Source organism: Aulonocara sp. 'chitande type north' Nkhata Bay, linkage group LG17 (genome assembly GCF_057382095.1).
Source record: "Aulonocara sp. 'chitande type north' Nkhata Bay isolate Kocher_YH1m ecotype deep benthic linkage group LG17, A_spYH_male_GT1.1, whole genome shotgun sequence".
Classification (NCBI taxonomy): Eukaryota; Metazoa; Chordata; class Actinopteri; order Cichliformes; family Cichlidae; genus Aulonocara; species Aulonocara sp. 'chitande type north' Nkhata Bay.
Genome location: NC_141360.1, coordinates 26055541 through 26199719, shown reverse-complemented (window position 1 = coordinate 26199719; position 144179 = coordinate 26055541). Strand labels below are relative to the sequence as shown.

The 144179-nt window shown below is 40.9% G+C and overlaps 2 protein-coding genes across 17 annotated transcripts in view; both read left to right on the top strand.

Moving 5' to 3' along the window:
* ppp1r12a (protein phosphatase 1, regulatory subunit 12A) overlaps positions 1-50869 on the top strand; it is a 62193-nt gene extending 11324 nt beyond the window's left edge. Inside the window, exons 2-28 of one of the 14 annotated variants that reach the window (XM_086268207.1) lie at positions 16981-17111; positions 19754-19872; positions 25406-25565; positions 26161-26305; positions 26376-26450; positions 26594-26685; positions 27023-27180; positions 27383-27498; positions 28642-28749; positions 29899-30123; positions 30292-30383; positions 30658-30771; positions 31560-31712; positions 32443-32607; positions 33177-33311; positions 34912-35002; positions 35981-36160; positions 36281-36449; positions 37300-37424; positions 37570-37635; positions 39425-39441; positions 39528-39645; positions 41377-41481; positions 41565-41612; positions 42587-42637; positions 43857-44140; positions 48870-50869. In XM_086268207.1, coding sequence (XP_086124333.1) covers positions 16981-17111; positions 19754-19872; positions 25406-25565; positions 26161-26305; positions 26376-26450; positions 26594-26685; positions 27023-27180; positions 27383-27498; positions 28642-28749; positions 29899-30123; positions 30292-30383; positions 30658-30771; positions 31560-31712; positions 32443-32607; positions 33177-33311; positions 34912-35002; positions 35981-36160; positions 36281-36449; positions 37300-37424; positions 37570-37635; positions 39425-39441; positions 39528-39645; positions 41377-41481; positions 41565-41612; positions 42587-42637; positions 43857-43994 — 3096 coding nt within the window. In that variant the 3' untranslated portion in view covers positions 43995-44140; positions 48870-50869. Of the gene's footprint in view, positions 1-16980; positions 17112-19753; positions 19873-25405; positions 25566-26160; positions 26306-26375; positions 26451-26593; positions 26686-27022; positions 27181-27379; positions 27499-28641; positions 28750-29898; positions 30124-30291; positions 30384-30657; positions 30772-31559; positions 31713-32442; positions 32608-33176; positions 33312-34911; positions 35003-35980; positions 36161-36280; positions 36450-37299; positions 37425-37569; positions 37636-39424; positions 39442-39527; positions 39646-41376; positions 41482-41564; positions 41613-42586; positions 42638-43856; positions 44141-48869 lie in introns of all 14 variants that reach the window. The other 13 variants (XM_086268206.1, XM_086268209.1, XM_086268205.1 and 10 more) reach the window with 13 other exon arrangements.
* A 13537-nt stretch (positions 50870-64406) lies between these two features.
* Positions 64407-143883, top strand: pawr (PRKC, apoptosis, WT1, regulator). 3 transcript variants are annotated; one of them, XM_086269968.1, is made up of 7 exons: positions 64407-64563; positions 64922-65500; positions 119701-119826; positions 126510-126544; positions 132291-132417; positions 136779-136883; positions 140426-143883. In XM_086269968.1, exons 2-7 carry the CDS (start codon positions 64934-64936, stop codon positions 140510-140512), a joined length of 1047 nt encoding a protein of 348 aa, XP_086126094.1. In that variant the 5' UTR covers positions 64407-64563; positions 64922-64933; the 3' UTR covers positions 140513-143883. The 3 variants fall into 3 exon arrangements, with proteins under 3 accessions (XP_086126094.1, XP_086126092.1, XP_086126093.1); XM_086269966.1 differs by having other exon boundaries at positions 64419-64563; positions 64796-65500; XM_086269967.1 differs by having other exon boundaries at positions 64423-64563; positions 64799-65500.
* The last annotated feature ends 296 nt before the right edge of the window (positions 143884-144179 follow it).

Genomic DNA, 144179 nt, shown 5'->3' with positions numbered 1-144179 from the left:
AAAGCGGCCATTGGCCCATTAGACATCACCTGACTTTGACATGTCACCCTTGTTCTTTTATTTGGCACAATTATTACTCATTGTTGTTTTCAGGTATTACATAAAAACCTATTTCATGCCCACTAAATAGTCAAAGTTGCTGCCTTCACTTGTCTGCACCAGAAATGCTACTAGTTGTAATTGATTCATATTTTATTGATGTATGACAGCAGCTGTTTAGCATCGAGAAAGCAGCAACCTCCCTGTTTTCTGATTGGAAGGTGTAAACAAACATGTTGGGAAGTAAGACAGGTTATAGTCGAACTAATAGGCGTGCTTTTGCCTTAGTTGTAAAGAGTTGCGTGTCTGCTGTGTCAGCTGGCATATAACCACTCCATTGGAGAAATGACTACATCCTGCACCCACGCTCATCATGTAACTTCAGTGCTATATGTGCGTTAGTTCACCTGCATTAAATATACAATATGATTATTGATGAATGTGTTTTAATGGATTCAAAAATTGACAACACACACAAAGTTGAACTGACAGTCTTAAATGTAACTCCATTAAGACTCCAACTCCATTGGGCTAAATTTTGGATGCTTTTTAATAAGACGGCTATTCTCAGACTTAAGAATCTGCGGACGGGCTCAAGAGCTCCTTTAATCATAACACTGATCACAAAACTTTTTTTTTTCTCTTTTGCGTTTTCACTCATCTTAAACTCTGGAACTCACTGGACCTTAGAAATAGGTTATCAGAAATTAAACTTGGAGAATATATCGATTAAGTGTAACTGTACTCCTTTATACTTGGGTGGCATTGATTTTTCTTGTTAATGCTGATCCATGTGGCCATGAGATTGACTGAACCTGCTGTTTGCTGTGTTCTTGTGAATCAGCCCATGCAGGCCATATTTTCCCTGCAGCTAAATGTCAGTGACAGTAAATGGGCCTGGACCTTGAGAGTCTAAGTGCTTTGGCTAGTAATTTAAGTGATTCAAGATACGAGTATAGCCCCTGTGTATGCTCAGAGCTCATGCTTTGTTTTGGCATATTTCTTTCGTGTTCTTGTTTTGTCCCCCTGAAAACAAGAATTAATAGTGTGCCTGGTAAAGAAAAATGAATTGACTTTTACTGATGCAAAATACTAAATGTTGGTAAACGTGTAGCAGGATGAAATGTAATCTCTCCCTTTTGTTTTAAACTCCTTTTATTAAAGTATTTGTTTAAAATCAATTTCAGTTGATGGTGATGCAAGTGAGGGTGATACGTTGAAGTCACAAAAGTCATGCTAGCTTAACAAAAAGCCTGATTATAAAATAAGATTAGGTAAAACTTAATTAGTGCCTTCGAACTCAATTTTATTTCCTTGTTTTATGAAGCATAAATGTGAGGTCACTAAGTCCAATCAAGCTGCGATGTTAATAGACTGTAAAATTAATAATTAATGACCCAAAACCACTCAAGCTGCTGTATAGGGAACCAACAATTTATTACATTTTGGCACTACGAGCCAATAATTTCATGATCCTCTGTATAAAGATCCTGGGTCTTTTTAAGAGATCATATTCATTTGAAAAAATGTATTGCCTTTTATTTTGATGGTAAAGACCTAAGCAGTTATTTTAAATGCTCACATGTTGCGTGATGAATGTTTTCTGTTTTTAGTGAACGTGTGTAGTGTTGTCACACGTTTATCAGCTGCATGGGATGCATGTTTTTAAGAAAACTTCTCACTAACTATTAATCATTAATATGGCGACATTTAAATTAAAATTAGCATTCCTGTCCTGTTGATCTTTTTGTGTTTGAAAGAGAGTAAAAATGGATGCATCCGTTCTCTTAGAGGTGGTGATGGTCAGAGGGATCTGGGTCTTGGAGATTTCAGGCCAGAGAGGAACAGGAAGTGGCTGTTTATTTTTCTCATTTCCTCTTTGAGGCTCCGCTAGTGAGCTTGCTCCTTCCACTCCCTGTGCTTTTATCACTGACACCAGCCCATAACAGACATATGTGCGAACATGTACACTGCTACATGCACCATCGTGGTTCACAATTTACCTTACAACAGGTTCTCAAATGGATTCCTAGATGACTGAGGGCTTTGTTGGATCTGTGTATCAGTTTGTAATTTGGGACTCACTTGAGCAGAGATTATATAAGGAGAATGCACTGAAAGAATCTTCAGTAGAAATCAATGTCTTAGTAGAGCCAACAGGGAAACACATTAGCCCCTGTTGCACTGTGCATGTGCATAGTAGAGCTGGGCGATATGAGATTTTTTTCATATCACGATATGTTTTTTTCATTTCAGGCGATAACGATATCTATCACGATATAAGCCAAATAAGTATATTTGTAAGATTTAAATGTGCCGTTGCTCACAAGTAAAATGTGAAATAATCAGCAGCTTGTTTTTATTTAAATATTTATTTCCCATAATAAGTTCAACAGGGTAGATGTACTTAAGGAACATGAGACTTTTTCAGATAAATAAAGGCAAATATTGCAAACTACACAAGGCAGCCGCTAAAGCGTTTAAGTTTCAAAATAGAACAAACGAAACAGACTAAATTGTCAATTCCACTTAGAAACAAAATATTAATTCTAAAAATAAATCTTAGTTTGTTTTACAGAAGAACAGACAAAACTGACTAACTTTTGTCAATATCAAATAAACTGAGAACTAAAAGGAAATTCTCAATCTCTCCTTGTTGTATAGCTTAGCTTTTCAAACAGTTTTAACAGTTACTTTAGTCTGACAAAAGCCGAATGACGAATTAGCGCTTCCAGTCAGAGACTGAGGCTACGTCCACACGTACACGGGTATTTTTGAAAACGGAGATTTTCCGTTTTCGTTTTAAAAAATAATCCCGTCCACACATAAAGGCAGAAATGAAGGAAAACGCTGCTATGAACATGCCAAAGCAGCAGGTGGAGCTAGATTCCTAACCGTGCAGAAATGTTGGCCAATCAGAAGTCTAGAAGCCTCGGTGGGAAAAAGTAAACAAAGCTGGGGCATAGAAGCAGAACCGAGTCGTATGTGTGGAGGGACAGTAACTGTGTGTATATGTAAGCATTTAAACACTGCAGAGAGTAGAATTAACAGTAACAGTATTGTAGAAATTCATTTCACCGAAACAATAACGTGGCGCACAGTGTGACGCATGCACCAGTTTATTGTATTTCCAGACTTGCTTTCGGCACAATTTACAGTGCACGCTACTCTGTTTTTTGTCAGACTTGAAATAGCCGAAATACCTTCACACTACGGAACTTCTATGGCTCTTCCGTTCGACAATCTCTCCGGCATTGGAACCATCATCTGTTTTCTCTTCGGTCACGCTCGGTTGATTTTTCTAGTCGGCACACTCATTTCCTCCATTACGCGCTGGCTCCATTACCCGCTGGCTGCTTCCCAAACAAACACACGTGTGGCTTGGCACTTGTGCTGTACGTAACAAGTCACGCGACGTGACGCTGCGGCTGTGATTGGTTCGGCTCTGCGCTACTTAATTTGGCTGACCTTTTTTTTTTTTTTTTTTTTTTTTTGAGGACAAGAGCGGCGAAGTCTATCGCGATAGCTTAATTTCTCTATCGAGTAAAAGTTATATCGCGATACATATCGTTATCGTTCTATCGCCCAGCTCTAGTGCATAGTAGAGGTTTCCTGGAGTTTCAGCTTTGCAGTGGTGGATGTTTCTCTCTATTCATTGTCATAAAAAGATATTTGGATTTTTTTTTAAATTTTATTTCCTGGCTTGTATCCATAATGTGACTAGCATGACTTTTGCTCAGTGCTCCTGTGGGACAAGCAGAAATGCTGTTTGTGATCCCTGTAAGACCTTTTTTGTAAGGGTGCTTGCCAAAACCTTTCAAGCAGTTTTTAAATCAGATTTCATTGGAGAGACTATACGTGTACTTATTATGCGAGTTATCATTGAATTACTGATTCATTTTAAAATGGCCTTCAAAATAACTGCCTGGATCTCTTTTCAAGGTGGTTACTGGGGTGCAAGAGTTGCTTCTAGAAGGGCTTTGCCCCTTTATGAAATTTTTCTTGTGTACCTCAGTTCACCTTTTTTGTATCTTCAATAATCAAAAATGAAACTACCCACATAATATTTAGCTCATTTTGAGCCACTCCACTATAAATTTAGCCTTGCTATGTGGGATTGTGTAGTAGCTATTTTCTTTTTATTGCTACTCTGGTGATCCATATTTATACAAGTAGATTAGATGCATACCAGGCAGATGTACCCTTTCCATTTAACCTCTTAGGTTTGGAGCTTGGTGGTGTGAAGGATGACAAAGGACTGTTACATGGAAGGATGGTAATGTGGTTCAGTGCCTCTTCAGTCAACTGAGCAGTCTGTAGAGAAGCATCTACATAAAGGCTCTATTATATGGAAATATCAACAGAGGTCGCATCTCTCCATGGCTATCTGACCTCTACCTCTCCTCTCCCGTTGCCCGCTCTCGCCTTTAGACCCCTGACATGGAAACAAACTTGGCTCTCAAGTGAGGCTATTGTTGAAGCTTCTGAGCAAAAGCCCAGGCGATGCATACAGTTAGAATCTTGCGGGCATTTTTCCCCCTCTTCCACAATCCTGGTCTCTTTCCATGGGAATCCTGGGGCCATATATGGTTGTCCTCAGTAGCAGCAGCAGTTAGAGCACTGAAGGCGTGTGTGTGTGTGTGTGTGTGTGTGTGTGCGCGCGCGCGCGCATGTGTAGTTACAGCTCCCGACAGAGCTCATGTAGTGTAGGGACCCAGCTGGTCGCCCTGCGGTGCTTCATCCCTCCCCTTTGAACTCTCTGGCCTCCTGAACCCTGCCAATAGCACAGGAGCTGAAAGCTCTTTGTCTCAGACGTAAATACACACTGACATAAACACACACTTTCACATGTATACCGCTGTATTAAATAAAATGTCCTACTCCAATTTTCCCTAAAAATGCATATAATCTTTCTTTGCTCTCCGGTGTATTTAATTTTTAATATTCATCCCAACTCTTTGTCTGGGTTGATGCATGTTACTCTCTCACTCTCTCTTTCTCTCACACATGCAAATGCAGACACATGGGGCTCTCATACTTGCATGCAGGCGGTAAGAAGGAATTCCTTTTGTGGAAGTGGATGTGTGCCTCTGAGCCGGTGACGTAGCCCATGAGGAGTGGCCAGAGTGCTGATGCCTGAACCCTCAAGGCTAGGAGTATTACTTATCTGGGAATTTCTCCACTGGTATGTTAGTCCAGGGCCTTGCTGCGTACTGGCTAGGTGGTAGCAGAGAGAAGTTGTGCTGTTCAAGGGGGAGGGAGACGAGTAAAGGAAGGAAGGCCAGCTTTGAGCTCCAGCTGAAGCCACTTTACTGTACATAGTGTTGCTTTATATAGGAGAAAGCTGATCTTTCCCTAATCAAGAAAGGAATTATATATTATTAAGCTTTTATTTTTTCCATGACTAACACAAATTTTTGAAAGCTATCAGGGCTCTTTCTCACCTGATTCATTTTATTTTGTATTTTTGTTTTTTAAAGCGTGTAGTGAGTGACTGAAGCCTTTTGTGGACTAAACCTTTTACACAGTTACCCAACCATCAGCGTAATAATCTTCTGTTTTACTGCTGTTGCAGTTCTTATTAACAGGGAAAAAGCAAATAGGGAAAAGTCCCTATGAAAACTGGCTGCAAGGTGTGTGACTTATCCTGAGCAATCTGGACATTGTTCCTAAACAGATATGCCACTGTTGCGTTGTGAAACACAATGCCATCGGCAAATAAAGGAATAGTTCTCCCTTATATGCATTGGCTAGATCAGTGTTTGATTATAGTAAAATGATCCCTTCATGGGTCATATGTATTCATATTAAATTACAAATTATGCTCATGGCAACATTATTTCATATGTTAACTGAGTGTGGATATCAGGTAATAGAGGCCTTACATTATGTCCTTAAGTGCTAATTACATGATAATACTCCTATAACAAGCAACCAAACAGCTAAGCAGTAATGTACAGTCATGCCAAGTGAATGTTATTGTTTGCATATTAACATCTACTGCCAATGTGTTTAATTATCACCCTGTAACTCATCTATAAAGATGTGGCAGGACTATATAGTCAGTAGTACAAGTGAATCAGATGTGCTGCAAGAAAACTTGCAGTATTTGGGACTTGCATTCTGTGCATTGCATGCAGCAGTCCATAAGCACTGTGAGATTAGGTGATACCAACATATGTTAAATGGCTGATGACATTTTTGTATTACTTCTACACATTTCAAATGCTGGCTAATGTTGCATCAACTGTGGAGCAGTTTTAGTGTTTTATACAGGGATGCTTTTCTTTTAATGGGTTAATTTTGTATTTGTCATACTGTGTTGTTATTTTAAGCATGACAGATATTCAAAAAGTGTTTAACTATGATTTTCAATCATTTGTTTGCAAAAAGGAATTTTGGTATCTGTTCCACCAGATATTTATGCTGTACTTGGCTGTGGGGTTGTGTGTGGGTTTATTTTTATTTTTATTTTTATTTTTTTGGTGGTTTGTTTGTTTTTTTAACCTGCCTTTAAAAGCTACCAACTGAACACACAAATCAGTACCTGGGAGAGAGTATTTGGGTAAGTGGTTGTTCACATTTGAAAACCCGTGTATTTCCAGATATCTCTAAGTCTTTGAGGTCTGTTAGTGTGGAAGTGGACAATTACAATAAAATCAAAGCATGTAATGTTGAAGCATATGTGTTTATGTCACATTATTCATTGCACTTGCCGCACTAATAGACCACTTTCTGTGAAAAACTATCAAAAGTTAAAGGAGAAATTGATAAAAATGTTTCCTAACCATTTATAACTTATGATTTAAAAATGCACAGTGGGGTGTTTGTTTGTTTGTAAGTATATATGCCAGTTTGCTCAAGTTGAAATGATACTCTATAGGTATTATGGTTATTTGAATTCTTCAAGTTCTCCTGTTGTAGACGTCATCTGTCTTACCACTTGATGGCTTTTCTTAACACACAGACACATCACTGTCAGTCAGAGGTCCTACCGTGGGTGTGCACCATTGACACTGTCATTCAGTATAGAATAACTGCCAACATAATAGCCTGGTAGTCTGTGCCAGTGACTTCCCTGGCACTCCAAGCAGTAAATTGTGCAGAAGGCACAACAGCAGCTTTCTGCAGGGTGCTCGAGTCGCTCATCTGAGGGTGCTACTAAAGGAAGTCAAGAAGGGGAGGGGTCTTGAAGTGTCCCCTTGATGTGGAGTGCTGCTAAATTGAGCTTGGAGCTCTCTGTAAGATGTCCCACTGGATAATGGACCTACCCTTTTTATAGACGAGCAGTGGCTATACCCTGTACCCTTTCACTGTATCAGGCCGTATACTGTTCCTTATAAAGTGTCACTATGACACTTGTCAGATGGTGAGTTTAATTAAAAATGTAAATGTGTGATCTATGAAAGGAAATGAGTTTAGGTTTGCAATTAATAAAAAATGACAGTGGACACATTTGAAATAAACCATAAGAGTACAAAAGGTTTAATCTGCACAGGTTCCTCCACTGTATTGCAAAGCAGGCAGGCCAGAGGACCTCTGACTCCACGTTGGCCAGGAATTGTAATTTAGATACTTACACAACAAAAACCAAGGTGTGTGTGTTTTTCTTTTTTCTTTTCTTTTTTTAAATAAATCTTAGTAGCCTTTCTCTTCATGCTGATAATAAGAAATTAAGTCCTGCCGCTTTCTTGCTTTTCCTGTGCGCAGATGTGCATAGCCCTGCATTTCTGTCTGAGTCACTGTATTGTTAGCAATTAGCGTTACAGCAGAACATCAGATTGTACTGAAGTACTCCTGCCAAGCCAGGTCTAACAACGCTTATAGTGAAAACTAGTCAGTTTCACAGAAACTCCTGAAAAAGAGAAACCAAGGACCAACTTTAATATCCATGCACAACACAATAGGGTTCTGGGTGAATGACTTCATATCACCACACCAAGTCTTTCGAGCACGATTATTGGCAGTAGGACCTGCACATATGCGTTGTTCATCCCAGAGTGTTGGGAGTCCTTTGTTACATAGTTAAAAATCAAGTTAAGCACAACAAATGCGTAATGAATAGCTTAAGCAAGAACATGTATCTCAAAATTGAATACAGTATGTCTTTAAATAGTTGAGGTAAAAAAAAAAATAAAAAAAAATTAATAAATTAAAATAACTATAAGTAAAAATATAAATTGTTGTAATATACAACAAATTTGAACGTGTTAAAAGAAGTACTAAATGTCGTAAAAACAAAGGCATAATTGCACAACAAGCTTTTCTTGACCATAAAAGGTCCTGAGAGTTGCTTCAATAACAGTTAAGTCCTGCCTGCAAGAGGTTAAAAAAGAAGAAGGATGGCACCACAGATGCTCCTTTCAGCGTTAGTTTTTTGAGGTCTCTCTCAGCGGTTTGCTGCAAGTGCTGCCTTGAAGGGTTATCCAACTAACCCCCGCGTGCTTTAAAATGAAGTCTTTTCTCTATTTATTTATGTTTCTTACAAAAGCCCGGCAAGGCCTGAACCCACGTTCTCTCTTTGGCTTTTTTGTCATGGCAACACACCGGCCTCCTTTCTTCAATACACGTCATGGGTGCATTTTTTGGCTTTTCCCATCTTGTATGCAGCACTTGTACAGAGTATGGTTTGATTCCTCCATATTATCTCAGGATTAGGCTGACACACGCAGTATTGTTGTCTCTGTCCTGATCTGCTCCATATTTATCTCTGCTGGCTCGGAATGGTTTGGTAATTTAATCTCACAACTGTACTTTTAAAAAGCCCTCCATGGTGTGGTAATTTATAAATATGGAAAGGAGAGACATGCACATTGGCAGCTACTCTTTTTTTTTGAAAGTTTGTCTTAAAAAAAGCAAGTCAACAATGAAAGCAATGCTTGTATTGAGCATTTTTGATGACTCTGTTTAAGATGATAAAACCTGATGACATGTTCATGAGCTGTATCAATATCTTACTGTGGTTGAGTAAGGAGATGGGTTTAATTTTGCTGTTGCACAAACTGCCACTTGAAGTGGCAAATGCAGGCATATAACACAGGCATCTTGTGATTTAGAGCAAATTAGATGTCAAGCCGTCTGTTATGACTGATGGGTTAAAATAGGTTTGCACTGGCCTTAAAAACCATTATAGCACTGTGCATTTCAACAATATGTACATGTGCCGGTGTATAAATTACTATGAATAGCTTTATTTACTGTAGTATAATTGGAATGTTTCTGTCAAATGGTGAGAAATCACAGAAAAATTGATAGGGTTTTTAAAAAAAAAAATTGTATAGCACACTCTTTGCCTTTGCAGTATGTGGAAAAGATGCATACTGCAAAGGCAGGTCTATTCTCAGCCAGGAAAAACCCCTGGTCACCACCACAGAAATATGAGAGGAGCATAGATGATTGTCAAACTCGTTCGTTGTTTCTGATTATTTTAAAATTGCAGCAGGGTTTTCTTGGAGAACTGCACTCTCTTCGACATTTCACTGAGAGTTCTTGCTGAGCCACATCCCACAAAACCTAATGGATTAACAGAGCTGTTTTCAGAAGCTAGCCACATAATGTACATTAACGACCAGTCAAATGGAGCATCCTGCATCCATTGATTAGTTCTTGATGTATGTGTATGTGTGTACATATATTTGTTTTTCCTTCCCAGAAGTGTCATGTTCTCTTACGGAGAACCTTTTTAGTCTTAAAGAGAAGAAAGAACTCAGCCCTGACGGGATGAATCATATGTTTAATGACGTATGGCAGCTCAGCCTTCAGTGAGTTATGACTTTGTCTCAAAGGTCAATCTAGGATTTCATTTACTTCAAGGATTAATTGGAGAACATAATTCCCATTGTTTTAGCTAAAATGTTTTTGGTTTTTTACCACCTTTATTTTTATGCTTCAGCACACCTTTATTTTACCTGCCTATCCAATAACTTCAGACTTCACAAGGCCTTCTTTTCTCCTCTCCTCACACTGGCCAAACAGGTTTAATTGGCTACGTGTCTGCTTCAGAGTGAGTCACTCCATGTCTGAAAGCACACTACAGCACCTATATGTTGCTCGGGGGCTGATTGAATTGTATAAACAGGATTAAGCTCAGCCGGAGTATGCCATCTCCCTTACATCAGCATTATAACCAAAGGTGCATGAATAGGCCTTTAGATTCTATGATGTGCTAGACAAGGATGTCATGGTACTTGTCTCATTCCTCCTTTTCTTTCCCTTGGGTGTGGGTTCTTTTAGCGTCATTAAGATTGGAGATGATAAAATGATTTCAGTAATTAAGTTTGTTTGAAATTGCACTCTGTAGCCCTGCATTTCTGCATGATACAAAACAGAAACCAATGAATTTAACCTGTTCCACTTTGTATATCTGAATGACTGTCGTAAAGCAGAACAGAGCTGTCGGATCAAAGGGGAAATGGTACCATTGCTTTCCTCTTTGCATAGTTCCTGAATGGTGACGTAGATTAAAATGAGAGAGCACATGGGTATCTTCTTATTTGAATATGCTGTAATAAATCTGAGGCCTTTCATATGAAAATGTCCAGTTTTAGATTACCAACTTTGGGAATGTGTACTTCCAACTAATAATTAAAAAAAAAAAAAAATAACAGAACATACCTGAACTTAACTGTAAGCCTGTTAAGAAATAACCAGCAATTATTCATTATACTTGGCTATAATTACTCTAAATCCATTTGAAGACTAACTTAAGGTTCATGTACTATATACTGTATATAGAACAGTGCAACTTGTACTTTGCACTTTGTTGTAGATTTAATGCACTATAAACCAACTCTAGAATAGTGCTATACCCCTCACTATACCTTGCCATGGACCGCGAATGTAACTACAGTTCAATTGTGATGGTCTCTGCGGTACTACTATACAGTGTAAATGGTCTGTTGATTGGCACATGGCTGATATCTCTACCCTATTTCCTGTGATTCAATGACGGTAACTGTTAGTTGAGCTTTATCAGCTCTTAAGTCCAGCATGAGTTCATTTTCAGTTTTGATGCCAGACAATGCAGACAACTAAAATGCAAAGTGGCTGCACTTTGGTAGTACATGCATAGCAGCATTATCTAGTATAATTTAATAGGCCTGGGTCAAAGATGAGCCTAGCACTGGTGCAACATCCTATTTTCTTACAAATAGAAAATTAAAAAAATGACTTACGAGTTTATTAAACTCTTATATCCACTAATTTAAGCCCATTCTTGGGGCTCCTATTCTAGCATACTTTTGATTCAGGCTGTTAGTATGGCACCTGTCAACCACAGAAAATTACAGCTATTAAGGGATTACCTTTGTTGGGCTCCTGGTGGGAGCCTGTGAAGGAAGGCTGGTGACGCACTGAAGAGGGAGGTCGCAGCCACCAGTGCATTCACCTTAAGGGGCTTGTTTCCATTCTTGGACAAAGACTTTGAAGAGATAATAAGTGTGGGGGATGACTGAGGGGAGAGGATTTAGATGAAAGTATGGGGGACAGTTTTCAGATGAGCAGCAGAAAGCTGTAAAGATGGCCGCCAAGTACATGCACATTTTGCAGCTGTGAGCGAGGAAATGAAAAGCACTAATCTATATTGGGTGGTTTATTTTTGCAATACAGATTAAAATGTCAGATTAATAAAAGGAGACTAGCAGTTGTCTGTGCTTTACATGTCTGTTATCACTCGTGGTGTTTTGCATGTGGAAGGAAAACTTGATTGGCTACTTCAATTTGAAGTACAGTCTATTGGACAGCTGACTTTACTTCCTGGCTTCCTCTAGTTGAGGAATGCAGGAACACTCAGTCAGCTGTCTGTAAGGACCACTTATCTTTATTTCCAATCCTGCAAAGCAATAGACTCCTTTATGAATCTCTGGAGGATACGCAGAGCAAAATGGCCACAGCAAGGACGGTGATTGGAAGTGACAAATTACAGCTGGTCCTCCTTATAGGGGAAAAATATGGGAGCAGTGTCTATTTGCTTTCTGTCTGTGCTGATTAGTATTATTGCGTGCATATACAAAACTGTGACACTGAGGTTTTCTGCCTTCCCCAAAAGTAAGATCACAAGATTTTGATAGAAATGCTTATCCTTTTTCTAATCTTATTTTTCTTTTCATTTTTTTAAAGCAGGGTTTAATTTACTTTTACTTAATATCTTTTAATCGGGTCAATAAAACAGTAAAATGCGTAAATTTCAATAACTTTAGGTAATACAGACCAATCAGTAGTTGCGAGCAGTTGTTTTTTTTTGTTTTGTGTTTTGTGGTTTTTTTTAAACATTTTTTGATAGTGAAGTAGTTTGCGCAGCCAGAGGTTAGCTTAGCTCACGTTTTATGGATGAGTAAAGAAGGGCTGACTGCTGTTAAAGGTATTCACTTTTTGGGTGCTGCAGCTACTTCTCTCGGGAGAGAACAAACCCAAACAAAAGTTAAGACTGAGTCACTTACAGAGGTGCAGCTAAGATGTTGTTACTTCGAGTAAAGCTTGTTGAGGAATTAATTCCTAATTGTCTTCTCTCCTCCCCCACTGGTCTGTTTTCTAAATGTCAACACTAGCTCCTGTGTGTGCTTTGGTGCCTTGGGTCATGACTCGACAGTGTTTCTCCAGTTTGAGGCTCTGTAGCTGTGTAAAAGCATGTGTCATCAATGCTTTATATCAGACATCATTCAGTCTAGTTAAGGAAAATGGTCTATTTAATGTTTACCTTAATAAGGAATTGTTACGGTTAAGTTAATTTTGACTGGTAGCATTATTTGTACAATTTTTATTATAGATGTTGCACTACTGATGTGAATTCTTTGAGTCCTTTTTTAGTGGTGGCTATGGCAAAGGAAGTCAGTGGTTCAATCAGTGGATCAAGTGTACCTATCCATTTACCATTTGCCTCAGTATGTGTAGTGGACACCTTGTTTCATATCAGCCTTAATGCATGCATTAGCTACCTTATTGATTATAGCTTAGTTCGTTAAAAATAAAGAAAAACTGCACATGCTTTGGTCTATTAGGGAGTAAATTGTTTCCTGGAATAACAAAACAATTTGTGGTATTACCCATTCTGTATAACCTAAACTAAATGAAGGATATTTATGTTGAGATGTATTTACCTATACAAGCAGTATGTCGTTGAAATGAACAGGATATGGTATATGTGGTTTTGATTTTTTTAAATTATTTTTTTATGTTTATGTTTTTTGATCAGTTTTGCCAGTGCAGCTCCTGCGTAGGGACCACACAGTGCTTTGTGTTGACACAGAGGGGCACATAATTCTCCCATGATGATGGCATCAAACTAATAAACCTGTTGTACTAATGATGGGAGTTACAGCCTTGGTTGTTGTTGATCTCTTTAAATCAAAGTCCATTTGCAGCTTCAGGGACTCGGTGGGGCATTAAACCCTACGACATCATCATACACAAACGCTCATTCACACGGTCAGTAAGCTCAGGGAGGCCTCTGCAGGCACTCTGTAGCTCTGGTGCTGTAAACGGCCCAAATTTGGACAAGGATTCCAGCCAGATAGCAGTTTGCCCTGAACGTGAGGACGCCGTGTGTTCATGTGTCTGTTTCCCCTGTCCACACATTTGTTGCCATAGCAACTACAGGAGATGGCCTGGCTGTGTTCAAATATGAGTTTGAGGTTGTTTTTTTTTTTTTTGTTGTTTTTTTAATATATAAATTTCTTTAATATATTGCGCAAGTGGTAATTGTGGATTTCAAGTGTTTATCTCAAGTATTTACTACAATCATTTAACAGTTGAGCATTTTGTTAGGAAATCTACAGCTACATTTTTTATTTTTACTTTTTTGCACTCCAACTTCATGACTTTATTTATGACCCCTGCTTTACATGTCACCTCATGTTTGATGTGAGACATTATTTAACCTCAGGCCCTTTGTGTGCACTGAATGAAAAGTGCACTTTATACTCTTTTCTTCTGCTTTTATTAACTTCCTGATTTGGATTTCGACAGCTTCTTTTTCCTCTCTCAGCCTTTTGATAAATGAATTGTACACAATTTATAATATTTAGGTTATGGCCTAAAAAATCTATTATTTTGGTACTTAAACATGCCGAGAGAGCAAAAAAAGCAAAACAACTCCTTGTAGAGCTTGGACCATACTTAAATGAGTTTGAAAAGGGGGAAACTTGAATGAATATACACAGCGACAGTAATAATTCAGTTAATATGTGTGTGTAACTGATGTTACTGTAAATGGGCAATAAGGAGGCAATAGTTTGAAATTTTCAGTTCCAGCTCTTAAGGATCTCAGATGTAAGGAAGAGATGCAAAATGAAGGAAGCAAGGAAGATGCATTAGCATAATGAAAATTACATGTGGTTGTGGATTTAAACACTCATGCTTCTAGCATGCACCCCTGGAAGGGCAGTGAACAAATGCGAGTTCTGAAATTCACAAGAAAACAAACAAAATGAGCAGTATTTTACTGCTTAGAAAACTCGTGAAAGCTATCATGGATGCAGAATAAAATTGGCAGGCCTTAAACAGTAGTTTCCCTTCTAATGAAAAGGAAATTCGGCTTTCAGAAATGTAAATTTCCTTTTCTACATAAAATGAGTACTTGACTAACAAATAGAAAATGCAAATTTGTTCCTATCATGGTGCAAGTTTGCCTTCATAATCTAAGCAAAGTCACTACACCTCCCACTTCATGAGTCAGAGGATCTTAAATTAATCTCCTCTGTGTTACTTTCATTTTAATTGTGTCATTTGGGTAGTTTAGTTTGGTGGGGCCTTCCAGAGAGAGGTTCAATATTATCACTGCTGTAGAAGCATCATACTGGTCTATGATGAACACTAACTGCAAAGCCGCTCATATAAATTCTAAAGCAGTCTTTGTGCTCCTGATCTTGTTTAGGGACACTCTGTAATATGTTCTTTGTCCTCCTATTTTAGTGGGTGGTCTCCTTGTGTGCTGCACAGTAATATGCTTCATTTGGAGTGTTTGTGGTCTTTTGATGTTCAGAGTCAAACTATATTTAGGATGGGTTTGTGCACAGTCTCCCTCTGGTATCTTCACCCAGCCTAGAAAGTCTGTTCTAAGCTCGGCCTCTGAGCGGAACAGAGTTCTTTTAATGTGAAATCCTTCTGGTTTTACTTGTTGGGTTCTCCAATTTCCCCTCACCCCAACTTGCATACCTGTTAAGGACATCCTACCTTCTGTCTGTAAACAAGAAACAGGCATCCTGTCTGTCACCAGCACTAAAGAATGGCAAAACCCTAATGATTGGATTGAGTGCTGGCAATTAGAGGCATTAAATTTTCTTTCCACACAGATGTTGATTTGAAGAATTCTTCATCTTCTTAGTATTACAAACCCCTCATCATCAGTGGCATGCCAGTGGAGAGAGTGGACAGTTTCCGATACCTGGGTGTCCACATCACTCAGGACCTGTCATGGTCCTGTCACATCAACACCCTGGTTAAGAAAGCCCGTCAGCGTCTCTTCTTCCTCAGAAGACTTAGACTTCCATCTGCCACTGAAGGTGCTCAAGAACTTCTACTCCTGCACCATCGAGAGCGTCCTGACGTCAAACATCTGCACCTGGTTTGGGAACAGCACCAAGCAGGACAGACGAGATCTGCAAAGGGTGGTGCGCTCGGCAGAACGCATCATTCAATCAGAGCTCCCTGACCTGCTGTCCATCTACACCAAGCGGTGCAAGTCCAAAGCTAGGAAGATTATGATGGACCTCTCCCATCCCAACAATGGACTCTTCTCACTGTTGAGGTTTGGGAAGCGCTTCCGCTCCCTTAAGGCCAAAACAGAGAGAATGAGGAGGAGCTTCTTCCCCCAGGCTATTCGGGCCCTGAACCAGGTGTAGGACTGGACTCTCCCAAACACGTCACTATAAGACTGGACTCTCACACACGTCACCACACGCACCACCACACATTTCCTATAATCCTATAATTCCTATAATTTATAATCCTTATCTTTATAATCTCTTCTGCTATTTGCACATTCTTTACTGTAAATTCCTAAGTTAATTTGTAAATTTTTGTAGTAAATTGTAAATATTGTAAAACTTTTCTTCTGTCATTTAATGGTCGGGCATTGTACAGCTACAAGCATTTCACCCCCATGTCATACTGTGTGTGTGTGTGTGTGTGTGTGTGTGTGTGTGTGTGTGTGTGTGTGTGTGTGTGACAAATAAAATTTGAATTTGAGTATGAAGAGAATGTACTTTGTGTTTGTGCATGTGTAGTTTTTGTGGTTTCAATTACTGAGACTTACTGATTTGTCACAATACTAAACTTTCTAACTTTAGGCGCTGCAAAAACAGGGCTTTCAAAAAATTAAATGAATGCCTTTTTATTTTTTTTCTCAAGGCCCTGTTTATTTGTCATAAAAACAAGACTGACATGAAGGTGGTGATAGCACTGTAAGTGGGAGGAGGTGGGAATATGTGGGCACTGCAGTTTGTCAAGTTGAGGTTTAGAGCAACAAAGCACAGCTGGTGTCTCTGTATTATTACTGCAAATAATGATAATTAAATAGTTTATGCATTCAAAATCCAATTTTTTTTTTTTATTTATTTATTTTTTGACAGTTCTGTACTTGAAGATGTATAGCACAGCTAACCTTTTTTTCAGGTTTTGCGTTTCTACACTATATAACTCTCAGGATAAAGTAGCAGCAAATGTATGCACAGCACCCCAGTGCCTCTGTCAGCAGTACTATGCTATGTGGTATTTCTAGCACCCCTGCTATGTGCGAATGTTTTGAGAATGCTTCAGCTGCCAAAATCTCCCAGCAATGCACATGGCAACCAATCGGGGGTGTAATGCCCTTTCCATGAGAGATGCAACTAGAGCACAGGCCACCCCACTGACATAAGCACTCAAGCATGTGTGCATGTACCCAAGTGCACTTAGTTCAACACAGTCAAGAAGTTGTGGCCTTACTCGTTTTCTCCCCTGTCTCAGGCATGCATAGATGACAATGTCGACATGGTGACTTTCCTGGTGGAACATGGAGCCTGCATCAACCAGCCTGATAACGAGGGCTGGATCCCACTCCACGCTGCAGCTTCCTGTGGATACCTAGACATAGCAGAGTGAGTATCAAGAGGCCCTTTTGGCGCTAGTATCTATTTCATCAGGTTTGATTTCTGCCGACTCATCCTCACTTCCTGTTTTGTTTTGTGCTGCAGATATTTTGTAACTGCTAAACTCCTCCCTGAACCTTTTGTGCAAAGTTTTCGTTAACATTTCTGGACTGTGAGGCACAAAGTGACTTTAGGGCTGGCCTAGCAGTTTTCTTATCATGCATCGTCTCTGTACAGCTGGATACAGCATGAGATAATCTAAGTGATATCTGATTACGTTAACACCAAGAGCAAAAAAAATTCCCTGACAGTGTTTAGAGCAGTCTGAAACCAGAGCTTTTAGTTTGCATGATATACTTGTGCACATCCTCATCTCGTTACTGGAAACTGTGACAAGGTTTAATATGAGCATCAAATATTGTCCCAGAGTGTATATGTGACAGACGTTAAGGAAACTCAAAATGGGTTCATTTAACATTGCATGTGTGCCTTTCTGTTGTTATATCTGACACTGTGTTGACTAATATTTGGCAGTCCTTTAAGCTGATGGAGAGTTTTCTTTATCTGAGCTGCACCTGCAGACAAAGGGTATCATTTGCTGTACAGATTCAGGGGTTTTCCTCACTCAGGGGTTGAATACACCCATAAGCACATTGCATGTCAGTTGTTTGACTGAAACCTCTAAAGTGAACCAAAAATAAAATCATCTTTATTACAATGATTGTCATTTATTTATATTTTTTTTTAGTATTATTATTATTATTATTATTATTTTTGGCTCTGGTTAAAATCTCCTTGGGGGGTTGTTGACCCATGATGCCATTTCATAAGGTGTGCCAGAATCAAAATGCCAAGAACCAATCATAGCCTGTACAACAATTCTCATCACATTTGGACAGCAGCGGCAGCCCATCTGATAACTTGCACATTGTTATGAGTGTACATCTGTGATGTAATCGAATATGGAGAGATCAGGGTCACCTGTTGTATCTGGAATCAAGCTCTGAAGTTTCACTCAAGCATTTTCTTGCTCATAGTGTTTTTTTTTCAACTGAGAAGACTGCTCATAGGGCAGAGATGTTATCATAGGATATTTAAACTAGCTAAAGGGGGCTGATGGAGCTCAGTCGTGCTCATTGTTCAGCTTATTGAGAGAGTGCTATGACCTGCTTTATTTGTGTTGCATTACAGGAACCTGGCTAAGAATGTATTCCTCACTGCTGGTGTTTTCCCAAAGTTTACAAACAGCCATCAGAGGAAAAACATCTTACATTAGCCATTTAACTGAACTGCCCAAATGGTCTTCTCAGAGCAGCAAAATCTGCATTCAGCTGGCCTGAACTTGACATCAGCACAGAAAACAAGAAGCTTTCTGTTGTCGCATTTTGAAGCAAAAGGTCAAGTGCCGATCCTCATACTGGTGACTAATGGAGACATCATGTCACGGAGAGAAACTCGACAACCTGATGTGGGCGGTGAGCTCTCAGTAGACCCATTTTAATCCCAGGATCTTCATTGACAACAGCGGGAACTGCAAAGCAGGGCTGGATCTGTCCCTAGAAGTGATCACAGCCTTCTAATTGTAGGCTTGGTTCAAAAGCTCCAGACCGCAAAGCCAGGAAAACTAGTAAAGCCAAGCTAAAATAGGCAGAATAGAAAGTGCAATCAAAAAGAGATAAAAACCTTGAAATGTAACTGTGTAGTAAGTCAGTAGTTGCTATTTCAGGGGGGTGGGAATTGGATTGTGCGTGTTTAAAGTCTAATGAGAAGGCCTTGAATTGTGCCGCAGTTTTAATTTGAGGCAGCTGAACTCAAGATGTAGGCTGGTTAACATATTTTGAGTGACTATTGAGAGTAGTATTTAAAATGTAACAAAGTAGACATGAATGCAGTGTTAAATTGTGTTCTTTATAGAAGGTTTCATGGCTCAAACCTTGATCTTCCTGGAGAAACATCTGCTTGAAGCGTGTCCTTTGAGATGATACTAGAGCTCAGAGATGCTGCTTATGTTGGGAGAAAGAAGAGGGAGGCGTACGGCCCAAAGAACACAGTCCCATCAGTGAAAAATGATGGTGGCAGTATTATACTGTGGGGATGCTTCAGTGCATCTCCAACTGGGAATCTTGTCGAGGTGTCTTCCAGCAGATCCGTTGCTCCTGGTGAAGAACTGCCTTCTCAGAATGGAAATGCTTCGTCATCATTGACCAGTTATTTTGCAGATTTAATTGTTACTACACATGGACTGGGGTTTTGCCACTCCTCGCCATCACTACTTTCTTAGCTTCTTAGGTGTGGTATGTTCAGTGTTTACATAGCCGGAAGAGGACCCAATACAGTTTAAACACACCATGATGTGAAGGTCATGACTGTCTAAACTGGAGACACAGGTTGTGGTGTAGCTATTGGCTAATGTTGGCACAGAACCAAGAAAAACATTGCACGTCTCATTTTGAACAGTTTACTCATTTGTTCAAGGAGGGCACTTTTGCCTTTAGCCTATTTTCAAACCCTTGAGAGCTAAAGTTGACCGCAACCTTTAATACAGCTGATACTTGCAGTTTAAAGATTGCTCTGAAAAATATTCTGTTGCCACTAGTTTAACTCTTTTTGTGGTGTTTTTTTGTTTGTTTTTGTGATGTTTTGTTTTGTAGGTATCTCATCAGCCAGGGTGCCAGTGTAGGAGTTGTAAACAGTGAGGGCGAGACGCCTCTGGACATTGCCGAAGAGGAGGCAATGGAGGAGCTCCTGCAGAATGAGATCAACCGGCAAGGTACAGTATTACAGTAATGTTGAACTTTGCTCTCCTAGTTTGTAGTAATATTATTTATGCAGAAGTGAACCCTTTTATATAGGTTTACAATAAGTCCTTTTGTTTTCGGTCTACAGTAGCTCTAATCTTACTATCCCACACCCCACGTAAATAAAACAAAAGCAAACAACCAAAACTGGATAATCTGCTTTTAGTGTCTCTTGGCAAATATTAATTATCTGGCACAGAGCTATAGAGATTAATTTAGCCCTTAGCAGGCCACTTGATAAGGCCTGAACAACTCTGTAGTCAATCTTTTGGGTTAGAGGACAAGGCTTTGCACCTCCTTTCACCACTGTTTTTAAGCAAAGTCAACATATGGTTTGTTAATAATAATGTCCATCAAAATTTGTGGCAGACTTTACACAGATGAGTTTTGTCTCCAGGTAAAAACTCCACCAGAATACCTGCACCTCCAGTCTCCAGCCATGACAAATAAATCAGCCAACAGTTTGTAGTGTTTCCGTGATTGTAGTGATTGATGGTGCAGCGCAGGACCCAAATGTGAAAGAAAGAAAGAAATGGAGACAGATGGGTGTTGAGCTTTTGGTTGCTGTAGTTTAGTGTCTGCACACTGTAAGTGCCTCATATTTGAGCACTGTTGTTTGTTCCAACTTAATCATGTGACATGCTGAAGGTAACATAGCAGCCAGGGGCCCCATTTGTATTCATGCATGTATGAGTATGTTTTCAAATAGGATCTGAATTCTCACTGGGTGTCAGTCGCCCGCTGTTTTCCACTTGCCTGTTTGACTGAAAAACTTACATAATATAGAATTGTGATCCACTTGTGTTATGAGCACTCGTGATGATTCAAAAGCAAAACGTCAGGTGTTACTATTTTTGGTCGGGGCGCTCTTGATGAAAGGCCCTTCCCTGTGGTGAGGGGCCATGCACAGACGTGCTAACTGGCCTGAAGCCAGAGGGGGGTGCTCCTCGGCTTCACTAATAAAGCCTGGCTAGCTTGCTGTTCTCTTAGGTACACATTGTGGTTAAGGTGCATGAATATTATGTATTTTTATATTTTACTAAAGGTGGTGCTTGATCCAACTTAGAAAGGACTAACCTTTAAAGTTATTAAAGGAAGGTTTAGCATACATGTTAATAATACTGGTGGGTGTATTCTCAAGAAAATGTCTAAAATAAATCTGCCTATATACACCCTTCTTGATCCAGGGACTGAACTCATGCATGCTGTGGAGTAAATTTTTAGTCTTGGAGGACGTATGTAGTCTTGGACCACTTTAGTTAATAGTTTGCACTGAGGTTCAAAGTTGAAACCTTACACAGGTAGTCAGATTCTGCAAGTGCATAGAATTGCACAAATTTCAGGTGTTAAGTTGCCCCTATAACAGTCTGTTGATAAAAGGCTTTCTGAGCTGTCAATCTCTGTTCTCTTTAATTCAGGATTCAAATATTTGAGAGCTTGTTGCATCCAGTGATAATTGAACCTAGAGCACTGTTTGCGCCATATTATGTAATGTCAGGGGAGTTTGCGCCCACACAGTCCTCAGGTGTCTTGGCCAGTGGCTGCTGTCAGTTTTGATTTGCCCGATGGATGATGGATGCATTGCCTGGTTCATCCTCACACTGCTTCCCCCACAATCATTGCACATTTCAGTCTTTTTTTCTTCCTTTTTTTTTTTTTTTAAACCAGATTACTGAAAATGTATTCAGTATGTGGATATTATGAATTTAATTATAAACACTGTCTTGCATAAAGTGCTTGCAAGATTAAAACTCAGCTGCAAAGTGAATTTGCAAAGCTGAAGGCAGCTGCAGACAATCCACAGCTCAGCCCTTTATGCTAGAGGTAGGGCGGGCAGCATTATGCAACCAGCTGTTGTGTAACGCTTCTGTATGTTTGTAATGTGATTTTTCTCCTCGCAAAGAGATGCCAGTCATGAGGTTAAACTTGTTAGCGATTGACCGTAGTTTCGCCTTTACAGGGACAACCCTTCCATGCTCTCCTTGACCCTGATTGGGCCAATGATTTACGTGCGCTGCCATCTTCCTTGTGTTCTCCATCAGCCACAGCAAGCAAGCTGCTGCCTGTCCTTGTAATGGACTGAAAGTGGACAGCCTCACAATTGATTGAAGGTCCTGTTAGCATAAGAAGGGAGGAATGTGGATTTAGCTGGCAGCAGCTTTTCTTCAGATGAAAATGTAGCCTGATTTCTTTTGACTTGTCTTTACTTGTTTACTTGTTGGGTTTTTGGTTGCTTCGGTGTGGGCTTCTGTAAAGTTTTTCTTTTTGGGTTCACCACACAAACTCTTGGTCAAGTGGTAACGGGGCAAAGTGGGACACGATGCCTTTTTTGGTGTAGTGGACTTTCTCTTTATCTTCTTTTTGCTCAGGTAGAAGATGTGCTGTTCCCTTGTAAAAACTCAAAGTTGAACTGCTGCCAACTCTTCCACTCGCCTCTTGTTCTGTAGTCCTACTTGGCCATTTTACTCCCTGCTTTTTATAGACACAGTGCCGGCTCCTTCCCTGGAGATTATGGGTGGTTGCTTCGCCTGACCTGTCCCAATTCCCAAGATTAACACAGTGGTTTTTGGACCTTTTTTTCTTTTCAGAAGGAATAATTTTTTTTTTCAATCACTAATTAATAACTCCTGTTTTCTTTGTTTTCCATAAATAAGTCATACTTAATCAACTTGATTGAACTTCCCTGGTAGGCCATAGGACCACCATCAGTTCCCAAGCCTCAGTTGGTTCACCTCTTCATTGACCAAACCAACCTACTGAGGTTTAGATTTGTTCCAAACACTGGAAAAAGCAAAGTCTGATTAATGTTACCTTCTTGGTTCAGGACACTTCCAGGTAGATATTAAACGCACTCATAAAATTGCCTGGAAAGTTATGCACTGTTGTAGTGCGTTTTTCTTTTGACAATCAATGTTAAAGGGCTGATATTTATTTAAAGAGTAAAAACCGTGACAGCATTTTATTAGAACTGTCAGGTCAGAGAAGGACACAACGACAGTGAGTCAACAGGCCCAGTCTTTGTCCCAAAGCTGCTCTCTTTGACATAAAACTTTGAAATCCACTTTCTTCCTGTTTAGTTTCACTTTCTTAGAATTTAGCTTACTAATCCTCTCAATGTGCAACATAATTATCTGTGCCATGGTGGTTTTCTGTGGTACATTTAAGATTACTGAAAAAGATACGGACAGATTTGCATGCACATTTTAGCTGCGTCTACAAGGTAAGCAATCCACAATGACTTTGTGGCCAAAGATCATAGAAAGTTACTGACATGAAGTTAGGCCAGAAAGAAAAGCACTGACAATGTAGAGTGAGCAGATCCCGTGATAAACTTTGCGGTGAGAGATTGAAGGGACTATCAATGAGAGTGCACGATACTGGTGATTGACACATCACAGATTAGAAAACACATTAGAGTGTAACCTAGACAACCGGGGCCTTAAATGTCCACCAGCGACCAGCCATCGTTTTCAAAGCGATGCAGGGTGAGCAACTTGCTCAATCTGTCATTAACCACTTGGATTTTTGGAATAATTCTTTCCCAGGTGCAAGATTTATTGGGCATTTTGTCTCATACCTTTACAAAATCTTAGGAAATTAAAATGCAAAAAAATGTTGCTCTTAATAATCCAGATGTGGGAGGGTTGTTAGAACTTCTGCAGAATGTGATTTACATTAAGTCTTTGTCAGTATGGTAAAATTTGTCAACACATTTGGCACGAGGAGATGTTTGTGCATATATGTAGTCTGAGCCTCTGATGTCGACATAAATGAGTCAGTTGCCTTTCCAAAGTGTGTGTTTGCAACAAATATTATAATCCAAAGACCCCATATGTTGTAATTATGGAAAATATGAAATTTATACTAAAAATAGTTTTTATTGTTCTCAATGTTCCTGTTTAAGTTTCATTTTTATTAGCGTGAAACGAGCAGTTGTACTCAGGGAAACGACATTAAACCACTAACAATGAGCTTTAAATATCTCGGAGATTCACATGTCCAGTATTGTGTGAAGTAAATATTCAGCCTTAGGCTTGGAAACACGCAGTCTTGGACCGCTCTTGTTTCAGCTTGTGTTGAGTGTGGGTTAATTTCTTTTCTTTCTTTCTTTTTCTATGATATTTAATACTCATTGACCCATTATCAGAAACCTGAAAGAGTGGAAACCAATTCACTGTGTCTGTGTCTGGCGAACTTTGTTTAGGAAACAAATGTCCTTCTCATGCTCCTCTCCAGCTAGCTGAAGCTAAACCTCTGGGTAAACGTAGACTTTTCCTCTGACTGCCCTTTCCTCATGGCAGATTTGCAGACACAGATGTCCTTTCATTGCTTTAAAAAGCTTGAGGTCTTAAATCATTCTACGCTGTCAGGAAATGAGTGGTGATGTTTCCCTGAGTGCAGAACAAAATCCTAGAAGACCAGCTGAAGTTTTGGCTTCTGCCCCAGACCCTTTTTTGGATCATTGTTTATACAGTTCATTGTACTTATCTCTCTCAGATCGTGCAGCAGAGCATTTCAGACAGTCTTGCACTCCAACCAGGTGTCATCAAGACAGTACAGGCGTGTCAATACAGGCTGCTCTGCATGCAGCATATAGCTTCAACATATTGAGCCACTTACCGGCTGGAGTGTTCGCAGCCGCCGTTGTATTGTTACATTGACAGATTATTGGCACAATGCTGTTCCCTAGAGCAGATGAAATGGCTGACACCAGAGCATGGCAGAACCATGTTGTGTCTAGTTCCCTCCATAGAAAGTTTCTAACAATGAAATGCAACAGTGCCTGGCTTGATAAAAGTGCAGTTTGAAAATACCTAAAAATTCATCTCATTCATCAGAGCTGAAATATTTTGTTTTGTCTTGGCTGTAATCTAGAGCAGTGCTGGCAAACTTGGTGAAAAGTTCATTCAGGCCAAGCCATTCAGATATTACATTAGGTCCTCAAAAGGACAAACCAATACAAGAGATTTAAGTGTCTGCATAGGTACATTTGTTTCTATATTGTTCTAAAATGTTTTCAATATAAAAGCAACCGGGCGGACTTCATACCTTAACTTTTTCAGCTGATATTTGTCGCTTATGTTCATCAGTTAGAGTAGGCTAATCTGAGAAATGTGAAAGCTGCACCTTTGCTACACAGCTGTGGTCCCTTTGACGCACAGTATTTGCTATTGTGAATTACACTGGCTACATTATCCCTATTAAGGGGCGCGGAATTGAACAAATATTCAACATTTGCATTCTGCGCAGCTTGCGAGAGAGACAGCTGCTATTACTAATGGTCCCGTCCCCTCCAACAGAATATGAATAGGTCACTAATGCAACCTGTTCCAAACATTTGCATACCTTACTCTGGATGTAAACAAGTAGAAGTCATAAATATCTTGATCTAATTGGGTCTTGTTCTCTCTCTAGGTTCATTGCTGCAGCGGGCAGCTTGTTCCTAAGTAGCAGGTAATCCCTGGGTGTCTGTCTGTACACTATCATGCTTCTCCATTTCTCCAGGGGTTGATATCGAGGCAGCCCGGAAAGAGGAGGAGCGCATCATGCTGAGGGATGCCCGGCAGTGGCTCAACAGCGGCCAGATCCAAGACGTGCGGCATACGAAATCTGGAGGAACGGCGCTCCATGTAGCCGCCGCGAAGGGATACGTCGAGGTTTTAAAGTAAGCAGTAGCCCTCAGAGACGGTAAAACAGTTGGAGCACACTTTGGTACATAAAGTGTCTCCTGTATGTTACTTTATTTGAACACTATTTATAGTAAAGACGGTGGTGATGCCTAGCCTCATCGGTAATACAAGACGTATCTCGGTCTCTGCATCTTGTCATCTTGCCTCGTTCTGACATTGTCACTGTGGGTTGTTAATACAGTTGCACTGCTCAAGGATAGAAACCGCAACGGCCTGTCCATCTGGTCTGGGAAGCCAGCCAGCACACTCTGCTGCCATAGATAGCTCTAAGATCTCTGATGTTTAGCACAACTACCGTACACGGGACAGAGATCCAAATGTTTCCCCCGTCGTGGCAGATTTATTGGCTGAAATATTTGCTAGCCTCACCGAGCTTTGCTAAGGGATGACTAAGATTTTCAGATTACGTCTCTGTTTTTTCGGGGAATCTGTATCTCATAAAAGTGACCTGGGGTTACAATACTGACGCACAACAGAGCTCGAAGCCTAGCAACACTTTGAAAAATCAGTTTACAGAATGAAATCAGTCATTCACTCCACACATTCACCCTCCCTGTGTCTTCCTTGTAGGCTTTTAATCCAAGCAGGGTATGATGTAAATATTAAGGACTATGATGGCTGGACTCCTCTACATGCAGCAGCACACTGGGGCAAAGAGGAGGCCTGTAGGATACTGGTTGAGAATCTATGTGACATGGACATCATAAATAAAATGGTGAGGAACTAGAACTAGAAGCAGTCATTAGGTTAAGTGCAGTCTTTAACTCTTACGTGTTTCCCTTCAGGGTCAGACTGCTTTTGATGTAGCAGATGAAGATGTTCTGGGATACTTAGAAGAACTACAGAAGAAACAAAATCTGGTGAGTCACTTTGGCATCTGAACAAAATTCTTGAAAGATTCCAAGAAACCTTCTCATGATGGGAAAACATGTCTTAATTTTTATAGTATAATTTCATTTCCTGTGCTGGACTCATGAGTGTCTTGTTATCATCTTAATTCCAGCTGAGAAGTGAGAAGAAAGATGTTAAGAAATCTCCTCTGATTGAAACAACCACCACTGGGGACAACAATCAATCACTGAAGCCAATCAAGAGGTAACTTTCTAATGAGAAGTAATGAATGGAAATGGTTAACTGAATCAAAAAAGCTAAGGTACGACGATATCTTTAGGAGAACAATCTCACTTTGTCAAGTGTTCTCTCTAAAGTTTTTTTTTTCTTTCTTTCTTGCTTTCATGTATGAGAGTAGTGTCTTATTCTTCCTGCAATTGGCCAGAAAGTCAAACTGTCTAAAGCCAAGGGGTGAAGGAAAATGTCTTCAGTTTACCAAACTCAAAACTCTAAAAATCTAGTTCACGTTGCTTATCTGTGAGCCCTACTCTCTACTGATGCTGCAGTACTATACTAACAGTGTTACATTTGTGTTTTTTAGCAAAGAAACGCTGCTTCTGGAGCCCGAGAAGAGCGCTCCTCGCATCGAGACCTTAGAGCCAGAGAAAGTGGACGAAGAAGAGGAGGGTAAGAAGGATGAATCAAGCTGCTCTAGTGAAGAAGAGGAGGAAGAAGATTCAGAATCAGAGACTGAAGCAGGTACTGTATGATTTTTATGTTAGACTTGTGGTGTTTTGGCTCAAGTCTTGAGCCAAAACTTTAATTATGAAGTACCAATTTTATTCTGTAATTTCTGGGCCTTTTATACTTATTCTGCATGTCAAGAATATGTCAAGAAACCATATTGTGACTATTCTCGTCTGCTTTTTTTTTTTTTTTTTTTTTTGGGGAACCTCAGCAGAAAAGAGCAAGCCCTCAGCAGCAGTGAGCAACAGCACAACACCAACCAGCGTCACGGTGTCTTCTCCAACTAGCCCAACTAACCAGGTGACGACCCCCACTTCACCAGTTAAAAAGGTACGACCGGGGAACTCTTTGCCGTCCTGCCCTGTCTGGAGAAAGGGGATGGGGATTACTTATTCTCCCTTTGCAACAAAAACCTGATTTTGCAGTCAGGTGTTTGCATATACAGTTCTATAGTTTAAATTAATGAGTAATATAAATTAATAACTCTGTCTGGCTTGAATGAGAACATAAATGTAAGTAGCTTTTAACAAACATGGCAACAGGATAGGGACGGTTGGAAAATTCTGCAGTATAGTTGTAGGTTGTTCTAAAGGTTGGAGCAAAGTGTACAGACAAATGCATTTGGGTGGTAAAAGTAAAACTAGGCCTTGAATTACAGTCATGTTCCACTTTTGAAACTGCTGCCCTCTGCTGGCAGAATAATGCCAAGCATTTTTTCTAAAGTGAACCCTCTGAGTTTCCCCAAGGGCAGGTTTTCCTCTTTGATTTAATTGAACGCATTTAAAATATTGTGAAATATAATATTTGGTGTTTACAAAAATATTTAATGTAATCATAAACTTTGTTTGTTTGTTTTTTTTTGTCATTAGTGCTTCATGTTCTTTGTTCTAGGTTAAAAAAATTAGAACAGAAAAGCAAAAGTTGTAAAAACACAAGCAAGCAAACGATAAGGAAGCAAGATCGAAGTGTGAAACAAACATGTTGCACATGTAGGGGACGTTCTTAAAATTTAAATTTGAGGCACCCAAGTCTGTGATATGTGATGCCACCTCCAAACCTGACTTTAGCCCTTGAATGAACCTGAAAAAAAGGGAGGTTGTCTCACCACCAGACACCCATCTAGAGCCTTTTTGGTTTCTTTTTTCTGCTTCTTCTCTTGAGATAAACTTCTTGTTCCTGTCCTTATTTGAAGCCTGATTCTCACTCAAACCACAATGTCCTCTGTCTAATAAGTTAGCAAAGTCCAAATTCCAGTGTTTGCATCTGTCACTTATTTTGAGAACATTAATGTCAGTGAGCATTGTGTGGTGTGACTAGGCTTTAAAATGCCTGTCTTTGCTCATAAAGTGTGTTTCTTTTGCTGCTGCTTCTCTTATTCTGTCTCAACCTCTCTGTTCCTCCATGCCCTCCCTCCCTCTGTCATTCTCTCTCTGCATCATTCTCACCCTGGGCTCTTGTCTTGGTTGGCTTTAGTTTGAATGTATTACTCCCCTCATGCCTGTGGCGGAGCCAGGCTGTCCTGCATTGTGGCGTCAAGGTTTGCGCAAAACTGGCATTTCTCTAGTGCCCAAAAAACTTATGGTGAGGCCTTGGTGTGCACCAGAGTTGTTCTGTAATCCTACATGCACCTGTGCACTGATAAAGCACTAAACACCCCTAACCATTCTGATCTGATCCAGGCGATATAGGGTTTTTCCACTAGTTTAACGGCATAAACTGAACATTTCATGCTTCACATTAAAAAATTTCCACTGGTGATTGAACAGGATGCTTTTATTGTGAAGAAATAAAATGTAGGAAATGCATTTAAACCACAGAACAAACAGAGGTTAACTAGCAAATTAGCAATTTACCTGCACTAAGGATTCATCCTCATATTTTGATTACATAATTAGTATCACAATAAGTACAAAGAGGCAGTTATTGTGATTTCTTGTTAAGAAGTTGTTTAAAATTTTCCAAAATTAACAAAGTTGCCGACATAATGTGGTGAAATAACAGCTGTGGTTTAGTTTCCAAACATCGTTATATTATCAGCTGAAGATCGAGTAGGGCTCGTCCGTGCAGTAAGCTACACAGGTGACAGTGCTGCAGCGTATGAGCCTCTGCCCCTCATACACAGGCTGATAAAATGTGCAGCAATAACAAACAGGAATAGTTTTGGTACCTGTCCCCTCCTCTGTGGTGCAATGGGGGGAAAACGGTTACCTAACCGTGGACGTTCATGGCATGACAAACCACGCGCAGTGGAAAAACCAAAATCGCGATTGATTGCTGCCAATAGCTGCTTTTCACCTATCCCCCTAGCATGGTGTTTCCACTTGTAATCACCAAATGCACTGTCTTGATCATGCTTTCATTTCACGTCTGTGTAACTTCTGCTGCTTGTAAACTTTGTTTTCAGACAAAACCTCCACAGGCTGTAAGAGTTATTGAAGTCATCATATTTTGAAAATGGCATATAACCAGGAGTGTATTTTACAGAGTAATGAAGTCAGGAAGAGGCATTCTGGTCATGTGTCACATCTGACATGTTTTTAAAAATAATAAAGTTTCCACCTGAAATAAAAAAAAATCTAAAATTTGCAGCCCTTATGGATTAATCCGACTTGTTTTTAACCTGTTTGACTTTTGCGTTACTTACCACGATAACTAAAAACCTCTAAACATCTTTGTCCTTCTAAATGGTCAACGAGGTCTTAATTAGACTGCTGTCCTTTCCTCACTCAGGTCACTCAGCCTGCTGGAAAGGTCTCAACTAAAGTGGAGGAGGAGAGGAAGGATGAGTCTCCAGCGTCCTGGCGTTTGGGTTTGAGGAAGACGGGCAGCTATGGAGCGCTGGCCGAGATCACTGCCACCAAGGAGGCACAGAGGGAGAAGGATACCACTGGGGTTATGCGTTCGGCCTCGAGCCCTCGCCTTTCCACATCTCTGGACAACAAAGACAAGGAGAAGGTCAGAAGGGATTGAAGCAGTTTTGGTTTGGTTTTTTTAGTAGGCGGGGTTGCGTAGATGATTCTTAATTAAAAGGTTTTGTGTTTTTTATTGTGGTAACAGAGCTTTCTTGTAGCAATACTACACAGCTCCTTTACAGCTATGTCCTGCTTGTTGTGCTGCCTGCAGGAAAAGGATAAAGGAACCCGGCTTGCCTATGTGGCTCCAACCATTCCCAGGAGACTGGCCAGTACTTCGGACATTGACGAGAAGGAAAACAGGTGAATCCCTGGAGACGCGTGGCCCTGTGCAAACATGCATTGGATTGTGTGGCTCCTGTTGCTAACTGCTGGGTGCCCCAATGCTGTGCATGGTGTGGCCTTAAGCAGCTGCTTTTTTTTTTTTTTTTTTTTTTTTTTTTTTTTAAATGTACAGTGATAGATTTAGTAATCAAGAAACACATTAAGGACGATTTTAAAAAATGGGAGACCTATTCCTTTAGTATACATGTTACTGTGGAAACGTGGGGTACGATTCTAGCTTGTGGTTTCCCAGGGACTCCACTGCTCTGATACGTAGCGGCTCCTACACCCGGCGACGCTGGGATGACGACCTGAAGAACAGTGAAGGAAGTGCCTCCACCATCCGAACCCCCAGCTACCAGCGCAGGTTAGCCTCGGCTGTAGTACAAACCTCTGCCACAACTTTCCACCCCAATCTCGTCGTGTCCATCATACGGGTGCCTTTCATAGCTTTGAAACCAAATTAACTGTGTAGATCATCAATAGTGAATTTATCAGTCACCTGAAGGGAAATTTGCTTTTAGTGATGTCATCAGAGATGTGTATGTACATGCTTGCATTTGCAGCAGCTGCTCTGAAAGCCATGCAAATGAGCCCAGCGCCTCTCTGTCACCGCCAAAGAGTCTTTTGCATGACTCTACTTGTCCTGTCAGGTTGCTGTGCCACTGAGATATTTTACAAGCCTCAAACAATCTAATCAATCAATTAAATAAGAAATTCTCAGGGTTGTTTGTGGCACAGAACTTGGACATGGACTTGTGCTGCATTTATATCGTATGGGAGAAATGCTGGCTGTGAGCCACTAATGAACTCAAGTTTCAAGTTGTAAAAGCTGCTTTGGAACTTGTTGTTTCTTGCGTTTCTGAGTTTCGATGTTTCCAACCAAGACATCCTCAAATCTAATTCTGAAAAGGGGGGAAATGGTGAAGATCTCCCAACAATTGGATGATTTTAGATGTATCTCATCCTTCTTTAACTCTTTAAATACAGCAAAGTATCATCCTTCTCCCAAATGAGATGAATGCACAAACAGTGTGTCAAAGCTTTAGAGTCTTAAATATGTATGTTTCTTTGTTCTCTGCGTATATATGTCTGTATGTGTGCGCCTTCACCGCTAACATGCCTCTCTCGCCCACTTGCCTGCCAACACGCTAGCACTTCCCATACGCTAGCGCTAGGGCGGAGCGGCAGCACGCGGGACGTGCCAGCCAAGTCTTCGTCAACCTCCAACTTGGACCCTAACACCTGTAATACTAAACCTTGGCAGCCACCCACCTCCCACTACCCGTCTTACAGCATTTACCGCAGGTACACCAGCCTCACCGAGGCACCACCTGTCCTCTCTCACTTTCTGCATCTCTGCTCGGCTGGAGTGACCACCTTGTGTTTTGGGTTCCCTGTTATATTAAATGTTGGAAGGCTTTTTATTTATCTGCTGGTTACAACTTTCAGTACAGTTAGAATTGTGGTTTAAAACATGATTAATGGTAATCGACTACATTTACCACCCTATAGTTGTGCATTACTCCAGTACAAGGAGAAGAACGTATTAGCATCTTCAAGTGAGTAACTGTTTGTTGTTGGGATCAGTGGCATCCCGCGTGTATGTAAATGGTCACTGAAGTTTCTCCAGACATTCATATGAAGTGTGAATGTCCCAGGAACTGTTTAAAAACACTCGTGTAAGAGGGGATTTTATTTATTTAATTAAATAGAAACATAGAAGTCATATAAAACAAAAATTTGTTTGGATGTAGCGCCATCACTGCAACTAAAAATGCCATGGTGAGACATCATCTGTCCCTTCTTAACAACAATCACTGCTCCCACCTAATGTGCCTTCACCATCAATGCAGTGTAGTAAACTAGTTGGACACTAGTTGTTATACAGTGCAATGAAAAAGGAAAAAAACCAAAATTGATAAACTCATGTCTTCCATCCTAACTATTAAAGTAAAAGTGGAAACCACGATTGGCCACAATCAAACAGCTCTACTTGCATCTCATTCCATCTTGCCGATGATTCTTTATTCCACAGCGGCTCATTCGGCAGACGACACGAGGACTTGGGCTCCTCGACCACTTCCTCCGCCACGACCACCTCCACCTCCTCATCTGTTACCTCGCCCACGGGCCATCGTGGCCTGTACTCAAGCCTGGGCTCCTCCTCCACTCGCACTGGCTCCACCAGTCTCACCAGCAGGTACAATTTATTTCTTTTCAGGTTGAGAAATTCAGCTGCAGCTGAATGAATGAATGAATGAATCTATACAGTTATCATTTGAGGTCATGCACTCTTTCTTTAGACAAGCTAGAAGGCAGCGGTAATACTGGTCAGTTTCACCACATATTCATGTATTATATTTGTATAATAGTTTGTCTTCTAATTTAGTTGATAGCCATGTCCATGATGATAAATTTACCAATTTCCAGAAGTTCCTCAAAGTTTGAACAGTTTGCCTTTATTCTCTTTATTTTCTGTATTATTACTGTAGTGGAAATTTAAACACTTTATCATGTTACTAGGTTTTGTTTATTTTGTTAAAATTCAGCAGCATAAGTGGTGGATACCAAAAGCCAGAGAGTAGTGCTTAAAAAAAAGATGGTGAGCTAACTCTCGAAGTGGTTTTATAACAAACGGTCTGACACGATCATCTGGCAGGCAAGAAAATGTATAGTAATTGGCCCTGAATTGTATATACAGGCTTAGGATTGTTGCATTTGTATTACAGCAGCTGAAAGGGAATCTGTTTAAAATGTGTGTATAAACAGGTACTGGTCAGAGGAGAGTGCAGAGAGGGAGAAGGAGAAGGAGTCGGCTGCTGTCGTCCCCACTATAAACACTGGCTCTACTACGACCACCACGTCTACCACCACTACCACTGGCACTGGCACCGAAAGACGCAGGTAAACCAAACACCTACTCAAACATCGATTTCATTAGTTTTTATTAGCTCTTTAAACTTTGTGAATTTTTTTTATCGCAATCACATCTGTCCACCAAATTTATGGTGCTGTTTAAATGTAAGGAGACTTTCAGCATTTCCATAGACTTATTTCATGAAGAAAAGATACCATCACTTCCATTTCTGTAGGTTTGTGTTCACTCTTAGACTCTGTGCAGACATTCTGGGGAGGGAGTGAGAAAGCAGAGAGCTTGTGCTTGCATGTGTATGTTTGAGTGGGGGTCCAGTGCATGTCCTCCTGTAGCAACGCTGAAATAAGCCACCTGTCACGGTGGGAGTGGGGCCGGGCTGCTTCAGAGCCTGAACTGCTCCAGCGACTTCTCCTTATAAGGAACGTGGGCAGAAGAAGCACATTTTCCTCAAGGCCAAGACCCCATTCTGGGCTGAATGAGTTCATACTTTTGTGTGGCCAATAGAAGCGTGTTTCAGCCTGAGACGAGCGATTACTGTTTTATTTCCCAAATTGTGTTGCCTTTTGGGCATGAAGCTCGCGTACCGGAACGTTTAAACCTAAAGGTTTATCTCATTTTACAAATATAACACACGAGGAGGACATTATTTTAAAAATCCTGGCTTAGAGGGAAAATGACCAAGATTTTTTTTTCCCTCTCTTTCTCATATCTGTTCTTTGTTGCTATATTACAAATATATATCTAGCAGACAGCAGTGATTTTTACAATAGCTGTTTTTAATTTCCCCTGTGAAAGTGAAGCATGGATGTCCTTTACTCCAGCCAAGCTACACTGCAGCTGACTGCTTCCTCAGTTAATATTAACATTTTTAATAAACTACCAGAGAAAAGAAATGTACCATTAGGTAAAAACACAAGCACAGCAATATTGTGGAGGTAAACGGATGTGTAAGGAGGATTAATGGGTTCCAGTCTTGACACTGAACAAGCCCATAGTAAAAAGAGAACCTGCTACTTTAAGTTGATACAAAGTATTAAATTGTCTTTAACACTTCACTCTAGGACTTCCCAGCGCACAGTGACAGTCTTACCTCCATCTTTATATTTAGATTTTGTGATGTGACTGTGTCTTTGAAGGTTAGCAGGATCACATTAACAGGTTGACCTGTGTCACATGCATGATGATTTAGTCCAGTGTAGTCTAAATAAGAGCTGAAAACACGTCAGATGAAAGCAACGCCTGGCTCTTTACATGTAGTTTAACCGCATTTCCATTGCAAGCTTGTTTTAAGGTGGAAATAAAACACTGCTAAAGTCTTGTTTACACCTGTAAATGCCCCATGTATTTGTGTGAGCAGGTGTGTTAATACTTTATCAGCAAATCTGTACATTTGGATGCAATTTCTGCTGATTAGAGAGCCTATTTAGTAACCCCTGTTTCTTTAATGAATGGTAAAGCTCAATATCATGAGGGCAAGTACGAAGCATATTTAAGTAGATTAACTTCCCCATTCAGGAGGGGTTTTTTTTTCTTTCTTCTTTTTTTCTTTCTTTTTTTTTTTTTTTACTTCCTCTAAATATTTAACCTCTGTGTGTCTGTGTTTGTGTATTTTGCTTGTGTCTCTTTCAGGTCATACTTGACTCCAAAGCGAGATGAGGAGTCGGAGTCTCAGAGGAAAGCTCGCTCCAGACAGGCTCGACAGTCAAGGAGGTCCACCCAGGTTAGTTAAACCACATCACCTTAAATATGCTGAGTCCTCATCTCTTATGTTTGCAAAGGTGTATGTTCCTTTTAATGACCCTTAACCCTGTGAGCCAAAATGTCAGGCTCAACTGTGTTTTTACTACTCCTTGGCTCTGTATGATGTCAGTAAGAGCAGATATCCTAATATGGCCATCTCAAAAAGCTCTGTTTGTGAACTCAACCCACCTGCTGTTCTAGCCTTGTGCTTACAAGGGCTAGCCAACCAGAAGAAAGTTGGTTTACCAGCAGGGGGAAGGGAGCAAAAATGCAGTGATATAACTGCACTAAGACCCAGTAAATGAGTATAACATGCTGCCTTTAAACCATTCTTTTATAATGTTATCTGTAGGAAGGGTAAATAAAATGGGAATTTGGTATTCATAGGAACATGTTTAATTTAACCTACAACTAGAGCCTCAACCAAACCACAAAAACATAACTTATATCTCTAATCTGACCTTTTTTTTTTTTTTTTTAAATCCCCATCAGTTTTTGTTCTTAAATGTTGGTCTGAGTCTTCAGTTGTAGGAAACCTGCTTTAACATGATCAGAATAGTCACTACTGCTCAAACGGCTAATAAGCCAAATAAAGGTGGATTCCCACATCAAAACAAACTGTTAACAAATGATGACCTCTGCATGTTCCTGGTTTGTATTGTATTTCTATGGCCACAGACTGTTCAAATAAGACTTGTTATTCTTGTTGAGACAGCCCAGACTTTTATTTTTTGTTTGTGTACACAGGGCAGCTCTTGTACCAAGAGCTCATTTTACAGAATGTGAGCTTTGTCCCTGTTTTAAAAAGAAAACTTTGCTTGGATCAGTCGACCAGTTTTTTGTTTTTTTGAACTAATTAATTACCAATTTTGCAGCATGTATAGAATCTGCAAATATAAGACTTAATTTTTAAAAATCATCCAAGAAAGAAATTTAAAAAAGACTTTCCTTCTTTCAGGGTGTGACTCTGACTGATTTACAAGAGGCTGAGAAAACAATCGGCAGGAGTCGTACCACAAAGACTCGGGAGGAGGAGAAGGAGGAGAAAGAGAAGCAGGACAAGGAAAAGCAAGAGGAGAAGAAGGAGACTGAGACGAAGGACGATGATTACCGATACAAGTACCGCACCTACGATGAGGTACATATTTTAAATGTTTATATTGTTATAATGTATTACTGAAACGACACAATATTTTATAATAATAATTTAAATATTATAGCTAGCCTGACCTCTTCATCTTACCCTCCTCTCTCCCAGCGGTCAAGGCCTTCATCTTCTTCCACCTCCACCATTTCCTCAGTCAGCACTGCCTCCACCCCTTCCTACTCTAGCACCACTTCCTCCAGTTCTAGCTCCCTCAACAGGCCTAACAGTCTGACGGGGATAACCTCCTCCTATAGCCGTTCCTCCAGAGATACAGAAAAGGGTGAGTGTTTTTCATACCCGATACAGGTATTGAGAAGTTTTTTTAAGTTGTGGTTGTGTTTGATGAGGAAAAGTCTTCAAATTTAAACTGAATGCACATAAAAGCATGGCTGTATGTGTGTGGCAGCACTACACATGTCTTCAGATCTTAAACAGTCATTGCACTCTGTCAGATTTGAATTGCTCTGTAGTAAACTGGGCAAATGGATGTTTATTAATGTTGCCTCAAGGGGATTGCTAATCCCTCCTGTTTAAAACTGTGCCATCTTTGGTGAGGTGTGCTCTCACATAAAGCCATATAGGCACAGCCCGTACGTGCCTGCCGCTGTAACTGTCTCCACTGTTTTCACATGGGCCATATGCCAAATGTTGATTTAGACCATTGACACAGGAGGGGTTTGGGTTGTCTTTTAAATTAAGTACCTCTTCAATTAAACAAACCAATGCATGAAGTGTCCTTGGAAAATTGAAAGCAGCTGAAGGAAACTGTGACAGACTTGTGACCAAGCTTTTCCCCAAAATAGCAGGATGCCTTCTCAACAGAAAGGCCAGAGCTAGCTGATTAAGGACTGAGCTTTCAAAATAAGAGAAGACTGCAAACTTGCAGGGTGGCAGGGTAACAGTTTCACCTCACAGCATTAAAGTCCTTGTTTTGTATGCAGGCTAGGGCATGTTTTCACACACAGATGCACACAGTTCAAAAACATGCATCCGGTTATTTATTTATTTATTTTTTTTAATATGTTTGCAAGAGAAGAGATGAAATCCTCCATGGATGTAATTCTCTAGGTTTCTTTATGTGACACAATCATCATCTGTCCGATAATTGTTGACTTTCTTCTCAATGAAAGCAGAAGCAGACAAGAAGGAGGAGGAAAAGGAGGGAGAGGACAAGTCTCAGCCCCGCTCCATACGGGATCGCAGGCGGCCCCGCGAAAAGAGACGTTCCACTGGGGTGTCCTTCTGGAGTCAGGATGTAAGAGATTTGCACACTGTGCAAAGCTTTCTCTTTAGAGCTCAGTTTTTGAAGTGGTCATCGCACTCTTTGTGAAGTGCACGTTTCTTTGATCATTTGGATGGCCCAAAGCAGCACCTAACCTTCATATCTTTTTAAATTCCAGGGTGATGAAAATGACCCCGATCAACAGTCGGACTCGGAGGAGGGCAACGCCAAGGGAGAGCCACAGGTAACTCGGGTCATAGGAGAGAAAGTAGATTAAACTGACTAAAGGAGAAGCCCTCCAGCCTCCATCCCTCTTCTCCTTGTATCCCGTGACGTCTATTTCATCTTTTGCATTTATTTACTATTCTGGTCCTTCCTCGCCTCATCTCATGTAGTTAAGGCCAAGGAAGTGGACTAGTCTTTGATATTCATTACTCTGTGCTGTACAGCTATGATTTCCTCTCCTACCGCTTATCTTTTCTTTTTCTTTTTTTGGACTCCTGCCTTTGAATTTCTTATTGTCCTCCCCCTTTCCACCTTCCGGTGATTGTCTGGTGTATGAGGGTGACCTTGCAAACCAAAGGCTCACTCGGCAACAGATCAGTGGGCTTTTAAAACATGTAGAAGCACAAAAGGAAGGAAATGCAGGTCTTTTATAGGCAGAACACACACTTAAATGACATGCTGAGGTTTCCCAAGTTTAAATTTGAGCCCTTTTTTTTTTTTTTTTTTTTCTCTCTCCCCCCCCCTCCACAAATGAAGTCAGAATTTCAGCTTAAAACGAACAAGAAATAACATGTAAGAATTTTCCTAAAGGTTTCTGGTGACATAAACATAAAAAAGCAGTGGAATCCAGTGCATTCATACTGTCTTTAGAAGCCACAGAGAGGGCAGCTTTGTGAAAATATTGTTGGCTGGGTGCACTTCCTGTTTGGATGGGAGTGTCTTTTGAAGCATAATGGAGAACACACAGTTTTCCTTTGAGTACAGAGATCCTGGGGATGAGAGAGAGAGACAACAGCTATTTACCATCACTTCCTTTAGGACAGTAAACAGGGTGGACCAAATCGGAAAGGAGCCCTTATCCAGAAATGTACAGGAAAAACTCTTTCATTCCAGCTCGTCTCTCTTGATTACAGGCATAAAAATGTATTTTTGAGCTGAGTTTGCAAATATTTTTTAAGTTTAAGCTCATCTAAGGTCATCCTGATAAATGTTGGTACTGAAACAAAATGCTTGGTTGATTCCTAATCAGTAGATAAGATGCTAAAGACATCATTTAAAAACAAAAAACAGCCAATTTGATTCCAGAGTCTGTCTTCAAAGTTAAGTACCTCTTCAATTAAACAAACCAATGCATGAAGTGTCCTTGGAAAATTGAAAGCAGCTGAAGGAAACTGTGACAGACTTGTGACCAAGCTTTTCCCCAAAATAGCAGGATGCCTTCTCAACAGAAAGGCCAGAGCTAGCTGAGCTAGCTGCAAAGTCTTTCTCCAGTTGCTCCTTGAATAATGTTGAGCTAGCTCTACAGCTTTTATCTCACACCACCACCACCACCAGAAGCACACTCAGGAAAACCCAGAGTGTAGCATTGTTGTGTCACCACACTCTCTCTGCCTCCAGAAGGAGACTGCAATTTTTAAAATAGCTGGAAGACCAACCCCTCAACCTGACCTTCCCATCTGATGTCTGGCTCCATTCTCATGGCTGTGGCACTACACAAGCACAGCAGACCTAGAGGCACAGTGCAGGCACCTCAAGGCTGTAGCTGGCCTGTCAGCTGTTAGTTGTTACTGTGTCTGTATGTGCATGCAGAGCAGCTGGGAGTGAAAGTCGGGTGCTGTAGTCTAAATAACTGGTTCCATCCTACTGTTTAGTGTTTTCGTTTTTCTTTTTCTTCTTTTCTTTTGAAACCCTCTATCAGAGTTGAATCTTCTAGTATTTTAGCATTTTTTCCAAGTGTAGCGACTGAAAACATCATATGGCAGAATAAACTGCTTTCTAACTTTTTGTTTTGTTTTTCTTTCTTACAGAGTGACCGATTGTTCAGGTAGGTTTTCCCCTCCAACATGTTATGTTCCTTTTTTGTGTTTGTGTGTTTGTGTTTTAAACAAATGCCTGTCATTACTGTTGCAGGAATGAGAGCACTTCATCCTTAGAGCGTAATGACACTCTTTTTACCCGTAGCTACGGTGAAAGTCGAAGGCCGTATTCTAGCCGACTGGATAAAGATGACGCCACTGACTACAAGAAGGTATTTATTTTCAAAAGAACTCAAACTCGTAAACAAAGTATTGTACAAAAGTCTTGAGACATCCTTCATTTCTTTACATTTTGCTTCCAAGGAGTGAGGCCTAATAGTAATAATAATAATCTTAAGACTTTAGCACAGTACTGTTAAATAAATAATAAAAAAATATCTATAGCACCTTTCTAGACAGAATCACAAAGTGCTGCACATGAGATGACAAATACTAAAAAAAGTAAAACGGACAATATAAAACAGGCAAAAAATTAACCAAAAACAGTTTTAAAAAGGTGAGTTTTGAGTTGTTTTTTTTAAAAACAACTGCAGAGTCCAGGGTTCTTAATTTATGAGGGAGAGCGTTCCAGAGTCTCGGGGCCACAGTGGCAAAAGCTCTTTCACCCTTAGTTCTCAGTCTGTTTTATAGCAAGTAAGCCCTGATCAGATAACCTCAGGGACCTGCTAGGGGCATAGGGCTGTAGTAGATCAGAGATGTAGGATGGTGCCGGTCTATGCAAGGCTTTGGATGTCAAGACCAGGATCTTAAAATGTACTCTAAATTCAACAGGAAGCCAGTGTACTGAATACTTGGCGCATTTTGTCAACAGCCTAGCTGCAGCATTTTGCACAACCTGCAGACGATCCAGAGAACCTTTGCTTAGACACATAAACAACGAGTTACAATAGTCCAAACATGAGGAAATAAATGCATGTATAGCAATCTCCAGTTCACAGCGAGATAAAATGGGGCTTAACTTAGCCACATTTCTTAAATTATAAAAACAAGACAGAACCAGAGATTTCACATGCCCATCCAATGTAAGACTTGAGTCAAAAGTGATACCTAAATTCCCGATAGAGGATTTAAGATACACTGAGAGAGGACCAAGGCTTTCACTATCTGGGATAAAAATATGTCCGGAGTGCATATGCGGACTTCAGTTTTACCAATGTTCCAACATTTGATGGAATCTAAGCAGTCATTCAGAAGCTAAAGCTTAGATAAATCCTGGGGTTTAAAAGAGATGTACAACGGAATATCATCAGCATAACGGTGATAAGGAATGTCCTCAAAAGAGCCCATTATATGCTGGGAAGAAGATGTATTAAGAACAATAAAGGCCCCAAAACCGAACCCTGAGGGACACCACAAGTGAGGGAGGTTGAGGATGACCTAAAATCGGAGACCACCACAGAAAAATATCGGTGATGTAGATATGAGGAGAATCACTCTAAGGCAGTTCCAGATACACCAACCCAGTGTTTAAGCTTTTCAAGGAGGATGTGGTGGTCAACAGTGTCAAAAATTTGTAATTGCCTAAACCGGCAGATGGTAGAGTAATAAAACCTTGCCTCAAGCCCAAATTTATTCTAATTAAAAGTAAAATGAATTATGTAAAAATGCATTTTAGTTAACTGACTAAACAAGGATAAAAATAAATGTAACACAGGTTTTTGCTTTGGAAACACAAAGGAATATTTTTAACACAGTGAGCTTTAGCAGGGTCTTTGTGCATATTTGAGTCTGGGATGTCTGCGCGTCTCTGAGGTTTGGTTTTGTAAACAAAAACTTTTTTTAAAAGCTTAAAACTAAACAGAAAAACAAGCTAAAAATGCAAACCAAAGCTTATGTATGTGCCCCATTTCTCAGTGGGTAGGCCAGTCTCAACAAATCTTTGATTATAAATAGTTTGACTGCTGCACTTTCTGACTGTTGGATCTGATTGGTCCTCTCTTCAGCTCTACGAGCAAACATTAGCTGACAACGAGAAGTTGAAGGCTCAGTTACGTGACACAGACCTGGAGCTGGCAGACTTGAAGTTACAACTAGAGAAGGCCACACAGGTATAGAGAAGCACTTCATGGGATGGCTAAACATCCTGATGGGATTGTAAAGGTTTCTGACACAGTTTTGTTTCCCATTGCAGAGGCAGGAACGCTACGCTGACCGATCACAGCTTGAGATGGAGAAAAGGGTAATGAGCTAGTGTAATAACCCACTTCTGTTGCAAATGTCCCTTTTTTATTTTATTTTAAATTAACACATTTACTAAAAACATGTATAACTTGTGTGTCTCAGACTAAATATAGTTTATTTCAGTTACTTTGGTTAAACATCCCAGTAACACTGCCCCAATGGGTTTATGTCTGAAGGTAACAAGCAGGCCCCAATATCATCTGGGTGGTGGTATGATCTTACCCTGAGTTTTTGTGTTAGTCTCCTCTTTGCTGCTGGCTGTCGTCTCTCACGTAGCTGAGGGTCAAAGGGAAGCCCGCCCTCCTTCCACGCCACCCAGAACACTGCAACCTTCTTTATTCACCTGTTTATTGAACCTCAGAGGCAGCGTGTGGTCACCACTTCTCAAGACTGCTTATTTTTGTTTTTCCAGTGTGTGAAAGTGTGTGAAATTACCTCAGTTTCTGTAGAAAGTTGAATAATTGCAGGCTGTTAAATTGCTGTTATATAAAAACGTGTGCATGTGTGTTTTCACCCTTTCTGTAATGGCTTTGGCATCTTCAGCTGCAGCTCCTGTAGCCACATCATCCATTATTTTTAAGCCCATGCTTTAATCTAAGCAACATTTTGTCATCATACAAGTCATTCTTTCCTTGTCGCCTTTTACATTATAGGATTGTCTTTTGGGTTTAAAGACATTTGACATCCTTGCCCATGAATCATTTCATTAGCTATAACCATCAAACACAACCTCTAAACATCTTCATCCCTGTTTCTCGACTCATTCCAGTCTTTAGACGGCTTTAAATGAATTGAATGTATAAGTTTGAACTGGCTGCCGCTTGCAGATGCCTCACTAGATAAGCTTGTGTTCAAGCGTGCCTTGTCACCACTACATCCCGACCATCTCCTACACCTCTCCTTCCATGCCTGCACTGGAGTGTTTATTTTGTGTCGTGGTTCAGATTTAATCTGCTTTCCTCCACCCAACAGGAAAGAAGAGCTCTAGAAAGGAAGATTTCTGAGATGGAGGAGGAACTTAAGGTACCCAGCACACACATACTGAATTAAAAAATTGTAAATGGCATATTATATACCTAATCAGATAATTTTGACAGACAGTAACACTGCTACACTTGCCGCTCAGAGTATTTGGGTCCAGGTACCCCTCACACAGGGGAGGTAATCTTACTCTTTTAACTAGTTTAGACTTAGCATCACTTGACAAGTAGCTAAACATTACCAAATGTGTCAGAGGACTCTTTGGTGAAGCCTTTGAGAACCACTGTAAGCTAATAGAAGTCATGAATCGAAATTGACAATTCTTTCTTGAATATACGGCAGGTAATTAAAAAAAAAAAAAAAAAAAAAGAGTAACTTGGAGTCACCAGCTTTGTTTATCATATATAGGGATGATAAATGATGACAGACTTTGAAATAGGATACTTTTTTTTTATTTCTATTTTTTATTTTTGCATAAGATTTTTTTTTTTTTTGTATCCCTGGAAATAAAACAGGGAAAATATCAAAGTCAAACTAGACTGTTAGCTGTTACTTTAAACATTAGTCACAGTGCATCCCTCTTTGTGTAGCTTCTTAGTCTCGCTCATACTAAAACACCTCACTCTTGGCATATTAAATGAATAATTAAAAATATATATTAATCTTAGGCACAGTTGTGTTTAGGTTTTTATATTTGGACCGGCACAGTTAACCACCTCTGTCTCCATTTGTACACCTGCTAATCTCACCTTCTGCTCTTCAGGGCACATCTGAGGTCAGCTGCTGTAATATTTGTCCACTGTTAACATTTAAGGATGATTAATTAAGTATTTCTTTTTGGGAAAATGTTTTTTAGCTAAGAAAAGAGGAAATCTATTAAACCGTAGCAAGCATGTGTTCTCCATCACTGTGATAACAAAGTGTTTATTTTTAGGGCTTAGCCAGCTGGCCGATCTTATCAGTGTCACTTTTCCATTCTGTCGACAAGCATCAAGCTGAACCTCTTAATCATTCCTTCAATTTCCAAAATCTGTCCCCATTTTCTAACAGTCTTCCTTTTCTGTTTTCCCCCTTTGTCCTTCTCTCGGCCCCTCTTCTCTATTAATTTATATTGTCCTGTCTTTCATTAATCCTTTCTCTCTTGATTTCTGTCTCCTCAAACATGTTTCCTCTCCTGCCACTCTCGCCCCGTCCCTCCTCCTCTTTCTTTGTTCTTTCTGTGTTGTGTTTGGTTTTTTCTTTTCTTTTTTCCCTCCTGCAGAACCTCCCCCAGGTAAAGCAGGTTCAGGCCCTACGCCAGGTTAAGGAGCGGCTGCAGGCTGAGAACCGGGCCCTGGCCCGTGTGGTGGCAAAACTCTCGCAGTCGGCCTGCAGCCAGCTGCCCACCGTCGACCTCTAAGCCACGTCCGTCTGTCCACCACCATCTCCTGCTTCTTCTTCTCTCTTTTTCCTCTTCTGCTTCTTCTTCTCCTCCTTGTCCCCTCCCCCCTTGCAACCCCATTCTTCTCATGCTCCATTCGTGCTCTGCCCCGCACCCATAGACAGGCAGGTGTCCAGCCGTCCAGCAATCACTGGTTTTGAAAAACAACTCTTTCTGCCCCCCTCTGCCTCCCCAGAGCTTTTTGTTTTCAGAGTGGGGAGGGTGTCTTTCTTTGGTTTTCACAGCAGGACACTATCCTTTTGCAGTACACGCCTGTCAGGTGGTTTCCACACCTCTAAAACGCATTAAAACATTATCCTAAATATTTCAAATAACATCTGAATGATAACGGAATAAAGCAAAGCTCAGGTAAGTGTTTGCGGGTTGACAGGTCTGACTGTACTGTGAAGGAAAGTGTCCTCTTTGAAGTTTCTACTTGTGGTAATTACTTCAGGGGGAGCTCAGTAGTTCTGTTTGGCTTGTTTTGGCTTCTTTGCATGAAGTGGCTTCCTATGGCATCAACTCTTTGGACCCAAACCTTCAGAGACCAAACCCACCTTATCCTCCCCTCCTTTTCTGTTGAGTTTACCAAATGACATCAACAAATATTTAAGATTAATGCATACACGTATGGTTTTACCTTGGACTTGTACACAATATAGTGTGTTCAGTGTCATGAGTTAAACAAGCAGTCAGTCCTTATATGAAATCAAGCAGGTCTCTGGGGCAGTCTCCTCTAAACACTGTAGAACATGTCTTACGCCCTTGTACGAATATTTTTAAGTCATTTATTTAATAAGCTAATCATATTGAAAGCATGCTGCTGTCCAAATAGGAACTTTTCAAGTCTTTATTGTGCTTTTATGGGAGATATTTAAACTTTACATCTGACAGCCAGTTCCAGGATTTTATCAATTATGGGGCAAGAGAAAGTCTGGCTTACTTACTACAGCTCATTCAGCTCTGTGTTGCTGCCTGTAATGCATTAATATGCACATGTTTAAAAGAATGTGTTCTGAAGTTCAGTAGATGTCATAAAGAAGAGGAAACTGATGCATAATCTGGCTTTAGTTAAGTTAAACTCTCAAATTTGAGTTGTGATCACAAAGTTTTGCATCTCTGCCTGTTGCAAATTTAAAACTTTACCTGATTTAAATTTGGCACATCCTCCTCTTCAGGGTCATCTCGTTGTGCAGCCCTGCACCGCTTGTGGAGCAGCTGCTTTTTAGATCGCTCTCTAAAAATCTCATTCTGACCACTTGCGTGTGTGTGTTCGTGGCAATGTGGAAGTTGCATTGCATTTTGAAGAAGAGTTAAAAAAAAAAGAGCCAGGCCACCAAGCTGAGTGAGCGGTGTTGGAAGATTAGCACGCGATGACACGTTCCACAGTTCAGGCTGTTTGCCAGCATGCTACAGTAGAGCTGGGCGATATGAGATTTTTTCATATCACGATATGTTTTTTTCATTTCAGGCGATAACGATAACTATCACGATATAAGCCAAATAACTATATTTGTAAGATTTAAATGTGCCGTTGCTCATAAGTAAAATGTGAAATAATCAGCAGCTTGTTTTTATTTAAATATTTATTTCCCATAATAAGTTCAACAGGGTAGATGTACTTAAGGAACATGAGACTTTTTCAGATAGATAAAGGCAAATATTGCAAACTACACAAGGCAGCCACTAAAGCGTTTAAGTTTCAAAATAGAACAAACGAAACAGACTACTAAATTGTCAATTCCACTTAGAAACAAAATATTAATTCTAAAAATAAATCTTAGTTTGTTTTACAGAAGAACAGACAAAACTGACTAACTTTTGTCAATATCAAATAAACTGAGAACTAAAAGGAAATTCTCAATCTCTCCTTGTTGTATAGCTGAGCTTTTCAAACAGTTTTAACAGTTACTTTAGTCTGACAAAAGCCGAATGACGAATTAGCGCTTCCAGTCAGAGACTGAGGCTACGTCCACACGTACACGGGTATTTTTGAAAACGGAGATTTTCCGTTTTCGTTTTAAAAAGAATCCCGTCCACACATAAAGGCAGAAATGAAGGAAAACGCTGCTATGAACATGCCAAAGCAGCAGGTGGAGCTAGATTCCTAACCGTGCAGAAATGTTGGCCAATCAGAAGTCTAGAAGCCTCGGTGGGAAAAAGTAAACAAAGCTGGGGCACAGAAGCAGACCCGAGTCGTATGTGTGGACGGACAGTAACTGTGTGTATATGTAAGCATTTAAACACTGCAGAGTAGAATTAACAGTATTGTAGAAATTCATTTCACCGAAACAATAACGTGGCGCACAGTGTGACGCATGCACCAGTTTATTGTATTTCCAGACTTGCTTTCGGCACAATTTACAGTGCACGCTACTCTGTTTTTTGTCAGACTTGAAATAGCTGAAATACCTTCACACTACGGAACTTCTATGGCTCTTCCGTTCGACAATCTCTCCGGCATTGCAACCATCATCTGTTTTCTCTTCGGTCACGCTCGGTTGATTTTTCTAGTCGGCACACTCATTTCCTCCATTACGCGCTGGCTCCATTACCCGCTAGTGATGGGTCGTTCGCGAACGAAATGGCTCTTAGAGCCGGTTCTTTGACGTGAACGACGCGAGCCGGCTCCTTATCGCGAGCCGTCACGTGTTTGTTTTTTTTTCTTTCTCTCACCCTCTCTCTCTCTCGCACTTTTTTTCGCTTCACTCTGCACGCGAGCCTTGTGCTTTACGCTGGGCAGAGGGGGGAGGGGCGGTAGTTACACTCACTAGCACAGGAACAGAGCCAGAGACAGAGAAAGAGAGCCAGGGAGAACAACGTCACATTAGAAAGGTATAGTAATCATCCACAACTATTTTACGTTGCAGATGATAAAGGATTCAGAAAGTTTATTCATGCAGGCCCATATGACAGAGAATATGCATGTTCTTTTTGTTTTAATATTATAATTTATATTTAATTGTGTTGTGGTTTGCAGTGTTGTTTTCACTTTAAATTTGTAAAAGGAAAAAGCTGAAAATTTAAATAGTTAAAAGTTGAAATGTAAATAGTTGATTTTTGTATTATATGATTTATTTATTACATTTTATGTGGAGTGAATAAATAAAAGTATATTTACGGTGGCCCCTAGAGACAAAGCACATACAAACTTCAAATCACGTACGAACTCTGAAGCACATAAAAACTCAAAACACGTACAAAAGACAACAGAATTGCTCCAGGATGCTAGGCGCAGTGTTGAGCTTTTGTTATCTTGTGGCTACACAAGCCAGCAAGTACCAACGACCGGATTTGGTGTGTGGTAGTAACAGGTAAATGAACTTTTTTTAAAATTATTTGAATATATATGAGTGCCTGTGTATAAATACACAAACAATACACACATGCTTTCAATTGTAATTTAAGTGATCTAGTAGCTCTGCTTTGGAAGTTCAGTTCATGCTAGAAATGTGTTTTGGAGTTTGTACGTGTTTTGTCTCTAGGGGCCACCGCATATATTTATATATAAACATATATAAATAAAACCACTTTTTTTTACATTAGTAATTCCTTTTGTGCATAATTTTATATTATTGTTAATAATAAATAAATTAAAGCAACAAAACAACCTGAAGAGCCGGTTCGGAGCCGAAAGAGCCGGCTCTTTTTAGTGAGCCGAACCGAAAGAGCCGGTTCTCTAAAAAGAGCCGGAAATCCCATCACTATTACCCGCTGGCTGCTTCCCAAACAAACACACGTGTGGCTTGGCACTTGTGCTGTACGTAACAAGTCACGCGACGTGACGCTGCGGCTGTGATTGGTTCGGCTCTGCGCTACTTAATTTGGATTGGCTGACCTTTTTTTTTTGAGGACAAGAGCGGCGAAGTCTATCGCGATAGCTTAATTTCTCTATCGAGTAAAAGTTATATCGCGATACATATCGTTATCGTTCTATCGCCCAGCTCTATGCTACAGTAAGAACCCATATTAAAAGTTAGACAGTGTCACAAAGAAGTAGCATCTTCAGTCGATGCAAGAAGCCCCAGCAGCTTTAACTGCCAGTGATGATCCTCTCTGTGAAAGTTTGAGACAGAAATCAGTGTTTTCTGTCTGCACTACTTTGGGGTAAAAATCTCAATAAAATCTGAGGCGTACGTTGTCAGAACAGGATCTTCATGAAGCGGTCTTAAACTGGCTGCCGTGCTGGAGATGAGGCAGAGGTGCACAAGTAGACAGCTTTGAAGGCGAGATCAGCTGGAATCTGTGCGTTTAAAGAGTGTTTTTCGACTCGCGTGTTCTTAATGCAGCCGTTCACACAGACTGCAATTTTTAAACAGATCTGACCAATCAGATCACTGCATTTGGCAACAAGTCTGCATGATTCTGAGCTAGGGAATAATTTTCTGCAGACGATGAGCATGTGTATAATGGCCTTAAGTCAGGAACATTAACGTTAAACATTTTAACAGATTTGCACTTGATCAGATGTGACTTTTTTCCCCTCTGCTGTGTGTATTTTTGAGGCTGCCTGCAGCAGCCACTTAGATTCTGCATGGCTTTCCCAGAATCTTTGGCCTGTTGTGTGCCCGCTTTTACTTTTGACTTGGAACAAAGATGTTGGGTTTTGTTTTTACCTCTTTAATCAAAGTCGGACAGCCAAAAGTTAGATGCTGTGTGTGACTCCTGAGATTGCTTTACACAGTCTGCAGTTAACAGTTTGTTTAAAAAAAAAAAAAAAAAAAAAAAAGCGCCGTGGCTGGTTTTTAACCTGTTTACGTGGCGAGACTTGTCTAAGCCTTGTCTCTCTCTCTCTCGCTCTCTCTCGCTCTCTCTCTCACTCTCTCGCTCCTGTTTCCCTTTATCACCTTTCAGATGCTCCCAGACTTGAAAGCAGACAACCAGAGACTAAAGGACGAGAACGGAGCGCTCATTCGAGTCATTAGCAAGCTTTCCAAGTAGAACAGACCCCACCCGCCCCATCTTCTGCACCCCCCTAGTCCCCCATGGCAGTGACTAATGGAATTGCACATTTAGATATTAATTGCAACAGACATCGGAGGCAAGACTCCCTTTTTTTTTTTTTTTTTTTTTTTTTTTTTGGGTTTTTTTTTGGGTTTTTTTCCCCTCTCCCATTGTTTTTCTCCCGACTCTTAATCGCCCTTTTGCTCCTTCACCACTGCAGCATCCACCCATCATGTTCATCCATCCCTCCCCTCCCCATGCACCTCCTCGAATTGAACCCACTAGATTGTGTGGCTGCTGTCCTGATAGAACCACTGAGTTTACAGAGCAAAAGGAAGGTGTGTGTGTGTGTGTGTGTGTGTGCGCGTGTGTGAGATCAGCATGTAAAAGCATTGTGGGCGGGGAAGCCTGAAAACTATTTAACCAGTAAGCCTTAGTTGTACATAAAGAGAAAAAGAAACACACTTGCATCGGTCTCTTCTGTCTCGCTCCTCCGCCCACTCCGGGCTATCTCTGAAGAACAGATATTATCCACCACCTGATTTTATTTGTGCCACAATCTCTTATTTGATGTAACATTTCTTCCCGTGTACGTGTTGTGTGCTGTGCAGTCCCTCCACTTCCCCTCGAAACCCTCAAAGTGCCACTTCTGCCTAATATCAGCTCCTTGTGGCCCCATCATTTTTTTTTCTTTATTTACCACCCCCCTTCTCCCCTTTCCACCCACAGATCACTAATGCACACACAGTTCTCCCACCCCCTCCAAAATTTTTTTTTTTTTTTTCTTTTTTTGTACCTCTGCGTGTCTTCCTCCAAGAGGGAAATTTTGGATTCTCGCTTTAGCGACATGAGGCGGACCTGGTGGAATTTAAGCTTTCACTGTATGTGCAATATGCATTTTTTTCATTTTCTTTTTTTAAATGCTTTAATGATGACGAGTCCATCACAAGTAGGATTTTTCACTCTTCCACCACTCCCATCGCTCACCTTCTCCCCCTCCCCTCCCCTCCCTTTTTTTTTTTTTTTTTTTTTTTTTAGGTTTGTAGTGTAGTCAGTTTATACTCTGTATTTCTCACTTTGTTTTAGCAGGTACTGAGTGATGCTGTATATACCTGTATGTATTTGTTTGAGACCAGCACATGGCATGCATTTATGGTTCCCGTCTGTTACTATTAAAAATTCCAGAGGACAAACAGGTGTGTTTTAATTATTATTATTATTATTATTATTATTATTATAATTATTTTTTTTCCTTTATAGACTAAAGACATTGGATACAATACAGTAGAGCCTCTCTTGTTCACGGGACGGCTGGCAGTGTTCAGTGCTTTTGTTTTCCGGTTTTAAAATAAGTGTTCGCACAATTGTAAAAGTTGAAAAAAAAGAAAAAAAAAAGAGAAATAATCGCTTCACTACATTTCACTTTCTTTGTATTCAGTTTCTTGGAAGAGTGCTGTTAATTTTGTTTCCATTTTTTTTTTTTTTTAAGCTCTAGTATTATAGCCAAGGTGTTGTCACTTAAAAAAGGAAAAAAAAGTATCTTAGGTATTGCTAACCCAGTCCTTTCTACAATGTCTACATGCACTGTCAATGCCATGTGAGGAGTCTTGATGTCAGGTTGAAGCAAAATTGCCACCATCAAATATTCCATTCATCTGAGAACATTTTATGCATTTCAGTGGCCTTTTAAGGATATTTTAGTCAAAGAATTTAAGACAAAGTCACTGCAGATGGACTGACCATCAACTTTTTTTTTTCTTTTGTTTTGTTTTGGGGTTTTTTGATTTTTTCTTTTTTTTTTTTCTCCCATCATCTTGTAAAATAGGTGTGTGGCTTAATACATGCAAGTTGTGCTGTGACTACCAACCACTGAAGAGTTCATTAAAAATAAACTTGTACATTGTAAAGTTCCCACGTCTCTTTATTTTCCCGTGGTGTTTTTTTTTTTTTTTTTTTTTTTTTCTCTCTCTCTCTCTCTTTTCTTCATTTTAAAGGTGTTTCAGCAGATGGGACACCCTTTTATTTACAGTGTTTCTGTTCATAAGCTACAGAGGTTGTAGCTTATAAATTTGCTCATTTGTAATTGTCTGTTTTTGTCACTCTTAACAAAATGAGTACTTTATGGTTTCAATTGCCTGGTTTTTAGCCAACGGTGGGACTGGTAAACTGTGTGCCGAATTGAAATGTACGCCTCATATTTGGTTCAATTTACTGCATTCTTAAGCCAGTGGTCTCAGAATACAGATATGCAAAAGTGCATACAAAACATTGTCGTCAGAAGTCTGCTGAGGCCAGGCTATTGGCATGCTTGATCCGATTGTTCCTGGTGGAAATCTGACTGGACAGGGGTACCAAGATGAACTGCTCCGATCTCCAGGACAGTAGCTGTTCATGCACTGCCTGAGTACTGCAGGCCTTTCTGGACCAGGAGTCTGTACAAATACTTCCTTAGCCAGCATTTAGTCTTGATAGGTTTCCATTATAGCATGTTCCAAAAATTATACCCCTTTTTGCAGTTTCTATACTTCGCAGCACCATGCAGTAAACCAGATCGAACCCTTTTGCAGGCCAGTTTTAGCACAAAAGAAAAAATACTAATTTTACTAATGTAAACAAAATTTGCCCAAGACAGAAATTGTCCATGTTATTTGCTGATGTTTGTGTGGAAGGACACATCTTTATCTACAAAACTCATGGTTTATTTAAAGTAAAAAAAAAAAAAAAAGAACATTGAATTTGATTCATGCGTTCATTCTTTAATCTGAGGCAAAATCATTGCAGTCTTTAAATCCTGCCATTTAGTATGCATACATTATTTAATAGCTTATTTTTTTATATACCCCTTATTCCTCCTGCCTTTCCAGGCTAGATTGAACCTCTTGAGGTTCTGTTACTACCAGTAGATGGTGCTCAAGTTTGCAGACTATCATGTGAACTATGTACCATTTAATTATTCCAAGGCAGTCTGAGCCACTCCGTTCCAGTTCTGATCAGTCTTTCTTTATATTTTGCTTCAAAGATGTAAACGTACACAGCTCACACACTCGTGACATGTAGCTCGTGTTGTGCTCAGTTTCCTTCCTGAGCTTAAAATCCCTGCAGTAGTATTCACACTCCTCAGCCTACACTGCTTCGCTGCTTTTAATGGAAACCCAGAGGATGATACTGGGTTCTGAATAAAGTGAAGAATCAGAAAACACGCATGCACATTAAGTAACTGACCTTCCACTACATACCACTGACATTTTTTGTAAAGACCATGTGAGGAAACACCTTTGCAGCAAGCCTCTTCCCTGTTTCGTCAGTAGCTGTCTGCGTCTGTGATGATTTCCAATCCTTAGATAAAGCTTTGCGATTAAGCTGTGGTATATGTTGTAATTGCCTAAAGTCATGCAAAAGTGTCTTGCTGTTCTATTTTCCATTGCCTCAGCATGTGGTTAAGAAGTGTGGTCTGCATCTTGACTGTGATATGGACATGCTTCCTCGAGCGTCTCGAGCAAAATGTCTTCATGAGGATTTTGACAGATGATTGGAAAAGAAGATTCCTGGCCTTGAGTGTGACTCCATGTAGTTATAGGGAAAAATGGTTTGAATTAATGCTCCCTGTCTTTGATGTTTGTTTCAAACTGGAAGAAAACACCAGGACTCAGTGTATACAGGCAAGAGTTTAACCTGGAGTTATAGGAAATTTTAGACTTCGTGTGTGTTGGTGGGATGCTTTAGGAACCATGATTATCATCACTAAAACTGGGTAATTTGTAAGATGGTTTAATTGAATTCAAAAATACTTTAACCAATGTACTTCAGATTTTTAGCCTAATTAGAGTTCATCATCTGGTGACTAAATGTAGAAAATTAAATGATAATCTGTCCAATAATTACTGAGATGTTTTGGGCCAATCATCAGGGTCAATAATGGGACCATGCAAAGTGGCAATCTTCCAGGCTGGAGTACCACAACTTGCAGTTCCCCCACTGGCCACTTGGGGCGCGCTCCCCCAAAAGTCATTGACTCTAGTGATGGGATTTCCGGCTCTTTTTAGAGAACCGGCTCTTTCGGTTCGGCTCACTAAAAAGCGCTCTTTCAGCTCTGAACCGACTCTTCAGGTTGTTTTGTTGCTTTAATTAATTTATTATTAACAATAATATAAAATTATGCACAAAAGGAATTACTAATGTAAAAAAAGTGGTTTTATTTATAAATGTTTATACATAAATATATGCGGTGGCCCCTAGAGACAAGACACGTACAAACTCCAAAACACATTTCTAGCATGAACTGAACTTCCAAAACAGAGCTACTAGATCACCTAAATTACACAATTGAAAGCATGAAAGCATATGTGTATTGTTTGTGTATTTATACACAAGCATTAAAATGTAGTCAAATAATTTTTAAAAAAAAAGTTCATTTACCTGTTATTACCACATACCAAATCCAGTCGTTGGTACTTGCTGGCTTGTGTAGCCACTAGGTAACAAAAGCTCAACACTGCGCCTAGCATCCTGGAGCACTTCTGTTGTCTTTTGTACGTGTTTTGAGTTTTTACGTGTTTTGGAGTTTGTACGTGCTTCAGAGTTCGTACGTATTTTGAAGTTTGTATGTGCTTTGTCTGTAGGGGCCACTGTAAATATACTTTTATTTACTCCACATAAAATGTAATAAATAAATCATATAATACAAAAATTAACTATTCACATTTCAACTTTTAACTATTTAAATTTTCAGCTTTTTCCTTTTACAAATTTAAAGTGAAACAACACAAAACACTACAAACCACAACACAATTAAATATAAATTATAATATGAAAACAAAAAGAACATGCATATCCAATCAAATCACTTTTATTGTCACATCACATGTGCAGGTACATTGGTACAGTACATATGAGTGAAATTCTTGTGTGCGAGCTTCACAAGCAACAGAGTTGTGCAAAATACAATAACGTAAACAAGCAGAATACAAGAATGGCTACATCTGAAACTAATATATGTACAATATACAATAGTATATGCATTTCTGGATGTGTATACTAAATATTTTTCTGTGTGTGTGTGTATACACATATTTTACAAATTAAATAGAGTAAACAATAAAATAAAATATATAAAAATATGCAGAGTTGAGATTTTCTCTGTCATATGGGCCTGTATGAATAAACTTTCTGAATCCTTTATCATCTGCAACTGAAAATAGTTGTGGATGATTACTATACCTTTCTAATGTGACGTTGTTGTCCCTGGCTCTTTCTCTCTCTCTCTCTCCCTCCTGCTCTGTTCCTGTGCTACTGAGTGTAACTACCGCCCCTCCCCCCTCTTCCCAGCGTAAAGCACAAGGCTCGCATGCGGAGTGAAGCGGGAAAAAAGTGCGAGAGAGAGGTTGAGAGAAAGAAAAGGAAAAAAAAAACACTGCTCGCGATAAGGAGCTGGCTCTAAGAGCCATTTCGTTCGCGACCGACCTATCACTAATTGACTCAAGGTTGAGTCAGTAAGTTTTTAAGGTTATTTAATAGAAAAACCCACCGATTAGTGTCTACTTACATCTTTCAACAGCTTGATGAATTCTGCTATCATCTATCACAGCGGTCCCCAATCCCCGGGCCTCGGACCGGTACCAGTCCGTGAGTCGTTTGGTACCGGGCCGCGAGAGTTGAGGCTCAGGTGTGAAATGTATGGTTTTCAGGGTTCTTATCGGTTTTTATCGTTAACTCTGTTTTCCTGGGTCTTTTCACGTGAGTTATGAATAAATCTTCTTTTTTTCGGTACCGGTACTAGTTTTATTTTGTTGTATTTATCCGTGACACCTTAAAGGCCGGTCCGTGAAAATATTTTCGGGCATAAACCGGTCCGTGACGCAAAAAAGTTTGGGGACCGCTGATCTATCATCTAAAAAAGGTCCCCTCTACCAAGTAAGCAAAAATGTGACAGAAGAAAGACAGAAAGAAACAACAAACATCTGGATAAAACGTCATCGTCTTCCTATTCACCTCAAGTCTGAACTGAAGTCAGGGTTCTGAGCTATGAAAACGTGTATAAAAGTACTTTTTAAAATTCATCATACTATCGTTTTATTCTCTTTAAAAAAAGTTTAAAGAGCTTAGGCTAGCAGCAGCTAATATTTAGCTGCTAGCTAGTTCAGGATATTCTCAACCACTTGTTTTCTATTGGACAGAAACAAACACTGACTCATCAACCCGTATCAGAGAGCGGAGTGACTTATTACATATGAACGCCAGGTACCGTTGTTTGTCATACAGTGGCTACTGTATCTAGAATTATAAGAAAACAGAATTCCGTTTTCAGCTACTGACATCTAGTGGTGAGATTTTCAGAATCAGAAAGGGTTTTATTGCCAAATGTTGAGCGGGTTTACAACATTAGGAAATTGCTGCGGTAACTACAAGCTGTAACTGCTACAAATTATGTTGTTATGTTGTTTTTAATTTTCCTCTTTATGATAACCATGTAGGAGTAAATGCCTATGTAACTCAACTGTTTTATATTTTATTAAGACTTAAAGTCAAAAATGTATGTTTCTGAAAAAGATGCATTTTCAAGTCACTGAACTGAACTGGACTTCTCAATTGTGTTTGTGTTGGTGACTAATGTTAAAACTCCATAAAGCGCAAGAAATCTCAGCAGACCTAAATGGTCACGTCATGTCATCTCCACCATGACGTGACTTGCTCTGCTTTTCAAGGTTAGGAACCATCCACAACGATGGTTAAGTGAGATGCTCTCACTCATTTTTGTTACTATGATGGTCTAATCTCCCTGTATTTTCCCAACTCCATCGTTACAGTGCCTCAAACAAACCTCCTCCCAGTTTTAATTTTAAACTCCCAAGCATAATCTTAGGTTCTGAGAGATGAGCAAAACCCTCGGCTCACTCTGTGGACAAACAGCAGGGTTTTGCTAGATGACAAACGATGACTAATCGAGGTGCACGGGTGACGTGACAGCTCAAGTCTGCCACACAAACAAAGATGAACACGATCAGTTAAGAAAAATTGGATTCAAGGCGGGTTGGATTGCGATGGGTGAATCTCGAAAAGAGGAGAAAAAGATGTCGGCTGGATTTACAGGAAACTAAACATCCTGCTCTGTCAAGGGAACACTGAAGAACCTATAGATGAGTGTAGTTTTGACTAGATTAATCAAGAAAAAATTGGCTTTGGTAAGTCACAGATGAAGCTGAGACTGATTCTAGCTTCATTACACTTTTGTTACAGTTTGAGGATATCAGCATGGGTTCATTTTCACACAGACTAAACAATTGTCTAGTTTAGTCAGTGGAAATGTTAAGGAAAAATATTAAACTAGAGAGTGGATTGCTAAATTATTAGCTAAAGCTAGCAAGCTTGGTTAGCAAGCTGGTAGCATTAGCTAATAATCAGCTTATTTGGTTAGCAAGCTGTTAGCATTACCTAATAACAAGCTTATTTGTTATATATCATCAACCTATACAGTTATTGTAAAATATACTCCAAATATTTTTTCCGTACCAGGCTGTAAATCTGTTATTTTCATGGCGATGATTAGCATCATCGAGTGGCCATTCCAGAAGCTGCAGGTTTATTAGAATATCTTACTATTACTGGGTTGAACCACCATTTATCTCTATTACCTCCTTAATTTTTTGAGTTATAGATTTAAAAAGGCGCTGGAGACATTCCCCAGAAATTCTGGAGTTGCTGTAGATTTGTCAGATGCACCTCTATCTGGTCTGTTGTGGTGAAGAGAGAGTGAAAACAAAGCGGTCGATTTACCGGTTGATCTACATTCCTACCCTCACCTGTGGCCACGAGTTCTGGGTAGTGACCAAAAGAATGATATCACAAATACAATGGGTGGAAAAAATTAATACTCTTAAAAGAGGGACTTATCATTTGGTCTTGAATAACCTGCTGTTTCTTGTTTTAAACTTCCTACTTGCTATAATTTGTGCCTTGCATTCAAACAGTTTCATTAGAGGGCCAAAATGAATGGATCAGCAAATGGATCACTGCTGCATTTCTTCGGTATCTTATAGGAAGTGTGTCACCTACTACCATCTGCTTTCCGTCCGGTTAACTTCCTTCCTGCTGTTGTAGCTCAGTGCTGAGCTCTGCTGACTCACAGTCCTGGACATGATGGAGGATTAAACTACAACAGGACTGTAACAGGAAGCTCAGCAGCATAAATCCAGGATCAACTTTGGGGAAAAAGAAAAAAGAAGTATTCTTTCCGGGTTTTACAAAAAGCTCTCCACCAAGAAACTTGAATCTATACGTCCTCACATTCTTGGCCTCATTTACCAGGCTCACATAGCCTGTATTTTATATTCAGTGATTCAGTAGTTTTATTAATATATGCCCTCCTGTATTCATTTATGTGATATTGAAGTTTGGTTTAGCTTTTGAGACATTGCAATAATCAAGCTTCAGACTCTTAGATTAGCCAAGCCTCTATTATCATCATTGTGAGGTAATGCAGCGCTGACCTTTGAGAACAGCGTTAACATTTTAAAATAATTTATCTTGAAAAACCTTTCAGCAAACAAAAATGAGATATATCCAGTTTGATAAGAATTCCATCAATTGTCTTTTTAAATACATTTCTAGAGAAAGCAGTGTCAGTTTCTGAATAACACTTCCTAATGTTTGATCATGATAAGATTGGCGCACCCTTTATGTCTACATAAAATGACGCTGTTGCTTCTGCATAGGTTGACCTCAAACATCCCTTTCCCTGGGCAGCCAAAGAGCTTTGTGCAAATAGACACCAATACAGCATATTTCAAGCTATATGACAGCAAGTGACTGATCATGAAACAAGCTCTTCTTGAACTCTTGAAGCTACAGAATGAGCTGATGCCCATATTAAAATACCCAACTTGACAGAGTTGAAGAGTGTGTTTACAGTCTGGCTTCTCTAGCTAATTTCCCCCCTATTTTTAAAAACATACATTCTGTGCTGAGTGATTGGTGGGTGCTCTTTAGTCTGATTTAACAATTGTTTGTCCTAAAAGATACTCAATGTTAGCCCTGTTAGCATCTCTATTAATAACGAGTCACAGATGAGCCTCGCTAATCAAGTGTGCTCGCCAGTGCTAGCATGAACTTACAACTCCAGAGCGCTAGCCTACTATTCAAATATGGCAATACTCAACTTAAACACACAAACAGTATTAATTTATGTATTAATGCTACACTTTTTTGCCTTCATACATGCTTTAATTCTTCTGTTAGTTTGTTGGGAGCAGCCATGAGAAGATGAGTACACTGTGGGCATAAAGGAATGGACATGGTCATGTAGGCTGTAGTGTTTCAGTTGGTACTGAGGGGCCCAAAAGTGTGTCAAGAAAATCCCTCACGCCATTACAACAACACCGCCAGCCCAAACCGCTAATACCGGGCATGCTTTCATGTTATTTATTCCAAATTCTGACCCTTCGATCCAAATGACATAGTAGAAATCGAGACTCGCGAGACCAGACAGTGTTTTTTCAATCTTCTATTGTCCAATTTAGGTGAGCCCGTGTAATTTGTAGCCTCGTAATCCTGTTCTTAGCTGACAGGTGACCACACCTGGTGTGGTCTTTAGCTGCTGTCTGCTTCAATGTGTTGTCCTCTTCAGGTTGTAACAAGCAGTTATTTGAGTTATTGCTGCCTTCCTATAATCTTGTAGCAATCTTGCCATTCTCCTCTAACCCTTGACATCAACAAAGTATTTTTACCCAGAGCTGCTCAGTTAATTTTTCTGTCAGACCATTCTCTGTAAAACTTAGAGTTGGCTGTGTGGGGAAAATCCCAGTAGATCAGCAGTTTCTGAAATACTCCAGCCTGGCTGGTACCATCAACCTGCATTCAAAGCCCCTAAAATTACCTTTTGTCCCCATTCTGATGCTCAGTTTGAACTTCACCAGATCTTTTTGACTGCGTCTTTATACCATGTCATGATCTGATGAACAGGTGTGCCAAATAAGGAAGTGGATTCATCACAGGAACACCTGATTTGTGACTCTTTTCTTCTATGAAACAACAACACATCACAATCACCAGATTCTCATTTAAAAATCAAAAAAATATTTCCAAGGCTTTCTCTTGTGAAAATCCCCTGTTCTGTGGACTCCTGGCCCACTCGACATCTGTGTGCAAACATCTGGTAGGCTTGGGAGAAACACTTCTTGAATACTTCCTTAGATTGGACAAACAATTTCATGGGGGAGCGAGCTCGGCTTGAGTCTGCTCGCTACAGAATTACCCACCTAATAGCTCCTGACTGCAGCATTACTGTCAAATAAATGAAAATGTGTGAATGCAAGAGTGGCTATTACACACTGTTATGTATAATATATTTTTACGTGCACTGCTCATTTTACAGCCTAGCGAGCGCTGCATTTTATTCCTCTTTACCATAAATGTGTTATGGGTTACAAAATGCATGATAGGGCCACTTATTAAAGCTCTCAGAGTCTTCTTGGGTACTTTGAATACAAATTTAGTGTTCATTATATACAGAGCCTGAGCTTGGCTATTTCAGTAATGCATTACTGGAATGCTATTGGGCATTTAAGTTGCACAGCAGCGTTTGTGTTGGCATGAAAGGAAACACTTAGCAGCAGCCTTTAAGCACCCCCGTTCCTCATTCTTTTTTTTCTCCCCCTCCTCAAAAGCAGACAGAAATATGCTAAATATGCAGCAGAGTGACCCGAGTCCATAGATCAAGGTTTATTTTTAGGAGAGGCACCTCACTCCCATGCTCCACCCAGGTTTTCTCATTATCTGTACCAGGGTTAGCACATGCAGAGATAATGGCTGAATGCCTGGCCTCCCACTCACTCCTGAGACACGTGGATAGGTCACATTTTTTGCTCTTTATGGCAGAAAAACACCAAACTAATAACATGTAAGCCAATCTATTTCAGATATGTACATTTGAGTATCCATGGTAAACTTCCCTTAAAGTCAGTGCACCCTTGTGAGCAAGCTGGCCGCACACAAATCAAACACCAATAGGCTCATATCCTTCAGCACAGGTGAGTTATGGGGCTATTAACATAGCATGAAATTAGGTTCCTGACAGTAAGCACCTATAGCAGCTTTAAATCACTGCACGCAGAGAAACCTGTGCTTGTACAGTTGGGTAATGGCATGAACGTGGCTGGAATATCACTGGAATGCAATGCAGGGTAATGAAAACGGAGCTTTGCAACAGTCAACAGTTTGCTGCAAGGACTCGCATGATGTTGTATTAATTATACTTCCTCTAACTTCGGCTCATTATGCAGGAGAACTCCAGAACAGGTTTGAAATGATAATGTCTTTGGGACTTGTTTTTAGAAACAAAGTTATACATAGACTCGACTGAAAGCTGCAAAACCTGCTGTATTTTAATGAGCTGGTAGCTGTTGTGCGGCTTCCCATCATATTAACTCCTTGTTTTGAGTTTGTGCTTGAGCTTGAAAACAGTTTTGTCATTTGCTGACTCCCTCATAAAACTGTCACTGTGCTTCTTGTCCTCGAAGAGAGCTTCTCTGGCATTTTCTTTGTGCACTAATAGTAGAAGTAAACTGGATTTGTGAAGCATCTTTCTTGAAAGCAATGATCAGACCTCAGGATGTTTCATAAAGAAGTCCCAAGGCCTGTTTCTGTGAAGTCAGGCAGCCGTGGCTCAGGAGACAGCGTAGGTCATCCACTAATGGGAAGATCGGTGGCTTTGATTCCCAGCTCCTTCAGTATGTGTCCTAAAGTGTCATCGGGCAAGACAGTGAACACCAACAATATGTGAATATGTTACCTCACAGCAAGAAGGTCCTGAGTTCAATTCCAACATCAGGCCGGGGTCTTTCTGTGTGGAGTTTGCATGTTCTCCCCTTGTTTGCGTGGGTTCTCCCCGGTTACTCCGGCTTCCTCCCACCGTCCAAAGACTTGCAGTTTGTGGGGATAGGTTAATTGGAAACACTAGATTGTCCATAGGTGTGAATGTGAGTGTGAATGGTTGTCTTTGTCTATGTGTTAGCCCTGCGACAGACTGGCAACCTGTCCAGGGAGTACCCCACCTCTCACCCTAAGACAGCTGGGATAGGCTCTAGCCCCCCCACGACCCTGAAAAGGATAAGCGGAAGCGAATGGATGGATTTTAATTGCTTTTTCACGTAAACACAGAGATAAAGTCATCATAGCAACACAGACTGATGTGTCACAGCTCATTGCGGCAATTTAAGTAACTGTAATTATGTTATTTCCAATGAATAATGGACTGGTGCTTATATAGTGCCTTTCTACTCTATTTGATCTCTCATAGCACTTTCTTACTGCAAGCCTTATTCACCCATTTGTGTTGTTTTGTTTGTTTTTCTACTATAACATTCATACACGCACTAATGCATTTGGGACAACATGCAGACCAGAGGAGCTGGGGATCAAACCACTGACCTTCTGATTAGGAAGCAACCTGCTCCACAGCCACAGCCACTCTACAATACAGACCCAGTTCAGCTTACTCACCTGAAACCAATCTTTACTCTTTGGGACTCATCTTGTTTTTTGTTTGAAACGGCTGTAATCGCATAAAAATATCCGCATCATTTACAAAAAGTGACAAACACAAATGAAGATTGCTTGTGGCTTACCTTTTCTCTCAGGTTACAAACATCTGCATTTTGCTATCTTAGAAATATTGTCCACGTATCAGGAAATTATCAGAGGGAATGGAAAACCAGCGAGCTGTCAGTAATATCATCCGCAGGACTTTTTTATGCTGTGACTGTGGATTTTTTTATTGGTCGAGCAACTACAAGATGAATATTGTCTTATTGATTTTACCCTGCCTCTAAGGGGTGTATAATCACAAACCTGTCACCTCACAAGCCCAGTTCTCGGGAGAAAAGGGAAAACAAGATGCTGCTCTCACTTGGAATGTAAGTTCAGAAGAAAATTTGAGACTCTGAGACATACTCACTTTAGTATTTAGATGAAAATCTGCTGAAGCCACATATGCAGTGTGTAACTGAAATCTTGCTCTCTTTTTTTGTAAACTAAGCTGAAATTGAATTTCTTGAGTTAGTTTGTGATGTTTAAGAAATTGCAAACAATCCTGAGACTTATTTGGGCCCAGAAATCATCAACGCAGTTTTTATGATCATAAAAAGTGTAGTTAATTTGGACACTGCATCAAAACAACTCCCTAAATACACTCACCGGCCACTTTATTAGGTGCGTGTTGCCGTTACCTTTTTTCTTTTTTCTTTTTTGCCTTAATTCGTTATGGAATCGATTCAACAAAACTGAGGAAGCATTCCTCAGAGATTGTTGATGGGAAAATCCTATGAAAACAGCTGCTTCTGAAATACTCAGACCAACAACAACGTGCTGCATTCAAAGTCAGCGAAATCATCTTTCTTCCCCACTCTGATGCTCGGTTTGAATTTCAGCATGTCATCGTGACCATGTGTACAGGTCTAAATGCATAGAGCTGCAGTTATGTGATTGGCTGAGTAGATATTTCTGTTAGCAAGCAGTTGAACAGTTTGTACCTAACAAAGTGGCCGTGTAAGTGCCTGAAGGCTTTTCGCTATGCTGAGGTGAAAGAATTCCTTCTAGAAGGACTGTTCCTGTCTAAGAAACACACTGAAAGTGTTCACACTAACATTTCGTTATGCCTTGTTCTCCCAAGACAAATCCCCTTAAGGCACTGTCAAATGAAACAGAACATCTTTTCACCAAATCTAAACAGAAAGGAGATGATATCCCTGTTTAAAGGCTCTTTCTGAGATCTCAGATTGAAATTTTTTGCTCTTTTTTAATGTAATGGAGGTTTATTATTGTTATCAAACATGTGTTCTGTCTGTTGAACGCATGATTCAGTACTTTGAGGACTCGGATATTTCAGAGCAACAACTGAGTACAGATATAACTGCATGTCGATTTTTAAAGTGGAGTTTCCCGCTGTCAACGAAGTTTCAACTTTGAGTAGCGCACATTTTTTGTAAACTGTCAAGTCATAACAAAAATAAGATGAAATGAACTGCTCAGTCATCGAAAGTTGCCCTCACCCTACCCAGGGATCAAGTTTCCCTGAAAGCAGGTTTTTCATCTGATCAGAGCTGGTTGGGTGAGTTATCGGGTGCCTAAGGGACTCTGTGGGACCTGCGTGAGAGAAGTTGTTGAGAAATGCCCTTGTGCCGAAGTGTTGCACTGTGACTGTGCAAATATCAAAGGGCCACTGAAGACGTGAAATCAGCGACACTGTTGCTGTTGACACAAGTCAGAGCTGCAGAGGTGTACAGGGACTTTAACAATCACATTTTCAAAGTCTCAAACTTCCACTCAACTCTCAAAGCAAAATACAAAGTTTTCAGTGAATTACAGAAAGCTCTTAAAGCAAGGAGTGGATGGATTTTCAAGGACAGGTCTGGACCCACCAGAGGGTCCAATTTGACCAACTGATGGCTAAAAAAAGTATGAAAACAGCAATGAAATTGTAAAAAGTGAATTTTGATTGCTGAGTGGTGATGCAAAGCCAGCATAACTACACAGGGGTGAACAGAATTCTAGACCTAGAGACAGTGTTCAGATCATAAAGAAGTAAAATACGAATGTTTATGACAAAAGAAACTGTACATGTGAAGAGTTGTTGCTTTTGCACTGTTAAATATGCATGCACATGTTATGACAGCAGACCTTGCCCTTATTCTTGCGAAGCAGTTAATCATGCTTTTGTAACTGGGTGGCTCATCAAAGGGGAAAATGCTTCTTCTTTACACTTTTTCTTCTTACGGCAAGGTAATAAAAAGGCCCCAAAGCTAATCTAAAGAGCATAAATGCAGATCTTATACAAATGAAAATGTTTATCAAATTTCTATTCGACAATGGAACCGATCCTTTCCTTTCTTTACACTTATTAAAGAAAGGTAAGGAGGGCTTTGCAGTCATTTTACTGGTCTTGGCTAGTTTTTTGTAAAATAGATAGATAAATACTTTTCAAAATTATAGAAAATTATTGTCATATTCACAGTGAAGAAATATGTTCCCCTGTGCAATGACAACAAATGGCAAACAGAAAATATATATGTATCCACATACAAAATTAGATAAATTAGACAAATAAACCAGCTAATGATTTAAAAACAACAGAAACAATTGTAAAAAAAAAATAAAAATAATAATAATAATATGATAATTAAAACTGAAAAAAGATATAAATATATACAAGCAGAATAAAAGAATCTGAGCTGCTTGAAACTTTGTACACTTTACACAACTTACATATAAGGAAGCATGAAAATACAGAAATGTTATGATAAAAATAATTAACTATATTAACCTTTATCTTTATGGAAATATCGCCGATAAGTATTGTAAAAGCTTTAACAAATGACCTTAAACCCGAAAGCACCTGTGGGAACAGTAAAGAGTTATTACACAGCGCCCCTCCTCTGCTTCGGCTTTAGTCGGAAGTGTTCGCCCACTTTCGGGATTCAAGCCGGTGTTTTCAGAGGGGCAGAGCGAGCGCCGCGGGTCCCAGCTCCGCAGACTACAGCAGTTCATGTGAGAGCAGCTCGGGCACACCTGGTTGGACCGTGAAGAGCAGTTCAGCGACCGAGACAGCTCCACTCAGGTGGGTTTCTACCTGAATTTATACCTTTGTTGTTCTCTCGTCAACTTCTCCACACTCTGACTTTCTTCTTTCGGGCGGAAAGTTACCTTAGAGATAAACGGACTTTGTAAACTTTCTTTTTAAACAAAACCCGTCCTGCACGCTGAGTATCACGAGGTGGAGGTGAAAACACCTCCATAATGAACAGCTAAGTTTACTTGTCCTGACTTTTTATTTTCATTCTACCTTTCAGCAGCTCCCGAGTTAATCACTTGAGGAATGTGGTGCAATTAGGACAGCGACCGAGAGCTGAAAATTCATATCAACTTCAACTTTTAAGTTACTTTTTTTTTCCTCCCTTCGACTTTGAACTTATCAGAAAAAAGGGATCATGGCCACAGGCGGATTCAAGTCAAGCGCCGCGACGGACTTTTTGGAGGAGTGGAAGGCAAAACGGGAGAAAATGAGAGCCAAAATGCTGGGGGACATTGCCGCAGCCACTGGTACTCCCTTGGGTGCCAGTAATACAAACAGCAGCCGCAACGCCGTTCCTCCTCCATCTCCTCCTCCTCTTCCTTCGGCCACCGAGTTCACCAACAACGGCAACCCGGACCGAAGCTCCTCCGCTGGGAACTGCCACCCCTCCTCCTACGCGGTTGCTCGGTCCTCCTCTGGCACTTCTCTAAAGAGGCCCGAGGAGGAAATGCACCACCCCGTGACACCCTCAGCCACGCCGGGAAGCAACCTGAAGAAGGCCCTGCCTCAGCCGGAGAAGACTCAGGACTCTACTCCCATGGCTTGCAACGACAGTGACAAGGAAAGCCCGTCACCCAGCAGCAAGGGCAAGGAGAAGAAGAGCACCGGGCCCAGCGCCAGGAAGGGGAAAGGACAGATCGAGAAGAGGAAGTTAAGGGAAAAGAGGAGATCCACAGGTGTCGTGAACATACCATCCAATGAGGTGAGTCGGGGGAAAAAGAGGGCAGCGATTCACCTTAGCATCAGAATGGGTATAATTTGGAGGCCCATTTTGGGATTGGTCATGTTTTTTCTCTATTGGGAATAAAAGTATTCCCAAAAAAGTATTAGTGAAAGTTAGCCTCTTGTATGTGGAAATAGGTGGATGCTTAATGCTTGTGCATTTTTATTTTTTGTAAGGAAATAGTGGCTTCTGTGTGTTGCACTTGAACACCACTTGCCTTCCTACACTCCAAATTCCTCCCATACATGTGTCTGGTTTAATCGAGCCTCTGCTGGAGAGAAATGAAAGCAGTTCTCAGATGGTGGGAGAGGGTGGAGGTGTACAGTATGTGTGCTGCACATTCATTGTTATTGGATTTAAATCATCTCGCACTCCTGGCCGATTCCTGTGGTTCAGACACATGCAGGAACTCTGATATGAAGCTTGGCCAACACTGAAAAAACACTCAAATTACACAGAAATTCTCGGAATAGATGCCCACCCTTTTGTTTTTTGTTGGTTTCTTTTTTGGTAAGGGGATGGTATTCTGACCACCTTTCATTCTCCTATTTTATAGCCACCCAGAACAATATGCCCCTGGGGCAGCACAACTTGGAGTTTGACCAGCCTGTCAGTTGGAGCCTCGCATCCTGTTATTAGGTGCTCAGCAGTGCCGAGCAAAGCCGTTTGAAAACTGGTCACAAGCCAGGCTGTAATGCTGGGCTTCAGCACTCTGGGCTGCGCCAGATATGCTAGATCGAGCCCATAGGCAGCTCATTATGTAGTAAAGTGGGCGAACCGTCTATTATTGGGGGAGGTAGGAGGTGATCTGATGAGGTGGTGAGCTGATTTGTGTGAGTGGGGAAGAGGGAGAAAGAAGTGGAAGTGCTGTGGTCTGAGAAAGTTTGTAGAACTTCCTGAGGCAGGTCCTTATCCCGAAAAGTATAGTGAGTATAAAAGATGGACGTACCTGCTGGTTTTGAATTCAGCTTTAAGTGTCCAATGAAAGAAACTGCAGGTTTTCTGTGCACTAGACTTGGGTGCTATGGTGATGCTGATGTTCTTGCAGTCCAACACTGTGCCCAGTGTGCTTGTAAACTATTTACATAACCTAATTCCTGTTAATGTTTTTTTTAATTGTTATTTAAAAGTTAATTATGAACAGCTGAAGGCAGATCACTACATTTGTTAAATAAAATGACAAATACTATGCAGGTTTAAAAAAAGGTTCATTGCTGAAAGCATTTGTATTCATCTGACTCCACAACTCTGATTGGTAGGTTGTGATCATCATACTTTGTCAAGCGTCGTCACCTGGAGTTGGATAACAGTGATTAAACTGGTCCGCTTATCTTCCGTTAGCGGTGATCAAATGGAGACCTAAAGCCCAGGTGACTGCAGGCAGCCAAAGATCAATCTTTGACTTTTGTCTTCAGCTGCTGAAGTACCTCTGCTGGTAAATATAATGTGACAGATTTCCTGAATGGGAAGCCAAACTTTTCCTCAAGTCGGGCAATCAGAAACCTGCGTAACATGAGATTAATGCACGTGTTTCGCGTTATAGTTATGCCGGTGATTTCGAAGGAGCATCCCCGGGGACATTTTGACACGTGTCTGATGCTTTCGCAAACCCGTGCCAGTTATTCAGAAGGTCAGCAGGGTCAGACGGTTACCAGCTTAGACGATCGTATCTGTTTGGCAGCTATGTCAGTTATGTAAATGCATTTGTTGCAGTTAAAGAAAAGCGCTCGTGCACAGATCAGAGGACGCCATGATTCTTTGTACTTTGAGGCTTTTTTGTTTATTTCTGGGTACAGTGCTCTCATCTGCCTTCATGTATTTATCACATTTCAGTCATACTGCACGGAGCAGCTCGTCTTAAGGAAGTGCAATCAAACCAGATGATTACCGCGCCTGAGTTCAGTGAACCATTCCCAATCTCATCTGTTTTAGTGGGCTGAACCGAGCACGATGAAGCATAAACGCTCATTACTGAACTGGACTTTGGTTTGAGCACACTTGCCTGGTTTGAGTTCACCATTAAAGGGTGTACTCCTATAATCAACCTCCAGCATCTTAAATTTGTCTTGAGTATTTTCAGACTTCCTAAAGTTGCAGTTTGAAGTCATTTCCTGCACTGCCTCTGGTGCAGTAACCCCTTCAGGAAAAAGTAAAGATTTTCAATTACTGTATACCTCATTAACTCAAATATAACACTCAGATTCTACAAAAAATATAAAATTAAAGTTTTTTGATGTTGTATTGTTCTGTTTATTGATGAATTAGTGACGCTAGCTCCTACTTTTTTATCTGTATTGAAAAAAAAAAAGTAGTGCTTTTGTTGTTTTAGTTTAATATTCTTCTTAATATTCTAAGTTTTTTGGCATTGTGTCACCATTTAAAAGTAATGTTTACCCAACTGTAAGTTTTATAATCCAGCTTTAATTATGGAAGCTTTATCTCATGGTTTGAGATCCTGTGAGCTTTGCACACAGATGGAAACACAAAAATCCAGAAACCGGTTGCCCGGCAGATGGACTCCTTTTGTGAAAAGTTTTCTCTTTTCTCCTCCTGTTGGATTGGGGGGGGGGGGGCACACCAAACTATGCAAATGAAGACTTGCTCACACAAGCTGCCTTTGTGATGTGAATATTAGTGGACAGGTGTGAATAGAGATGCCTGGGATTATCTCCCCGCTCGTTCTGTGCAGCATAATAGCTGCTGAGCGGGATTTCATAGCATCCTGGGAACCCAATCTTCTGCCTGTTGAGGCCATAATGGCCCGATAAAAGCTCCCAGCTCTGCATTGCATCAGTCAGTACCTCGTCCAGCGAGCCGGGACGGTGTCTCCTTTCTCTCACCCTGCTCACTCCTGCGGGTCCGAGGGCATTGTTGCCGATGCTGACCTTTGACCTGCACAGCACATTGTATGTGTCTGAGGAATGCGAAAACAAGAGTTTAGATTCAGTGAGTTCTCTCATCTTAAAATGTTTTGGGTTGTGATGTAAGCACGTTTCCCATCAGGTCACGCTGCCTGCAGTCTTGTGGTGATGAGTCATGTCGCTCATTGTGCCGTTGCTTTTTAAAAAAAAATGCATGACCTCTGAGAGTTATGAGGTTGTGGTCTGCCGCTCCAGCCAGTGAACTTTGTGTTTCATGTACATGACTGAGTCTGCTCCACAAACACTGCTGGGGAGCGTGGAGCTATCCGGCCCCTCGCAGCTATTTGTCTGCAGCGTCATTGAAAAGGAGGTCAACAGGTTTAAGGTGCAATGCTGGACCGAGTGCTCACGCAGTTAACACTCTGGCGATGGGATGATACAGGAGACAAGAGGGCTCCCTGTTTAACTTAGTTATTTGTGACACCACAGAGTTGTTAATACACTTTAGGCTTCGTACAAACTCATGTTAACCTGTTAACACATGAACCAGACATGACTAATTAAAATTAAACTAAACTAGGTTGTAGGAAAAATGTGTTTTCAACTGAAAATGGCTCAAAAGAACCAATTACAATGATATTATGCACTTGCAACTAGTCTTTCGATTTAATCCTAGTCAGTTTGGCCAAATTCACCTGTGCAACAATGATGAAATGATAAGGGAAGCATCTGCTTATTAAGATTGAGATTTCTTAACTCTTCCTTCACTGAAGCTAATAAATGCTAAACTAAAGATTTCTAAAGAAAGCAACTCTTCCAAACAAGCCATACTTGTTCCGTCTTTTTCTTGGCTGTCACGAAGATTAATGTTTTACATGCTGAGGCGCGTAGAGTCTGCGATGATGATGATGATTATTATTATTATTATTATTTTCTCCAGGTATTGCACAGTCTGGGTGTGACCTAGGTGTGAATTTGTGGGGACGCCCACTCCTGGGAAAGTTGTGACATCATGTTCATTCACACCTGAATGTTCCAGCTCTACAAACTGCCAAAATTTTTGCTTTTATAGAGGTGCTCACGCTTCCAGGTGATCGGTTAATTCAGGACAGTTGACTAGTAGCACCTGGTTGCTACTTAATATCTTGATTTCTATGGCAGCAGTAAGGGTGTACTTAGGTTTCCTGCACTACCAGTCAGGAGCAACTTGTGAAATGGCACCTGCAGCAAATGCAGGTTTAGCAACAGACCTGTTGTGAATATGTGGAAAAACACAGAGATATTTTGTGTTTGCATCACATGACACATTACTGAGAACTAAAAATGGTGCAGACAAAAGGACACACCTCAAACTGAGCTAATCAGCACATCAGTCACAGGCATCCAGAGCTGCACAGAGTTCACGGAGAGCGAGCTGTAGTCTATTCAAACACTTCATCTGAATTCCTTCCACATGGAAATTTCACCAAAAATCCATGTGCGTGTCAGGATACACAATAAAACTGTTTCAGGATAAAGTGTATATAACTGTATATGAAGTGCAGTGTGGTGCAACTCAAATTGGGCTCGTGCACAGTTGAGTTTTGGCATTGGTTCTTTCATCTGCTCTCACAGATACAGTCTGCACTGACATTAATCAGCAAATACCTTAAATTCAAACACCCCTGCCTTGTTTGTTCCCAAATTAGTTTCTGCTCCATTTTGTTCTTTGGTGAAGTTCATTGAAGGGTGAAAGTTTGGAGAAGGGCCATGCTGAGGGCAGATGTTTGGTTCCTTCCAACCCAAATCCAGATGCAGAGAAAATGTTTAAAATTGGTTTCACAGAATGGATGAAGATCAGCAGATTTTTTTTTTCTTTTAACATATTTGAGGAAAAACTGAAAATAGAGCATGTGACCTTATAAAACATTACAAGGAAAATAGGCAGTTTTTGCTCAGCACAACATCGCCATCATCACCATCACCATGGTGATCAAGCCATAATTTTTATGCTAGAAAATGACATTTAACAGATTTAAAATTTCATAAAAATCAGTTAACGGATCAAGATGAGAATTGTGACAAAATATCTATAAAGTTTCTTTCCTCTGTAGAATCAATGCATATAAAACTTTTCACTGCACGCTTCACTGCCGGACAATTTCCTTGCTCTTATTTTGAAAGTTAAAGTGACTTGGCTAGCTTTGGTCCTTATGTTTCCTTCCTTACAAGGTGGGCAGTTTACTAATGTGCCAGTCTTAAGTATTATTTAGCTGCCTCTCCAGTGAGTTGGGCAAACTCCAGGTCTATGTTCTTGTCCATGTTCTGTTTTTAAAAAACGGTTAAGAAAATAGGTTTATAATTGCTATGCAAGTTATCTGGTCATTGCCGGCTGCAGTCCAAGACCGTTGAGTTAACTTTCATCTGCATAACAAATGGAGTCACAGTTGGGAAAGTTGCTGATATTTCTCTTTGAATAAAGTTTTGGTTGTTTTGTGGAAATGAATGCAAACTGCCACAAACAGAATTTAAACTTTAAATTTAAAAGAATCTTTGACTTTTGGCTCTTCAAGCTCGTTATAGTTGAAGTGACCTAAAATGTGCAGTTCAGTAAATGCAAGGCACAAAAAAGTTGGCTAAAGTTTAAAGCTGCAATAAACTGACAGTAGAAATTAAAGTCTGCAGTAGTTTGCTTATTAAAGGCTCTCAGTTCACAGCTGGACAAAAGCATGCAAGAATGTAAATTTGCATGGGGTGGAGTGTGCTTCACTTGGTGTTTAAAACCTTCTCCAAACAAGGTCACATCATCACAGTAAATACCACAGGGATTTTATCATAGGCTTAGGTAAGCATTGGGCTATTTGGGCTGGGTGTTTTGTTTCCTCCTTTTCATTTGTTGGTTGAACAGCAGGAATGCTAACCTGTTTAATTAAAGCACGTGTTCGTAAAAGTGAAGTTTCTCCAAGCGAGAAGCACCAGTTTCCAAGGAGAGCATTTTGAATTGTTTACAAAAGCCCTTGTCTGTGGCCTCAGCAAAGGAAGGAAGGAGCTGATCTGCTTCCACGATGAAGTCTTTACCAACCCACCAGGCACCTATCAACACCACATAAAGCACACAGCACCCTTGTAATGGGCTGTGACACATGGGTTAGCTCAGTTTGTAAGACTGTTACATAAATGCTTGCTCCCATTAAAGTGACCTCTGACCAGGTGAGCAGCCATTATGCTGTCAGAAGGCATCAGATCAGTGTTAAACAGGCTGTGAGATGGAAATGTTACTGTGTGTGTGTGTGTACATTTATAACTTGGTCTTTGGTCAGAGAATTTATGACTGTTTGTACAGTTAAAATCATTGATAAATCATTAAAAGAAACCAAAAGGATTTTAAACAGAATGTTTAAAGTCCTGAAAGTAGAATGAGTGTATAAATTTGTGTACTTTCAAACAGACGGCAGTAACACTTTGCTACTGATTCATATCTGCTTACATTTAGGAGATGGGTGTAAAGAAACCACATGTACTTTCTCGTACAACTGGCCATCAACAAATCTTCCAAATAGATTTTTTGTTTTTGTCCCCCCCCCCCCCCCCCCCCCCCCCCCCCCGCCTTAGTTTGCTTAGAGCGGCGGTGTCAAACATAAGGCCCGGGGGCCAGAATTGAGGGCCATTCTGGCCCACTGGCTCAACCTGGATTTGAAAAACGTGAAAGAGGACATTCATTTTACACTTTAAACTGCGTTTTCTTAAGTTTTATAGCCTTTTCTACTGATAAAGATAAACACTTTTAAAATGGATAAACCATTAAATAACAAGGTTCCTGTTTTCCCACTGTCTGCTATAGAAATGTTTGATTTTTAACAGCAGGTTCACAAAAAACAGAGCTAAAAATGTCTTTGCAATTAGTAAAAAAACTATAGATTTTTAATTTCAGAACGGTGAGCTCAATGAGCTAACAGAAGTATTCTGTAAATTTACATATGTCTTAAAATTTAGGGCCAAAGCAGCATTTCTTTATCATGTGGAAAAACTGAGATGTTTTAAATTGCACTTCTTTTAATATACATATATTAAAATATCTCTGATTCCATGAGATATTTTCACTGGTCCAGCCCACTTGGGATCAAAGTGGGCTGTATGTGGCCAACGATGTAAAATGAGTTTGGCGCCCCTGGTTTGGAGGGTGTAACACTCTTGTTTACCACAGGTCTGATTGCTTTATCTTGATTAGATCATTAACAAAAAGTAAACTCTGTTATTTTGGTACGTTCAGCTCAGCCGTTAACTGAATGTAAACTCTTACCAGAGAGTACATTGTGGACATTTGTTATGAGACTTTGGGCTTGGTTTCAAAAATGGGATAAAACTTCAAACTCTCTTGGCGGAATTACTTGTTGTGAGAACAAATAAAACAAAAACAAACAAATTGAGGGGAAAAAAGGTCACAAAGCAAGTAAAATTACAACCTTATATGAAACCATCCATCTATCATTACTGGTAGGAGAGCCATATTGGATTATCAAGCACTGTACGACTGCAAATTCTGCCATATATAATTACATAAATGACCATACATGACAGTTTCACTCTGCTTGAGAGGGACAAAACACAAGAATTGTGACTGACTTAAAACTGCAAGATGTCACTAAAAATTGGACCATCCCGTTAGTAGTCTGTTCATTTCAGACATTAAAAGATCACTTGCCTTTTCAGTTTGACATTTACTTTTGGAGTTTTGCTGCAATCTGCACACAAAGTTCAAACTATCTTTTATCTAGGTCACTGCTCTTTAGTTATGTGGGTTCAGGGACTTTGTAGATTATTACTGAAGAACGACATACCCCCTGCGCAGCGTGCACAGGAATGCACGGTCATGCAGAATCAGTCTAAATCTTGTGAGGTGAAAGCCACCCTGCATGTTTGCCTGGAGGCCGGCTCGGCTATAAGTCGAGACCTCACTGAACTTTCTCACAAATGTGATCAGATGTAGGTGATACAATCAGCCTGAGCACTGATGTCCATTGATGCAGATTTGTTTTTACACACAGTGAAACGTGTTGATTCTGCTTGAGAGTCTTCTGCCATCTTTCTGGCTAATCTTTAACTCTTGAGTGTGCGCATATCCAGGATGGAGAAGTTTGCGATCAATTGACGTATTGTTGTATTCGTGTCAGCCTGGAATTTCAAAACAAGCTGCTGAATAGAGCAGAAAATGATCAATGGTGTGGCGTTTGTACTGGTCAAATGTGGTAAAGGCCGTTTAACTGAGTACCCACCATCCATAAGCCATGCAAGTGTTTAACAGAATCCATCCTGACTGTTTTCTCTGCAGGCACAAAACGATGTCAGAGTGAATAGCCTCGTCCTCATCTGACCTTCGGTTCGGGACATTGTTTTGGCTTTAAAGTTCACGTCTCTCTCTTTACTCAGTAATTTTGCACCTTTTTGTTTGACATTTATATCAGCGTATTGCAGAGCCTATGTCATAATTCATTTCCTTTATTTTTGTCTTCATTACCAGCATTTAAGCTGAGAAAACAAACAAGATCTGGTGTGTGTTACAGTAACTGGCATGCAGTTTATAAAAGTGCACTTTGTTTTTGTGTGCGTGGAGGCACGCACAGATAAACGATAATCGGTTTCATGCTTCCGCTTCTTAGAAACAAGCCTCCCTCCGTTGTGTAGTTGTTGGGGATCACTCTGTACTTTGCTGCAGGGGATCTCGCTGGTTTGACCACATGCGGACACACATACAGCGCTAACCTAGCAGGGGGTGTTAAGAAACAAAATTGGGGACCAAACGAGGAGGCGAATGTTGTGACTTGGTGCGTCTGCAGTGTGTAACCTACTTGTCGGACATTCCTGTGTGTTTGCTGACGACTGTGGGGAATTTGTGAGTCAGCCCTAATCAGGCCGCTCTGTGTAGGCATTTGGGAGCTCGTCTGTTTGTATTCATTAAAGTAGAATTACTTGGAGACCCCAGCCTCCCTTTCCCACTCTCTTCTATTTTAGAGTCTGGGTCACATTTTGTAGCTTCTGAATCCTTTGGTCTGTGCTCTACATTGACAAGATATTTCAGACTACCTTTTTCCTGTATGGTATTTGGTATTTGGTATTTATTTATTTATTGTCATTGTCAAGAACAATGAAATTGCGTTTGGGGCTTCCATACAACCCAAAAAAAAGAAGAAAATAATAAATACCCCTTAAAACCCAAGTGTACATATTTAACCCAGTGTGACTCCAATGCAATAAGACAATCCTTAGCAATAATGTTCGTAGAAATTCAGACAAAGACCTGAGAAACATGACAAAATACAACAATGCAACCCATTCAATATTATTGTACTGTGAGATATGATATCAGATATGATAGTTATCTATTTAAGAAAGAGGGGGGGGGCAGGAGGGGGAAGAGAATAAAGATATGATGCACCAATGCAGACCAGTTCATTGCTATTAAGAAGTTGGATATGGTTATTGTCCGTGAGAGGGGGGCAGAGAGTTCAGGAGCCTCACAGCCTGTGGATACAGGCTGTTGGCCAGTCTGGATGTTCTGGCCTGTATAGACCTGTACCTTCTCCCTGAGGGCAGCAGATGGAAAAGGTGGCGCGCAGGGTGATGTTGGTCCCGCAGGATACTGTGCACCCTCCTCAGACAGCGAGTGGGGAAGATATTACTGATCTCTGGCAGACTTGTTCCAATAATTCTGCCAGCTTCTTTCACCACCCGCTGGAGTGCTTGCTGATCGGCCTTGGTGCAGCTGGGGAACCACACTAGAAATCCATACGTCAGAACGCTGCTGATGGCACAGTTGTAGAAGTTCAACATCAGAGATCTGGGAATGTGTGTGCTCCGCAGTCTCCTCAGGTAGTAGAGGCGCTGTTGGGCCTTCCGTACAACTGAGGTGATATGGTTGCCCCAGGACAGGTCCTCGGTCACAGTTACCCCCAAGAATTTAAAACTGCTCACCCTCTCCACCGCCTCACTGCCAATGAAGAGAGGCAGATGGTTGTTATGACCCCTCTTCCGGAAATCTACAATGATCTCCTTGGTCTTTTTGGTGTTTAAGACCAAGTTATTGTCGTGGCACCATGACTCTAGTTGTTGCACCTCTGTCCTATAGTTTGTCTCATCATTGTTGGATATAAGTCCGAGCACTGTAGTGTCATCTGCAAACTTAACAATGAGATTGGACGCGCAGGAGGAAATACAGTCATGGGTGAAGAGTATTGCACGGTTTAATGTTGCCTTAAAGTTAGGAGAGATGCAGTGTCTCTTTTTAAATGGACAGATTTTACATTTCCTCAGTTCAGTTGTGCAGCGTTGTTTGGTCTTTTTGATATTAGGTTAAAGTAGCTAGCATGATGTTTAATCACGCCATACAAACTGATGCAAGCTCCAACTGAAGTAGCAATGTAAAAATGTAAACAGGCATGTGCTATAATACTGATTGCATAATTATTTGTGCTGTTTCTTATGTACGTTAGAGAATTCAGAAAAGGCTCAGTCACAGTACAGCATCTTTGGAAAAGAGAGTTTATTACAGAGAAATGGCTCTTTCCAAAATAAAAGCTATACTATCCGCTTCTTCTGGGCTATATTCTCAGCAGCATATTAAACATATCAGGTCCCCATAAGGAGAATCATGTGCTAACGGCTGTCTAAATGACTCGGGTAAAGTTTGTAGCATGCCTGCTTGTTGTTTTTGTCTGCTTCCACTTGTCTTTGCACTAGGATGATGTCGGTGTAAATGTGCAGTCATATTTGTTGTGTTCCCACTAGTGCTGTCAGCGTAAATCTCGTTGAAATGACCTTAACGCCACAACACGGCAAATCTCCGTTAACGAGCTACCGCCGATCGCCCCGTGCGTGGGGCTGGACGGCTAACACACTAGCTCCCACCCATGTAATTGAGCATTGCGTGGCACATCCAACATACAGTTTTACTTTAGTCCATGACGCGCTTACCTTCAGGGTCATACGTCACATGAAAACCAAAATAATTCCAAACGCCACATCTGAATGAGGGTGGGGGAGGTTCAATTTGCCATGTTGCAAGGAGAGCTTAACTTCTGTCTGGCTAGCTTGCCCTGCGCTCAGTGAATCTGCGTTCGACTACTCCGCCTAGGCTGCACTGTCGAGCGCAGATCCACTGAGCGCTCAACACAGACAGCATCGTCCGAAGGAAAGTTGATAAAATAAATTAAAAATTTTGTATTGTTCGATACATATGCGTACCGAACCGAAAGCACTGTATCGAACGGTTCAATATCGATACGAGTATCTGTGCACCCCTACTTATTAGTGTAGCTAGGTATTTACAGAAAATGCCTAAACAGCACAGACTCCGACATAAAAGCAGAGAGGAAATACTGCACATAGTTTCTAAAAGTTCAGCTCAATCTTCAACAAACTTTCCGGTTTTTTATAGTTTGAGAAAAGTCCAATCAAGTTCATGTTTTCAAAACTTCCCAGAACAGAACAGTTCTTGGATGTTAAAAGCACTTCCAGGATTGTTAGCAGCTTTGCTGTGAATGTGGAAGTAAGGAAGCAGTGGATCTCAAAGTTAAAGATTTAACTGCAAGTGTAAAGTTGCACCTCTGTTAGTTTTCAGATGCCAAAGACTCAACTAGTAATGTATCCTTTCAGCAGGTTTTGTTATCATCTCATCACTTAAGTCTCAAAAGTATTTAAAATTTAAAATATCAAAGTACACTTTGGCTGAAATGAGCCCAGCCTCATTCATGATTCGACCAGAGACAGCCATAGCTCTGCTCACGCTGTGGTTTTATTGCATTGGGGACAATAAGCCTCAGTTATATTTGCATGAGTGAATGCACACTAACAGGCAGATTTTTGTCTGCAGTCTAACAGGTTTCACGCACTGCCTCTGGGTTATGTCACCACGGGACTCACTCAAACTGCTCTGTGAACATCGCTGCTATCAGAGGAGCTGGTTTAACACGTGTGGCCGAACCTCCACTCGACAAATGATGGACAAACATGATTACGGTTTGCAGAGCTTAAGAGGGAAAGTTGAGGAGTTAGACGGGGAAATGCTGCTGAACAGGATGATGTTTTCAAGTCTTACCAGTGCTTTGTTTGGCAGGTTTTCTCGTCTTTTCTCACCGCAAAGAGGACAAACTTAATTTTCATAAACAGAACTGCAAAAATGCATATTTTAATATGAAACTTCAGTGGTGCTCTTGGCACATGGGTTGCCCTTGAATGAAAACAAATAATATTTATTAGAACAAGTTGTGTGAGGATTTATGTGGTAATTTTGGCTGCAGTAGAAATACCAACGGATTGAATTAATTTTCAACTTTCTACTGAAAGTCAGATAGCTGCGAAGGATATTCTCCCGACGCATGGCTGTTTGAAAAGATGCACACGGGCCACAGAAAGTCACACTTCAAAAGGACACAGTATTGAAAACATGGCTCAGTGAAAGGGGCAAGGAATGCACGCAGTTGAACCCTTGAAATTGAACAAATATGTGGCTCTAAACTGCCAAACGCATGAAGCCTTGATCTTTAAGCTTTCCTCCACAAGAGAGAAGCCAGAAACTGGCTTCAGTTGAAAGAAGGCCTTACCTGCTCTCATGCATCTGCCTTGAAGCTCGAGTGTCTTTGTGTGTCAACATCCTCTTGAACGTGTGTGTACAGTTGTGTTTACCAAGGCAGTGTGCCACTTTGGGACACAATGCTACTTACAAAAGGCTCTCCTCTTGTTGACTTGGAAAATATACATTTGAGGGTCTGTTGTGTAGTGCAGACGTGGAGTGTGCATTCTTTTTCTTCATTTTGAGCCCTCAGAGTTAAAGTATGCGGTGCAGTTTGTAAGACCAGCCAGTTAATAGCTGGATGCATTGCTTTAGTGAGTAATGAGCAAATATTTTCAAGATTTTCACCACAGTGAACTTGAGCACAGCTCGGCCACCAAAGTGTTCTGCTACCATCGTAAAAAACTAATAAACTTTTATGAACTGAAGGGGACTATTGTGCATTTGTTTTTACACAGTAGAATGCCTCATATTTAACAGCCTAAGCTGCAGTATAGGCATTTATCCAGTTAACAAAATTATCATAAAATGAGAAGCATAATCAGGAAGACTGGAGAGTTTCCAGATGGAGGAAACGCTCTGCCACACAATTTATAAAATGCATATTTTGTTAGAGCAATAAATACATTAGTTTTAAAGGTAGTAAAAGTAAAGAAGGGGTTATGACTATTCCAATTATATATTGATCAACTTCCATACAGTGGAGTGACATGCAAACAAACATTTGCATTTTCAACTACAGTTTCTGGAATAAAGCATCATGACTTCTTAGCAATACTTTGACAAATGCATCTGGACTGGCCGACATGAATGCAGGTCCACTAACCAAAAAGAAAGACTGATCAGAGGTCGGTCTTTGCCTAACAGAAGAGAGAAATCCTCTCGATCCTTTTCAGTTTACATACAGCACTCTTTAATTGATTGTGAAGTCGTTTGACCAACAAGCAGAGGATTCATGTGTTTTATGAGATGACTTAGCCATAATTGGCTTAATGACATTTTCCTACTGCCGACGTGTCATCTTTTGTTGCCAATGTTCTGACCCAGCCTGCCTCACCCACCATCACCAGAAGAGGTTGAAGCATCTTGCTACTGTTTCTAGATGAGTAATGATTCAGCAGCTGTTTCGGTGTGACTTTTTTCAGCTGTCTTTGGTTTTAGGTGGATAAACGCTTGGTGGAAACTTGTGCTGTACTTTCGGTAATGTAGCAAGATGTAGAACCCAAGTGTCCACTCTGAGACATGCAGAATAACTCAGAGGACTATCAGCAGCACACAGCAGAGAGACTCACAGTTACACCATGGACAGGCTAACAGTCAAACTGATGCTAAAGCTAATTTAGAGCTGCCAGTTAACCTAACATACATGTCTTTGGACTGTGGGAAGAAGCTGGATTACCTATAGAGACTCCATGCAGCATGATTTGAACCCAGGATCTCCTTGCTGTGAGACGGCTGTGCTGACCTCGTCACCTTTGGTTTCTTGGTAGAGTGCAGAGGTCCGATTCTGTGGCGTTGGCAATATTTGGTGGGAAAAACAGATTTTTGTCATATCCATTCTCCTTGTGTTTTGAACTTTGGACTTGGGATGAGACTCGCTCTTTTTTTTTATTTTTTATTTTTTTTAGTAGAACCAACACGTTGTCAGACGCGCTCAACAACTGTTTAAAAAGGAGGAAAAAGATTTGCGTCACTTCTTGGCCTTTCTGCTCTCTTTTAAACATAATGTCAGCATGAATCATCAGAGCTATGTCGGATTCATATCGACCCTTGCTGTGTTTTTCTTTGACGTTGCTCAAACTGTTTTGTCCGAGGTGCTTTTAACCCTGCCTCGATAACTACGTCATCTGTGCTTATTGGGCAAGATTCTCCTTGATGTTGATTTTGTAACCTGTTTTCAAGTCAGACTGATCATAAATATTTTTTCTGTTTGTCTGTTTCCCCGCTTTCTATGACAAACAGGCTTCATATTGCAGCTGAAACATCTGTTTGCCACTGTTAAATTGTGTCTGTGTTATACAAACGTACTCTCTGAATTCACACATAAAGCATGTCGGGTAAATTCATTTAAGATGCCTGTCATTATCGGACAGGAAGGTCACGGCACAGAGTGGGATGTAGACGCCGTGATTTGTTCTCTGATCTCCGATCTTCACAGACCGGGACCAATCATCTTTCTCTTTTCTCGTCTAATCAGGCTGATGAGTTGTCACGATGCTTTAAAGCATAAAGTGAATATTTTAAAAATATGAAAACAAAATTTAAAACCTTTTTAAGGTGATACTTTCAAAAAAGTATCAACAAATCGGGGCTTTTCACTCTATTCCCAGTAACTGAGGACGGCTGGCAAACATGATTTGCAATGCACTAGAAGACAACCACTTGTTATGAGACACTCAGTAAAGTGCAGACAGACCATGTAATTTCTTCCATGTTATTTTCCTCAGGGGTCTGTGCGCTCACCCCTTTAATTTTGCATCACCAGGCTCGGTGATGTAAACTATGAGCCAAGCCGATTCCAGCAGTGGAATAATTGAGACCGCTATGTTTGTTCTTTAAAAGCTATATCTTTATTTATCTTTATTGATTTAAAAAGTGTAGCTTTATTTGGTGGTTTCTACTTGTTGGCGTCTGGTCGTAACACCTCTGAGTGAAAGTTGAATGGACGGCTGCAGACGCGTTTCAGTCGTTCTTTTAGTTGAAGCCTGTCAGAGTGGCAGATTTTAGCATCGAGGTGTCTTCGAGGCTTCTCTCCTTCTCTAGGTATTAACCTTTGCCTGTGGCGCTGATGGAGTCCTAAAAGATTCATAGCCAATGAAACTTCTCATCAGTGTGACAGATTGGATTTTCATCACAAGCCATGATTGTATGCTTTTGCTTTTTACAGCCAATCCCGCTTTTCCACCAGCAGCTCCTTGTTTTGCTTTCTGTCTGGTCCTTTTCTTTTCTGCATTTCATTTTTCTTCTGGTATTTGGTCTCTGTACCCTTTAGGTTTATTTTCCTATTTCTGTTTGCTCTCGCTTCTTCTCCAGTTCTAATAAAAACCCCACTGTCCTCTGCTATCTCCTCAAACAGCTCATTAGCAAATCAGTCCTCGAGCCTGCATGGATGCACCGCCATTTGTTTGCGTCTAATGATTTCAGGCTTCAAGCTCATAAGTAAACATGAGGTATAACTGTGTGTGTGGCCCATGTGCTCTCTCTTTCTCCTCATCTTTATTTTTTTGCTCTCCCTCCCCGTTTTTTACCGCTGGTCCAGTAGCTAAATGTGGAGCTGTCCGGGACACGATGAATGGGTCTGTGTTACCAGCGCTCTCTGTCCACAGGGCTGGATTTATCTTCCTCGTGTCAGCCTCAAAGGTCACCCAATCAAGTGCAAACAGTTGCCTCAATATTATCCAGAGAGAGAGGGAGAGAGAGCCTGGCATGTTCTCTTGGAAATTATTTGAGAAATTCCTGAATGTAAACTCAGCGTTTTGTGTAGGAGCTTCATGATTCTCACAATAGGCATGATGTTTGCATCCAAGTGCACCTGCCTTATCACAAAATTGAGCTGTAGGCAGGAACGTCACATTTTTAGGCGAATGCAGATTGGAGCTGTAAGGTATCCTGGAGTATTTTAGTGACCTTTGTGGTTCAAAGTAACAGAATTAAAGCAGCTTTTACCAAACAAAAAAATGGAAAGAAAATACTGGGTAGGTGTAGGTGTTTTTGGTGGTGCTTTGTTAGCTACAAAGTTGAGCATAGTTATATATCCAAAAGGCTGTAAATGTAACATAAGTGCCTCTAACAATGCAGAAGTGAAGACGTCAAAACTTAATAGATCTATATTTCTTGCATTAAAAGACACAGACACATGTGATTCCCATAGTGACGCAAGTCTTGAGCCTGTTTAACTTGCTACACGTGTTTCCTGTTTTTTGTTTTTAAGTCTTAGGTTAGGTATGCTTAACACTAGCTAAGAAACATACATTTACAGTAATATAGTGAGTTCAAATTCTCTAGTTCAGCACTGAATTATATTGAGTGAGCTCAGTGTTGGTCCTCCCTTTTAACGTTCCCCCAATAAAGATTACATTTGATGACCTCCCCTCCACCGATCATGATGAATTTTGTCACCTCACTATATTTCAATAAATTTAGCTGTTTTGCCAAGGGTAGATGCATAAGTAGAGACCACACTCACTAACCTCTCGTGCAAACCCAGTAATTTTGTTCTGGGAGCAAGTCCAAAAAATGACACAAGCCCCTCTTTTTAGAAAAGAGCTTCAAGGGTTACCACTAGTGGGCCTTTAAGGGGTAAAGAGTTAAAGTGAGGTTTCTGAGAATCTGAGAAGAATTGTTCCCCATCCCTGCTCCAAAAGAACAGGAGGTGATATTAATGTAAAAAACACCTAACCTTAAAATTCAATCATGTCTGCGGGCTTGAAGTGGGAACCCATCTCATGTAGCTGATGTAGCTAGCTTGACATGTGAAATTGAATTTCTTTTTCTTCTTTTTTTCTTTTTTAGTCTTAGAGGTTTTTTGTTTTGTTTTCCCTCTTCACAGTGGCATGATCTCATCGCGGACCACTTTTCAACAAACTGCAGTCTATTGTCCTAACAGCCAGTTTTTAATTTCCAGGCTCATGTACTTCTTCTGTCTTGGTAGTCAGGTGTAAAGGTGAACCAAGCTTGAATTTTGAGCTGATTTAAAGTCTGTGTGGTGAACGAGCCATAACCTTTCCCAGCCTGCGCTTTTAGCTGCTGGTGGGGAGTTCAGACTTTGCTTAGCATGACTCACGGTCTGGTGTGGTGTCTGCCAGCAGACAAACACAATGGCCCCTGTACACAATGGTCCTGCCTCGCTTCTGCTGGAATGCAAAACATGCCTTAACGGTTTCCAATACTGTATATCTGAGGATTATGTTACCCAGCAAGCAAGCAAGGTGCACTCAACAATATGCCCCCGGCCTAGAAATGCACTTAATTATCATGACTTTGCTGCTGTTTGTGATCCAAAGGGAAAAACCCTGTATATGCTGTCTGTCTGTGTTGGAAATGTATGACTCTGTAAAAGAAAGGATGATTAGCGTGCACAGTTATCGGCTACAATTTTCTATTTTTTTTTATTTATATTTTTCCTACAAAGTAAAATCTTTCTTAAAACTACTTTTGAATAGGAAGGAAATGTTCTTTTAAACAGGAAGTTTTGACGCGAGAAAATATGGCTTCTGATGTCAGTGCTTGGAAGTTGAGCTCCACCGGGACCTGTGGCAAATCCAAGAACATTAGTGTGATGATTGTGGCGACGTAGCCTCGAGAAATTCACCATTTCAGCCGTTCACATACCGGCTGTCAGGCTTACGCTTGTGTGTTCCAAACTATTTTTTAATTTTAATTTTTAATTTTTTTAATTTTTCTTTCTTTCCTTTTTTTACTCACTGGGAAAAGGGGGGGGGGGGGGTGTAACTGGAACTGCCGCTGTTTCTGAGACTTGAGATCCAAATTACACAACAAGTAACAAACTTGCCTCTCGTTTTGCCAGCCAGCTTTATCGGTCATTCGCTCTCCTTCCACTGTTGAGATGTTAACCGTCCACTTTGAGGCGCTCTGTTTAAGTAGGGGTCTGCCATGTGCGTGCATGCGTGCAGAAAGGAGGAGGTTAAACTGTGGTCTTGAGCGCCTTCAGAGGAAAGTGATTTATAATGGTGATTGATGTCCCTCTGGAGATCCCTTACATAATATTACATCGCTTGTGCTGTTAGGCAACCTTGCACAGAAGCCATCGTGACACCTCCGGCAGTGTTTGATCAGAAAGACTATTTTGGATGTGTGGAAAAGGCTAATTTTCAAGGCTCTGGCTGTCCAATTTTATGTTTGATTTATAACTTCCAGCAGGACTCACAGACATTAATGGGCAAGTCTCGAGAGTTAGTTCGGGACTCGCCGTGTGCTGTCTGGACCGACGTGCTTTCCATTAATCTGGCTGTGTTTTCTAGCCGCTTTCTTCATTTGCATGCAAAGCCCTGCCACTCTCATTCTCTTTAAGCATTAGAACTGCCCTTCTCTCCTCAAGTGACACTTCAAAGAGCAGATAAGGAGCTCTAGCCTTGAAAAATTAAGAGGTTTCAATTAGTTGTCTGTGCTTGTGTTTTTATGTGGCAGGCGCTGAAACTGAATACCTAAGCTGTATAAAGTACTGGATTCGCCTTTTAAAAACTTGGATGAATGTTTTGTGCGACAGGGTTAAAATATGTAATCATGCTGACATTAAATGCAGATAAACAAGTAATTATTTTAAATCTGTTTGTGTAGTTACATTTAGCCTCTCTGAGCTTCGGTTTGGCTTCAGGGCATGCCTGAATGCACTTACCCCGCTCCCCCCTCCCCAAACCGATGAGCAGTTGGGTTTATTCCAAGGATATCTATTATTGAAAATACTGAACTAATTCACCCGCTCGCTGTCCTTCGCCCTTCTCGTCCTCTTCCTCCTCGTGCACGCACCAAATCCAGCCCTCTTTTCTCTTTACTCTGCTGAACAAGATAAGCCTCATCAGGGCGCAGGGTCGTGGAAGAACTGCCGACGGACATCGCCCGTTTCTGTCATGCGCCGGAGAGGACCAGTTCATTTGTCCGAGCACACAGTATAATTTTCCCAGAGCCTCACGAGCAGAGCCAGCATTCTCATGAATAACAAACAGGGCTCGGCTCAGGGGAGTGAGTTCACACCAGGCTCTCGCTCCCTCTCTTTCTCAACTCAGACCTCCAGGCTGCTGCTGAAAGCCCCGCAGACTTTATTGCAAATTTCTTGGGTGATCCTCTCCACGGGCAAAGGCTTGAGCTGAAAAAGAAGCAGGGTGAGAATGTAGTAAATCTACCTGCTACCGTGGAGGAAGAACAGGACACAAGATCAGGTCTCGTTGCCTGAGGGCCAGTGTAGTATAGAGCCCTAATTAATGCTTCTCAGCAGAGGAAGTTGACAAGCCAGCGTGGAATGCACAAACCGTTATTTAAAAGACTGTTATCCCCCTTCTGTCAATACACGCCTGTGTATTCTCTAAGGCACTGTTGCTAGCTGATATCTGCAGTCTTCAGTCACGTTTGTTATTCATATCCCCCTTTGTGTTGCCTTATCCAGGTTAAGGGAGGTTCCACAGCTCTAATAGCCCTCGGCGAATTGAGTGGCTTTTCTAATCTGACATCCCTGCAGGTTTTTAAGGAAAAGAAGGGGAAAGAAAACTGGCAAGTAACCACAAACACGCAGGCACACGGAGAGGAGGGCAGCGATAACTATCAACATCCTCTCTCTTATTTGTATGTAAATATGGGGATGCAGTGACGCATTGAATCAGCCTTGTAGAGACAGCTAGCAGGGAACGGAGAAGAGAAATTTTACTGTCGCCCAGAACTCGTCAGCGTGCTGCGCCTGTGCCATCGCATTGCACCGGGTGGGGTGGAGTAGTGAGGAATGTGGTAATCATGCTCTTGCCCTGCCCTGCTCTGCCTTTTTGTCTGCACTTTGAAACTGAAACAAAAACTACAAAGGCTTCAGCTATTTGTCTTTCTCTGAACAGCACGCTGTGACATAAAGATCTCAAATAGTGGAAAGTGTTTGTCTCGTTCTTCCAGAACAAGCTCAGCCCCCCTAAATCTTCTCTCTTATTCCTGCTATGACGGGAATGTGGTGACACAATTGGTAATCTGGGTTGAATCGTACCACACAGAACAATAAGCTGTGTTCAGTGTCTTCTCTCAGCCTTCACACGTCACAGACGTCTTCAGATTTCAAGACTCTTCATAATATTTTGGCTCGGGTTTGATGTATGGCTTTCCTTTTGCAGTACGTACACAGAAGCTGTGTGTTTCGTAAGTCCTTGGTGTTTACATAAAAAAAAAAAAAACTATTTACGAGACAAAGTCCAACTAAGCGCAGCCAAAAACTGTCTGCATGCTTTGCATAGCAAGATTTATTCTGAGCTGAAGCATAAAACTTATTGTTTCCTGGAGCATGTTGTGCTCCACTTCGCTGTTGTAAAACTATACCACTGCTCTGGTCTTGTGATGTAATGTTGTAACCAATCACATTTGTACAAAAATAAATGTCAGGCTCCGCACGCTTTGACGTTTGGCCTCCAGCACCAGTGCATTTTTCATTAAGCTTACCTTTATTTGCCTTCAGTGAATTTTTCCGATTATTTTCTATTTTGGGAATGAACGATTGGCAGAGCGTTTGAAGCACCTGAAATTTCAGAATTTCTTGCTTAAGGCATTGTCATCAAATCGAATTATTACTTTTTTTGTATTAAGTTAATTATATTTGGTTTGTTTTGCATATTTATTTTTTCTTGACAAAGTGACTCATCCGCTGATGGATTTTACTTCATTCTTATCAGTTGAAATATTATTATTGCATATGCATTTGCCTTCCCTTCTGATTTTCCTGCGAGTTTGCAGCACATGAAAAGTTTAATATGATTAAACATTAAAGGCGCAATTTGTCCTCCATCTGCTATCCGAAGTGCTGCCTTCGCTAAGATTTGGAAACCCGCTGTCACTCAAAGTTTGACTGACTGCTGAAAATGAAGTTGCAGATGATATACTGACTAACACGGAGCGGAAAACGAAATTTCACATTCAAGTTTGTTTTTTTTTTGTTTTTCATGCCTTTAAATTATTGTTGACACCACATTGTGTGATAACACATGAATATAATTGGACATTGTTTCCCATTTAGAGACGGCAAGTGGTTTTCTCACTCATCAGCACCTGATTATGGCTGATCCGGCTGCTTGTTTCTAATTTTGTTATTGTGCAAAAAGTTCTACAAAAGGGGGGAAAGAGTGAGGAAGTACAAATATAATCCTACTGCTGTTGTATTAGGATCTTGAAATGTTTTGCACCATTTCAGTTCCACGATGCTTTAATATTAACCCTAATCCATATTTGAGTTGGTAACTGTTAACCTCTTAAATCTGTGGGTGTACCCTGGACTGGTGACCTGTCCAGGGTGTACCCTGGCTCTCGCCCTAAGACTACTGGGATAGCCCCCCACGCAACCCTGAAAAGGATAAGCCGAAGCGAATGGATCAATGCTTATTTTGTATGTGACACAGTCGTCTTGGGTTTTCAGTCCTTGGGTCAGATCCGTGTTGTCCTTGCATCTCCATGGTTATGTCTAGGAACTTCATGGTTGTCTTCCTGTGTGAACCCTGCAATAGACTAGTGACCTGTTATGCTTGTACCCCTCCAATCATTGAAGGGGCTGAATTGGATAAGGATGGGTGGATGCTGTCATTAAAAATCAGTGCTGTTTTTGCACAAAAACTTGTGACAATTTCAGGATAATATTTTAAAAAAGCTGTGCTTTTCTCACATGTAGTGCAAGGGGAAGCAAGCCGCCTATAGAGAGAGCAGATTGTCCGACTATTACAGGTACTTTTCACACATTGGTACAATCTGAAATCACACATGCTTTACATCAGGGAGCTGGCAGGTTAGAGACCATTAATATCCCACAGCACTGGAGCATTTTTGTTCCCAGATATCGGGAATATCTAAGAAAGTTCAGAGCTGCAGTGAGTGTGTAAAAACAGCCTGATAAACTCCTCCTCCTGTCATGGCTTGTAGGGCTGGGCCATATTATACCGTTCACGGTAATACCGGTATAATGTTAGGCAACGATAGGAAAATGAAATATCGCGATAGAATGGGAGTAAAACACGCATGCGCAGTGCCTTTGTTTTCATACGCACATGGCCGATTGTTGAGTGAAACAGATGAACCAGAATTGGTTTATAAAAATGGTGCAACTTCCGTGATGTGGAACTGGTTTGGTGTTTGTCCGTCAGATACACGACAAAGCACATTTTTTTTGCAGAACATGCAAGCGGCCGTTGTTATTGTCATATTTGTCGGACTAAGATGCTCTTAAATCTGGGAGTAATCTGGGTCCTAAACTCCGTATCTTCAGGTCAAACAACACTGCAGCATCACTTAGAGTTAAAAACTGTCTAAATCCTTTCATCTTTAATAAAACGATCAGCATTGCTGCTTTACCAGGTGTAACTATGAAGTTTAACTTCCAGGCATCCATGAAAACTAAAGTTATTACATTTAACGGAGTTAGACGTTAGCAGGAAGCTAGCGGAAGTTAGCTCGCTAGTTTCGCTAGTTACCTAAGCATGATATAGCATGTTCTGACTGAGAGATTTCTGAAAAAAATCAAACGTACAGTTCTGCTATCACTTCCAACATAAATGAAGACAGGAAACTAAACAGCAGTGACGTTTGTAGGGTTACTGAAGTTGGGCTAGCTGGTATATAATGATGTGCTACGTGATCGCTAGCGACACAGCTATGTTAGCATAACATAAACAGTGAAGCTGGAGGACGAACACTAACACTTTTCCACTTATAAAAGTTAACGTGAAGGTTCTTCATGGTTAGAGACAAATGCAATCGCATGGCAGGATGCTGTAAACGGACCAAACTTCAGTCAGGAGAACAACTGAGATAATCCATCCACAATATGAGGTTAGTCATTAATAGACTGCAACAACATGGGAATAGAGCAGCTGCCAGAGAATTCAACATTAATGAATCAATGGTACAGAAGTGGAGGAAGCAAGAAGAATGAGTTTAATAAAGTTTGATTTATCTGACTGCTTTGTTTCGCTTAATGTGCCTTATAATCCCGTGCACCTTATGGTCCGAAAAATACATACTGCACACTGCAGTTTAATGTTGCAAAGCACCTCTTTTTAACTTCAGTGGATATTATACATGGTTATGCTCAGGATATGTCAGCCCATTTCTACTGGAAATGCCTTTTGGTTAAACTTTCAGCAAGGAATTTGCATTTGCACTGTTACATTTTTATAAAGCTTTAATGTACATAAAAACCAGCTTCTTGTTTAAGTGAAAATAAATGGAAGGTTGTCTTTTTGCGCTAGTGTAACCGACCCAGAGTTTGGGCCGGTAAAACAGATTAAATGTTCCTGCAAAACAGGGAAATGATGAGACAGAGACGACTGGTGAAGTTTCTCTTTGCCTCGCTTCTGCCATATTTATTTATACAATCACATGTATTTTTAATTTGCAGCATCACCATTCTCTATATACAACAGAAATAACAGTAAAACCGTCTGTGTGTTCAAGCTGCAATACCACGATCTTTACATGGGAAACAAGAATACTTCATCATTTACTCGGTTATTCTCTCTGAATGACAATTCAAAACAATATGAAATGCATGTTCAAATACATTTTTACCTCTCTTTAACTTTTAACCCAAATACCTATGTATTCTGATTGTTTTAACCAACATACCAGTGCTTGGTCTTAAATCAATTTAGCTTAGTGGCTCACAAATACATGAAAGAGTCATGTGTATGTCGACAGGCTTAGCTTTAGCTTTAACATTCTCAAAATCACTTTTCAGAACCAGTAAACAGTCGTTTTTCACTGCCAACAGCAGATTAACATTCATATTCACAATATCAGGACACAACAAGGAGCTTATTCAGCTAAACGACCCGAAATAAGTGAAGAAAGGAAACCAAAATGGCGCCCGCGGCTGGCTGGGCTTTGGCATTTTTTCAGTCCTTCTACTTCATAAAACGTAACCAATAACAGCGTTTACCCGCTGATTTATACCCCCACATTTAGCTATGTTTCTTATCAATATTTTACAACCGTTTTACTATAGTTTTACCGGTTACAAACCTGCAAAACAGGGAAATGATGAGACAGAGACGACTGGTGAAGTTTCTCTTTGCCTCGCTTCTGCCATATTGGAGAGGAGGACCTATGACCTCGCTATTCTGTCTCACTGAACAATGCGCCACCCGGAGGCTGGGGGGTGCAACTACCTCATTACACATGGTTCACTTCGGTGACAAGTCTCTCTTTCTTTTAACAAGTACTACTCCTGATGTGACCACACATTAGTGTGTCACACGCTCCCTGACAAATGGAAATGGCTCCTGACATTCAAAAATACAAACATTTTCAAAAGTAATACAGTCAAATACTCAACATGGCATATGTGCAGGGTAAGTATATGGCCCAACTGGATAAGGCACACAAGATGCAAACCCTGGGCTAAATGGTACAAAAGGTGTTAGTGTCCATGGCTGGTATGGAAAGAATGGCGCAGCTAGTGCAGATACTATGGCCTGTGGCTGTAGAGCCGGTTCTCCCAGTGACTCATAAGTAAACACTTGTCTAGGTCTCCTTTCTCGGGCTGACCTTCTTAACTCAGTCTGTGGGTCACCTGCTGGTATCTGTGGTAGCGCTTGCCCAGGTAAAGTGGACCTTTCACCTTCTTCTTCCAGACAATTCGGCTGTGCCTGTACCTCAGGGACAGGGGGCATCTGACTGTCTATTCCTGTCTGTTCATGTTCGCTGGAGGTTCTTTCTCTTTCACTGTCTCTAGTTGGTAACTGGAAGCGGTTCCTGTGGCCCTCAGGGCTTTGGCTTGTTGGGGGTACGCCAGATTGACTATAATGGATGTCTCTTTCAACATGTCTAGCCTCTCTGGGGAACCTAAACCAGTACCCTCCTGCATCCTCATCAGATTCTGAGTCACTAGAATCGCTTTTCTGTCTGTTTTGTTCACTTAACTCCGCTTCTCTCTGTCTAATCGGTTTCTTAGGTGCCTGCTCAGATCTCGGAGGCGGAGCCTCAACTGGGAGGTCGTTAACCAGTAATAGGAGGTTACGGTGTAGGACCCTGGTTTTACTTCCATCACTGCCCTCCGAATAGACTGCATAAACTGGATTATCACCTATTTGCCCTTTAACCAAATAAATGGTTTTCTCCCAGTAAGATCGCAGCTTCCCTGGTCCCCCACGTTCACTGCAGTTCCTTACGAGGACCCTATCACCAGGCTGTAACACTACACCCCTCAGCTTTTTATCATAGAAAGACTTGTTTTTGATACTAGACAACCTACTTTTTTCACTGGCTATCCTGTACGCTTCTGTCATTCTTTTCGCCCACCTGTCTGTGTAGCTTTTGTGTGACATTATCTGCTTCTCCCCAACTAGACCAAATAAAATGTCTACAGGAAGGCGCGGGTGATGCCCAAACAGTAGAAAATGGGGGGAAAAACCTGTGGATTCATGGCGCGTACAGTTGTAAGCGTGAACTATGTGTGGCAAATGATCCTTCCAATTCCCCTTTTCTTTTTCACCTAGCGTTCTTAACATTTGTAAAAGTGTCCTGTTAAACCTCTCGGCAGGATTACCTTGAGGATGATATGGGGATGTTCTCGAGTGTCCAGTACCTGATTTCTCCCTCAGTGTCTTGAAAAGTTCATTTTCAAACTCGCGCCCTTGGTCGTGGTGAAGTCGTGCTGGGTACCCAAAGCGCGGAATGAACTCTCCAAAGATTCGCTCAGCTGCTGTCTTCCCAGACTTGTTTTTGGTGGGGTACGCCTGGGCAAACCTGGTGAAGTGGTCCACGACGACAAGAATGTATTCATATCCCCCCCGGCTGGGCTCCAGGTGGAGATAGTCGATGCAGACCAGGTCCAAAGGCGAGGTGGATGTGATGGTGCCCATTGGAGCACGTACTTGGGTTGTTGGCTTCTTGCTAATGATACATCGGCACTTCCTGGTAACATAGCTTTCTATGTCCCGTTTCATGTACGGCCAGTAGAACCTCTCTCTCACCAGTGCCAGTACTCTCTCTGTGCCGATATGTCCCATGTTATCATGCAGGTGCTTTAACACCGTCTCTTTGTACTTTGCAGGGAGGATTAGTTGTTGCCTTTCACCTGTCTGTCTATACATCAGTCCGTTTTTGAAATGTAATTTGTCCCACTCCTGCAACATTTTCCTCGTTGTTTTAGTCACTGTGTTTCTGATGTCATTTGTTAAGACTGTCATTTTCTCCTTTAGCCTCATTATTTCTCCAACCGTTTTGTCTTCTCTTTGTGCTTGAGCTAGCTCATCTTGGTCGATTGCAGGGAAAACTGGATGTGGCTCCCGGGCTGCATTTTCAGCGATAGTTAGGGCAGCAATCCATGCAACATCACTTTCTCGAGCTGCTCTAGCTCCACCCCAGGCTGCTTGGACCACCTCAGGTGATAACTCTTCAGTGCACTCACCCACATACATGTCAATGTTAAGAGGGAGACGGGACAATGTGTCAGCATCAACATTGGCCCGGCCAGGCCTGTATTTGATCTCAAAGTGAAAGTCTGACAGTTCCCCGACCCAGCGATGGCCCACGGCATTAAGCTTGACAGTACTCATAACGTAGGTCAATGGATTATTATCTGTATAGACGGTAAAGTGTGGAGCATAGTACAGATAGTCTCTAAAACGCTCACACACTGCCCATTTAAGTGCCAGAAATTCTAGCTTGCCGCTATGGAGACAATAATTCTTTTCTGCTGGTGACAATGTCCTGGACCCATACGCTATTACCCGTAATTTTCCATCCTGGCGCTGGTAAAGAACAGCACCGAGGCCCTGTTCTGAGGCATCTGTGTGGAGGCAGAACGGTGAGTTAAAATCTGGGTAGGCCAAAACTGGGGGACTCGTAAGCATGGTAATTAGCTGTTCAAGTACATGCTGGTGTTCACTAGTCCATTCAACGGGGGCCTTGGATGACAACTGGGGACCTTTAGTCTTCAGTTGGCGCGATGGGAAGGTTGGCATGTCCGGTTTTACTTTTAACAGTTCATAGATAGGTTTTGCAATCCTCGAAAAGTCTTGGACGTAGCTTCTGTAGTAGCTTAAGAAGCCAAGTAGACGCCTTATATCACCAACTGTTTGAGGTGTCTTAGTTTTTAGGGATTCTACTGCCTCTAAGTCTTTTGGATCAATCCTTACCCCTTCTGCAGATACAAGGCGGCCAACATACCTTACTTCTTTGCGAAACAGTTCGCATTTTTCGGGTCTTAGTTTTACTCCGTGCCTCTGGAGTGCTCTTAAAACTTGTCTCACACCCTCAACATGCTCTTCAAATGTTGGTGCATAGCATAAGATGTCGTCCAGGTATGGGATACAACAATTGTCCCTGAGCGAATCTAACATCTCCTCCATGCTTCTTTGAAAAGCCGCAGGTGCATTGGAGAGGCCGAAGGGTATTCGTACCCACTCATAAAGGCCCCAGGGGGTGACGAAGGCTGTGAGGTGACGTGAGCCCTCCGCCATGAAGCCCTGGTGGTACGCCTTTCCCTGATCAAGGATACTGAACCATGAATGCCCCCCCAGAGTGTCGGTCAGGTCTTGGATCCGAGGAAGAGGGTGTTTATCCGGAATGGTCTTCTGATTCAGCAGACGGTAGTCTATACAAAGGCGTAACGAGCCGTCTTTTTTTCGGACACAGACGACTGGAGCAGCATACGGTGACCTGGATTTAACAATCCACCCCTTGGCCAGGAGGTCCTGAATGTACTCCTTCACTTCGGAGAACAAAGGCTTTGGGACAGAGGAATAGGCCCTCTGCACTGGGATGTCATCTTTGAGGTTGAGTGACATGTGCAAACTAGGAATACAACCAATGTCATGAGCATCTTTAGCGAAAGCGCCTGACTCCTCCCATAACATCTTTTCCACAATGTCTTGCTGCTGTTTCTCAAGATGGCCTAGATCTACTGGTGGCTGCCACAAAGTTCTAGGGGAACCTGTCTCTGCCTGACAAACAGTAGTTGCCTCTACTTTAGCGTCGTTTTCAATGGGTGAATCTGTCTCTATCACCTTCTTAATTGCCTGGACGCTACCAATAGCAGTCTTTCTTGTTAGAACAATGTCATGTCTAGTGTGGTTTTCTACAGGCACAGCTACATAAGGTAGTTTGCCGGGCTGGATCTCTAAGAGTCCCTCTCCTAATCCTAACTGCTGCAACTGGACAGAACTCTCTTCAGGCTCAAACAAGACTAAACGTTCACTTGGGTCAAGCTGTGGTGGGACTTTACACTTTACCCAGGTTGTGCTGCCAGCAGGAATTACTGTGTCTCTGTAACCCACCCTCAAGCGCCCCTGAGCTGTGTTCTCCTGATGTGTCTGGATGAAATGTACCATTCCCTGTGCTTCATCGACTGGAATAGACAGTGCACCCCCAAGTAGCTTAGCTAAGTTAGAAGCAGCCTGTGCTGGGCTTCCCTGGATTAACACTTCCACCACATTGAACCCTATGAGTGGTGTGTCTAAGGGCACTGAGCTAATTAGAAACGGCACGTTCATGGAAAGCTCTGGGTCTTCATTGCCTGGCAAATTTACAGTTAATATTACCCACCCATCAAATGGAAGAGATTCCCCATTAACTGCATAAATCTTTGGCACTTTCCCATAGTCAGTTAACTCTATGAGCTCTGCTATCGGACGAACATTGACATCTGGAATGTATTTATTTTTCCAAGCTCGGTCTATCAAGCTAACCTGAGCCCCTGTATCTACAAGAGCGGTCACAGTTAACCCATTAAGAAGGCATTTTGTTGTTGCTTTTTTTCCTATTAGTCTTACTATTGGCTCTCTGTTGCTTACAGCGGTTTTTAGTGGCTCATTTTTGCTCTTCTTGGATTTCTGTCTCTTGAGTTTAGCTTGGTGCACTTTGGTGTTGTCACATGATTCAGTCTCTGTGTCAAGGTGGGACTCCGATGTTGTCCCGGTCACAGCTGGTCCCTCCGCAGCAACCGGCCCTCGTTTCCCGGCTGCTTTGGACGTTTGAGGCAGCCAATTGCTCTATGGCCCTCTTCGCCGCATGAGAAGCAGTGGTTACAATTTTTAGAGCCCACCTGTGAACATGTAGAACATGCATAAAGTCTCTCAGTCTTTGTTGCAGCTGGTCTAGCTGTACTGCTAGAAGACTCTTTCTTCATTTTTTCTGCGAGTGAATCTACTACTCTAGTGAGTGCATCAATCTTCTCTTCCAGTTGCTTTACTGTGTCGGCTGTTGACTTTTGATCTGCAACCTCTCTCTTTGTTAGTTTGACTTTCCCCTCATCCACATGGGCAACATGAGCACTGAACTGTTTTGCTCGGGGTGTGGAACCTAATCTCCGGTGACGCTCAGATTCTTCACTGGTCACTTTCATTGCATGTTTCAGAATCATCTCATCTGTCACTGACTGGTTCGCCAGCAAGGGCTTCAGCTCTCTTCTAATATCATTGTCCTTATGTCCGATCCCCTGATAAACTGTGTGCAAGAAGACACCTTGAACTGTTTCTGGGGTATATTTAATCTCAGAATCAGTCTTTTTGGACTCAAAAAGAACTCTTTGTTTTAGGCCAATTATGCGGTAGAGAAATTGTTGTGTTGTTTCATTTTCTCTCTGTTTGGCACAAATCAGTTCCTGGAACAGCTCTGTACTACTCCTTTCTCCAAGATGGGACTGCAGGAATCCTTTTAACCCGGCAACTGTCATGTCATCTTTATTAACTAACATGTCCTTGAAACTGCCTGGTTTAATTATTTTTAACACCCCTCTAACAATCTCAGATTCTGTAAAATTCTCTTTTAGACCCTCCTCTATCTGCCTACACACACTGTTGTAGCTGATGTCTGACATGTGATCTCCTACTTGGCCTCCCTGAACCTTGAACTCACGTCTCGGAAGATAAGGTAGGTCTTTGAGGGAAACTACAGGGCCTGGGGGAGGTCTAACATTACTTTGTGAGGTGAGTTGTTCTTGAGCTTGCTGTAGTGCAGGAGTTTTTACTAAACCTTGCAATGTCCTACCAACCTTCTCATAGTCCGAAATCATTTTAAGGAGTTCTTCTTGTGGGATGTTAAGGCTAGAGTTAGACTGATCCATGTTTACTTGAGCTGCATTGAACTGGCTGGGCTCTGAGGTAGGGTGGGGTGCACGCTCTGGCGTCCGTGTTTCCACATCTGTCTCCACGGCACTGGTCTGGTTGTCGGTAGGATTCAGAAGTTCATCTACCATGTCCTTTAGCGCTAACAATTCCCCCATCCCACTGTCCTCAGCTTCTAACATTGCCTTGCTGTAGATGAAGGAGTTGATGTACTCGAAGCTTCCTTCTGCATCATCACTTGACAGCTCTGACAGATCCTTGCCTGGTACTGGACCCACCTTTGCAGCAATCTCAAAAAGCTGATCCGGCATCAGCGCGAAAAGGCCCTTCCTGATGTCCCACACCAGGCTCTTCCTTACGCCGTCAGCCATGATGTCCTCCTCGTTGCTCTGCGATGGGTAGTTCTAAACTGGATCTTCCCTCTGTAGTGGATAGCAGCTCCTTCGCTTTACACCAACTCTCCTTGGACCATCAGCTCCGCAGCAGGTCTTACGGATGTGTGAGGATCAGCTCCATTGATGATGTGGAACCAATCCCCGTACGGGCCACCAAGAATCTGTAACCGACCCAGAGTTTGGGCCGGTAAAACAGATTAAATGTTCCTGCAAAACAGGGAAATGATGAGACAGAGACGACTGGTGAAGTTTCTCTTTGCCTCGCTTCTGCCATATTTATTTATACAATCACATGTATTTTTAATTTGCAGCATCACCATTCTCTATATACAACAGAAATAACAGTAAAACCGTCTGTGTGTTCAAGCTGCAATACCACGATCTTTACATGGGAAACAAGAATACTTCATCATTTACTCGGTTATTCTCTCTGAATGACAATTCAAAACAATATGAAATGCATGTTCAAATACATTTTTACCTCTCTTTAACTTTTAACCCAAATACCTATGTATTCTGATTGTTTTAACCAACATACCAGTGCTTGGTCTTAAATCAATTTAGCTTAGTGGCTCACAAATACATGAAAGAGTCATGTGTATGTCGACAGGCTTAGCTTTAGCTTTAACATTCTCAAAATCACTTTTCAGAACCAGTAAACAGTCGTTTTTCACTGCCAACAGCAGATTAACATTCATATTCACAATATCAGGACACAACAAGGAGCTTATTCAGCTAAACGACCCGAAATAAGTGAAGAAAGGAAACCAAAATGGCGCCCGCGGCTGGCTGGGCTTTGGCATTTTTTCAGTCCTTCTACTTCATAAAACGTAACCAATAACAGCGTTTACCCGCTGATTTATACCCCCACATTTAGCTATGTTTCTTATCAATATTTTACAACCGTTTTACTATAGTTTTACCGGTTACAAACCTGCAAAACAGGGAAATGATGAGACAGAGACGACTGGTGAAGTTTCTCTTTGCCTCGCTTCTGCCATATTGGAGAGGAGGACCTATGACCTCGCTATTCTGTCTCACTGAACAATGCGCCACCCGGAGGCTGGGGGGTGCAACTACCTCATTACACATGGTTCACTTCGGTGACAAGTCTCTCTTTCTTTTAACAAGTACTACTCCTGATGTGACCACACATTAGTGTGTCACACTAGTAATGTTGTGGAGTTGTATTTTGTCTCGCATCAATTATATCGTCGGTTATATCGTTATCGCAAATTTTCAAATATATATATCGTGATAAATATTTTTGGCCATATCGCCCTGCTCTAATGGCTTGTATCTAAAGTAACCCTTGCCTCTGAAACCACTCAGTGTGTTAAATGGATAAGGAGATGTCAAGGTTGGCGGTGCCAACAGTCAAAACATAAAAGCTGTGGGATTGTTTTAAATGTCAAAGCAAACTGACGGCCTCTGAGCTGCTCGTACGATGATCAAAGCTCCGTCTGTCACATGCTGCACCGGGTCCAGTTCACTCTTCTCCTTTGAACAGATTGTTATCAAGACGTATTAGATTACCGCTGGAACAGTGTCGGGTAACTGAGAATTCACTCCGGCCTGGACCCAGATTGAAGACGCTGAGGGGATTAAAAATTCTGCTGCTCTTAGAAATACATTTCTGAAGTGAAACTGCAAAACGAATGCACCAAAAGGTTTGATTTTCTAAAAAAAAGGACACTGTTTCAATTTAACTTTTCTCTTTTTCGCTGACCAACAACAAAACGAGCAGTAGTCATCCACAGACCGGTTGTACCACATAATTTGGTCACTGTCCCCATCTGGCAACACATCCTCTCGGCAGGTAGACGGGCAGCTAAACATGCCTCCCTACGGTATGCCGATGCTCCTAATGATGGTGCTACTGCCATTACGTCTGTACCACCACCTCCACAACTGCGTCTGAAACAAAGGCCTCCATTCACTCAAGTTAAATTGAATGGCGGGCTCATATAACTCCTGATTATCCAGAGATGAATTTAATTATTTGTCGTTTTAGAGTTCAGAGAACATTTAAACTGGCTGCGGCTTGCTATCACTTTCAAATTACGTATCGCAGGGTTTTAACCAGCACCTTGGTTTCAGGCTTCAAATCAAAGCACTTCTCTTAATTTTGGGTTAATGCGAGTTAATTGGTTTGTGCTGCTGGAGCACAACATGCAGGAAGACTATAATGATGGTGTCAAATTCAGAGAGATCTCCCTCCGAACATTTGCAGTGGTTGATGACCAACCAGTGTCATGTACAGAGGCACAAACAAGTTTCACTTCTTTTAACTTTGAGTAAAAAGGGTGAGAGTGATGGTCCTCGCTCACAAATCTGCTAGGTGTGTCGAAATATTCTCACTCTTTTGGACCACCCGATTCACGATAAAGGAAACCGGTTTCTTTTTACCACAGTATGCATGTTGGTGGATGAATCGACAGGTGGATCATGCTGTTGAGTAATCGAATGGCAGCTTTAACTAAATAACGTGAGCAGAACAGGGCTTTTCAGTCGCCATCGAGCACAGGTAGAAGTCGGATCATAAAATCTGCAACTTTTGTAAGTATTGTGATCTCAGCATGGACCAGAATAATTGTGGTAATGGTCAAGTGGTGCTAATGCAGCCTGCACAGATTCATGAGTATGAAATTTTTGAATGGAGCCAATCTGATTAACTGGAATGTAGTTCCTGGAAAAGCATGTTAATCAACTTTTTCTCCTCACAGTATCACATTGATGACAAAGATTTATTCATGTGGAACTTTTCCAAAACAAAGTGCTTTCAGATAAGCCTTAAAACACAAAATATGCAAGAGCAATGAAGATAAATGCAGCACAAGTTCATGACCAAAACCAGACTTCTTTTTCACACAGTGCCCAAAATTTCTTTTGGTATTTAAGAGTTGAAGTGGCAGAAGAGACACAAGAAAAGACTGTGAATAGGGGGGAGGCTCCACTCCCAGAGACGAGGAAGGCCAGTACGATTGTTTGTCTTTCTGCTTTGCTGAGGAGCTCGCGATCGCCTCCTGTTACAAGGGCAAATTAATTTATTTTTTTACAGCCTCTATAAATACATGTGGCTAAACACAGCATGTCATTATGTAATCCAAAACACAACCGCATTAAACACATGAAAGCAGGATACACTGCCCTAACCAAAACTTGCCCTAGCTATTGCAGTGCCACATGTTTTTATTTCCTGAATGTGCACACGCCCCACAGAAACACAAACCTGGTCAGAGAACAATGCAGCAGAGTTTAAGGTATTTATTTATCTTGAAAGTCTCTCTCAGATCTGTTGGAGATCTGTGAGAGTGAAACCGTGTAAGAATCGTGCATTGACTGAGTATTAGCTGCTAAAAGCTCATAAATGTCAAGGCCAGTTTCCTATTTATGAGTGCCTATATGCACTTGATGACGTCAGCATGATTCTGGGAAAGTGCTGATTGTTTGCTTTCATTACATGCTTTGCTACATGTAAGCACCCGTCAGAGCACTTTGTTTGTAACCCGTTTAGTTGGAAGTACTCATTAGTAAGTAATTATTTTGAAACCATTGTAATTTGTGCGGCTGAATCAACTTTTCCCCCTGTTTATAGATTAATTTGCTGCTTGTTTTAGCACCAAGAGTAGAGGTGGGTGTAGTCAGTTATAATGCTTGTTTCAGTTTGCCGGTCCAAATTCCAGATTGTCCACAGGGAAATCCATTTAACCACTGTTTTATGGTGGAAATTGCAGCGTTGATTGCTCCGGAGAGTTGAGGAGAGCAGATGGCAGTATATAGTTTACTCTGTGTGTTTTGGCACTTGAGGATTAGAGAAGGGAGGGCATCTGTGAAGTTGGCCTGCTTGGAAGAAAACTGAGCCGTGCCCCCAAAAAGATAAGGGTCCCGTCTCGACCCCATTAGTGGTGGAAAGGATGTAATCGCTAAGAAAAGGGCTGCTGGTGTACAACTGTAAGAGGCAAGCAATTGTAACCTCCAGTGAGCTACGTAACCTAATAATCAGTCTGCTGCATAATTCTTCTTCTTTTCCTGCCTTTATCAAACCCCCCCCCCACTCTCTGTGGAAGAGCTTCCAGTAATTCTGTGCCATGTGTTTATTTTGGGTATAAAGCTTTTGCAGTGCCCTATTTTCAGACCGGAGACCAAAATTTAGGCACCGTTTGGGTCTACAAACGTAAATTTGAAGAAGCAAGCCCACTAAAGTAACTAAATGTTTATTTTTTTGGAGAATAAAATAAAATTATAGTTATATTCAAAAAGCCTAGCCTTGAAACAACAGGCTATCCTGCATTTATCCTGCATCATTTTGATTATTAAACTGAAAATCCTTTAGTGACTGTGTTTGCAGAACCTTCAATATAGACTGTACATAAAAGATGAATGCATACACTGAGCCTTGTTTTGGAAATGAACGATGAACGAGATCATTACCTCATCAGGAAAACACTTCCTGATGTAAATAAAATCTTTAGGGTCTTTTACTTGCAGATGTTTGTGCAATCAGATTTCAGTCTGTGATCAACAGAGACTCCCCCTGGTGGCCATTATGAAGATGCATGTGAAATATGGCTTTGAGTCTGCATCCATCTTTTTTTTTTTTCTTGTTTTTTTTTTTTTTGCCCTACTTACATTTACTTTAAAAAAAAAAAAAAAGTTTTTCTTTATTCTTTTTTTGCCCAGATAAAAAGATGAGATCTTTTTATATTTTTATGTATCACTTTTTTCATTATTTTAGTGTTAAATTTAATACAGAACTGATGTGTCGGTGCAAACAAAATTGAAATCTTGGAAATTTCTTTAATGTGGTGCGCTCCTTTGTTTTAAAAGTAGGAAACACTCAGGAGGCTGACATCTGCCCTGAAAATAGTGATGAATCATATGAAGTTTTTCTTTTAAGTAAATTTAAAATAAATAACAGCAGGAAATTAACTTTTTTTGGATTTACACAGCAATGCTATTGGCTAAATAAAATAAAAATATTGAAGAAGAGAGACCGCTGGTATGAGCTGGACTACAAAAGCACCGATGCCTGGAAAGAAGGCAGACTACACAAATCCACAAGAGGCCCACAGAGAGAATAGATGAGAGCAGCTAAGAGAGGATAAGAGAGATGTTATCAACTTAATGCAAAAAATAAATAAATATGAAGCCAAAGCTTTCTGGAATCCAGTCTTGAAAAACAAGTCAGTTTTTAGTGTGTAGTTTGGAATTTAGACACCCTTTTAACCCATCTGCACCACCTACCACAGAGCATCAAAACACAGCATGCAGACAAGAGAAGAAGAGGAGGTAGCATCTTTGTTGTGTGCTTATATCTGAAGTTGGTTAAATGCCAATCTTTGCAAAAAACATCCTCTTGTTTGTCCTCTGCCTGAGGGTATAGCATGCAGAGGAAGCCCACCGATGCACAAGCTGAGTAACTCACTTTCATCTTCTCTGCTGTATCTTTGTTGTCTCGTGTTTTGATATGTGTCTGTAGAAGTCAGATAAGACCGTACCTGCCAGTGAAATGAGACAGTCTGTTTATTGTTTAGCCTCAGATAATATCTGCTCACTTATTGAACACTGGTTCTATTCAGGCAGCCTGTCTTGTCATATTAATCTCACACCGTGCGTTCTTCTCAGTGGAGAGTCAACAATATCTCCAAAGTTTGGATCTATGCTTCGGCCTGGAAGAATCACTGTTCTATTTTTTCTCCATTCACACGGACCTCTGCAATGAGATGGCAGGTCTGGTTCGACCGAAGTGGTCATTGACCACACAGGTTTACTCATTCCGCCAGATGTAATTTTCATGTTCAGCAGCTGCAGAAGGGGGGGGGAAATCCCTTTTTTATAAGTGTCTGCTTCTCTTCTCTGCTGGTGAGAAGAGTCGAGTCTGGAGAGAGTGTGGTGTAACCTGCCAAAGCAAACCCGCAGAAACCCGATGAGTGTCCCACTGCCGTCGCTCTGGGGATCAACTCGCAGTTCATTGAAATTCCTCTGATACACCTGGCTCGCCACTCACTGTTAAGTCTGATTACTCTTTGGTTCAAAATGAGAGACTCTCGGGCCTGAGCGCTAAACCCTGACAGACTAAACTGACGTCACCTGCAAGTGATTGAGTGCAAGAGTGTTTAACGTCACGATGTAAGGTAATTCCCTCGGGCAAAGTCTGGAGAAATGCAGACTTACGGAGAGTGGGCAGAAAGGGCTCAGAATGTCTGTGAAGGAGCCCTTGCGCGATTGACGATTTGACAGCGGGACAGCCGTAAGCCCCTGTGGTCTTAGCAGAACAGAACTATAAAGTCTGCGAGTGTGAAGTCTGGGATTGGGCAGCACACTCATTGCTACTGTGGTGCTTAATTTTCATATTGAAAAACTAAACTTCTGCTTTTTTTTTTTTTTTTGTTGAACTCTTATTTCTTTATTTTAGCTTTTCCTCTCCAGACAATTATTCCCAGCTGACAGAATCCTGTCACAGTCCTGTTGCTCTTAGTGTTGGTTATTGAACTGTCACGGTTTATTCAGCTGCTTCACTTAGACATGGGGGGTCTTTATCAGATAAGGGGGGTAGACACATGCAAAATGTGATTTCTTACCCTGTTGGAGCATAACTGGGCCTGTAACAAAGTTTTTATGAGAGCTCATAAACATGTAAAAGGTGATGAGGGAAATAGCAGTGAAGTAAGTATCCAGAAAGCTGCATCTGAATGATTTAATAAAGCAGAAGTGAGATGTATTGCAAGCAAAATGTGGTAGTGATGCGTCTCAGGTATTAAAGGCATTTGTAATGAGAATTTGACCTTATGAGTATGTGTCTAAAAATGACTATAAAACTGAGAGATGGTATCGCTGTGGTTGCAATACAGGGTATTTGATACGGAAATGTAACACAGCGCATGTTAAAGGAAACAAAAGTAAAGATTTGTATAATGCATGCATTTAAAGTAATATAAGCAAGTGTGTACAGTTGAGGGTAGTGGGGAAGTTATGTTGTTTACTTGACCGCAGTGATAGTCAAATAATGGTTGTCAGACTGATGGGAGCTTGTTAGAAAAGCTTAGTCCTGTTGGAGCGGTACTGTACATCATTTGCTTATGTTTTTATTTAAAGATCAGCAACATCTCATCTAATTGTTGCACATCTGTTGAATTAAGCCCATTATTCTTCCAAATTCCCAAATGGCTCGTGTCACACGTCACCTGCCTCTAGCTCATGCTTACACCTCTTTTACAAGCAGAGTAAATTAGTCAAATCTTTGTTAACAGCCTGTAATTGTCTTGGTTTACAAAGAGAGGAGAGAAACGCACAAAGGCCTACAGAAAACACACGTTCATCTTAAATGGCACCAAATGGTTTAGGCGTTTGTTTCTGAAGTGACGTCATTGCCTGTCGTGCCTCACAACAAGACATCTTGGTTCATTATTTTTAAACATTGATGCCGACAGACGCATCCCTCTAAAGCCTCTTATTTCGCCACTCCATTATTTTCACCGTTTGTGAATGTGAACTCTGAGGGTATCGCCTCACTTTTTATTTTGATTATAAATAATTTTTTTGGTGTATCCGCCAGCCAGCTTCCCATCTCTTTCACCTGGAATGGTCCATCTCTCAACAGGAGTCATCATGAATAGAAATGAAAATGGGGAATGGTATTGCATGGAGAACAGGTTGGCAGATGTAGGCTTTAAATAGAAGTGTTTTCTCTGTGTTCCACTCATTGTTTTTCTTCCTAAGCCATGTCAATCACAGCTACCAGAGTCCCAGAGGCCCCCGTCCTGCTGTGCTGCGCGGTAGGTAGGTAGATGGTACTACGTTTGCTGTTTGTTGGGGGAAAAGCTGCTCCTATAGGCTGTAACTTGTGAATTCCACCCATGAATTCAACCACGGAGGTTGGCAAGCAATGAGTCACGAATGACAGCTGAAGACCGATTAATAACAGGCACTTCATTAGTCTTTCACTGAACCCTTTTCATTGCCATTTATTATAGATTTGATGTGTTTTGAGGGGTTATTGCACTCCCAAATCAACCTGTGTCATTCTAGTGATGAGCTAAAGCTGACAAAAAACATGAAACATGACGCAGCAGAAGCCTGAAGGTAGGGCCAGTAATGCTCTGCACTACTTTAGAACCTAAACAGGATATTTCTATTGTTAGCCTACCTGTTGTCATAACAAAATATCAAGTTACAGTCTACCTGAGTATTGCTGCTGACCCATAATCCTTTTACGGTCCAGCAGGCTAACATCACGAAGCAGTAATCCTCTCAAACTGGTTTCTTGAACGTGTCAATGAGTTCACATAAATGGCCTCCATAGTCACCAGATCTCAATCAAACACCTTGACATGCGGTGGAACCGGAGCATGCAACTGAGAAGTTTGCAGCAGCTGTGTGATGCTTTGTGTCAATATGGACTAAAATCTTTGAGGAATGATTTCAGCACATTGTTCAATCTGTGCTGTGAAGATTTAAGGCAAGTCTGAAGGTAAAACTAGCAAACTTTAAAAAAAAAAAAGGTCTGAGTGTATATACAGTCTGTCAACATGTAGGGTTCTCATGACGTAGACAGGCCCAATTCTTCCATCTTGGACTATAGCTGGTGAAGATGTTCCCATAAGCCTCTACAGCCTGAACGAGCTTCTGCATAGCCGTGTCAGCTTTCCCCCTGCTTCTGGTTCTTTTTAGCATGGCTCCTCAGCTTGCAGTAGACCTCCAGAGCAAGAACATCCAGAATCTTGGACTGATGCAGTCCAAGATTTTAAAGCTGGAAGGCCCAGAGCCTGAGCTGAACTTTTAAAAATAATAGTGCTAGGATTTTTCAGTACTAAATTAGTCATGTTGTGGATCATATGGATGGAAAAATGGAAGTACATTTCATAAATATACTTTGGCAGGCATCAATATAACAAGATCCCCTGCCTGTCCAAGTAAGCCGTATATCTGGGAAACTGTAACTATTCAGCGTAAATCATCTGTGCTTTTGCATTTCATCAACAAACATTGAAGAATGTGAAATTGCTCAATATGGATGGAATTACGTTCGGTATTGATATAGCTACACACACAGCCAATAATCCATAGAAATGCCATATCTGTGAATGCTTAAATTTTGTCTTGTGATAATTTCCCAACACAATAAAGGGCTCTAATAACAACAAACAAAACGAGGGGAACAAAATGAGTTGAAACAGATGGATACAGTTGTATGGTACACTGGGACCTCACAATGGGTCCCAGGGTTGTTTACCAGATGGTAGCCTTGTGTAGACTACTGTGCATGTGAGTGTGAGATATTGTGTGAGTCTGATGGTGTTTCAGCAAAAATGATTCCATGAAGAAAAATATGAGCCTTTTTATTTATTTATTTATTTATTTATTTATTTTGAAAAGCAGCCAGACGTGGTGAAAAATGCAGAATGATCCGGAGCTAACAAGACAAAGAAGGCAATTTATTTTCTGTAAAGCAGCCTAATCCCACTGCTAAATTTGATTTTTAAGAGACAGCAAGATGCTCTGTCTAAAATAATTGAATTGTGACCTGCTCTGAAGCTGCAGGGTGCGCTGGTTGCCAGAGGTACTTGTTATTTTTTTTTTTCTACGAGACATTATCTCCTTAATTAGGCTGTGATTTAGACTCAGAAATCCCTCTTCGACGAGCCAAACCTTTTAAAATGCCAAAAAGCGGACATTCTCAGGAGGAAATCTTTGCTTTCCAGACCATTCTTCACTAATGACAAGATCAAGACTCTAAGCAAATACCCCAGCCTCTCTGGCATCTTTTGGGGGGGACCACAGTTTTTGTGTGGTGCTTGATTGAATGCTAATTTATTCCTTTGTTTTGTAAGTGAAAGAATTTCCCTGTGGCGCAAGTATGAACTTTTTTTTCACTAAAGAATTTTAAATTTTCTCTTTATCTGAAAGTGAAATGAGCATGGACGGTGCTAATCTTACTTTTTAATCTAATAAATGTAGTTTTGGATTACTTTGGGGATAATTTTGGGTTTGGTTTTTGCATGATAACAGCACTCTAGGGCAGATGGACGCTGCCAAGAGACATTGTGGCAGCAAATGTACTTTTCAGCTGATCTTCTAGTGCATTCTTTTGAGAAGAAGTGCATATAAATAGTTAGTTTCGGTGCTTTCTATCACAAGAAACCCAGGAAATACCTACAAAGTGTCTACTGAGGTTGTTTTTTCTAATTTCCCAATCGTCAAAACCAAAAATAGACTGGGGGGAAAGCAACAGAACTCACCCAGATACTCAGAGATAAATTTAGCTCAACATAATGCTTGCAAAATAACACCTGCACACACCTACTGACTGTTCAGCTACGCCAGACTTTTTCAGGACTGTGTTTTGGTCTTTCGCCTCTGTGACTCCATGACAGCAACAGCTGTGTTTGCCCAGAGATGTGACACAACCACAAACCTTTCTATAGCCAGGTGTGTTGTTCAGGTGTCGGTCGGGAAACCGGATGGTTAAGCACTGCCATCAGGTGCCCTCGGGCTGCTACTGCTCTCCAGCTGCCCAGCAGACACTCGGCAAACTGAGGGCTCATCTGACTTGCTGCTTCTTCTCTTACTCTTCATAATCACTTGGCAAGCGCAGGCCATCTCAGGTGCAGTCTTCTGCACTGTGCAAGAACAGTTTCACAAAATATATTTACTACCTTACAGTACTTCTCCCTGAATATTGTTCCCACGCTGACTTTTTACTTGTTTCTCTGAAGTTTCAATAAAAACAGAGGGCGGCAGAAAGCAGGGCAGATGAGCATTGTGCTGTGAAGTTAAAACATCCATGTCAAACTGGTTTGCATGATACACTTTCTGTGTAAGAGTACTTGAGCAGTCTTTGCACACTAAAGACTGTATATGAAAGATGGTTGTTGGCATTTGCTTTTGAAGTCTCAAATTCACCAATTATGCTGTCACCATCTTGGTTTTCTTGGAGGTAGAAGTGTACAAGATTGTGAAGAGCTAAAGTAAAATTCATTTGTGCATGCATGTTTAGCCCAGAGCAGGTGACTACATACTATGCTTTTCTGTTGTTGTTGTTGAAGTTGAAACCACAAGATTAGGAAATGCATTCAGCATATTTGTTATGATAAGCTAGGGTAATGGCAATTCAGTGTGATCTTAGGTATAGCCTGCTCCCTGTTTATGCTAGATCAATCCCCACCTTTCTCATTATTGGATTAAATCAGAATAGATGCCAAATTTGAATGAAAAGTAATTTGAAATCAAGCCAAAGAAACAAGAACGTGTACTGCAGTAGTCTGCAGCAGGATATGAAACCACCTTACTCTGGAATGCAAATACAGAAAATCAGGAAGCAATTATTCAGCCTGTTGTAATTTTACCCTGTTAAGACATTAACGTGCAAAAGTGCAATCCAAATTTAGCCGTGTGGAATTACTCTAATTTTGTTTTGCTGTGCTTGTAAAGATGAGTCACGTGGTTAATAAGGAAATTCATTTTATACAAATCTGTTTGAGTCTCAAAACAAAGGCAAACGTTTGAAATTGTACATATAATTGCTTGTTAAGCCTTCTGAAACACGCTGCATAATTAGAGCTTTTTTTTGGCTCATATAAAATAGACTTAGAAGTTGTTATTATTATAATGTTGAACTCTGAAAATGACTGTATTGTATATATGCTTGTGAAAAATGACTTTCTGCTATAGTGTCATCAATCTGGCAGTGTGTGTGTGGAAAGCTGTATGCTCTTCAGTTGCTGCTAGCACTTCTGCAGCTTCCTGGATGTAGTGGATCTGGCTTAACTCCTGCACAGAATATCTGTGGTTCTTTTTGATAGGTCTATGAAACCTGGATAGTCCCAGAGTCGTTAGAGCTCTGAATAAGCCTGAGCCCTGAGCCAAGAAAACACCGTAGCGGTGGCCAAGAAACACGATGGCCGAGCAGAAAGGCAGCAAGGACTGAATGGCACTTGGCTCTCTGACTGCTTCGGTCATTACATAAACCCTGTGAACAGAGAGGCAGGAAAGATTTCTGCTCTTCAAGTGTCAGTGCTCCACACCGGCACAGTGCATCCCTTTTCTTTGTGAGAAGTCCATCACGAGAAGGGTCTGCTGACACAAAACCGCTCTGTCTGAAAGCGCCACTTGTTTATCTTCTGCCAAATGGATGAGCTCAATCTACGGCAGGTTGCAAAACATACCAATGTCTAGCTACTCGGGAGGCTTTATTGGTAAAACAGAATGGCCAGGGATAGCAGATGTTAAGCAAACCATTTGGCATTGTGTTACCTGCAATAGTAGAGATGCTGTACATGTGAGGAGATAGCAGACATTCCACGGAGCACGTTGGTGGAGAATAAGAGGCTTTCAACTGCAGCTTGGGGTCAGGGGGTCACATTGTAGTCTTCTGATATAATGTCCACAAGATAAGCGGCTGTAAACTCTTAGCTCTGTACAAGATATCCTTCCTATCTATCTATATCACAGGCAGAATGTCATATACACAGTATATTCTCACCACGGAAAGCTAACTGTGTTTTCCGTATTTCTTAAAAGAGGTAAAATGGACTTTTATGCTTTCATATATACTCTTGCACATTTTTTTTCTATTTATACTATCAAATAATGAGCTTAGTGTATGTGCAAGAAATGCCTGAGGGCTAGCAGGTGGGCTAAGCCCCGCCCACCTGCTGGTAGAATCTTTTGTTTGCAAAGTTCAGTTTGATTTTATTTATACAGCTCCTAATCAAAACAACAGAAGCCTTAATGTGATTTATATTGTAAAGAGTCCACAGGATGAACTGAGGGTCTGCACCATCGCCAAGTATGAACTAAATGAGGATAATGCTGAACTGCCAATCATGCAAAGCTACTCTACTAGATCCAAGAAGAAAAGCATAGAGCTTGCAGTCACTGTAATGGGTCCCCTTAAAATCAGCATGCAACAGAGGCCCTGGCTGTAACTAATCCAGAGAAGTCGCAGCCTCTGGTGAGCACGTTATCCTGTTCTGTTGTAATATTTAAAGAGAAACTAAAAATCCACAGGCTGTGGAAGAACAAAATCCAGCTTGTTGGGTAAAAGGCTTAACTGCGCAATCAGAAAGCTGCAGGATGTTTGATGCTGTCTCAGTGCTCTCTTGTCCTCTGGCTTCTCTCTTCTTCCTTTGTATGTTTTTCAGCAGCTTGTGTGGTTTTCCAGATCCCGCTTGTATTTGGACAACGGGACGTAAGATGGAAAACAACAGGGTAACGCTGAGGTTCTGCTCAACTATAAACGGTGAACGTGTTGGAACACAATTATCATGATTCAGCTTGGTACAAGTTTGCTGTGAAATTTCAAAAAAAAAAAAAAAAAATTCAGGACAGGAAGGAAGGCCCACGGATGCCAGCACTGGGGCGAAAACAAGATTAGGGGTTAGACAAAACACAGGATCACTTCCCCCCGCTGTTTCGGCACTTCGAGCAGAAGGTACCCCATTATTACTGCTGGCCTGCAGGAACGGGATTCATTACTGGGAAACGGGACTCAGGAGAGGCTGCTGGGATAAACGCTGTAGCAGCCCTCACCACCAGCCTGCCCCCGCCGTCTCTATCTGGCTTTTGTAACAAGCATCTCAGTCTGCGGTTGGGACATGCAGATGTTTAAACTATCTTACTGCGCTTCAAGAAAAGCAGTTATTACTCAAAATCATGTATTGGGAGGATGAGTGTCTGTATGGGCTTGTCAGGATGGCTGAGGATTTGTTAGTCTGCGGGTTCTAAATAAAAGTGCTTATTTCATTAAACATTGTAGACTTAAAGCTTTAGATGAACTGGCTCTTAAGACCAGTTTGACAGTTGCATCACTGCTGTACACTACGATAGATTCATTTGAGACACTTAAAATTTGTTTGAGCTGCATCATTCAGTACACTACGTTATGTGTTTTCATTTTTCTCTTGCCGGCTTGGTAATGCAGTTTAACTGCAGATCACTTTAAAAAGTCCCTACTCTGACAAAGTGAATGTAGGCTACAAGTTCACTGTGATGGATTACATAATTAAAGATTTAGCTTTCGGTGACTAGATGAAATAAAAACCACTTTACGGCTAAACTACAGAGCAAGTCAGCACAATTTTGCTAACATATGAGACCTGCTATGACGCATGTTTAATGTGGAGATATTTGCAAAGAATGGAAAAGAGCCGCCTCGTTATTCAAGAAGACCACAGCGAAAATGAATGATGAATACCTAATTTATGTACCGCTATTTTATTTTGGCGTACTGCGAGAATCCAGTCTTTATACTTTTCCTCTAATGTGGTGCTGGTCCTGAGAAAGGTCTGCTTTTGAAAACCAGCTGACATTTAATCAGGTTTGAGTACTGATCATTACTTAACATTAATAGCAGATGTTTGGGAAATATTGTGGAAGAAAGTCATGATGGATGAAAGCTGAGGGCTCCATCTTCTAGTCACTGGTGAAATCTTTGCGGTTCCGACTTCGACCTAGCAATTTTGTGATGTTCTTTGTGTAGTTAGGGTAACTAGTCATTGGCACCACATTGATGGAAAGGGGGCAACAATCTCTGCATATGCTGGCCTAAATAACTGCAAAGAGAACCAGTTGAACACACACATACTGCTGACCTGGCTCCTGAGCAGAGGTTCTGATTATAGTCTGGATACCATGCAGTGTTTGTCCTTCATATCAGCATTTTCAAGCACAGTCTGTCTGCCTGAAGGCCACGTGCATAACTGTGGGGCATTCGAGTGTTTTGGAAGATGCACAGACATCCGCATGTTTGTGTGTTCACCTTTGACTAAATGAATAGACCCTCATGTATTTGATTGTGGAAAGTATAGCATTCAGCCTGCTGCAGGTTTTTCATCAGGGTTGGTGTTTCCACTGTACACCATCCACTCCCACAGAGCAGTTAACCTAGCAGAAAGACTGTAACCTTGATTAAAGCTCAAAAAGTGCACTTCTTTCAGCGCCTTCCTTTAGGGGTCACCACAGCAGATCATCCACCTCAATCATGTGCAGAAGAGGGCAGAGTTTATATATAGCATGTTTTAAACGACCTCTGTTGACTTCTGAGCCGAGATGTGGATCATCAATATGTGTGATACTAGAGAAAACCAAAAGAGCTGATTTGCTGAAGGTGCTCTTACTTTAAGAGGCATCTCCTTCCCTCTGATCCGGGTCAGCGTTGTTAATGAGGCAGAGGGCCTGTCTGCGCTCTAGTTTCCTGAGATAACAATGTTTATGCCTGGGAAGAAACAAAGAACAGGTATTGGTTAGGTTTCAGAATAATAATAAAAACAAACAAAAATAATAAATGCATGTAGCATGGACGCATGAAGTGGATTAGGTGCTTTAGAATATGATTGATACAGGAGTGAGAATTTTTAATTTTCTCTAATTGAGCAAATCTAATCAAATGTAAACAAAATTCAACTTTGGATCAATGGATCCAAAGAACAACTGTAATTACACAATTTCATGGCATTTGACAAGACTGGTTAATGTCAGCCATTAGCAAGACCAAATAGTTTTGCACAGCCTGTCATACAATTTGTATTCCATTGACACAGAATGTCACTTGCTTCATATAACTCCTAATTTCACCTTGATGTCATGCTTAGAATGAGCAGTTTAGAACTCACCCACAGCTGGATCTGAATTGATAATAACTGTTTTGTGCCAGAGTTTGACAGGTGAAACACGTCTGTTTTTCTCATTGATGCAGTGAGTCAGCTGGACTGATATTCAGCTGAGGAGGCTCATGTTGATAAAATCCGGCTAATCTGCTGTGCAGCTACTGTTAAAGCCTTCCGAGTTTTGCATGCAGAGGGGTTACTGTCGCAAACATTTTATGGTCAGCTGAGGGTCAGAGATGCAGCGTGAGAGTCGAGTAAGCCTACTTAAACCAGGGGAAAACAAGTTATCTGTAGTCTTCCCTTGACCTCCCATGTGCTTCTCTCAATCCACGTTGAAGAGCTGCCTTTGAAGGCATCGTGCATTACGATAGGTTGTTACTTATGTAATGTAATGGGGAAAAATGTCTTACTAAAACATGTGGCACTGTGCGTAACATGCACACACACTATATCAACTTTACAGACTGGGGCTGAAATGATCAGCGTTAGCACCAGCAGCCTTCTTTTCCATCAGAAAGCAGTTAGACATCGTTCCAGCCGAGTGATTATAAACCTTAAAGCCTTAAACCTTTTACTTTGTGCACCAGAGTACTGCAGAACTGAGCTTGTTAGTGCAGCTGTCGTGACGGGGCTACAGCGCTGACGTAACAGCCTAGAACCAGCAGTTAACTGGCGCTGTCTATTGTTTCAAATGGTAATAAGTAGTGTAACAAACTAGTATTTTGGGGTGTCAAATAGCAAATGGGATAATGTTTAATTGTCTGGTGGACTAGTCATGAACATAACTAAGGAAAAAATGTGAATCCAAATAGATTTGGACCAGGAATCTGTTTTTTTTTTTTTTTGTTTTTTTTCCAAGAGATTCTACAGAAAATTGTAAATTCAGATGCAAACTTATTGTCATGATGGGATTTAGCTTCACTTTTTTCCTTTTTTTAATAGAGTGCGAGGTTTTAGGGAAGTAAAAAATTGTACTGCTTCCTCATTAATTTTGCTGTAAATTACCAGTAATTGCTTACTTTGGTAAAAGCAGTTCTCTCTTTGGCTGCTGTTACTGTTAGTGGCCGAGCACATGATTAGATTGTCTAACACTCTTTTACGTGCCTCCAGTCCAGTCTAGTCCGGCGGGGTCCACTGTAACTCGCTCTGTAACAGCAGTTGCACAGCAGTAGTCTTCTGTTTGATAAACTCCAATTATTTGTTCTCTCAGTTATACAGTTCCATGGTTTTGTGTTGCCCACCAAGGATGGAAAAAAAATACAATTCCTTTGGGGAACTGATGTGAACAGGTGAACTCTATATATGAAAACTTTTAACTCCCCATAATAAACCTGGTTTTAGTCTAACTGATGCTATTTTTAGGGCCAATAATAATATCAGGGCTCAAGATTAATGAAAATTAGAACCAGACTCTGCAATACAATTCTTTGGGACTAACATTTAAAATATTTATGCAAATGTATCCAATTTGACTTTGCGGCTTCTCTCTGCATGTCTACCACATGCATGGAGACACAGACATCTCTGCAATCGTGTTGTCTCTGGTTTCAGACTTCTCACTGAGTACCACATCACTGAGCCGAGGGCTGAGCAGGGGCCATGTGGTTGTTGGTGGAGGTCTGCGGTGTTGGAGTTTAACGTGCCATTTAAACAGTGACCCTCCTCCCCAAAACTGTAAATATTCCTCTATCCTCTCAACCCTGCCAGCGCATACTTAAAACGGACACGCGGCCAGTCTGTTTACAAGCCCGGTCGAAGTCGGTGCTCTGTTCCAACCTACTGTGGAGGTTATAGACAGGAGAACAACAAGTTTGGCAAACTTAAAAGCATGAATAGAGTTGTTTCCCACACATGTATTAAAGCTTTTGCAGACTGTCAGAGATCTTTGCCCAGACCTGCTGAGCCCAACTGGCCTGCCCTCAGGCCTTCATCCCAGGCTAACGCATCCCGAGGAAGCTGATGCTGCTCTCTCTCTCTCTCAGTAATAACAGCCGCGCCCCTGTTTGTTTGCAGAAAGTATTTTTTCTCTCTCTTTCTTTCGTCTTCCTCTCCAGAACCCCCCGTGTAGAGGGAACTCATTTTGAGGTCTGGCGAAGTGCTGATTAAAATATTATATTCTCACTTGGAGTGAAAATGAGGGTCAAGACTCAGAATTCAAAGCTGAAGAGTGAAAGATTTTGCTCGATAAACAGACTGTTTTAAAGAAAGCAGCCCGGGGCTTTGAGGCCAATGAAAGCTTTTGATTCTTGGGAAAGTCATGTACGCTGTTTGACTCGACTCTGTCCCTAAACAACCCTATCTTTAAAAAAAAAGGCCCTCTTGTACAGTTTTGAGACTTGAACCAAATGCAAAGGCATCTGATTTTGGAAAGGATAGATATAGCGGGACTGGGTTTGTGAACTGTGATAAATCATAAATGAAGTGGTGGTAGACCTTTTTTTAAAATATACAGCTTTAGTGTTTTGAGAAGTGGTGCTTTTATGTGCCTTTTATGTCCTTTCCTCTGTATAAATGTTGGTTATGTGTCGGCATGTGGAAATATAACAAACCACAGAAGCAGAGCACCCAAATGCAATCCACCAAAAGAAACCAGGAGAGCAGCAAAAATCTGAAAAATAAACAAGACTTAATACACAAGAAAATACAAGGAAAAAATAAAATCAAGGAACATAGGCGATGGATGGAAAGGTAAGATTCTGGAAGAGCAAAGGTGATCTGGCCACTTGTGGTGGTACACTGGAAGCTGATTGGCTACTTGGACATGAGTGAGACAATTGGTATGGGCAGAAAGTAGTAAACACAATAGACGTAAGAAACAAGAAAAGGATATCAGATCATAACCCTAATAACAACTCAGCAAATACTTAAGAAACCAAAATCATGATTCATTTGATCTTGGACATATTCAAGCTTCAGTTGCTTGAGTTCTGGACGCACACATTCACCCTGTTTTCACACTAAAACCCCCACATTGGTTATCTAGTGTCTTCTACTTCTCAGCCTTTTTTCAGACATACCAGTAGCTGATTAAAGAAAACATTATTTTTTTGGTTGGAGGCCACAGGCAGCAATAGAAAATATTTTCTTTGGAGAATTAAATGTAATATTTTTCCTGACGATGATCCAGTCGTATTTTGGGGGGGATGTCAAATGATGTCTCACTCTTGCTCAGAGTTGGCATACCTCTGCCGCACCTAACGGCGACCTTGGCAAGTCGGTGGTGTCACATTAATCAGCCTGCAGCTCCGGGGCGGATGTCCTCTCTTTGATCTCTGCCATACCTGAGCGCAGTGCTGTGCCTGTCTGTGCCCGTTACCTGAGCTTGACTGGCAGTCTTGATTAAAAGACAGTGGGCATCGGTGTGCCAGTTTACCTCTTCCCTAATAGATCATCTTAATGAAGTCACTGTGCTGTGGCGAGTGGCAGGTGATTAATACACAGAAGTCATTAAGTCTGCTGTATACGAGCGTGCCTTTGTTGGAGCTGCCCTTTGCTTGTTTGGAGGTAAATCTGAGGACTAAGTGGTCGAGCTGTTGGCAGTTTGACAGAATGTATGTTTAGACTGGATCTGCACAGAGTATGAGAAAGTGGAAGTAAAAGGGACAGGCTATCTCGTGCCAAAACAAAACGGTTAAAAGGTGAACATGCAGTGAAGCCAAAACGTGTAAAGGGGTCATCCTGGGACCCTCCTATCCAGGCCCTCCTGCAGCTCAGACATTTTGTGGTGCAGTCTCCAAAAGTTGATTCTGTTCATCCGGACGTAGCGTTTTGTGCTACGTCTGGATGAAAAGTTTGTTTCAGATCAAACTAATTTAAATATTAGACAAAGATAAGTAAAAACAGAAAGTGAAGTTTCTTATTGAAGGTGTTTATTACTAAAGGGGAAAAAATCCAAACCAACATTGCCCTTTGTGGACTAGTGATTGAACCCAAACCTGATAACTGGTTGGTCCACCCTTTTAGCAGCAACAACTCCAATCAAGTGTTTGTGATAACTCGCAAAAAGTCTCATTACGGCACTGTGGAGAAATTGTGGTTCACTCATCTTTGTAGACCTGTTGTAATTCAGCCACATTGGAAGGTTTTCGAGCATGAACCACCCTTTTAAGGTCATGCCACAGCATCTCAATTGGATTCAGGTCAGGAATTTGACTAATCCACATATCTATCTTTTTTTCCTCAATCAATGAAATCATCATTTAAAAACTGCTTTTTTTTTTAATTTTCTTGGGTTATCTTTGTCTCAAGGTGTTTTTTATTGTAAAATAAAGACCCTACAATGCTACAGAGAACCCCCAACAATCAAACAACCCCCTTTATGAAGTTTGCGACAGTGGGAAGGGAGAACTCCCTTTTAACAGGATGAAACCTCCAGCAGAACCAGGCTCAGGGAAGAACAGCCATGGGGGGCTAAGGGGAGGAAGACGGGACGAGTGACACACTGTACACATTTCTCCCTTGAATACAGATTGTGAGTTTGTACAGATTGTTTGCCATGGAAGTCACTGCAGCTGTAGCTACCTCTGCTGAGCTGTTGCTGAGCAGCTTTTTGTGGACACTTGGTTTGAAACTTGAATCATGTGTTCAACCAACTAAAATGATCTCAGTTTGAGGCTTTATTTTTTGTGCATTTTAAAATAAGACATTTATCTTAATATGTCTTAAGTAGATTTGAAAGTAGCCACTTTAGTTTGGGAACCCATCACCTCTCCCATCACACAGCATCCCTTTGACCAACATTTAAAAGCTAAAGAGCAGGGAAGTAAAGCACACAGCCTGCTGTTCTGCAGACAAAGACTGTAGCCTTTGCATTGTTGCTGCCAGAGATGGAGTTTCAGAATAGATGAGTGATCATTTTCCTCCCTGCAGAGAAACTTTCCAACCACAACACACATTCCAGTAGACCGTGAAGCTCTGCTCCAGATGTAGCTTCTTTTATTCTTCATGTGGAGAGTGACGGTCAGAGGCCTGGAGGCTGAAGCGGAGCAGGATATGTGCTTTTCTTAAGTAAACACGCCCTGACACTTGGTCCTGTTGTAAACAGGAAGCAGAGAGGATTCTGGAGAGATGTCCTCTAACACTGAAGTTTGTAATGATCTTTTTAATATCATCAGTACACAAACTGATACCTCTGTTTACTGTATGTGCCTTGACTTTTGGTACATTTAAATTTTGGCTCAACATTTAATGATCTTAGAACATTCAGTGTATTTTTAATTAATCTTAATTAGGGTTTAGTATTGTGTAAAAAGTGCTTCTCCCGCAGATAATCGGTCCCAGCTGGGCAGCATTCACTCGACTCTCCAAAACTGTTTGGGGGAGGACACGTGTCTTTGCTCTTCACTTCTTAATTTCTTAACTTATTTAGATTATGTTATAAATGAACTTTAGCCTCAGTGAAGTGTGCACAAAATTGTCTGCAAAATGGTAAATGAACGCCAGATTATATCATTTGTATACAGAGAAATATAAAGTGTTTTTAAAATATGCAAAGAATAGGCCAACAGTGGCTGCTATAAGTGTGTCCTTGTATGTACAAACTTGTGGAGAGTGATGCGTTTCAGAGGGGGACTCTCGAGGCCCCTACAGTGGTGCTACAGAACATTGCATTACTTCTGTGACACTATTTGGGCTGAAGAAATTATGTGTAATGTTGAAATGCAAATACATTGCTCAAGGCATTCAGTCAATGCCCTGGACGCTCATCCTTCAGCACTTTCAGTGCTTTGCCCAGCTGGCCCAAGGTAAGAAACTGGCCAGAAAAATAAACACTATGATGATGTCAGGAGCAGAAACACCCCTTATATGGACTCGCACAGATACCCTTTTCCTTTAGCTGAAATAAAAAGAAGCACAGCAATTTGGAATACTAGAGAGCAAAGTGGGCTCCATCTCTTTCCAAAACAAACTTTGAGATTCCCAACTCCACATTTTAGGAAAGTTTGTGCATAGCAGAGTGGTTAGTCATTGCGCAATCCACTCTGCGTTGACACAGACAGAACTCTGTTTTATGGCATTTTCCATATTTCATTGCTCTTAATCTCCTAATTATGCCCCATCGTGGGATACCTCCATAGGTGTCTGTGTGGGAGATGATGAGAGCACCGGTGAGGTGGAGGAGAGTGCTAGCATTAAGCTCTGAGTGAGACTCAAAAGGAACTGGCATTTCCCCCAAGGACAACTGATAAACAGTTTGGCAGGAAAAGCCTTGCAAATGACTGCATTCCTCTTTAACCTTGTAAGGCTATTTTTACCGATGAAGGGTCTGCTGGGCAGCCATCTTTTGTTCACCCTGCGGTGTAAAACAGGAAAGCCTGGTTTGCATTGTCCCCTCTGGGAGTTTGGCCCCCGTTCTGTCTCGTGTCACGATCCGGCCGTCAGTGTTGAGATGTGTTTGTGCAATGCATCTCCGCCGCTCCTGACAGATGAACCCAGTAACTCTGTCGTACTCCATCTCAGTGTGAAGTTTGGGCTGTGCAGATATTTTAAGATAAAAATAAAAAATTAAGATTATCAGAAGTAAAGTTGGTTTTCCGAGACTATTCGAAAGCTCTCTGCTTTGATTATGAAAGCTGCTAGCCTCTGTCAAAGGGATGTTTGCACTCCGTATGTTTATATTGTGTCTTTTATTGTGTTTTCAAGGGACATTCCAGTGGTCAAAAATCCCCCCTGACTTGTCCTCAAGAGGTGAAAGGTCGAGTGCAGACTGTTTTCCTGTTGCCGTACTAGAGTCCATCTGGCATTAGGGTAGTGTTTGAGCTGTAGCGACTGGGGGATTCCTGGAAGTGAATGTGACCATGTCTGAAGAGGATTAAGAGGAGACCCTGGTTGTGTTGAGCCAGAGGTCAGTATTGCTGTTACTGTGGGAATGACCTTGCTTGTCACCACGCATCTGTCAGTGCACTCAAATGCAATAAAATGAGGAAGTTACTGTTGGATTTGTCTGGGGGACTGACTCTAGCAACCCGTTAAGCACTGGAGGGTGGGGTTGGTTTGATTGTACACTTATCTTGAAGAGTAAACAAAGTTTCAGATGAGAATAAAGAATTCATAGAAGCAGATTGTATAAAAAGTAACAAGCTGAGCATATTTTTATACAAAATAATAAAAAGTCAGACAGAATCTGTCCCAAAGCCTTTTTCACAGAGGAATTCTTGACATTATTGTGATAATTAGGTCAGTCATTTTCTGAACTTTTCAGTTTGCACATGCTGCACACAGCTGGAAATGGTTCACTTCAAACTACTGGATTAATGTGAGGGAGCTTCTGTTGTGCAACAAGCAGAGGCAGGACAAAAGACGCCCACCTGCTACTAGTGAATGCACCAGGGATGCACCAGTTGTGAAGTTCTGGTCTGATACCTACACCTGTGGCTAACAGTTGATGCTGACACCAATAATTGACTCTCTGCTTATGTTTGTCCCCAATTTTGCTTCAGAAAAAACAAGTAAACCTGTAAATGCCATTTTATTTGCTGACACACAGCAAATAATGTGAGTCGACAAGGCCAACATCAGGAAGCTGTCCTGCGGTGTGTCACTCAGCATTTTGTTTTTGGACAAGTTAAGGCCTGATTTGGCTTTATAGGAGATTTGTTCTCACATGCATCTCTCTTGGGTGAATATTTAGAGTGTGGTGAACACTTGAAGCTGTTGTTTTTGTCTCTCACTGTTAAGATGCTTAGATAAAACAATATATTTATCATCTGTATACAGTAAAAAAAAAAAAAAAAAAAAAACATACCTTGGCTTAGAGAAGAGGTTTGGCTGCTGACAAGCTGCCTGTTGAAAACACAAATGCACAAATGATTCCTCATTCCTCAACCCTCGTGCGATATACGGTTATGCAACCAACAAGGAAGTTGTTTATATGATGCAAATTTGGTAAAATGGGACCAATGTTAGATCTGTGTGCATGAAGTTTTCTTTAATTTACCAACCTTGACACAGATGGCGCATGTAAACATAGTTTGTGTCCACTTCACTTCCTAATTTCATCTGTCATCACCTTATCACAGAGCCTGGATGAGCTGGATGATGATGATGGCGGAGAGAAGGACAGGAGGGAGGAGGAGGAGCTGGTTCAGGCCAACACGTTTCAGAATGAGTCGATGACAGCTGACCCTGACACTGGCTACTTACTGGTAAGAAGTGACATGACATAAAAAGGAGTTTTGTTTTTTTATTTTGCAAATCAGCCTCAGCACAGGATGTCCACAGAGTACAGCCAGCATTTTTTCCACTTGTTATGTCTTTGAGCAGAGTATCTTACATATTGTAACATCAGTGCGGCCAAACGGAGACACTCAGAGCTCAGGGAGGCACGGGGAATGCTTAGTTTGTGCAAAAAAGCTGCAAAACACAAAGGTGTCATGGTGTTTCATCATCAATGGAAAAAGAGGTTAAAGGCAAAATGTAACAAACAAAGCAGCTGGTGCAACAGTTCCTCATAAGTCTGGGTTTTTTAGTGGTCTAATTAACTTCTTTTTTTCCTTTTCTTTTCTTTTTTCTTCTTTTTTTTTTTTTTTAAACACTTGAGATGCAAGGTGTAATCAGAAAGTTCTTTTTTTTGGAAATCAGTCCCCTCTTTATTGTGCTCCTGCTGTTTTCTCTGGAAGTCCTGTTCAGACCAGTTGCACTTGGACTTTAGAGAGACAAACATCTTCTGTGTCAAACCAGCCTGACTTTCAGGTCAGGGAGCACTGTAATGAGAACTGGGCCTCCCAGAAAATCAATGAATTTTCAGCAGAAGAGCTCACAGTCCTGCTGTTAACACCCTGCAACACTAGAGGAAGGAAGAACTGGCACAAACAGTTTAGACCACAGTCTTTGCTTAAAACTAGCTCTTCCCAGTAGCTGTGCCTCCCTGACGGTTTGTTTTCCTCTGAAATAAGTTAGAGGCATTGGATTGAAACACCGGAGCAGATCCAGCACACATCACTGAACTTCAAGTGGTTAAAAGTGTACCACCCAGGAAGTGGTACAGCGCTGACCAAGAGGATGACTTACATGGCCAAGTTAAATCTGTGAGATTTTTGGTTAGTATGGCTGGAATCCTTCCTAATCGTGCACCTTTTTACTTTTCCATTTGCGCAAAATTAAATATCTTTGAGTGTCCAGGGAAAAAATAGCAGTGTATAGACTTTATCTTGGCCTGTGAATACTTGTAGAGCGCTATTTTATAGACTAAACAAAAATAAAAGATAACTGATAATGATTAGCTTTTGTCCTGAACGTGAGTGGAAACGCAACAGGATCATCACATCCCGCCACCGCTTAGCGTTAGCACAGTGGAGCTCGGGCCAACAAAGTGAAGGGCCACATTCATCAAATTTCAGAATCTGGTTTGTGTAGAAGGCGTCTGGTTCTTGAGAGTGTGAACCTGACACTGTTGATGTCTACAAACTGAATCTTTTAATCTTGGCAAGTGAATCTGTGTTTATTTAATAGAAGTGAGCTCTTGCAGAGGCCGTCTGGTCTTTGTCTGAGTCCAGCAGGTGTTCTGTACAATGAGGATGTAAATGAACGAGTAAAAACAGAGCCTTAATAAATAATGGCACATTGGTAATTTGACTTCTGTCTTCCACCAGAACAGTAGTTCATATTCCAGTGTATGTAATTTCAAACTCTCTTCTAATGGACATGCATTGATTTTCAATATAACCTCGAGTGCAGAGAGGATATGAAAGCATCCAGCTGTGTACCGACGACTCAGACATCCTGTACGAAAATCATCTGACTGACATGATAATCGGCTTTTGAACGAAATAAAAAATAAATAGGAATATCTAATGGCTCTGCCGCTGTGTGACAGCTCGTGTGGATGTAGCGAGGAGACGCATTCCAGATGGATTGGCTGTTATGCATCAGCAGGCTTATTTTGTTTTGGGCTGGAACTGTCTGAGGCTATTTACGCGAAGCAAAGGCTTGTGCATGAAATATGTACACAAACAACCACACTAACAGGAAGACTGTGACAGCACCTGCTGAGATGTGGCCTCAATAAAAAAAATAATAATAAAAAGGATTCGACTGTTTACATAAAGTGTTCTACATGTAAACAAACAGGGAGTTCAGTAGAATCAGCTCTTTGCCACGCATCCAGTTTTGTAGAGGGGAGGACCCTCGGTTTATAATTTGGAGCAGAATATGCCCGATCATGCATGGGCTGAATCTAATCTCACCATCTCCGTATTAGCTCTAACTCAGAGCAGATGTGGCTATGCAGGAACTAACCATTAGATGTCTCACTGTCACTCATCTAAAATTGATATTTCTATTCTCATGGGGCTCCGGTGCCAGCTTGTTCAGAAGAAGTCAGACTTGGAGGAAAAACAACAGGAGGGATACAATTCGATCAGCAGATTTATAGCAGAGCTCTCAGTTAGACATCTGCAAAGATGGAGCATGTTTAAAAAAAAATAAAAAATAGTGCCGTTCCCCTTGGGCGCCATTGATCAAATTCTGTGTCAGTTCCATGATGATATACAACATCAGGCCAGGCCTCTTAGCTTGTTTCAAGATATGTGGACAAAAAGCTTTGAAAAGAAGCTCCGTTCACCTTCTGTTCAGAGCTGTTTTGCTGCTAACTGCCTTCCCAGGTCTCAGAGCATTTTCCAACCAAAACAAGCTGTATTTCTTTGCTGCTCGAGATGCTCAGATGTTTCAAATTCAGCAATGCCTCTGTTTATAAAAGGGACCCATGATGCATTTAAATTAGTCTGAGATGTGTTCACTGTGTGTGCATTAGAGCTCAGACCCACACGGTTCTTCTCCTGCACATGTATCTGATAAGTATGATAATCAGAGAGACCCAGTGCAGGCAAGTGCTCCTTGTTATCAGGGCTTACCTCCCTCTGGTATGCAGGTCCTACAAGGAAACCTGTTCTAGTGATCTAGCAGCCCAGAACCACGTGGAACATTCCTCTGGATCCTCTGCTTTTATTAAGGAGCCAGGTTCACGGCAGACAAGTTCAGCTCTCTCTCACTTTCTCTCTCTCTCTTTTACCTGGAGAAAGCATATCCCCGGCAATCTCCATCCAGCACTCTTTAAGGACCACATTTGCATTTTTCATTATCACCTTTCAACACCAAGAAGCAGTGCTGATGCAGAGCATCATGTCTGAGCAGCAGGGAAGTGTTCACAACCCGTCACATGGCGTTTCCAGCAGGAGCTGTGTTAGCAGCAAAGTGCAATTCACTGTAGAGCCTAAAATAGTATTTGATAACATTCACACCTTTGTTTGTTCAAGATTATGGCTATATGGGCCAACCACCAGTGCTTATCTCTGACAGGCATGCTCCCAGCAACAACTATGGGGGAGTTAAATTTGAAAGATCCTTAAATTTAACTTCTAATTCAGGCACTTTAGGGGGTAAGAAAAGGTCTTTTAGGAATCTGAAAGGGAGGACAAGAGGTTAACATGACTTTCTGCTACTGTTTACAGCGCTGCTTATAGGTTAGCCTTGTTTTCATCTCCAGCCTTCAATTTATGTTCCAGGTTGGCATTTTGACATCTATTTCTTCAGCTGGCATCAAAGACCCAGACAGCCAGGTGTGGTTAGCATCTTAATAAAATGTGTGAGAGGACTGCAAAACAGCTTGAGTATAACAATAGAGCGGTAAGATAAAAAATGTTAGCTTGTAATTGCAGCCAGAACCTGCAAATATCTCAACACATTGAGTACTTGCTGCTGTTTACTCAGGATCCCTTAAAATGCCAATCATGCATCTTATTTGAGCATCTCTCTCCCTCTCTCTCTCTGTCAGATTTATTGAATGCCCCAAGTAAAATTGTGATTTTTATCAGCTTTGTGCAGAGAAACCGACTGAGCCCTGCGCTGTTTGGCGACTGGCTGGAATGCCAGAGATCAGCTTTTCATGGGCAGAGATGCTGATCCTTGAGAAATGTTCTCATTTTCTTTTTTCTTTTTTCTTTTGAATTTAATGAGCTGCCAAAACATAAATCTGTGACCACAGCAGCTCATAAATGTCCAAACCAAGACTTTTGAATGCGTTTCATCACAAATTCCAACTGGTGTTGAGTGTTGTGGAGAAGGAGCAGGTTACAAAAGCACAGAAATAAGTAGAGTGCTCGATTCTAGTGATAAAATGCTCATTTCTACTGTAGATGTTTGTCTCGGTGTATTCTTGGTAAGCGTTGCGATGTGGGTTGTAGGAGCTGACGCTGGTGCTTGAACATTCTAAATAAAGTTACACAGGCTTGTGTTGTGCGCAGTGAAGTAGTTGTACATTTACACTGTCTTGCAGACTCGTATCCCAAGCAGGTGGTTCACAATGCTCGGTGTGGTTGCGGTAAAGTCAAAGACAAATACTGCATCAGTGCAGAAATACTATACATGATTAAAGTTTAATTTTAAAAGCAACCCTTTATTCCAACATCACAGAGTAAAACTTACCAACAGTATTAAAGGTCCTGGAGTCGTGTTATTGTAATGTACTGTTATTTTAATCTGATCATCTCCCGCACTGCTGTGATTACTCATTAAATATTCATATTCTTGCAGATAATTAATGGTGACATTTAAATTGAATATGTTTATCAAACTTGTTGATCATCCACCAAAAAGACGGAAGATATTTATTTATTTTCTACTATAGCAGGCATAAAGAAGAATATTGGTAGAAATAAATAACTTGTTCCCTCTGTGTTACTGACTAAAGCTGTCTGGAGTACTTAGACTGTGGTGCAGGATCGCGAAGCAGTGCAAGGTTCTGACAAAAGAGCAAATGATTTAAAAAAAAAAAAAAAAAAAAAAAAAAAAAAGCAACAAGCAAAACAGTTTAATATATTTATAACCTATAGCTCTGCAAAAAATGAAATTCAAACCTCATATTCATACTGATAAGGCTCGCAGGGTCTCACTAAAAGTGTCGTCATTCCTGGGTTCATCTTCTTGTACACGCCTAAACTTGTGAATGGGATAACTTGAGAAGGAGGCCACGTAGGAGCCTTAAATTGATACCATAGACGTATCTACTAAAAAACATTTGGACGAGTTCGACTCTCACTGACCTTAACCTTGAGGTCAGAGGTCACATTTCCTGAAGTTTTGTGAGTGCGATAACAAGGTGACGTAGGATTTTGAAACTGATGCCATAGGTGTGTCTGAGGAGTCTGAGCGATACCATTGGCAGCTGCCACAATTTCTTTTATTTTTTCTTTACTCGGGCCATTCAATAAGGTGTCGCTTTGGCATGCTTTGCATTAATCACTACAAAGTTACAGAGGGTGTCACCTGCATCGAGTTTTGAAAAGCCACACCTGAGACTGCATTACCCTGTGTGTTTGCTGCTCTTCAACAAACTGCAGGAGTGATGTCACATGGTCTCGCTTTTTCTCTAACCCAGATGTGCCCTGGTACAGTGTAGAGTTTATTTGTACGCCAGCGGACCTGATGTATGAAACTCGTGCCGCATCGCCGGATTGGATGAGCTGAATTTCTAGGAAAATGGAAAAGCAAATGTTCTTTACTAAAATCAACATTCGTTGGACACCATCAAACTGTTTCTAGGAGGGTTGCATATTGTGGACATCTAGAGTTTGGAAGTCAGAGTGTAAACTCACATTTACATTTAGGTGTGTGTGTGTGTGTGTGTGTGTGTGTGTGTGTGTGTGTGTGCTTGGCTGACAGAAAAATAAATGGTTTTTCCAGAGTTGAAGTAAAGAATAATGGCGATTATAGCTCCATAAACAGCGATGGATAATTTGTCTTCTGACCATATTCAGATCAAACAGAAGTATAAAAAATGAAGTTAAACTAAACTTTCTATAACACTGTTTTCTGAGGCTTGTGTATTATAGTTAGAAGGTACAGCAGTAGAATAGCATCTGTCTGCCTTAGAGTCAACTATTAATGAAGAAGGAAGAAGATCAAACAGCTACTGTAGACTTGGCCTTTTAGGAGCAGCTGTGGCTGCTGTTGGCTTACACACAATCCTACAAAAAGACAACCTCCTATTTTAATTTGCTCTTAATTCCAGGTGCCACTTCAACCAGGCCTCATGCTAAGATGTGCTTTTATTTAGTTAAAGGCCGATTGTTGCTACATTTTGCCCTCTTACTCTTTTCTATCTTTGTAAATCGATCCAGGGAAGAGATAAGTTGAGGGATTTCATCCACAGGTAATGGATGATTTGTCAGTGAGGCACAGAGGCTGCTGTATGCTGAGAGTCAGACAAAAGCCGAGCTCTGACTGATAGATTGCAGCAAAGCCAAGGCTCCTCAATCAAATACGGGACCCTTCACTGCACAGGACCTTAGGAAAGAGGAGATGTGTATTCATCTCACACACACTTCATTTTTTCCAGGGAATCGCTTCTTTACCAAAAGCGTTTTTTATGGGGAGCATCACTGCTGCAAAGATCTAAACAACCTTTAGATCACACAATAATTGAAGCAATAAGATAAATATACAACTACATGTTCCAAAAATGAGATTGCCTTCCACCTCTTGGGGCTATGGGGCTCCTCCTGAACTATTAAATGCAACAAAGCCTATCTATATATCAGCTCTGCAGTTGCAATTCACAAAGGTTCACAGACAACCTAAAGGCTTTCTATAAATGCCACCCCTGATAAATTTCTCTCATCCTGTAGATGCCTTTTTTTCTTTTGGTGAACCAATACAACCCAAAGGCAGATGAACAAAGCATAATGATGACACCAAAATCACCCAGATGTCTTGCCGTTTCTCTCTGAAATCATTATTACTGTAGAAAAGTCAACTTCTTTTCTTAAAGCAACTCTTGAGTTATAGTTTTTGGACTAGCAGCATTTATCTTTCCTTTGTTTGTTTGTTTCAGGAGACTCCAAGATCTGGAAGCGGCCGCTACAAGAGGTGAGGCTCATATTTTCTAACCCCGACTGAGAGTGGAGTTTATCTGCCATAACATCACTAGTGATATGTCAAGGGAAGCACCAAAGGCCAGGATGAGAAAGAGCAGTTTGAGTAATTAATTACGAGAGCAGATTTCCTCCGAAATAGTCCGAGGGCCTTTTTCCTCATGTGTCACTGTTGTTGTTGTTTGTTTGTTTTTCCTGCTCTTCAGTGCTGCTACTGTCTTGCTATTATGGTTCAAGAAAGATGATGCGTTTGAACTCTGGTTGACAGGACACCATCTGGACCCTGGACACTTTGTCCGGGCCATCACTTCCCTGCTGTGGCTGGCAGGGAGTGCTCAGAGTAAATGATTTGCTTTGAAAGGTTTTGGTTCTAAAATGAGAGGTGCTGTTTGGTCAAGTTTGCTTTGGCATTTGATAAATGGCTTTCAACCTTTCCTTCTCAAACAGCCTAAAAAAACTCTTTCAGTTTCAGTTTGGACTGAAACCTCCTGGGAATAGCTCTACTTTGAGTTTTCATTCATCTTACTGGTTTTTGATGTTCTTTCTAAACAGGTCATCAAAATTAGTATTCTTTTAAGGGAGGGGCTCTTGAAACGATGCATTTTCCCTTCATTTTCCATGATAATGAAGTACATCACAGAAAATTGTATCATTTAGAGTTGACGTCCCTCAGCGTGAGTCCGCCATGCATTTATTTTTCATTATTTGCAACTAAAGTGAGCGGTTGTGGCCAACCCTGACAGTCAGGTTCACCAGCTGACATTCAATCTGGCCATGTAATTATGGCTGCTGCTCTCATCAGCTGGGTTAGCCTCACTTGGACACTCAGCTGTTCCGCTACGGATAACCCACCAGGTGGGCTGGGCAACACAAGATGGCTGAATGAACAATTTAAAAACACATGTGGCGCTCTGATTTACTTCCCTCTCAGACCATTTGGTTTTTTCTTTTTAAAAACTCATAGTAACATGACACTAAATTTAAATCTGATTTGCAATCCAATTAGCTGCATCTCATTTATCATATTAATTTGCCTACTAAGATAAACAATATAACAAAAAATGCACGTCAGAGCATTCTAACCTACCATGCATCTACATTTTAAATGTAATGATTTTACCTTTTACTGTCTAAAATCCAAAAACCAGCATTATCTTTCCTCGTCAGTGTTTTTGGAGCTTCCAGATGCTTCTTCCGAATTTGAATCAGAGCCCTTTTGCAGCTGACACACATCTATGAAAATAATGTGAGAAACAGCCACCAGGTCAAGGCTGTGTTTGCTAAAATTAACTTGTGGAGTGACACAAATGCCTCCCTCTGGTATGCACCCACCTGCTGAGAAGTCGGAGAGAAACACAGAGCAGTCTGAATGCACCAGGGGTTTTATTTTATTTGGGTGCAACTAAAAGAAAAATGGAAATGTGTTTACATTTAAGCATAAAAGAGAAAAACTAAGTAACTTTTTTTTGAGTTGCAAAACTAAAACACTATCAGTCACTAAGAGTTTTCAGTGGAAAAATCTCCACAGAAGACGATGATTCAGGTCAGTTGGGACCATGCTTTTGACTTGTGTTTCATAAACTGACAAAAATCCTGTCTGGCAGGGCAGGTCTGCTCCAGGTGCTGTGTGTTATGAATAGAGATGGCACGATACCACTTTTTTATGTCCGATACCGATACCGATATCATAAATTTGGATAGCTGCCGATACCGATATGAATCCGATATAGTGTTTTTTAATCAACAAAACTGTTTTTTTAAATATCTTGCTGCATTTTGTATAAGTTCATACTCAAGTTTAAAACAACAACTACACTAAAGCTATTCTGTTATACCTGTATGCAAAAAAAAATATTTCATAGTTCAGCAATACTGATCAATCTAATAAACTTAGACCTACACCATCCTCCCTATTCTGGTATTTTAAAGAGTACTTAGCATAAATATTAAGCAGCCTAACTAATAGGGTTCCAACTCCCAGCAACAACAAAAATAAATAAATAAAAAATAGGGAACCAACCCTCACGCTCCACCTCATGATGCTTAATCGACGTAACCAACCTTAATTTGATGCAGTGTGAAAAAAAAATGCACAGAAATCAATTATTTTTCAAGAAATATTAAATAGATTCAACATCTTTCTTCAACAAAATTGCAGACTGCACAGATGGTACCTTCCCAAAGGAAAAAGTACTATAGCTTACTAGGGTATATATATTAGACTTAATAGTTACTATATACAGTAATGGACTTCTATTTATTTTGCATCAAATTAAAACTTTGGGTGTCAGATAATTATTTATTAAAAGCTAGACATTTTAAATGAGAATAAGAAAGAAAAGTATGTCTTTGTGCCCCCTTTTCCCTGTTAATGCCCTATCGGCCCCCCTGGCTAAACTTTGCTAGATCCGCCCCTGCACAGTTACCAGCGTCAGCTACGTAGAAAAAGATCCTCGAGTAGAAAGTAATAATAAATAAATTCTAACAACAGCTGATCAAGCTTAAACATGCTGCTGTTGTTCAGCCGCTGGTTTCCTCTTTCTGGTGCAAAGTGGGCCAAAAACAAACCAGAGAGACGGACTCGCGACAGAAAAGCCGATCAGCTGATCGTTAAGCAGTTTCATGATTGAAGTAGCAGCAAGAAGAGGCAGTCGCTCCATATATCGTTTGTTAAGCTTAATGCAGGAATGCTTTACAAACATTCAGAGATGGACTTACACACTTGCTTTACTTCTCTCGGGATAACTTTGTCGGAGATGAAATGCCGGGTTGCTAGCGAAGCTCCAAATGCTATCCAGACCACCGACAGGTCCCGCATGCCACAGCCGCTCTATCACGTGATGCATACTGCTCCGACGTGCTAACGTTCTGAGGCGAGTTACGGCGTGTTGCAAGTTTTGTGAGGTGCTTTCGTGATATTTAATGGATCGGATTACATTTTTTATTTTTCTCCGATATCCGATCCAGTAATTTAGGTCAGTATCGGACCGATACCGATACGTAATATCGGATCGGTCCATCTCTAGTTATGAATGAGGGGCAGTACTCTGGTGGTGACAAATCTTCACTGTCTAAAGTGCTGTCTTTCTAAAGGGGGGAAAAGAATGAAACTACATAAGCAGGGGACCTGAAAGATTGAAGATTTAGAAACCAAAGCACAACCAAGCTGCCTCTGCCTGCCTGTAAACCCAGCAGCCACTGAGATGACTGAGGAGTGACTGCATCTGTAAACTAGCAGCTCAAAGCAGCTCTGCATGGAAGCTGGCTTTATACTGTCTTGCTTTAAAGTAATGAGAGCATTACTGAATCCAGTGTGCTGTTGCCTCCAGTGAAGTTTTGACTCATTCCACACATTGACACTTTTGTTTGTGGGGAGATGTTATTATACCTGTGACTGTTGCTGTTATTGGTGCTCTTGTCTGTGCTTTCTCCTTCCCACCTGCTGAGGCTCACAAGAATGTGCGATTGGCTTAGCCTCTCTCTCTAACTCCCCCAGACCTCAGCCTGTGGGGTGCTAAAGTGCCACGGTGTGATATTTAGTGAAGAGGCTTTGGATGTTTAGGCTTGGATTCAACACCCACTGTGCATCTTGGGGAGTCCGTGTATTTGCGATGATTGTGTGTGACTCTCGTGGATCTTTTTTCCGGGACATCATAGCAAAGGCACGAATTGCACAATATCCGCGCCTGTGTGCTCGTGTGCACTCACGCTGATAAAGTTGCCTTGAAGAGCCACAATGAGAGAGACAAATGAAGTCACCTTTATCTTGCAGACGAGCGTCAGCAAGAGCATTTCAAGGACTCCTCTTGATCAAAAGCGCTGGCCGCTGCAATGTTGGCTCTGGGAGAATGAAGGAAAATAAGATGCTTGTTCTGTAAATGTCAAGGTACACAAAAATACTGCCTGTGTGTGTGTATGAGAAATGGCACTGCTGCTTCAATAGAGGAAAGAAGAATTTATATGTATGAGCAGGATTTTAAGCCATTTATGTCATGAGACCTGTTTTTGTTGTACCTTTATTCAGTTCCAGTTCATGCCAAAATAATCTTTGATCTATCTAGAGGAAGTAAAACCCTCAAGGACTTCTTTGTGAACTGGGAGAGGATTATGTAGGGTAGACTTTGGTTTATTTGGTCCATATCTCTTTTGCTTACACCGTGGCTACTTTGGAGATCTCCCGAGGAAATCAGTTCAACTGCTCCCTGGACTTCACTTCACACCAGTCTGCAAAATGCAGCCTGGTAGCAATGGAGGCAGGTCAGCAGTTGCCCTTGCAAGAAAGGCTTTGCAGTCAGAAACATCTGCTACCCTTGTAGCAGATGTTGTGTCACCCTCTTTTTATTTTTTTTCATTTAGATGGAACTATATCAACTCCCGGCCCCAGCACAAGAACTATTTAAAGAAAATGCTAAAAAGCCTCATATCCTGAGAAATCTCCCAATATCATCCAGCAATATCATGTTGCTGGATGCACTGGTACCTATGAAACAATTGGACCAAACATAGTGGAATTATTCTGATATGTTTAGACTCAAAAACAAGAACATTGTAGGAAAAGTTGGGAGGACATCCTTATGCAGAAAACTCAAGACTGCTGTTTTTAGACCTGCCAGCCAGTGAGTGCTGAGACTACAGCCTTATTACTTTCAGATATGTACTAAACATGCCAAAAGGAAAAACAAAAACAAGAAAGCCGATCTTGTCTGGTTACTATTACTTTTTTTTTTTTTTTTAAATATTGGCATTCCATGAAACTGAGCACTGGAGAAAAATAAACAAATTTAACAGTTTATACTCAGTTTCCACTGCTGCTTCTACGATTTCAGAGTTAAAAGTACTTGTTAAAGTTGTCTAATCATGCGGACTTCATATCTGGCGGGTCTTAAAGAGTACAGATGGTACAAAGGAGGTATTGGTCCTGTGTCTTGCCAGCAGCTTTCCTGTCTGTTTCAGCTGTAGAAATCTGCCAACCAGCCCCTTCAGACAACACACTGAATCCTACAATCTAAGTTTTTTTATTTCCAGGGAGATTATATAAACCTGTCATAGTCTCTTGCTACTGGGGAGTGGGAGTAGTTGTAGTTATGAGGTATAGAGCCAGCATTTCATTCCCAGTTTCCACTTCAATAATTATTGGATTAAGGTCAGTAAGGAAATTGACTGCACATGAATATTCTATTCCCAGCCGCCCCAGACTCTGTCTCTAAGCACTGAAAAAATGAAAACGAGATAAGTTTAATGTTCTGTTTGAGCTGCATACAAAACTTCAACCCCCCACCCCCCCACCAGCTTAACAGCAGGGACGCACAACTTGCCACTGCCATTCCTGAGCCTATTTGAAGTTGTAATATATAAATTGTTTCTTAATCAGAATCCTTTTTATACCAAAGTTGCACATCCTTGATGGCCTTCTCCATTAAAGGAATAAAAAGGGAGAGGGGCTTTAATAGTGCATGCCTAATTGAAAGAGCAAACACGCAGAAGGTATTCCCCACCTGCTCTTTTGATGATGGCTGTGTCATCCCTATTGAAGTTTTACAATGTGGGTATGATTCATACCTTCAAACGGCCTCAGTGTGAATACACTACTGGACACTTTGAAAAGTAGAAATCAAGCACAAATGGTACTCTTTTTCTAACTTTCCTTTTCTTTTGAAGTGTGGCCATGTATAATGTGAAGTATAAAATATTTCGATGCATTCAACTTACAGGCTCAGCAATATTGTGTTTGTTACTAACAGCTTTCCACAAATGGGGTTGGAGGAGGACACCGGCGGTAACAGCCGACAGCGACACAACCGCCACGGCCGAGATGGAGGAGCTTCAGCACCTGGAAGTCTGGAGAAAAGGATAGAAGACCTGGAGAGGGTAAATAGACTGACCTTTTAACAAGTCATATTACTAGTCGAACCTCGTCCACATAAACATAACCCAAATAATATTATCATTTAATTAAATGCTGCATTTCTTGATTTATTGGAGTTGACTTTAGAAAAAAAAAGTTAAAATTTGCTTTAAAACTTAGATGTTTTTATTTCTTAAAGACACAAAAGTGAGTAAATGTAAGCATCTGCTCTGATTCAGATGAGTCAGAATACATGTGTTGGCAGATTTTATAGCTTCCCTGCAGTGATAAGGTCAACACCTGTTGTTCTTGGCAGTCCTTACCTATCAAATGAGCTTAATATTTACTGACAATCTGCTGATTTTTTTGCTGTGGATTACTAGAGTTGATCTAATTCTTGAGTATTTAAAAAAAACATTTTTTTAAATTAGTTTTAGTTAGTTTTTTCAGTCCTTCAATTTATTTCTTCTTATTGTAGATGGGGGGGGGGGGGGAGTAAACTTGCTTGTGGTCATGGTTGGTTGCCAGGTGGTTATTGACCAATCTTTAGGCTTACATGGCTAGGGCTTTACCAGATGGTTGCCAAGTAGTTTCAAAGCCTGAAGATGGCATATCTGCCACAAGGCCAGGAAGCCTAAGTGCGATGTCCGAATTATATTTGGAAATGCAGCTGTTTAAAGCTTGATTGGTCTAACACAAAAGTTGATGCACAGGTTAGATGCATTACAACAGGACTTGTAATTGTTTGTTTAAAAAAAAAAAAGAAAAGATCAAAGATCAGCGATTGAGAGTAAAGCTGAGCTTCTAGACTTTTCTGGGTGTTACTAAAACTACGTTCATCCCCACAGAACACCATGGAGATCTAAAATTGCTGAGGTAATATCAGTTATTGACATCTATCAAAATTCTATAGCGTCTCAGTGAACCGTGAGTCAAGGCTGTATCTTTTGGCCAACTTGAAAGCCTCTATCAGTAGCACTTTGTTAAGATGAAATTCCACTTTGAGTCCTTTGTGCAGCTGCCCAGGTTCTACATTTTCTGGCTGGAAACTGTGGCTCTGCACTTACAGAAATTCTCCTCAGTGTTGTTGAATAGATGACCTTTCTCAGTACAGATATGTCTTTTCTTCCTGCACAGCTCCCATCAGCCACTCAGCCTCTCTCTGCTCCCACTGTAGAAAAGTCATACCTTCTGTGACTTCAGCATGAAGTGGTTTTGTCAAATGTCCAGAAATCATATTTCACACATATTTTTGTCATTGTTGTTTATCTCACTTTTCATTCCAGATGCAGGTCTGCTCATATAAGACAGCTGCACCTAAATCTCAGACTTCACTGAGACTTCAAGCTCTCAGTGGGTAGCTGCGGGTGAACTGTGGGGCTGTGTGGGCAGGGCACGCAGACACTTACCCCACAAAGGGCCTACAGCTGTTTTGCCCTTTAGGGCCCAAAATGAGTATTCAGTGAACCATTCCACAGTGGGTTTACTCACAGAAATCCCATGCGGGCACTATTTAGGCTTGTTATTGTGGAGCCCATAGCAATTTTGCCTTTTTGGCTCAGTGTGGGTACCCACTGTAGGTAGCCCACTGAAAACCCATGTGGGGCCCATTTGGGGTCACCATAAAAATTTTCTTTGGGCAACTAGTGTGTGTACCTGCTGTGGTAGCTTTTTGGTCTAAGTAGCTCTTTTTTGTTTTGTTTTTGTTGATCTTTGAAGAACATTCTGGTCAACGCTTCCTACCAGTTGGTGGCAGTAATGTACCATGGGGCACATGTGGGCCCTGGATGGGGCACCACTAGGGCAGCCAAAGCCTAGAGTGTTGATATACAGTGGGCCTAGGGCCTCCTTTTACGGCCCCTCTCTGCTTAGTCTGGACAGCCCACAGTCAGCTCACACTATGGACTGCCCCACAGTCCGGGGCCCAGATGTGCCACATTTTACTCTGGTGCAAGGCCCACTGTAGGCCATGTGGGTCTGCCCACAGTGGCTGCAAACAGGCCCTAAAGGGGTTGGTCATTAGATCGCAGGTCCTTGCTTAAAAATAAGAGATGTTTGTTAAAGACTGTATATATCTTTTCACAGAAAAGTTAGAACTTTGATGATTAAGGACAACCAATCTCACTGACGTCTTTCAGAGCATTTTAGGATTATTTATATATGCTGTCCTAGAAAATAGAAAAAACATTGTCCACTTTAAATAATTCACTGAATGATTCTTACATAAAAATGAGCAACTTAGAAAGCAGAACCAACATCATCCTTTTTGGTCCCCATAATGCTTTGAGCAGATGTAATATTAGCAAGCAAGAAACATCCTGGGGAAGTGAAAATACAATGAAAATTCCATATTCAACCCATATTTACAGATTTTTTTTGATACCCATACTTTACAATGTTCTGGGGCACAGTGTATTTTGTGCATTATGGTTTTTTAATGTTTGCACAATGGACAGTATTCCCAAACGCTGTTATTGTCAGATGACAGACATTCAGAATAAAAGAAAAGGAATTTCAGCTGGTATTGTTGTATTTTATGAAAGAAATAAGACAAATGTTTGTTCAGGTGTCTTTGAGAGGAGATACAATGCTGCACTTATCTATGGTAGCTTTAAAAGTCATATTATGCCAGCTTTGACTATTGCCATCTACTGTAGCTGCATAATACATTTTTTTTATTTAAGCAATTTCATGATTATCTGGAAGAGCCAGAAAGTGAAACTACAAAGTCCTGGTTTAATCTTCATTTCCATGATAAAATAGCAGCAGTTTGAAAATGTGTGCACATTAACTTTCGGTTTATGATGTGCATACAATCGTCTCTCTCAGGAAGGCACAATATCCATTATTTCACTGTGGCTGTTAGAGGAGGCGGACAAGAACACACTGGCTTTTAAGTACAATTTGAAAATAACACAAAAGTACTATATAAAAGAAACTATTAATGCATTGTTCACTGACAGTCTGCGTGGATTTATTATTGTGGGTTTTTGAAGAGTCTGTGGAAGTGGGAAATAGAAAATTACATACATTATTGGAAAAATGTCATCTTACAAAAAGTCAATGCAGTTGACTGTTCTTGACGCCTTTTTAATACCAAATGTTTCTGCTAGTAAAAATATGGTTTGAATAAAGTAATCTCTTTCAGTAGACCAGTGCAGAGGCTCGTTTCGTTTCCTTTTTTTATAACTGGTAAATGTAGCTGCTTCACTTTTACTTTTACTCTACACTTTTGCCTTTGTAAGATCCAAATAAAAAGCAGTCGCATGTTTTTCAGAAACTGATTTTAAAAATACAATTTAAAAAAAAAAAAAGAGAGAAAAAAAAAGCTGAGAGTTGTGCAACATCTGGCAACAAATAAAGTTAATTAGTAATGTGATTAGGTATAAAAGGAGCATCCCTGGGAGTTTTTCATGAGTGGAAGGAATTCAGTTTTATGAGTGGCTCTGATGAAATAGTTCATCAACTTTAAAAAAAAAATCCACCCCTCTGTTTTATTCTTTGCCCGTGCAGTTCAGGATTGCAGGTGTGCTGGAGCCCGATCCAAGCTGTATGACAGGGCAAGAGGCATGGTGCAATCTGGCTGGTAGCCAGAGCTGACAGAGAGACAATCATTCGTACTCTCATTCGCTCCCGACACCCAATTTAGAATCACTAATTAACCTAACAAGTATACCTTTGGAGTGTGAGGGTAAGCTTGAATACCCAGAGAGAACTCACCCAGGCGCAGGGAGAACATGCAAAGGGTGCTAAGAGAGTTTCATAATATCATTAAAGTCTGAGTCTAAGAATCCAGAGTAATCTCTGTATGCATTGGCCATAAACTGTGAGTCTGCAGGTGCTGCTGCTTTAAAAATAGCCATGCAAAATCGCTGCATGGGCTCAGAATCACCTATGAAAACCTATGTTAGTGAACCTAGGTCCCCACTGCACCAAAAGAAAGCAGTTTCATTTTAGCAACCCTTAGTTTTCCAGCCTTTTGTTGCCCCTGTCCTAACTTTTTTTTTTTTTAAAGATCATTTTCATCATCAAAATGAACTAATATATTTCTGGAAACACTAAAATGTCTCGTTTTTAATCACTTGATATGTTTTCTATGTTCTACTGTGAATAAATATGAGTTTAGAGATTTGCATCATTGCAATCTTTCCCAATTTACTGGATTCGGGTTGTATTTATCTTGATTAACTTCATTTTGTTTTCCCCTTCAGACAGCAATGCTCCAGGGCAACTGTTTCGATGTATGAAATTCCAAATCTTGTGTAGCTAAACTAATTACAGGGCAGATTTCCTGGTACACCTTAATGCAGATTCCACGCACTGTTTCTTTGTGAAAATATTTGCCTTTCATGTAACTATGTGTGCAATCTGTGTGCATTTTCAGGAGCTGGCCAGAGAGCGTCAGGAGAACGCCAGGTTGCTGAAAGCCTACCAGGACAAAGATGATCTCATTGGGAAGCTGAAGGAGGAAATCGACTTGCTGAACCAAGTGAGCACAGCCTACATAATTTTCTGCTCTGATGTCTGATATTTTGAGTGTTCCTTTGTGTTTGCATGCGTGGGCGTCTTGTGGGGGCTGTAATCATCATCTGGCATTTTACTGGCCTTGCGTGTAATAGCTATGTGTTTTTCTACACTGATTATTCTTGCAGTCTATCAGAAGCTGGACATAAACATACTTTTTTAGTTTTGAATTTATATAACTTGAAACACAATGGGGGGAACTTACTGTAATTTGCAATTTAAACACTCTGAAACACAAGTAGTTGAAAGTATTAAAATTTGTTGCTCCGTGTGGCAGGTAGGTTCATATGTAACTGATTCGTCAATCATGGTGTCACCACTGAGCTGTTTTTTTGTCAGCCTAAATTTGAGTCGTCTTGGATGAACAGTGAAGGATAAGCAGTCCTCTTTGGCTTCTTTCATTCGGTTTATGCAAGTAGTTTTTGTTGAATACAGCAAAAAAGAAAGAAATGATGAAGTCCACTGAAAATTACTTTTAACAGCTGTGTTCACGCTCTTTATCTGCATCATGGGGTTTTTTTGGACCTTTCTGGAGAACGAGTCTGAACTGGGCCTTTGCAGTTCAAACCCCTTTGAATTGAAACTTCCAAAGTGATTTTTTTTACTGTGTCATTTAACAGTCAAATCAAAACAGTAAAATGCAGCCATGGGCCAAACTAGATGAACAGTAAATTACAACCTAGCCAATTTCAGCCAATCACTGTGGTATTACAATCAGCAACCATTTATTATAAAGTGACTTTCACAGTTGGGCTCCACATTCAAAAATGAAATTGAAGTTCACGTTACACCTCTGGGTTAACTTTGTTGATTACAGATTTATCTTAATTATTGAGTTGCTTTTCATGTTGCTTGATAACCAGTCTACTACATAGACACCACACAGGAATGTATAAGGCTTAATTATGTTTGGATAACAGTCCATTGGTTGATAATATAATTAATATTATGGCATGCTGTTTAGTTGTTTGGAACAATCTTTCCAAATACACTTCTAGTATTTTATTTCACTCTTACTTTGACCTTATTAGTAGGTGTATGTCTGTGTTTTGCATCTAGGCAGTTTACAAAGGTAGCTTGCTAACTAAGCTCACTAACTTTAGTAACCTTAGGCAATCCACAGCTTCTCATCTCATTAAGGTAACATCTGGCTCTAAAAAATAAACAGCATAGCAGTGACTGTCTATTAACTTTGAGAGTTCATAAGAATAAGACCCAGTGGGTGATCTTACTATATCCAATGTACACTCTGGAATCACTCTTCTTTAGCTGCAACACTGTGTGACGAGCAAAGCAGAAGAAATAATAATGACTACTACTTTCACTCCCAACTTTTCAGATTTGGAAGCTTGGTCTTCCTTCATGGAGCATTTTGATGTCACATGTTAACAAACTCTGAAATGGTCTTATGTTTTGTGAGAATATTTGCTTACGGAGACTAATATTGCTGTAGCGTACATGTGTGTGTCATGGTGTCATTGCCAAGATGCATTATGGTTACATCAGAAATCCCAGTAGCATTGACAAAGTGGTAGTATTTGAATGACTATGAATGAGAATGGGTTTAGTTAAAAGAATTTCATTGTAACTTCATAAACTAAGGCCCATTTCGAAATAACAATGAAGAGATGCATGCTGTTTTTGGTAAAATCTTCATGGCAAAAATAATCAAAGTCAATAAAATATGAACTCTTATATAGGCTGAACGGTTATTAAGAGGAGATTCAAATCGGGTTAAAACACATTTGTAGATGAGGTGATAATATTGAGTGTTTACAAAGACAAAAAACACCCATTTCTCACTGAAAAAAGGAACTAAACAGTTCTCCCTCAGGAAGATCAGTTAAGACATGAGAATGGCAAGACGAGCGATAATAAGTGCTGCTGCTGCAATTATCGTGAGAAGAGCTTTTGACAGATCTCATAACTATAACAGTCTGATCATTTCACACTAAAGTGAACCCAATAGCAGGGGTCAGGTGTGCTTTCACATTTGGCTTGATGGGTTGGAGTGTGTTTTTTGTTTTTTTTCTCTCCCCCTTCTTTCACCTCATGCTGCACGCAGGGTGAGAAACATGTTGGCTGATGGCTTTATATCCGTAGTGAAACCTCTCCAAACCTTCTGTACTTGCAGCTTTTTACTGTGTTTTCTGGATCACGAGTCTGGTGGGTGGAAAATGGTGTACATTTTTCTTGCTTGCTTATTATCTAAATGCTTTTGTCATTATCAAACACACTGCAAACCCCAAAAAGAGCACAATATACAGGAAGCATCATACTGATAGCATCACATATAGGAGAGGTTGGCCATAAGAGAAGTGATTTATCCAAGGATGGTTAATGCAGGCAGCGAGCCATCAGAAACGTCCCTGAGAGAGGCTCCTGCAGGGCCTGATGTTATAGCAGGAGATAAGAGTTGATCCAGTCGGCGTCTCTGCAGAGTAAAATTGAACCCTCAGTCACTGTAGAAGTTTATTTGGGAGAGAAAGAAAAGATAAAGCTCAACTGCTGGACGTCTTTCTCCCCACTGATATGGTTTGAAAAGAGAGTCTTGCAGAGTGTTCGGTGAAAGCTTACACAGTAAATACTGATGGGCTCATCTAATGAGAACGCAAAAGAGCTTTTATATTTCCTAAAGGTTAAATCTGCAATAATTGTCCTTTTTTTCTTTTTCTAAGTTGATACAATATTCTTAGCAAACAGCTTTTTACTTGCTTATCACTATTACTCAGTATAGAGTTGTTACTTAATGCAGCACTAGATTCTTTAGGTGATTGTAGTGTCTACATTAAACTTTTGAAGATTTTTCTCTGGAAGCAGCTATGTGTTACAGGCATCTGACAGACAGGTGACAGCTATCATGTTTTTGAGTCTTTAAAGTCTTCAAATGTCTTAAATTTGCTAATAAAATTGAAATCAACTGTATCTATGTGACGCCAATTCACAACAACAGTCACCCCTCCCACCCCGTTTGTGAGCGGCAGATCAAGTTATCTGCATCTTGGTGCAAAAGAAGGGAACCAAACCCCACCTCTCTCTTGTTAGTGTCTCACCTTACGTTAGTCTTTACGTCCCTTTTTTGCCGCAGAGACAGCAAGCTGTGTTGTAAACCTGTGACCTGCTTAATTTGACTTTTTAAGTCCCTCCAAGTGTTGTTCAGCTCATTCCCAACAGTCATGCAATCATGGCCGGTGATGGAAGAAACCGAAAATGAGGAGTGTCACTTTGATGAGACAGCGCTGTGGCAACTTAGAGCTTCTCTCATTTGCAACTAATTGAAGCTGTTAATGTCTAATTTGTTGCTATCAAGGCAGCCCAAATGGAAGGGGAGGGGAGGGGGGGGGGACCTGGCAGCAAGCAATGCTCATTTTAACTCTCAGACGAACACTCCACAACCTGATCAGGCCTCTCAGCGGTATAGAGGCAGGGTCTTGAATATTTATGTGGTTAAATGGGTCCTGATGGAACTAAACAGAGAGATATGTGTGTGTTGTGCCCTTTTCACAGGACCTGGATGACATCGAAGATGAGAACGAGCAACTCAAACAAGAGAACAAGACTCTGCTGAAAGTGGTAGGCCAGCTGACGAGGTAGAACCAGATCCGGCACAACAGCCCAGCAACTCTGTCGTCTCCCCTCTCCAAACCAGCCTCCTGCTCTGGGTCAAGTCCAGCAGGGTCACCTTTTGTGTTTGAATCTGTGTCTTTTGTCTGTTAGAGTGAGACTGTAAATCAGCTGTCATCTGAGGCGCACAGCCTTAAAATGCATCCCTCCTATCTGAGGAGGATTATTCCAATTGTTGTGAAAGCTGAACTGAGTGGTGGGGATTTTCGGTTATCCTATACATATTATATGTAAATGTATTGTATATAGGCCATTTAGATTGTTAATTTTTTTTCATTTCTGATAAGGACATTAAAAAAAAAAAAGATGCTAAAATACATTGAATGTATGTGCTACAAAAACAAGCGCACACAAAGTCTTTTCAAACATCTCCACAAACTACACCCAATACTCACACAGGTAAACTGAAAAAGATTTCCATTGTTGCAATGTTTGAATTGTGTCTGAAGCCAGTGCAGTGCTGCTGTTTAGGACCAAATCCAATATAATTAGTGCTACAGTATCAGCAGCCAAAGTGGGCATAGTGCCTTGCAATGCATGTGAGATTTTTTTTTTTTTTTAAATGGTTAAAGCCTGGTGCTTTATTAATGGACACTGGTGCCAGATTTACTTTCTTCCAATAACTTTTTGGTACATCTTAATCCCACAAGTGCTAATCTGCAAAAAATTTGCATTTTGAATATATCCCATTTAAACAATCAGTTTAAAAATAATATCAATAAAATGCTTTACTCATTTCAGTGTCGACATCTTGAGTATTATAGCTGACACTTATGAAACGTCTTTGGGTAAAATCCTTGTCTATCATATATGTGGATTCATTTTCTTAAAAAATATTTTGCTCTTGTTTACAAGTTCAGCCTTTGTGATATTTAATAGATGTTTAGTACTGAGTGTTCTGGGCCTTTAATATGCGGTTTAAACAGAATTAATTGGCAGTTTTGAAAATTGTGAGAGCAAAACTGAAGACACTGTGATCAAAATGTTTTCTTGCAAGAAAAACGTCTTTGTAAATCCAACGTTTTTGGAAATCTAAAAGTTGTTTATGAATTCAAAAGTTTTGCTTATTCAAAAGTTTCATAGCAAAGATGCTACATCTGACCTGTTCCATGTAGACTGCTGTTTTATAATGAGCTGTATGAATTGGCAGCAATTGATATTGAATGCTAAGATTGAAGTACTGAAGTTGAGACGATACAAATGTTCACTGATTTTCTATTTTTTGGAAAACAGAGTATCAGTGCTCTTTACCAGGGATGTTCCCGGCATCTAATTTTACTCGTCACTTAAATATGAGGGGGGAAAAATCAGAATAATAAAGTATTTGAAGATGCATTTGAAAATCTTTATATTCTCCAGCAATCTGACTATATTTTAAAAATGTGCTAAATGTAACACTTTCTGGCTTGACTTCAACATATTAGATCAGTTAGCTGAGTGTGGCTAAAGCTAGCACCAGCAATCGTTTCTCCTTTAAAGTCCACAAACCTGTCTAAATGAATATAGCCATGTAATGTTCTGGCTATGTGTCACTTTCATCTGATAGAGTGGATGTAAAACCATTAATTTTCTAGGTCCAAGTACTGCGTGATTAATGCAGTGAGATCGAGATCTTATTTTCCACCTTACTCTTCACAACTTCCTGTCATAGAGACGAAGAGGGTTGCTGCTATATGTGAATGCTGACCGGGTGTGTAACCTTTTTAGACGCAACGATTGGCTGGCACTGTACATTAATAAAATGTGGAAAAAATAGGCTCTCATATATTTTGGTTGCCACTTAGTAGGGCAGCATTATTTAGGCCCCAGTCACACAGGCCTAGAGACCAGTCGATGAACGGCTAGTAACTAGAGAAAAATTGGTATTTCCTGACTGGTTGGCAAGTGGTTGTGGGAGGTTGCCTGTTAGGTCTTGTGAAATTTGTCACAAGGAATTATGTTGCTACACTAAAAAAAAAAAAACCTTGCAATTGCTTCGGTCACTAGCAGAATTCTGTAGTTCCCTGTAGTTTGCTTGGAAGAGGAGTTATCTGCAAATATTTGCTAGCTACTGGCAGAGCGGTTGTGAAACAAACTGGAAATGGAGACCGTTTGCCTTAGAATAAAAGTTAAGCCTTTTGAAACATGTCGATTTCGGCAATAAGGCACAACCGTCTGTCGGAGATCGACAGACGGATTGGGGCTGCAGCTGCAGTAATGCGGACGCTGCACCGGTCCGTCGTGGTGAAGAGGGAGCTGAGTGTAAAAGCGAAGCTCTCAATTTACCGGTCGATCTACGTCCCTACCCTCACCTATGGCCACGAGCTGTGGGTAGTGACCGAAAGAACGAGATCGCGGATACAAGCGGCAGAAATGAGCTTCCTCCGAAGGGTGGCTGGCCTCTCCCTTAGAGATAGGGTGAGAAGTTCGGCCATCCGGGAGGGGCTCAGAGTAGAGCAGCTGCTGCTCCACATCGAAAGGAGCCAGCTGAGGTGGTTCGGGCATCTGACAAGGATGCCCCCTGGGCGCCTCCTGGGTGAGGTGTTCCAGGTATGTCCCACCGGGAGGAGGCCCCGGGGCAGACCCAGGACACGCTGGAGAGATTATATCTCTCGGCTGGCCTGGGAACGCCTTGGTATTCCCCCGGATAAGCTGGAGGAGGTGGCTGGGGAGAGGGAGGTCTGGGCCTCTTTGCTTAGGCTGCTGCCCCCGCGACCCGGCCCCGGACAAAGCGGATGAAAATGGATGGATGGATGGATGGCACAACTTTTACTTTGAAAGTGTCTTGCATATTTCTTTGTAGCTCAGACCCGTGAGATTCAGGTCAACGGTAAGCAAAGCTTCTGCTTTTGTAAACAGTACATTTGGAATAATATTTTAAATGATAAATTTTACTTGCACCTAAACTATTTTAGGTCTAATATTTACAGTTTCTTTATTGTAAACCTGCTGTTTAATAACACAGAAGTAACTCCATATTTTACTTCTGTTTTTCTGCCTTCTAGAATGCATGGAGTGAGTTATAGTGCATTTTCTTTTTGTATGATAACCAAATGAACTGAAGGAGCATACTGTTTGAAATGCATCTCTTTTGTTTACTCAAGGGAACAGGCTTTGATGGTAGCATAATTTTACTTTATTATTTTATTTAGCCGCTCCTCTCCCAGCGAGGAGGTGCACGGTGATCTCATGCGCTGTGGCAAATGATCTTTAGGCTCACTGCTTCCACATACATTCACATGTTTTGGGGTAAAGATCATCCCCACGTAGACAGACACCACAGACCCATCTCTCTTTCCACTGCATTATGCATGTACAGAAGATTAAGTCATTTAATAAAAGTTTGATTATCTCTCTCCTCAGTCGACTCGCTTGTGTTCATTAAGACTAATTTGATGTGATGATACCGTGCCACTGAGTCGGTAATGCAATGTGACGGTGGCGGGGAGTTCAGTTCCTCTGCTTTTAGTGTACACACACACACACACACACACACACACAGGGCTGATGATGATTCAACATGCCAATCATCAACCTAGATGTGGCTGGAACACGAAAACCGCCATCAACCACACACAACTTATTATACTGTTGAAACGCTGTTACCGTTGAAATTCCCTCACCTACTGACAGTTTAAGAGGGAAAAAAAAATCTATA

Coding starts and splice junctions, on each gene's coding strand:
- pawr (XM_086269968.1), top strand. CDS start 64,934: ATGGCCACAGGCGGATTCAAGTCAAGCGCCGCGACGGACTTTTTGGAG. Junction 126,545..132,290: donor GGAAGCGGCCGCTACAAGAG/GTGAGGCTCATA, acceptor TGTTACTAACAG/CTTTCCACAAATGGGGTTGG. Junction 136,884..140,425: donor AAATCGACTTGCTGAACCAA/GTGAGCACAGCC, acceptor CCCTTTTCACAG/GACCTGGATGACATCGAAGA.